This window comes from Scleropages formosus, chromosome 19 (assembly GCF_900964775.1).
Source record: "Scleropages formosus chromosome 19, fSclFor1.1, whole genome shotgun sequence".
Classification (NCBI taxonomy): domain Eukaryota; kingdom Metazoa; phylum Chordata; class Actinopteri; order Osteoglossiformes; family Osteoglossidae; genus Scleropages; species Scleropages formosus.
This window is the reverse complement of record NC_041824.1, coordinates 11,853,741-11,992,970: the sequence shown is the minus strand read 5'-3', so window position 1 is coordinate 11,992,970 and position 139,230 is coordinate 11,853,741. Positions and strand designations below refer to the sequence as shown.

Genomic DNA, 139,230 nt, shown 5'->3' with positions numbered 1-139,230 from the left:
TTGTCAAAGGAGACCGCTCAAGAGTCACTGATCCTTGGACCTGAGTAATGGTGAATAACTCCGCTACAGTGACATATCACTGAAGTCTGATCAGCATGTTAACCTGTTTGCTCAAAATGACAAATCAGTTGCAAATTCCCCCTCACACCATCAACTGTTGTGCACAAAATTACTGTTTATTCTGGAAATGTTTTAGTGTTTTCAGTAAATACTGACACCTTTTCAAATGTTCGCACTGTTATTTCCCACAGGCTAAAAGCAGCGATGATCAAAGTAGTTTGCACAGATGCCAGTCGCAGAAGCAACTTGAAGTATTCATGTATGTGAATCAGTATTTTGTGCATCTCAGCTACTTCAGTAGTTTGCCATGATTTGGTGAAAATCTCATTCCAGGCTTAATAGCTGTGAAATCCAGCATACCTTTCTGCCTCTGATCTATCACTGTACTACGTTAACAAGGTCTTTCTTGTAATTAGGAGCAATTACTTCTCCAGCAGTTACACACAAATGAAGTGTTAAGGACTTCAGAGATACTCAGGACAGTTTATAAACGCATGCCTTATGTATGTGCGTGTCTTTGCACACTCTGGCATTATTCATTTCTTGCACACACTCACTGCAAGAAGGGGCAGCCCGTAGTTGGTTATTGAGAACTTGTCAAGATTAAGGTGTGGTGCTGGGGCCCAACTGCCACAGCTCTCAGATGGTAGTTAAAGGAGCAGTTTGGGAAGGACTGTCAGACAGCAGTATGACTCGTGAAACTGGACGGTTTAACGTGTCGTTCAGGTGACGGGTGTGGCGTCCAGACGGGGTACGGACTCGCTGGATGTGTGGCTCCATAACATGTAGCTATCAAATCTGCGGTTGAGAGAGCAGTCGGGATTTCAGCCCACGGTGCCAGCATGTCTCACAAACGCTAAGCAAAACGGGTGAAAGTGCGAAACTTGAGATGATTTGACAGAACCAGGCAATTTATAAAACTCAATCACATTTTGTCATCTTGATGATTAATTCTGGAATGGCTGATGATTCATATTGCATCAAAGTAAAAAAGTAGTCACAGTGAGGATTTCAGCTAGAGTAACAACTTAGTTGTAATCATTTTTTGTCAGGTTTAATCAAAAAGATCTGTAACCTTAAAACGTACAAAACAAGATATGTTCAGTCTTATAGGCCAAAGTACAAAGAGCACATTTCTCTGGAAAACTGCTGGTAAAAAGAACACAAATACCATGTGGTATTTGCATGTAGCAAGTTTTGCCTGTAATTTTGCCTCCAGAATCCTTTATTTTATCATTTGAAAAATTATTATCGGTGTCAGGAGAGTACAGAGGTAAAAGTTATTTAAGATGTAAACTGGGTTGCCACTACGATGGATTCATTGCAAATGAAAGTCTCGTTTTTAAATGCTTCTAATCCCAGGGACCAAGTAAGTGCCTCTAGTGACCAAGAGTGAGGGTTTTCCTCTTCATTTTGGCAGTTTTTCTCTTCAGTGCAGTGGATTGTAAACATGTTATTAAGTGACTTAATACAGAACTGCTACTAATGGAGAAAATGTTTCCCGAATCTAGTTCAAAACAAAAGGAAACGATGCACTTGTTTTTCTCCTTCGTGAAAGGAGCAGTTTCATTCTAAAATTAGAAACAGAATCGCCCACGGATTTCATTCACAAAAGTAGGTTCAAAGGTGGCTTATTCTGTTCCCTAACAAAGAACACCACCCTTCAGACGATTACATTGACCCGTAATAAAGGGAATTTTTAAAGCATCTTTTTCCATTTCAAAGGTTCTCTTTAAGTGATTCATATGTTTTTGTTGTTACTGCTGTTGTCATTGTCTTTATATTAAAAAGCTCCAATACTATGATGAAAATTTTGAGATAGTTATATACTGGGCAAGCCATGGGAATTGATTGATTTGTTTAATTATTTAGCTGATCCTTTTGTCAGTGGTGACATACAAATTGTACAATACGTATTTGCTAACGGTTACGGAAGGTTAATCATATGACATCCTGAGAATTTTAAAAATGTGCTGCAGGAAATACAAGTTTTTCCTGGAACTATACAAAACTGCCACATGTAAACCTAACCAAACTATTACAAAGTGAGGCAACTTACCATGGTAAGGTGACATTTGATGAATAATATTGCTGTATTGCTCAGTGATAGAGCAGATTAAATAGTTCCAAGACCAAGTATTTAGAGATAAGTCTCCAAAAGACAGCAGAGGGTCAGCAGCAGACCTTATGTTGAGAGAAAGGTCATTCCACAGCTTGGGAACTGTGAGACAAGGAGCAAGAAGAATTACTGTGGGGTTTGGTCATTTAGCAATCTGCAAATTAGAGTGAGTGTCTGGATCTTAGCAGAGATGGTGTTTAACCAAATCTATGACCAAAGCCGAAGAGTTGAGTTGCAGACAAACAGCATCATTCTAAAAGAGATGGCACATGTAGCAAGACCTGCTAGTGGAAAGTTGCACTAGTCAAACCTGGAGAGGCCAAGAGTCTAGACGTGTTGAGTAACTTAGTGAGGAAGTTGATTTTGAGGATTTTGTACAAGCAGAATCAATAGGTCTGGGTTAGGGAAGAAATGTGATAATCGTATTTGAAAGCCTCATTCAGTCACACCATGGTTCTTTCCAGCAGAAGAGAATGGTATTAAATTATTTTTAATTTGTGGTCAGTTGAGGGAGTAGTCAGGGGAAAATGCATAACATTTTTCATTTTTAGCAAGCACAATTATAAGAAATAAAGCAAAACCTTTAGACTGTTTACATTTACATTTTGAAAATAGTCATAAACCTCCCACATCAGCAGAGTTCATTTTGATATTCAGCTACATTACTTCATTTAGCAGATTCTTTTCTCCAAAGCTTCCAATGAACTCTATGTAGTGTTATGAGCCCATACCTTATTCACCCAAGGCAAATTACACTGCTAGATACCCTACTTACAATGGATCACTCATCCATACATTAGTGAAACGCACTCTGTCACTCACACACTATGGGTGACTTATAGTCACCAGTCCACCTAAACAACATGTGTTTGGATTCCAAAAGGGGTCAGAGCACCCAGAGCAAACCCATGCAGACACGGGGAGAACATTTAAACTCCACCAGGTGCTGCGAGACAGCAGGGTTACTTGCTGTGCCACCCCCAGCTATAAGTACACTTACATTTATGCAGTAAGCAGATACTTTTCTCCAAAGCGAACTACACACAAGTGCATTACATCAGCAGAAGGAGGGATCTGGATGCACACACATGATTCTTGAGTAGAGCCAATTTGTCTCATGCTACTGTATGCATGGGTATACATTACACAAGTAGCTGCATGTAGGTAGCTAAACACATGATTTTGACAACATGCCTGAAGTGTTGAAATGAGTTCATCTTAAGAATGAATGAAAGGAACTTCATAAGGAGTTGTTCCAAAATCAGACTGCAATCCTGGATGAACCATCTTTAGAGGTGTATTGATTTAATCCATGCCATAGAGCTCTTAGTAGAGTAAAGATACATGGTAATCCTGTGCTCAGCATTCCAAGACTGCCCTTCAAAAGCCATGTGGCCCAATATTATTCAAATTTGAACTTCTAAAAAGTATACTTTATGAACTAATATGAGCAGTTTGTATGTTTTTGAAATGTTTAAGAATATTCTGTTAAATATATTTCTGATTAGTTTAACATCACCCGAAACTGATCCCTCTATGAGCTGGACTATAACTCAGTTTTAAATTATTGTAGACAGTTTTGAGCCATTGCCAATTTGGAAGAATCTGGACATTGCCAACAGCCCTGCCCTCACAATGGGCAGTTCAAGAAGGCATCATGCAAATAGCAGCAAATGCCTTGGTGATTAAGGACAGCAACTCAAAACTCAAAGATTCTGTCCTTCAGGGGATTCAAGAGGAGTCTTTCGAATATCAGTGGCCCAACATCGGAAAAATATCCACTTGTAGAATTCAGCAAAATTGTGAAAAGTACAAACACCACATCGTATTGTGATAAGTGGAAAGGCATGTTATTCTTTGTGCATCAGTTCATTAGTATCGTTATTTGATTCAGTTAATACCATGATTTTTTGCTAGCCGAAAGAAAATGTATGAGTCATTACTGTTTATGCAACGTACACTATATTATTGTCTGTACTTTTTTAGATTATGGGAACTTTGGAACACAAATGTTTTTCTTTTCAGAGGTTTTTTGTTTTTTTTTTTTTTTTTTTTTGATGGAAACGCACAATGGCAAAAGTAAAAACATTTGGGCCTCACTCTACTCAGCAGGTATTCAACATTGAAAACAAAACAGGTTCCATCTCCTAGTGGAAAGAACACGTGCTACCCCCCTTCCTTCACGGCAGCGAAACACAGCTCATAACGCTGTTCTTCGCTCTTTTGTCACGACGCAGTTGCTGCAGATCGACTCGGCCTCTTTTTTCCCCCCTTCTTACCGTCGTCATCCTGTCTTTGAACCCTGTTTCCTGTACTGACACATGAAGCGCTACCCCACAACAAGAGCTAGAGCTCCACACGAGAAACGTAGCGGAACCACCTTCCACTTTGAGCTCCAGCTTCTCCAGCCGTTGCACTCATAGCAGCACAACTCCACAGCTCCTAAGGTAGAACCACACGTACTGATATGCAGTAAATCTGGCACCGCGAGTCCGTGAGCTGCAGTCGTCCTTCAGCTGTCTGTGTTCAAGAAACACCCCTCCCACTGCGTTAGTTACTGCTGTGGAGAATGAAGTCATGGTTAACTGTGTACAAAAAACACAAAGGCTTTGACACCTCACAGTACTGTACTGTACTGTAAAACCTAAGTACTACATGAACACTACGTTGGATTTCATAGGGTCAGTGTAATCTTAGGGGGTTCGTAAAAAGGCTTCCAGTAGGCTTCAGGTCTGCACCCAGACTGGTACTTGCATTGCAGATGGGGTGATTTCTGTAATGCAGTGTACTGTCAAAAAGAGGTAAATCATGCCCTACACAGTATGTAGGCAGCATTTTCTTTTTCCTTTATTCTTTGTAACCTTTGTCATTCTTCATGTATGCCTTCCCAAGAGGTCTTCAGTTTGTAGTAAGAGGATACAGTGGTCATTCTTGCTCCCTTACTGAACATTTCCAAGGGAATGCAAGGTTATTATTACTTACACAGTTTTTTTTTCAGCTTGTGGGTAGTCTTCCTGTGCATCTGTGATACACTTCCTGTCTCATGTCTTCAGAAGTCATATTGTTCCCCCAAATTGCACTGTGTAGCAGTGTGCCGTAAGCAAGACACCCAGCCCTGTCTCCAAGTGATTGATCTGTGGGCCCCTCTTCCTGGTGTGGTGGGTTTGGAGGGCAGCCTTCATACGCTCCCCCTGCAGCGCTGAACATTTTTTGGCCGCAGCTCGTTTCGTTGCACGTCAAGTCAGCTTGAACTCTGGGACCCGGTACTTTTTTAAAGTTCTGTCAGTGCAAGAAATACGCAGAGCTGGCATGCAACTCTAAGTTCACTCTTGCACCAAACGGTGTTAAACTGGAATTAATCATCTTTACCATCAAAAGAGTCCAGTCATTAGGGTTAGCTTGATGACTTTTTTTTTTTTTTTTTTTTTTTAAATTCTCTTAGTAGAGATGTTTTCACATTATATGTTTTAAATGTGAGCTGTCCATGAGTGTTTTATTGTGAGGTAGCATAAACTGCTGAAGAGGCAAAAGTAACGAGATTCCCATAATACATTTCTACCCACAGCATTTTGGTTACTAGCAAAGCTCTTCGGCCACTACAACTGTAGCTGCTGCCTTGCCTGCTTTGTCCTCGGATGATGAAGTCCCTGCTGTTCCAGGCCTGTGTGAGTCCACACCAAACTCCTCAGCATCAGTGATGCACTCCTAGCCAAACCAAGGCATCCGTAAGCATCGGGGAGGCTGTCAGTTTCGAATAACAGCCGTGCTGTCTAACAGGCACGCACACAGCACACAGACCTTCCTGTACCCCCCCGAACAGTCGCAGGGGTTCTCCCCTCCCCCCTGCATATTCACACAGCATCGTGCCCCGAGAACATTACTCTTCTCCTGACACTTCTGTATCAGTCTCTCCACGGAGCAGTGGGCAGGATAGAAAGAGACCGCTCCCACACACACGACAGACTCCTTCCCTTCAACGCAACCCAGACCAGTTGTAGGGAGCCCTCGAATCCCACACCCACATGGGAAACCTGTTTGTGTTTTTGCTCACTTTTTTTCTCTCTCTCTCTCTCTCTCTCTCTCTCTCACACACACACACCAATACACATGCACAGATATTACACTGTAACCCCAAGTCTGACCTGACAGCAATGTATGTCTATGGCATTGCTGTAGGTTACCCGTAAGATTACTGGAGACCAAGAGCAAATATCCGAGTCAGAGAGAATAGAGCAGTACATTATGAATGTCCTTTAATATAAAAACTGGATAACCACCCTATGTACAACACATGATTGTCCTTTCGTGTTTTTCCAATTTCCTTTTTGTACAATGTCAGTCTTTTTTGGTTAAATCCAGTGAGAGGGAGTCTTTCTGGCATCAAATATTTACAAAATTAGCACAAGCTACATTCAGTACAAAAATATACACAGCTGCAAACACAATGCAAAACAGAAACATGTGATCTTGCGAATATATACAGTGCAGACGTCAGACATACAGCTTGAAGACTTCCTCCCCTATGTCACCAGGTCTCCATGATCCTGATAACCCCCAGAAAATGTTGCACACAGAGAGCGATCAAGCCTGCCCCCACTCAAATACATTCGACCCTAACAAGGGTGTGAGCCGGAGCCGGAGTCCACAGTCTGCTTTAGGCGGCTTCCATGCTGCAAGTGAACAGCGCATGAATCTCAGCTCTGAGAAATGGAGGGAACACGAGTCCTGAATAACTTCCGCTCTTTTTCAGTCCATTCTAGAATTAGCAGTTCCTCGACAGGGGTAGGTCACTCCTGCAGGCCGTTATGGTGGATAACCCTCTGGTAGTCCTCAGCAGGGGACAGTCCATGTTCCGGTAGCTCATATCCTCGAATGTAAGGTGTGCTGGTTTGCTGGGTGAAGTAGAAGAGATGCCTGGCAAACATGGGTTCCACCTGGAATAATGAAGGAACAAGAAGTTTTCAGCCTTTGGACACAAAGGGCTTGACCAGTCCTTACTGCTGTGGTTATCAAGGTCTCCCGGCAATCTGCATGTGCCCTTAAAATTCCACACCAAGAAGGTCATAATGAGAGTACTGCAGGCTGAAGTCCTACTCTACCATTTACCATGGAGTTGAAAATTACTACATTTGATCCTCTATGAAAACTAGAAACTCATAAGTAAATCCTATTACAGACTGTAAGAAGTGCATTTTGCACTGGTAGGACTAACAGAAAATCATTCACTTGGAATCACACTGTGCAAATTGTGAAAAAGTAAATGGTAGAATGACAGAACTCCACTGTTGAAGCTTTTCATTGAAAGTGGCTTACATATCTTTGAGGGTTTACCACCCATTAGCATTTATTTAGCTGCACCAAATCATAAGTAAGGAATAATATGATGGCTTCACCTAGGGCTTCAGCCTGCACCCTTTAAAGCAGAGGTTTTTAATATTGTCTAGGCTATGGATCCCATTAAGAATCTGATGAACGCCAAGGAGTACCGTACTAATAAAATGTGATATTTCTGATTTTATTCAATGACATTAGTAGTTACTAGTAGTTTATGTTGAGGATTAACATCAAATTCACTTATGTTATAGACAGTAATAGCCTACTAATATTTTCATTTTATTTTTAGATTTTAGTTTCTGTTGTTTTTAAAACAAAAAGGTGCATCACAGACCCCCCCCAAGGGGTGTGTGGACCACAGGATAATATCTGTTTTAAATGATGCCTACATTTTAGAAAGGGATCTGCTTTGCCGTTACGGCTAAAGTGCAAGTCGTGCTTCTACAACCTTCCAGAGAGCCGGCCAGCCCCTCAATTCAAACTGAAAGTCACATACTCAAAACGGTCTTCAGTTGCATCACAAGGGTTAAAATTTGTGTAGAGAAGTACTATTTGTGACAGCTTTCAGTTTTGATCGAAGTTGAGGCAAACTTCTAGAAAGGCAGCAACGACTTTGGTGCAGCGTGTTCTCCAGCTTTCCATGCTGTCATAATGGCAACAGGTGGCATGGTGGTTGTGGAATGAAACAGACAGACTGCAAGATCAACTCCCAGTAGGGACACTGCTTGGAAAATACGTTTTCAGAATTTTACCCTGAAGTTTCCCTGCGACACCATAAACTAAGTGTAATGTTTAGTTACACCCTCAATTTTTTTTTTTTAATGCCACTTTGATACTACTGCAGGGCCAGTTAATGTAATTAACCTTAACTCATTAAAAACTTTCCAGCACTACACAATTGTAAAGAACAGCGTAAGAAGCAGTAAGAGTAAAAATAGCACATTCTAGAAATGAGATTCATACTGAGAGAGTTGTTTTGAGATGACTGCAAACCAAATTCCGCATACTTCAGACTGTGTGTTAGATATTTAAAAGAAAACCGAAATACAAATATGGCGATGTAACATATATACTTCATACATGTGTCTCCTTGGAACGTGAGCACAAAAGTGACCTCACACTAAGCAGTCCCGCACATGCACGCACACACACTGTCTGAACCGCTTGTCTCATTCAGGGTCGCGGGGAGCCGGAGCCTAACCCGGCAACACAGGGCGTAAGGCAAATGTCTTTATAATACCTGAGTCAGTCATAACTTAGATTCAGCATGCAATAAAGACATTATATGTTAGATTTTTCTTTTCGATATGCATGTCGCCAGGTGGAAGTGCCATCAGGGTCCCCTTGAACGTGCACACGACGAGAGGGAAGTTAAGGCATAACTCACTGTGAGTCAGACAGACTAGGCCACATTCCCAGAACATCCCCGCACAAACAGCCCCGTACCCACCCACATTCACATCACCACAGCACAGCACAGCAGAGAGTCACGTTTGGTAGTTTTAGCATGGGACACGGCTTTTCCTTTCCATTGTTTACAAGAGAGACCTTTGTCCTCTACAACTGTATTTGTGAATGGCGTATGTAGACTATCATTAACACATATTCAATTAAATCAGCAACATTTATAAATAAAGTCTTCAGAAGTAACAGAGAACGTTTCTGTAAACTGATGATGTAAAGTGATGCTCCAAAAAAAAAAAAAAATAAAATAAATAAATAAATAAATAAAATGTACCTGAGCTGTGATCATCTTCCTCTGCCTCTGGGGGTCCGGATACTCGTCTCCGAAACAAAGCACAACTTGGAACCTGGGCATGGGGCGTCCATGATGAGCATAACCCTGGAGCTCTGGAGGCAGGAGAAACAGGGGCAGTCAGAGGAGGGTTGGGAAAAGACCTCTTTGATGAGACAACCACCAAGCACCAGCGGAAGGCCATTCAAATCAGGGCACTTCACTGGAGAGAGTGTCATAAGTCTGAAAAGCAGTGATCTGTAAATAACTCTTTCATTTCTAAAAGCCCGAAAAAAAGACAGGTGTCACACGAGGAAATTCTTTCAGACAGCAATTATGTAAGGCTAACTGGAAAGTCCTTGATGAATATGCAAATCAGACTAATTAGCTGTCACATGTTTGGTGGTAAGAAGAGTTGAGTAGGACCTGTGGGCGGGGGATGTCGATGGAGACACTGATAAGTGGTTGCCAAAGGTCATGTGACATGACTACCTTAATCACGCTGGCTCAACAACTTGGTGAGTCACTCAGGTTACTTGTCTCCATTTCTAGAGCAGTTTTTCTGATATCCAATCTAAATGCAGCAATGCCTATAGAGAATTGCAAACATCTGAATGAAATGCGTTCTTTGAATCATTTCCCCTCCTTCCTGGAGCTGTATCTTGCCAAAATCACCAGGAAGACTGATCCCCTGCAGAAGTGGTCCTGTTAAAGCTGGGGATGTCTAGGGAAGTGGGGGCTCACCTGCCAGGAACTCCTGGGTGTCAAAGAGCTTGCAAGGCTGCTCCTTCTCCAGTTTGTTGGGCCTGTCCGTGTAGGGGGCCAGCGGCCCCTCCCAATAGATGCGGCTCTGACAGAGACGTTTGGCATACAGGCCATCTGGTGCCAGCCACAGGAGCACGCCGCGATCCAGGGCATTGGGCAGCTTCTCCACACCCTTGCGTTGTGACTGAGGGTAGGGGAAGGGGAAGAGCACTTGCTCCACACCTCCATAAAGCTTGTCATCTGGGCAGGAGGAGATGCGGCAGCCCTCGGGACAAGTGGTGGTCACCTCCTTCACTAGGGACTCACGGTAGAACAGGGAGATATGCAGGCGGCAATCTGGAGAAGAAAAATAAGCGGGTGCGATTAGAGATGTTTTTCGGCTGAACGTCAGTCAATGTGGGAGTATCAACTGTTTTAGACAACATGTGATCAGACACAGCGATGGCATACTTTCAAGTATACGAGTTCAGGGATGTATGAAAACAAAGGAAGTGGCAGGAGCAATGAAATAATTACCAATGTCTACTTTTTAATTTCTTAAAACTCAGACATTGCGCACATGTAAGTGAAGGCATCCTTTATTCCAGCACCTGTCAGAGGAAACCACTTTTGTCTTTCTTCATAATAGTCCACGCCAAAAGGAAACATTGCTGGAATTCAGTGTACGGTAAATTTGTTTGCACTCCATCACAAATCGCAGATGCAGATGCAGATGACACATGCTATGCAGGAAAAGTCCCAAGATGCCTTAAACCTGTTCATCGGATTCATTTATAGCATAAGCTGGATGGAAAATTAAAAAGTACAGTGAAAATGGGGAAGTTGTACCACAAAGAAGCACTGTGCAGCTCAAAAACAATGGAGTGACAGTACATTTAGCTGGAGATAACAACATGCACCTTTGTGTCCTACCAGCGTGGCCTTTAGAGAATTAGCGATGTACTGATCTTTACTACAGTAAGGCGTTATTATACCCTACTGTGACATGCAAACAAGGAAAAATTATCCATATACTGTGTCCACAAAGCCACTTGCTTTTGATGGGTTTTATATTTTGTAATAGCATATAATATAAGGTTATATTATTGAAGTGTGTGTAGAGGTTTTGGTTTCGGTGTCTATACCCAATATGTAAGTCACTTGATAATGTACAGTAGTGCTACAGTTACGGCGTCTCTGTGTTACAGTCTGCATCTGTCCTCCAGTTATAGAAACAGCCATCATCCACACTCAGTCACAGTATCTGTTTAGGGTGGTGTGTGTTTGCATCACGTTGACCACATATAAGCTGTCCTCTGTATGTGTTTGCGTCCCTGCGTGCCTGGCCTTTGTTTTTTGAGGAAAACGACCCCTAGCATAACAAATCCAAAATACATTTCTTAAAAATTATACTTTACATAAGAAACAATTAGGAATCAGTTTTGACTTTTCAACTTTTGTACTGTTCTGTACTGCAATAAACCATCCACACATACAAGTTGGTCTGTCTTCTGCTCACCAGTAAGGGCCATGGCCTCTGCAGATCTCATTCCAGGGTCCAGGGAAAAGGCAGATGGAGGCTGGGCATCGGTGGGCGAGCAGGCGTAAAACGACCCCGTTATCTGGTATCCTGCAACGTGTGGAAAGAGGATAAACGTGTGAGACAAAGTGCAATGAAAAATCTCACTGCTATCCCAGTCAATCTCGATCAACAGCCTGTACCAGTCAGCCAGTAAGTGAGAGCGGGTTCGAGGTGACAATGCCTCCAAAAGTAGAAGAGGAAGTCATCAACCCTCTCTGTTTGCAAAATAATCAAATAAAGGTTTGTTAAAAATTCCAGCTCTAAGGCCCACAGAAGTTTTAACAGATTGCCGGAGATGTGTCTCTCCCGAGATCGCACCGGTTCTTGCAATCTTTCCCAGTTCCTTTACCATAGGGGATTTCTTTAACAGAACCCATTATGGACCAGGACCTTCCTGTTAATATCAATATGCTATTTACTCACTTTGTAAAATACATTCTTGCATATGTGATAATTTTTAAAACGGCATGTTTTTTGTTCAGGAGTTCCAGGACTAGGTTGTCAACAAGACAGCAGGATCTGATCCCACAACCTCATGGTCACAAGTCTAGCAGATGAGCAACAGCCCCGCGCTGCTGCCCAACAAACACCTCTGGTGCTTAGAAGAGGAAGTGCCATTTGAAGCCAGTGAACTGCCAACGATGAAGCTCTCATTGGCTGTGGGATACTCTCTCTTGTTTTTGGGTTCTTTCTACACAGCATTCAGAGGTGTGAAAGCCTGATGATACACTGGTCTCTCCCATGAGAGTGTAGAGGGATCAGAAGGCCTCGTACCATTCTCGACGGGCGGCCCCTGCCAGGACAGGCTGCGGGGTGGGTAGGGGCACTGGCCGTACTGGAGCTCCGGATGTGGCGGCTGCTCGGGGACATACTCCCTCCAGGGCCGTTCATGGGGCATCATGTAGTTGGGCACCTTCAGAGGGTGGGGACGGACAGAGTAGCAGCATGAGCGACGCACACATCATGGCACCGGGGGTCCAGCTTAGCGCACAAGTGAAACACAGGCTGAAATCACGGAACTTGCATCACAGAGAGTGAACACGACCAACCCCGTGATTTTCAAGACAAGAAGTGCACAAAAAAAGTCAAAAAGAAAGCCACTACAATAAATCCAGTTTCGAAGTCCAGTGACAGTGCTGCCGTCCCCACACAACATGTGCCGATCATAGTCTGTGCAGTCATACCGTGCAGGAGAACAGGCCGTATGAGCTCACCTGTGCCTGCAGCGAGGGGTACGATGGGTGCATGGAATAGGACAGGGAGCTCATGTGCGTTTTGGATTCTTCCAGAACAAAGTGCTTAGACCCTGGGGGAGTGGAGGAGATCACATTTTGATTTGGTTCTCATTTACATTCTCAGCACACATAATACACGGGCAAAATTTATCCAACCGCTCTGCACCAGCTGCGAGCATAAGGCACATCTTAGGCGAAACTTCAGCCTAATTAGCTGGTATAGTTCAGCTGTCCTCCGGCACAGAAAGTCCACTTTGTCACACTTTGCAGTCAGTGAAGTCACAGAAGCCCTCGTTTTAAAAAAAGCATTTGAGCATTTAGCACGTGCATCAGTTTCCTCTGCATTTCCTGCTTCACAGAACACGACAAACTGCCGGGGGTAACATATTTGCCCTTCAGGCTGCAGAGCACATGAGCTGGAGTTCACCGAACACCAGCGTGTGAGGAAAGGTGCTGGAACCTACTGCAATACGAAGGACCATAAAAAGGTGTTCCATATTTCAATTTTCAGTGCATTCCAGGAGACTTTGCAGGACTAGAACTGACAACGGGCACAGTAACAAAGACACTGTGGAGAAAAACACACACACACACACACACCCTCACCTTTCTTTGCACCTTCAGGTATAATTCTGTACACTTTGTATGGATCTGAAATGTCCAGTTGACTTCTCTCCACCAGCTCCTCAAAGTCATTGCTTTTGTTCAGGGCACATCGGAGCCTGGTTTTCCAAGTTGGGGGGTCTGGTTTATCAATGCCCTCTCTGAACTTCCCCTTGAAGAGCGCCCAGGCCTGCAAAGAGCCACCAAGTGAGTAATGAGCGTGCATCACCGAGCACAGCTCAGTCTCCTTTTCCAAATCAGATCAGTCCCTGGGACACGGATGACAACCTGCCCACTTCTGTCTTTAAAAAATTTTTTTTTAAAAAAACCCGACAGCACTTGGACAGTGGAACTTTTCTCCCTGTCAAGCGATAACAGCTGGCAGGTATTTGATCTGATAAAATCCCCCCCCGAGTGCTGTCATGCACTTCATGGTTTCAAGGCACTTAATGTGGGAGTTCCAAGAGACATGACAGAGAGCCTTCAAAACCCAGGTTACAAAAAATAGAAAATACTTCAGATTCATTGAGTTTAGAAATGTATCGCTTCGGTATGACAATTAAACCTCAGATTTAAACTCTATAATGAACATGTAGAAATAGGGAATGTTAACTGATCCATCATGCCTAAGTTTAGCAGCGTATCACAAATACACGTGCATGGAAAGAAATGACAAGCGGAGGGCGAAGGCAGCAGAAACGGAGACGGCGGGTACCTTGAAAAGCGCTGCATCCTCATCTCTGTTATAGTCCTGTTTGCCCGCGTGCTTCCAGGGGATCCTGAAAATTGTTTTCTCGTCATTCTCCCAAACCAATCCAGGGTACTTTCCGCTGTCAACCTGATCAATCAGCCATTGTCTAAGCTTCCCATTGCCACAACTGACTGACATGCTGCAGTCACTCTCTAAGTTCATCTCTGTCAAAACGCATGCAACAGAATGGGCACATTGTTGGTGATTGAAAGGCACAGAACAGGTGAGACGTGAGACAGGCAGTGCAGACACACACACAGGTCATCAGGTCATCGCAAGTCAGAACAAAGGATCAGTTAGACAGAATGCATTCAGGAGCTGGGCTCCGAATCCTCTCACATAACGGGACATAGTATCATGCAAAGTTTGGCAAAAGGTCCGCTACATGCAATGCAAAACATGCCTTTTTGTTGAGGACAACAAAAAACAAGTCATTTTGACATCGCTAAAACACATCACATGATCACCGTCTAAATCCAAAACACACAAAACACAAATGTTGAATCAGAAGCAGCAGTTACCATTTACATGATTTTCACGGTAATCATAGGGCAATGTTAAGTTAAATTTGTCACAAGGGTTTTCCCTCTTAAAAACACGTTTTAGCGGAGGAATCGTTAATAATGAAGGAAACTGTTAAAATGATATTAAGAACGACATGATCATGATGAGAATTCTGTCGCTCCGGTTATAATAATAACATCTTTATCATTTGCGCTCCATTTCTTCTGCTCTTTCCTCACCTCTGAGACTTGAAACCGCGCTCCGGGTTCCGAAATCACTCACACGTCGAGCGGATCCGCTCTAAAGCGAACGATCCTTTTCTTAAATAATCTCTCATCGCGGGAAGGGTGGGAGGGGAGGGGAGGGGAGGGAAGGAGGGGGGGGGGCGGTCTCGCGGTGGGCGGAGCTTCTGTCAAGTCTGACTTCTGGCCCTCCTTCCCCGCTCACCGCGCTCCAGTTCTGCGAACCTTATCGAGCCGAGACCTCCCGTAAGTGCGAAAAGTCCCGCGTCCTGTGTTGTTAACGGACATCAGAACGTTGGGCTCAGTTCACAAGAACAACCGGCGATCGAGGTGTTTACCCCAGCGCCATTATATTTATACTGCCTGTTTAGTCCGCTTTTCTTTCCTCAAATATCCTTATAACCTCCCTTAGGAGTGATGTTGTTGGACACGCCTTGTGTGAATGCCAAACCTATTCCTTGACACAGATATAACATTTATACATGTTGGAACTATTACGGTTTTTCTCGCAGTGTGTGAAGCAGGTGTGCGCCGGTACAAACTGATGAAGAAAATACAGCAAAACGTAGCGGTCACAGCCCACGGCTGCCCGGTCTGAGGAGGACGAAAGTACAGGGACGCGAGCACGAATGACAGCGACTCACAGTCACGCTGTACTCACTGAAAGAAATACTGACACCTGCCGTTCGCCGAGTGTAATTGCAGACGGTCAACCGCGAAACGACGAATTTTTTTTTTTTTTTTTTTTTTTTTTTTTTTTTTTCGGGGGGGAGGGGGGGAGCACAAAAGATTCAATAAAATACTGTAAAAACCTCTATTTGTGCAAGATGCATAAATACAAGCAGCACTTGAAAAAACTCAGAAAGTTAAGAATGCGAGCAGTTTAGTGCTTCTGTGAGTTTAATTAATGGGTGCTACATTATATAAATCAAATATAGATAAATTGGTGATAAAAATAAGCTGGGAATCCAAAAATGTTACCGTGTATCTATATCAAACATTGAATCACGATACGTTTAGATACCACATGATTGTAAAGTATCTCCAGCAAAATTTCCTTTGCTGGGGGGCGGATCCGGGATCGGCTATTTTGCCTACCGTCGTATTTAGTCGAATATTTTAAAAATATTTGTTGGAAGACACGTTACAAGTCCGACCGGTTACGCGCGCTGAAAAAGCGCATTTTCAAGAAAAGAAAAGATTCAAATCGGTAACCAGAAAGGAGAAAATGGCACCTCACCGATCACCAGACTCTATCTTCGCGCGATCGAACTCATTCAGTAATGATGCGACACTTTTCGGCAGAAGCTTTAAAGAAAATCGCGTGAAAATATGTGGTTGGACAAAAACCAACGGAGTTTCAAGTTAAATCGGAAGACCCTGTATAATTAAGATAATTACATTTTTATGGAACGGGATGAACAAATCGTCATACTGAAAACATACTTTAGACGCTACGGATACCATTAATAAACTTTATGAAATGAACTTCCCGTAACAGTCATTTTAAATGTAAAAGCTGAAACACCTGAGAGAGTTTAAAACAACAGGTGTCTCCTCTGTGTGTGTGTGTGTGTTCTGTACCCCACCATGTCTACAGTTTCACACAGGAACAAAACGTGAGCCCATCACACACAGTCACCAAAAGATGCAATACACACACAAAAACTGAACTGGATACTTACAGCTAACTTCTCTGAGCAGCTGTTAGGACTTAAGAGTACAAAGAGACAACGCAGGACGCTCTGAGATAAAGCTACTGAGCACAGTGTGTTAGCTTTCCGAGGTGCAAAACGCCTCAGTCAAGGCTCCAGACCTTTGTCTCCATGATAGGCCGAGCGTGCTGCGTTCGGGACTCTGGGCGCACGGCGCTCGTGTGTTTTTGCGCTTTTCTCAAGCATGGGCACCCTTCTATGTCACATTAACAGGAAAAGAACAGGAAAGCTGTTGTAAAAGAGCACAACAAGCTGCCCTCATTGCACTGTGATACAGAAGAGAGATCACAAAGATGGTTAAGAACGTCCCCCACTCGGCACATCAACAGTCGCTTCCCTACTCTGGCTGGACAAACACGTACAGCAGTCAGGATCCTCAGCCACTGACATATAAAAACCATGACTGCTGAATACTCTGTTTGCTTTGATTATGTGCTGGACATGCTTTGCGTACTTTTACAAAACAGCCAAAATGCCACCCCTCACTCGTCGGATATGAAAATATGTCATGTCTTCATCTGCACTAATTTGTGTTCTGGAATTTCCTAAAAAGCAGGTCACAATACTTTGACGTGGATCTCCTTGATGGCCCCTACGCTCAACAAATAGTGCAGTTTTCATTGAATTTACACATTTATTTGGCTCCAGTCTCCCAAGGCATCTAACTCAGAGGACAGCTGGTAGGACAATGGTTGAAGAAGCTGCCTTTCAATCCAAAGACCAAAGGTTCATATCTCACCTCCAGCTGTAGTACCCTTGAGCTGGGTACTTATCTTAAATTGCTCCAGTAAAAATTACCCAGCTGTATTAGTGGGTAAATAATTGTAGGTAGAGTAACACTGTAAGTCACTTTGGGGGGAAAAAGTGTCAGCTAAATGAATACATGTAATTCAGGTAGACTTTAAACACTATTTGTTACATTATGGAACAAACATTTCGGAAGACAAATTGACCAGTTTTCTGTGCCACAGTATCCCTCCCACTTTAGACTAAATATGTAACAGTATAGCTCCCAAATAGGTAATATTCATCAAACCCATTGCATGAAAAACTTCCAATAACTATTTTATATTTTTTTTCAGTGGAGTTTGAAGCTGCCGAACACAGTGCAAAACCTAAGAATACAATTGTACCAGTGATCTGTGATTTTCCAGTTCCCCTTCTACCGTAATTTAAAAAAAATATATATTTTGCCCTTTAACATACTCATGCAGTTTGTTCTTTGGCTTGACTGCTCATCGTTATGTTTATTGTCAGTACTGGTTTAAAGAATGAAAAGATACCATACTGCACAATTTTAGTTGCATTGCATAAGCAATTCAGTTAACATATTCAAATGTATGGCCACCTGGCAAAAAGTAGGGTACCACTTATGTCTTTTTTCCTCTCTCAAACATGGGCAACACTGAGGCAACTAATTTGCATAGCTGTCCATGCGTGACAGAGGTCTGACTGGACGATGTCACTGGTGCATAGATGGACCTGTTGTCCTTCTGTAGCATCTGTGATAAGGTTTATTTTATCCAAGTCAAAGTAATGTGATTTTTCACAAGAAAAACTGATAAACCTTAATATGAATTTTCACAAGAGGAAAAAGAAATAACATAGCAGACACTCATTCGTATCTTCCTTACAGATGGCTGATTTGTACAGTAGATAAATATACCAGGAGCAGCAGGTAGCCTATTGTTTGGAGCTGCCGCCTTTGGGTTCAAATCCCAGCTACTGGTGTAGTAGCCTTGAGCATGAATTACTTGCCCTAAATTGCTTCAGTACAAATTACCCAACTGTATAAACTGGTAAAGAACTACATGTGGTTTAACATTATAAGCTGCTTCAGATAGATGTCAGCTAAATGATAAAAATATAAATTGTCTTTGTAAGTTTTATATCATTATGTAAATGCATTACTCCTTCATGACCGTTCACTATCTGTTCTGCTTGGTAACTTTGACAGCTTTTTAAAAGTCCTGATCTGCCCGGTAACAACTGTTTCTGCATGCGAGATGGTGAAAATGAGTGTATATTTTTGTGTGATTAGTTTCACAGAGGATTACTGGTGCATGGACAGTTTCATCACAACACAAATTCTCTGAAAAAACCCCTTTTCTAGGTCCACAGTGTCCAAACAAGCTCATTAGCATGGAGTTCGGCATCGAAAGTCATGAACTTTCATGGGGGTGCCATGCAGCTATTGGGGGCCCTGCACTGGCCATGCCACACACTTCTCATGTTATGATTACACCCTACAGTGCAGTAATTGCTCTTGAGAGTTTAAGACATTGACTACTTTGGAATATGCTTGGTCTAAAACAAAACAGATTAAAATAATTTACAAAGACACTCATTATGTCAGTGCTATGATTTTCAGACGTAGCCATCAGACCAGGTCACAGTGATGACAGTCATGAAAAAGGTTGGACACCCTTGATAAGCGATTAACTCCAACAGTGCTAACAAAAAAAATTAACAATTCTCATGCTATCAGTTGAATCACATCCATTTTGATCAATTTACTTGTGTTTCTGTCAGTATTACAGAATATTCATATAAATTTTAGTATCTGTTGAAGATTCATTTTAAAAACATCACATCTGATTTACACTTTATGCATTTTTTCCTACAGTGAAGTCAAAGTTCAGGAAAACAAAAATCCATGGGAAAACATCACAACCATATACAGTATGCTCTAATACAATGACTAAATATTTATTTTATATACCAAACATTGCATATTTAGTGCAAATATTAAACAGGGTCTTTATGAAACTTCCTTGCTTTAAAAAACGCACGTGACTGGCTCCCAGCTCTGCTTCGCTCCAGTGGAACTGGTATCAGGAAGTAAGTGGGTCCTCAGGATAGTCCTACTCTCATCACCATGATAATAATATCAGCTGTTCCAGATAACAGGAGTGGTCTCCTCAGTGCTGATGGAGTTGGTGTCCTTGGAGAGCAGAAGGCAGATAGCCTCTTCATCATTGAATGGATTATGCTTGTAGCGTTCTTTGAGCCAGGCTCTATACTGGAAAAGCCAGAGAGGAATTTAAGCTCACAACATTCTGTAATGGTGTAACAGCAGCACATCAGTGGCCTCTTGGAGACCTGTCCTTGAATGTCACATTTCAGCAAAGCAATAAATACCACTGTCAGCTAATTTCGTTTAGTCCTTCGTTGACATTTCACTCAATGTACACCTTTGTATACCCTGAGGAGTGAATTTGAAAAATTTGATAATGCAAATTGAAATGACTCCTGCATTACAAATTCCACCAGTTCTTGGTTTCCCTACTACTTACCATATGTCTGATTTCACTTTGTGGTTTATGAAATTAATCAGTGTTTCATGGTGCAATCAAAATCAAATATTAGCCTTGTGCTTCTTTAGTAATAATGTCATTTATTAACCTGGCAGCATTAACCTTTTAAGTATTCTTCTGAATCATGTGAAAAATTAAATCCATTTATTTAAAATAGAGAAACTATGTGAAATCTGTCTATACATGTGAAACGATATAAAAAAAATAGCTTGAAAAAAGCGTCATCAGATTCAAAGTCAATATAATGACTTTCATTTCCCATTGGGAGGTTTTAATGGCTACGTTCATGCAAAAGACAAAACCGCAAAAAACAATGTGCTGATTTTCTTTCTTGTGGGTGCCCTTCTTATCCTTCTCCTTTCTGAAAAAAAATCAGAATAGAAACGCAGCAAGTGGTCTCTGGCTTAATCCAATAAATGCGCCGCAATTCATACGGTGCCTTAATACGTTTTTCCCCAGTCATGTACAAATGGATAAAAGTAAGGAGAACATATCTCAAGTGTGTCAACAAAGAGACTGAGAGGAAGTTCACAGTAAAGCCCCCCCGCAGCGATTCCTGTGTAACATGAAGCCTGCTTCGTCTCACACGTTGTAAATCTGCCAGGATGCGAAACAGCACACATGGCCTAGAGTGGCGTGTGTCTTACGCTGGTGGCCTGCGTGCGCTCAAAGTCTGCCAGCTGGCGCTGAAAGCCCAGGTTGGGGTTAGCCGAGGAGCGAGCAGCCCGCACTGCCGCCAAGGCATCCTGCCAGCCCAGTTCCGTCACGGTCATGATGTAGGCCACAACCAAGGTCACGCTACGGGATACGCCTGCTAAGCTGCAAGAGTAGGAGAGACCATTTATAACTGTAGCAGAAGACCCCAGTACAATGCAATCAGAGTATTACTCTCATAAAATTAAAGCCACATTTAAATTCTCTTTAAAACCGCAAAAACAAGGCTTCAGGAACAAAGATTAATTTTCTGGAATTCATTCAGTCTAAGCTACGTTTCATATTAATAAGTATAACATTTCATAGACAGTCTCCATGCTCTTTGAGCTGTCTAACTGTAATCCTGCAGAGAAACATGCATCACACATACTGGATTCATTTGCATGGCGGCAACATAATAGACTCACATCTCTGGAAGTGTAAGGTTATTAACTTCCCTTTTGAACTTTGGCTTCAAGTTCTGTGTTTTGCTACCCCACTGGAGATTAAAAAAAATCCTACCATACACTGACTTCAGTGTTTTTGCCTCTTTTCAGCACTTTGCAATGCATCCACTGTAGTGTCTGTACCCCTACCTTAAAAATATTATTCTTTTTAAGCTAATGATTTTGGCCAAGATGACTTACAATGTTAGCTAGACAGAATAAGCAACTTACAACTATTTACCCATTTATACAGCAGGTATTCGTACTGCATCAGAATTCCAACAGGGAACCGGCAGACTGACAGGCAACCGCCTTAACCATTTTGTTACTTTCTGCCCCAGCAAATCCCCAATATTACCCACTGCTTTAACATTTTACTGAGTCTCTTAAGCTTAAATCTTATTTGGCAATTCTTTGCCAATTTACATTTATTCATTTAGCAGATGCTTTTCTCCAAAGCAACTTCCAATGAACATGATGTAGTAATATCAGCCCACACACCTTGTTCACCAGGGTGACTTACACTGCTAGATACACTACTTACACTGGGTCACTCATCCATACATCAGTGGAACACACTCTCTCTGTCACTCACACACTGTGTGTCTTTGGACTGTAGGAGGAAACCCATGCAGACACAGGGAGAACATGTAAACTCCACACAGACCGAACAGGGATCAAACCCATGTCCTCTCACACCACCCAAGCGCTGTGAGACCGCAGTGCAACTCGCTGTGCCACACAGTTACATCAGTAAACATATTCTGATGTTTTACATTGTGGGGTATAATAAGAACTCCACACACTACAATCTGCAGTCTCGGGCCACCAGTCCCGTGTCATACCTGTAATGTACTTTCTGAACTCTAGAGGGTGTGTGTAGGTCAACTTCTAGGTTGCACAAATCCTGTTTTCCTGGATGGATTTTAGCGGATGAAAGTTTTCCAAGTACCACTCACAATGTAGGTACTGTGATGGAACACCACAGCAATCATAAAAAATATCTTCCTGAAAACGGGCCAGCGAGAAACTAACCACCCACAACGGTGCTCACCAGTGGACGAGACAGCCCTCTCCTTTCAGCCGGGACTCATGGATGAAAGCGATGCTGGCCTTAAAGTGCTGAGTCCTGCATGGAGGAAAGATGACAAAAATATTTGCTTTTATTCATGTTGCAGACTTTTCTCCAATGTGACACACATCTCAAAGAACAGTACAAAAAGTGCGAAACAACATTTTTTAGTCATCCAAAAGTCTCATATTTATCCATGTGAATGAGCACTATGTGGTTAAGTGGAAATAAAATTGTTGGAAGTAGATTTTCCTATGGCCCTTCATTTCTTAAGACCACCCTTTGTGGTACTTTTGCAACACCAATACCTTTTAGGATCCTCTCTAATTTAGCTTTTTGGTCGCTGCTCCACCCTTGCAGATGGAGGTAATGACGTTGGGAAGGGAAAGCCATTAGCTTGGTCATTCTGGTCAGAAATGTCTGGCTCAGGTGTCACATGCAAAGAAAGTCACAGGCCCAAGGTTATGCCATGTGTCGCAGTACCAGGCTCATAGGGGATTAAAAATAGCAAGCAGGGGCCAAAGAAGGGCAAAAAGGAGGGAAGAATGAGTTGAGGTGAACTTGCAGGCCAGGCTTCCTTCCTGAGCAAGGGGCCTTGCCTGTCAGTGTGGCCCTCTTTCATATATTTGACACGAGCAAAATGTCGAGCAGTAACCAAAGGAGCATCTTCAGAAAGGAAATAGGCCTGAGGCCTACAGGATGAAGGGAAAGCAGGCAGATGCAGATCGAATCTTCACTGCCTTTCGCCAGCCTCCTTTGAAACTTCACTTATATGTTTTTTGTCTGTTACTGGTGACCACTGTGGTAACAATTGAGAAGCGCTGGCTTTTCACAAGACCAATACACACAAATGGCTAACAGGAAAGAAGTCTCATAACTCATCTCATTTTCATTTCCAAAAGACTTGCTGAAAGAGTCTGTCGGCCACCACAACCTCTCTCAACATTTTCATTTCTCGGGCAGCAAATGAAATGTGCATCCAGTCACAAAACAGCAATATGGTAGACTTGTTTCAAACAAAGGTTTCAGCCCTTCATACTAAATACTGTCATTCCTGGCTGAGATTAGTCCCTACAGTTATCCACACCATTAATCAAAAAGGTAATAGTATGCGGAAAGTTTCAATGAATGAATGAATGAATATTAATCCCAGAGGAAAACTATACAGGACTACAGCACCATAGAAAATGCAACATACAACAATGTGACGCCAGGAAAAAAGAGAGTAGCAGCAAAGACAGAAACTGGAGAAAGAATGGAAAGACTGAAATGCCACATAAAGGAAATAAGTACGTAAGCATATTTGAAAAAGTAAAGAGAAAAGGAGGGTGCGGTGAAAAACACACACATTGTCTGAAACCGCTTGTCCCAAGCGGGGTCGCGGTGAACCGGAGCCTAACTCGGCAACATGGGGCGCAAGGCTGGAGGGGGAGGGGGGGCATCCAGGACAGGATGCCAGCCCGTCGCAACACACCCCAAGCGGGACTCGAACCCGAGACCCACTGGAGAGCAGGACCCATTCGAGCCCATTGCGCCACTGCGCCCCCCCACTTGTGCAAGGTACTTACCCTAAATTGCTCCAGTAAAAAAAATTGTCAAGCTAGGAAAACAGTTGTTAAAACAGGCGGCATGGTAGCACAGCGAGTAGTGCTGCTGTCTCACAACGCCTGGGTGGTGTGAGAGAACATGGGTTTGATCCCCACTCAGTCTGTGTGGAGTTTGCATGTTCTCCCTGTGCCTGTGTGGGTTTCCTCCCACAGTCCAAAGACATAAGACATGGTGTTCAGGTTCACCCATAGTGTATGAGTGACAGAGAGAATGTGTTCTGCTGATGTATGGATGAGTGACGTAGTGTACCTAGCAGTGTAAGTCACCTTGATGAATAAGGTGTGTGGGCTGATAACACTACATAGAGTTCATTGGAAGTTGCTTTGGAGAAAAGCAGCAGCTAAATGAATAAATGTAAATATGGTGTAAGCCAAGGGTAGACAATCCCACTTTTTCAGGGTTGTATTGCATGGAAGGTGCTGAGTCAGACCTGACCCATAGCAACCACTCGCGTGGTTCGCAAGGCAAGCCAAGGGAGGAAAAGAGGTGGGTTGCCAGGTCCTTCCTTTGCATGGTGGGGGAGGCAAACACAGGGAGAAAGAGAGATCCGCTGTACACCCCAAGCAGGACTCAAACCCCAGACCTGCAACACAGCAAGGCACCGGCCAAACCCGCTGCGCCGCTGCATGCCCCAGGGTTGTATTACCCCAAGATACGCTGCAGACATTAATATGATAAATCGACAGATTCATTCTGAAGTGCTCAAGAAGGCTCCTTACTGTTCAGGTAATGAAACAATTAAACCACTGACATTAAAACGAGAACCAGCAAACAAATACTACAACATTCACAAACTGCATTTGGCACCACATAAACCCTCTTCCATACCCACCATCTACTCGGCTCCACAAAATTGTGAGACTTACAAGTTCTGGGTGGGCAAGTCTGCAGCAGAAATACAGAGGTAAGTCATCTCCTGTTGAAAAAAAGGCAGAACACACGGTTACACAATCGGGGCAAGAAACATTGTCCTGCAGTGCAAACAAACATACATCTACCCTCACTTGCATACATATCTGTTCCCTCACAGACAGTTTGGACCGCCTCATCTTGTCAGAAAGCATTGCACATCCCAAATTCCCAAGAAGGAATACTCACTGCACTGTGTCATGAATCTCAGGCAGCAGGTGATGAAGCAGTTTAGGTTCTAGGTCTGTGTGCCTCAATAAACCAGTAGGTAGGAAGTTCACACAGACACAATTACCTTAGCTAATATACAGGATAAAACTGAATTTGCTAAGCAATATAAAACAACATCAGTGAGAAACTGTCCCCAGTTGTGCACCTGTGCTTTTATATTTGGGAAAGATTAGTTAATCATACAGGGCCATTATTTCCCTGAGTGTATGCGTACTGGATTTTACACATCAGATGTACTAATTGACACGTGCAAGTCATTTGCGCAGCATCCATACCTTGTAAGGCAGTGAGCTGTGAGTGACCCCTGGCAATTATTTATGCATGACTGAACTGCCCGAGAGGGGATTTCATGACTGATCAACCGAGAAGTCCCTCTTCCTTTGCCCGGGGTCCGCCATGCGTGACAGGGGCCCCACCACACCTCATCCAGCCCTCAACGAACGCATCGTGAACAAACGAACAGGGGAAAAAGTTTTTTTTTTTTTTTTAAAAAAAAAAAAAAGAACACTAAAAACCACCTATCGGAACATCAGGAGAGTCACAAGACGCTATCCACATATAGCATCTGGCCATGGGGACTTTTGATTCTTACAGATTCTGTCAACGTGGAGCCCTCTTGACATAGCAGAAACACACAAATTTGAAGAGTCATGAACATGTGAAGTTAACTGCTGGAAAAACCACTCTACCATAAAGCACAAAACTTCAGTATCAGTCCCCTAATGAAAAAACTATGCTTTAACAATTAACATGACTAATGATAATTAATTTTTGAAACTTAAATGCACTGTACAGTTGAGAAAAATGTTTCCATTTCAGTTTTTTCATTAGCCTATACAGTGGAATATAACTCAAATTTTTTGAAAGGTATGGACATAAACTATTTGTACAAGTATACACAACCTGACTCACATCAGCTATTTCAAACAAACTAAATACGAATACTGATCTGGTGTGCAAAACAGTGATTTCTAAATATAACACAATGCAGAAGTAGTTGATAACTGCAAGCCAGATTCCAGTTTTAAGAACTTGACAAGGTGAATGTTATTCCAGCCAAAATCCAAACTCAGCATCCCATTGTTCATGGCCAAGTGTGCAGGTGACTCAGCTGGTTGTTCTTGCTAACGGTATGGCTGGGGAAGGCTGTGGGCTGGGAGTCGCAACTCCCTTCCACTCCGACTCCTTTAATAGATTTAATGGAGTTTATAAGCAGAAAGTTGAAGCGCTGTTTAAAGATGTTCAGTCAAGGATGTAACTGAACAAAAAAGGTTCAGTAAGCATCAGTGCTTGCGGAATAATTAATTCAGTCAACAAACTGATTATAATCAGCTGTGGGAAAAAAAAAGTTAGAGATCCAACTTCTTCTGCAAGGTCTGTGCAGCCCTGAGATCTCTTCATGCCCTATTCATTGAGTTATAATATCCTTGGCAGGTGACAATAAACTGAAAGTTAATCATGTTACTTACAATTATACTGTATATGAGAGAGCTGCCAAAACTGTGACCTAAAAAACTGCTTTTTCACTGGTTAACTTGGTATGCAATTTACACACATTAACTTCTTTTGAAAAACAGATCAATAAATTTGCAGATGTAAATCCATTTATAAACTATATATAATCTTTTGGAAATCTAAGAACTGGTTTTTGACTAAACAAGGGTTTCAAAGTACACAGAACCTTACTGGGACTTCCAAGCAACACCACGTACATTTTGAAATATATTTTGAAAAACACGTCTGTAGTTAGTATTAGAAGATTGCAGTTCTTTAAAAGGGCCCCACTTTCAAATCTGTTCTTTTTGACAAACTAATGAAAAGGCTCGGAGAAAAGACATCCATTTTGTGTCAATCTACGGAAAAACTGCGTAGCTATGTGACTATATGCAGCGATAGAAGAACACAAATTCCCAGAGGGAGTATGTTTGAACCACGTAAAATGTGTCCCTGGGGACCAACGACATCCTCCTTCACAAAAGTATTTGTGGGCTGCAATCAGCAGTGCGAGGACTTATTACTTATCTTTCCAGTAACCAAATACTCTTCTGCTTTATAAACTGGTGAGAAAATTAGTTTTTTAAACAATATTTATTAATGGCACCAATACATATTAAAACAATGATGAAAACAGACTGCTTAAAGGGAACACAAATCAATATTTTTTTGGGGGAGAAAGAAAATTATATTTGTATGACATCTATCTTTATCAGCCTATCCCTAAATGTAGTAGTGTATTATCAAAACATAGATCAAGTCATTAGAAAGACCATACAAAACATGAAATGTATTACCACATGATTCATTTGTGGTTGTACAGCTATTGTTCATTCTATTAGTAAGAATAAAAGAACTAAAAAAGGCGAAATTAACAATAGTATTTTGGATTGCAGAAATGGAAAAATACTTCCATTACATTCAACGTCTAGCACCACATTATCTGAAAAAAAACTTTTTTTGTATTGCATATTATACTTTTATATATGATAAGAGCTCTTTTGAGTCACACAGAACACTCTGTTACAACAATGTACAGTACAACTTCCAAAATAGTAGCGGCACCTCTCAAAATTCTATTAAAAGTACAACTTTTTGTACCCTTCCTAAACAATATGAGAACATACTGACAAGATGGTCTGTTCCGTCTTTCTGAGAAGCAACTCTTCCACTATTCCAGTGACGCAGTTTCGAACACCAGACGCAGAGATGAGTGGGACATGGGAGCTTCACCCTCCAGCTGTGCATCTGGAAGATATTCGTGAACTCCAACGCACATTGAGGTGCACAGATATAACGTTTCGCTTTATGACTGACAGTACTGAAGTCCCTTCCCTTCCTCCATACAAATTATGTATGACAGAAGCAGTATGAAAGCAGCCACCAAAGATTTAAACTTGCACATTCTCATGTAATTAACCACGCTCCAAGTAAAAAAAAAAAAGTGCTGGAAATGTAGTCACTGGTTCACCTGAAACATGTCTTGCAGTGTAGGAGGAAACCAGAGCACACAGGGAAAATATGCAAACTCCATTCAGACTGAACCAGATCTGAACCCAGAGCCCAGGTGCTGTGAAGAAACAGTACTGTCCAGTGCGCCACCATACTGCACTCCATTAAAAAGCATTTAAATGAATTTACTGCCAATTGTTTATGAAGTAGGGAAAACGATCAAGTACTTCACCAAAACTTCTTACTAAAGTAAAATCAAAAATAAATTCTACTTTGTCTCTTTAAATATTGCTTCCTTAAGCTTTACCTTTTTTACTCAAATATTCCTGTTTTCTCTGAAACATACAAAACAGAATGTAAGTCTTGGAATAAGTATTACATTCAGTTTTCTGCTCCAGTCTAGTCACCCCTCCCTTTTAATGACAAACATAGATATGGTAGAGTACTACACTTCTAACTATTTAAACTACTCTCAAATTTCATTTCAAAACTTCTGCAGCTAATATTTATTTTGATGTGGCTTAGGAAATGAGATATCATCACATATCATCTGAAACCACTTGTCCCAAGCAGGGTGGCAGAGAGCTGGAGCCTAACCTGGCAACACACAGTGTAAGGCTGGAGGGGACACACCCAGGATGGGACACCAGTCTGCCATAAGGCACCCCAAGTGGGACTCGAACCCCAGACCCACCGGAGAGCAGGACGTGGTCAAACCCACTATGCCAGCGCACCCCCGGAAATGAAACATCTATAGTAGTATTCATTATAAACGATCACAGGCCAGATTTTGTTTTGCTAAATGATGTGACATATACTGTAAAACTTTAATAGTAGTCCATTAGAAGTTCTTGTAAGTGGTAGTACATAAGTCATTATGCCTATTATTGCATACTGATGCTTGCCTCCACAGAAAAGTTAAATAAACACACGACTCAGATTAATTCTGTATAGAGTTCTGGCTGTTGTTATAGCTCTACGAGGAGCCCTCTGTAGGAACATAAGCAAAATATATGACATACAAGTGAGTCTTAGCTTTTCTTATTTTATTACAAAGATCTATAATACATGTAGAAGTTTTCATTAATTAATCCATTTATTCATCCATTTATATAACAGCAATTGAAGCAACGGATTGCATAGTTGCAATGAAAGCAGCACTGACATAAACTATTAGTGCACTGCTGAGTTCTTAGCTAAACGGAGTACTGGACTGTTGCATTTGAACCAAAGAGTGATGTAAAACCAGTAAATAAGTAAATAAATAAATAATGAAGCTGCCAAATGCAGAGTGGTTAAGATCATCCTCAGGGCCTTTGGGGTATTGTAGCCGCTAGAACCGGCTCTGACTTCCAAGAAACTGGCCTTAAGGGAGGGGGCTGGGGGTTGTCAGGTATGCAAATAGCAAAACCCCAGACACCTGGCTGCATCTGTCATGCTTCCCATAAAAGAGCAGAGTCATAGCCACCGCCACCGGACAGTGAAAGCACCCCCCCTCCCCCCACTCCCCACCCTGCCACCAAGGCAGCAGTGCAAAAATGGTAAATGTGGGCGATCCGTTCTCAGTTCTCGGTTGGGCGATAGGACACTCCTTTACATGTCCCTGTCACGACAGAAGCTGAGTCATGCAACAAGGAGGGACTCTTTTGTAACTGCAGTGTCACATTGGAGCTGTGACTGACAGTGACTGACTGCTCAATACACTTCAGCGCTTGAACTACACAGAGAAGATAAGAGGTTTTTCATTTTAACACACACATACATAAATTTTTCTCTTGGACTGAAGGAGCCAAAAGCTTCACTGTAACAACAAGACATGTCTCTGCCAAAAAAATTCAGAAACTGCAGTAGAAATAAAAAATTGCCAAATTCAGAAAACATCTCTAAGAGACCACCAAAAACAGTTAAAATGCATTAATCCAGTTCTCACTTTAGCTAAAAATCGTACGGTTTACATCAGTAATGATTTCATCGCAGCTATTCAGTCATTTGCTTCATACCATTATATAAATCCATCTAGTTACAAGGAGAACATACTGGGTCTGATTAAAGACACTGGTCTAAAGAAACTAAAATGATCAGGCTTACATACAGGTATTATAGTTAGTTTATGAATGACAAATACAGTCAAGATCACTCATAGAACACTACTGAATTGATTCTGCATTAGTGTAACTAAATATACAAATGGTAATATTTCCTATACTCTAATGGTCATGACATCAAAATTATTTCAGCATGATGGGAGGTAAAAAGTAATTTAATGTGGCATAGAGTTATATGGAAAATGCTTTAACAGCAAACATTTTTCAATTTTTAATAGTAATGCTAATGAAAGTTAATATGTAATGTTACAATTTCTGAATGTATTACTTCAATATACACATTGACATCCTGTTTTAACTGGTACCTAACAATACAGCCAACCGGATTTAAAAATTTAAAAAAATTCAGTATAGCTGAATTTTAATGAATTTATGGTATCAAGCATGTAAAATGAACTGAATGAGTTGCCATGTTGAAATTTTGCAACAGCAATCAGCAAAGGTAACAGTACTGCAGTTTTAACACTCCTGTAATTTTAACAATAATTTAACCTGATATGTGTAAAGTGAAGTGTAGCACTGCCTTAAAATACTTATATTTTAAAGACAAGTATCTATGACTGGATTAAATTAAACCCACCAGGCAACAATGAGCAACACCACTTGAGGAAAAGAAAAAAAAAAAAACATATAAACAAAACTGTACCATCATCAGCAACAAACAGATAGTGAAAACATATACCAAAGACATAGATATTATGTGATGTTGTGTTTGAAATACCTTTTTGAAATAGGTCTTGGTTTTCAGAATGGTTTTCAGTTTTGCTCTTATGAAAAAGATGAAAGTCGTGAAAGGGTCTACTTTACTCTCATGCCACTTGAGTCACCTCTCCAAACAACAATAAGAGATCATGAACTTCTCGCACAAGCAACTGATAACAAGAGAGCTCCACCTGGCTCTTTCCTCAGATAGACCAGTTCAAACGGAGGTCGGCCTGGTTGGAAAGCGTCCAGAGATTAAAAGCGATTGATGGACATCAACATTTTACCCCTTGAGTTTTAAAACTGCGTCATCTGCAACCAATCTGCCAGCATTTCACACGGACAGATTAAAGTGATGGACTTGCTGACTTCTTTCCAACTGCTGTCCTTGTGCTCCTGCCTGGTTTGGGGCCCAGAGACATCTGCAGTGGGGTTAATCCCATGCAGAGTTGAAACACAAGGCTCCCATATGCTCAGCAGATTTTATTTAGCAGTTAAAGAACTGAATATGTGGATGGGACAGCTATTTTTCTTGTAATCTACAGTAATGTTCTTAAAAGGAAGAGAGTCAGTAAATGTCCAAATGTTTATTAAATGTCCAATGTTAGCAGTATCCATGTGTGCCTAAAAAAATGTCTGCACCATGTCAGGACCAATCTGACTGTCTCTCCTGGGAAAGAAGGAGCTTTAGGGTGTAGGTAACCGACAAACATAATCCACCGGGGAACTGAAATCCAGATTCAGGCTGCAGTGAAATTAAGCGGTGACATGCACAGGAATCCTGGACACCAAACACAGATGAACACATCTGTCTCAGTTCTTTGAGCATGGAAGACTCACAAAAGCCACAAGCTGTAATAACACCATCATTGGGCCCATCTGGAGATCAGCAGAAACACTGCAAATGCACACGCACATGCCTTTCAAGAAGGACATTTTGTTTATTTTACAAGTTCATGATAACAGCACCAAATCTGGATTGCTGGCTGAACTTTTCATTCTCAGGAACTTGAATTTCTATCAATTTGTCATGGCAGAAATGACACACCACTCATGAACACTTGTAGCGTGCAGGACTTCAAGGGGTGCAATTTTTATTATTTTTTTGTACATGTTTTTCAAATAGGTCCTGCAACTGAAACAACTGAAATCAGGTGCACTGAAATCGAAGCACTAACCACACTGTCTACTTTTGGCTCTCTCGATATGAGACCTCTCTCGCACATCTGAACTCTAAAACAAGCACAGTCTGAGAAATAAGGGAAACTTTTTTATACTCGCTTTCAGGACATAAAATATGAAGATACACATTAATTTCAAATAACACTTCCCACTCCCACCCACCAGAAATGTTGCCATGAAAATTCATAAAGCTGGCAAAAATTCATGCGCGCTGGTCAGTGAGGAAAATCAGCATAATCAGAACCCAGATATATCACAAATATCAATATCGTACAGTTGCTTTAACCTCTGTTGCATAACTCCAAATGGAAACCCAAGCCTTTACAGTCAAAGGTATGTTATATGGCAGTTTCAGGACCACTCTGAGAACATAAGTAAAAGTTACACTTTCAAAGGCATTTCAATTTACAGCCTTTCACCTTGTACAACAATTTCATGAAGACCCTTGCCCTCAAAGATGGACAAATCTAAAATTACATATACATATTTATCATTCCTTGCATCTTCATAGTTATTCTGCACTGTGAATACTATCACCTTTATTCAGTTACTGGACAGAAGTAGACATGAAAAAACCAAATGTATCATTTCATACTCTGCATCTATGGAGCTTCCATGAGGAAAGCAGGTAAAGATGTACCAATATGACTGCCAAGATTAGTAACATAAATAGCATGACCTAAACCCACCATTTTCAGGCACTGTGGCCATGTTATCCCTTTCTGAAGAAGTTCATGAAGAAAATCTGTTGGCTGCACAAACGTAAATGACAAATAAAAGCCTGACTGGCTACAGATTTGGAAGTTTTAAAAAATAAACAAGATGTGTTTAATTTCCAGCAACATCATACAGAAGTCATATATATTACAGCTTTGTATGCAGTAGCCATGCAGCAGCCATGCAGCATCCTTCTGGGCAGAGGCCTAATCTGGCTGTGGAGGGCCTTTATTATACAGAACCCAACCTGCATTTAGACAATTGCCTAGTATCACCATGTCAACTCATGGCTGCTGTGCAGGTGAATCTGTCATACCTGCAGAAAAGGTGCAGCATTGTCATGGATGGACAGGATATGGGTGATGTTGTGCCTTGCTAGCTGTTCTCGGTTCCTTGCATCTGAGAGAGGAAAAAACAAGGCATCTTTAGCACAAGACACCCATCATAATGCGGCCCTGCATCCGTGTGATAAACACCATTTTAACACAACACCAGGGCCACCCCACCAGCCCAGGAAAACATATGGCCAGAGAAAAACAGGTTTTCTCATTTTGAACTGAAAGAAAAACCGGAAAACCAGTGTTTCTAAAACAGGCCAACACCTTGGCTGAAAAGCATGAAACAGCAAATGTTCTAATCAAATTTGTTCTTTAAAAGGAAGCCAAATGTTCGGCACTTTGCGCAGATGTATTCCTGTAATTGCAACAACCTGCACTGCAACTGTCTGAGGTGGGAGTACACTTAAATGTGTAATTGTTAGGTTATTCACCACAGTTAAACTTTGTGAACATTTGGAATTGAATTTATGGATCTATACAGTTCTCCCCATGGAACGTGAAAAGCTGAAATTTTCACTCCTAAATTGTATGTTGAAGACTACAAAAATGTGGCAATCCATCTTCCTATTATAGTACAAAACAATTTATTCCATTAATTTTATAAATGATTGCCAGTTGTATATTGTGGAGCACTGGCATAAAAATAAATGGGTAAAAATTGTAAAAAAGTTCATCCAGCATGTTCTGATAGATGCTTTACAGTTTAAGACACACACATAACAAAACTTCATTTAAAATGGAATATATTTGAACATATTACTAAAAGCAATACACTTACAAGTATTTCATGTCTTCAGTAAAATTCCAAATTCTTTTAAGTAGGTGACTTAAAGTAGTACAATTTTTAAAGAATGCTGAGTGAACATGCTTTTTTGCTGAGAAAATTACATAACATTAATATATTTGGCTGATGCTTTTCTCCAGCTGAAAAGTAATGTAACAGTGAATGTAAAAAATGGGATGTTCAGCAGAAATCAGATGATAACTCAATATTACATTTCTTTCACATCTTAAATAGGGCTTTCTGCTGGACAAAGTGGAAAATAGGGGGATGTCGCCCACATCATTGTGACGAATCTAGGTGCACCGTGATGATGGGCCCCTTGTAGCTGAAGGAGGCTCCACTATTACACTGTGATCTCTAGTGTAGGTGACTAAAAAAAAATGAAGCCACTTTGCTTTATCATCATCGCACTATGGTTTGATGAGCAGCAACATGGTACTGCAAAATTCATACAATTAATAGTGTACACTTCATGTAGAGACAATCTTGTTCTCTGTACATGTTCATTAATTTCATTCTATTAAATCCTAAGTACTCAATGGTCTTTAACGTTAAAGGTGTAGGAATGAAAGAAAACAACAAAAAAAAAAAAATCACAATATTAACCATAATATCATTACAGTAGGTGTACTGCAGATGAAGGAAAACAAATTACAGATATACTTTACATTCAAAATTAATCATCACCAGAAATGCAAAAGGAAAAAAAAACACCTTTTACAGACTGGACATATATATTTTAATGACAATCTAACTGAATGGATGTACTTAACATTTCCTTGGATTTTGTGTTCTCACCAGTCTGAGAGGATGAAAATGATTTACCATGAGATATTTTACTCTGAAAAAACCCACCGTGACAAGATGCATGACCAAACTAGCATTGCTGTTTGAACTCAAAACCTATACCAGTTTCAGGTTACTTTTTTTCTGTTCCTCAAAACAATCAGTATTAGTATATGAAACAACACAGACCCTCTGAATCTATGAGACGGCAAATAAACATATGTTCATTTATTTAATTTGCTTTCTTAAAGTTACTAAAACAAAAACATATGATGGAACACCTAAACATAGATATATAGCTGAACATCTAGTAAAGAAGTATTTCCTTTCAACATACATGAGGGCCTTTCCTGTGTTGGAACTTTTATGACTGAATTCACCACAGACAACTGATGACAAAGTATCTAGTCTTTCATTTATATAACCCTAAGTGGGGCAACATTGGAGGGTGGGCTAAAGCTGAGAAAGTTCTGCAGATCTATAGAAAAAATATGATAATGGGTGCATGTTTGACAAAGAGCAATGTTTTCTTGTCAAGCTTATAAGGATTTAAAATTAGAGCGAACAGAGATCTACTGACAGACATGGCAACTACAGTGAATATTCTTGGTTGACACAAGTGTGAATACTTCTGAAAAGGCTGATGCAACCTACATTGGTTGTTAAATAACCCAGCTAGAGCAGAAGCTGTTTGAAAACTTAACTGAAAGACTCTCCTTTGTCTTTGCTCCACCCCCCAACCACCTCATCCCCATGGGCCCATGGGAGCCTGAGGGCACTTCTGTTAGGGACCAACCTCTACTCTTGCACACGCGTAGAGAGTGCCCCTCAGTGGTTTCAAGCCCAGTTCCACAAGCCCATCAAAGCAGGGGCAGTACTGTTCTTCTGCCCCACCCCCTTAGCAGAATATCACCCTTAGGGAGGAATTAAACAGTCCTGCTCAGGCTGAACCTGTCAACCAATCAAAAGATTATTTGAGAGCATTTCCTGGCTCTTGATGAACACTGGCAATTGACTGGCAGATGCAATCACATCTTCAGGAGTTAATAATGCTAATACAGACCCTGGGTGTTGCCTGGGTCTGTTTCCTGTTCTGCTGAGGATAGCAATGTCACATTCACCCTGATCGTACAATTTCTGAAAAGAGACTGACACGGCATTAAGAACTTCAAGAAGGTTTTGCAGCTGAACTTGAAACACTAAGTAAACGTCATAGCTTTTATTTTAATAGTGCGGGTGTTAAACCGATAAATCAATTATGGTGTTCATGTTACACTGACAGAGTGATTTTTATTTATTTTTTGCCAATATCTCTACCAATAATTTACATTTACATTTATTCACTTAGCAGACACTTCTCTCCAAAGTGACTTGCAATGGATACTATGTAGTGTTACTAGCCCTCACACCTTATTCACCAAGGTGACTTACACTGCTAGATACACTACTTACACTGGGTCACTCATTCATACATCAGAATAGTTTCAGTGAAGTGGCTTTCCCAGACCATGAAGGTGTTGACGTTGAAGGAGGGGGTTACTGATCTAATGCCTGTGTTTTTCTCTCTTCAGGCTTGGGGGTCCTGGGACTGTCCCCTCATGAGATCCACATCAGCTGGCAGCCCTATTGAAACTGGGGATAGCCCTGCATTTCCCGTTTGAAGCAGTATGTCATAGGGGAACTGAAACAAGCACATTAATTCTTATCATCCTTCATTAAACATTAACAATAACCTAGTCCTAGCGGTGGGTGGAAATGAAGACAGGAGGAAGCACACCTACCTCTAAAATTCCCAAGGTAAAGATCTGGAAGAACCTAAGAACAAGCAGAATAAAAGGGTTTTTTAAAATATCTGTACACTGCATATCATGCCACAGGATTTCCATTCCAAAGAAAAAGCCCGCAATGAAATTGTAACACGGATTAATACCATCCAATTCAATGCCATTTTGTAGGCTTTGTTGTCAGTGAATGCTATGCACGCTATAATAATTTGTATATTACATTGGAATTAAAAGTTTGTGTATGAAATTGATTTAAAAAAAAATGCATAACTGATAGCATAACATTTCCTGAAAACATAAAAGCACTACATCCAGAAAATACATTAGGTTTCACTGGACTTAACAGATTTGGCAGCAGTAGTGACAGCAACAATGAACCATGTGGGAAAGAGCTATTTTTAAACACTGTGGACAGATACCACTGAAGTCCTTGTGCTAAATGTGCACAATGACAACTTGGATGGTGACACTGTGATTCGAGGAAGCATCGGTCTCACTATTTCCAATATAATAAACAGACGTGGGGATGCCGATCAACTACCCGGTGTGTCATTTTCTAATGTGGACGTCTATTGTTCTAAGGTGGCCAGGATGCTCCGTTGTGTCCCTTGAAGACCTTTGTGTTAAAGAGGAGCCTTAGACACCACTTCCTGACCACCGCTGCATTGTTTGGCATCACTCTCTGTGAACTATACAGCAGGACTGGACACAACGAAACCCAGTGTGTGTAAGCCAACAGTCTTGATCACCACCATTCTGTGGCTCAGAACAACCGAAAGTAGCCTCATCTGAGGTATTCATTTCCTGATCTGTAGTATTTAACAGAACTTAGCCTGGAAGTTTTCCACTGTCATATACAGTGCGGTGGTGCAGTGGGGTTGAACGGGTCCTGCTCTCCGGTGGGTCTGGGGTTCGAGTCCCGCTTGGGGTGCCTTGCGATGGACTGGCGTCCCGTCCTGGGTGTGTCCCCTCCAGCCTTGTGCCCAGTGTTGCTGGGTTAGACTCCGGCTCGCCGCGACCCCATGGGACAAGTGGTTCAGACAGTGTGTGTGTGTGTGTGTACAGTATCTGTCATGAATTAAAGGCCCAAAAGCAGTCTGTTAGGAAGGTCAATATACAAAAATAAAGTGAACTTGATTTCAAGGGCAAAGAGTGTTTTTAACCTGTAAAACTAGTCTTGACACTCTTTGCACCTAAGTGTTCAGTTTTGTCGATCTTGTTTACATACATAAGTGAAACGCTAATCCAGAATACGTTGATGAGCAGTTTACCAACAGAAGACAGACAGAACAGAAAAGACACTTCTTTAATATATTGTATTAAATGAATCATGCAGGTGTTCAGGTTTGACATTATGAATAATAACTGACTCGGTGGTTTTGTGTGTGTTATTTTCGTAGACTACGTTTGGGTGTTGCATGAAACTATGTATGTAGCACAAGTCGCCTCAACGCCAAAAACATCCTGTCTAAGCAGAAAAACTGGTCTGGGCAGAACCACACATGCCATGTAATCCTCCTTGCCGCGAATCAAATTTTGTCACACCGCTGGGAATCGTTTACATTGTTAATCATGTACTCAGTTTTTACACATTAAAACGATTCCACATCAGTCAGTGTACTTCAGTCCGACTCGAGGGAGGCGCTGAAGCGATGCACTCGCTAACTTCGCCAGCTCGCGCACCACCCGCGACCGCCAATTACACTCGTGGGCGTGCCAACAAAAACACATCTAACGCTTTGATTATACAGTAACTGTCATAATAACTGTAGCGCAATCATCCAATGCCATGATTATCACAGAGTAGTCTGCGACACACACGGGCAACAAACACGATAATAATTCAAATTATTATATACTTGATTAAGTTGTTAACACAGGTTGTTCCCCCAAATTTACTCTCATTCATATTCTTGAATAATTTCCAGTTCAACATGACTCTTCTTAACTCCATCTAACTTCGATATTCATAATCTTAGCACGATCCGCCAGCGATCCACAACTCGCATACACATACATACTAAACAGATCAGATCTCTCAAATCAAGCAAGCCTAAGTAAGTTAGTGCTTATCATTTATGACAAGCAAGAAGTACCTTATTTATTCCGTTACCCATTTTCTCCAAACGACGTTCGCGGAAACCGCGCACACCTTCGCAAAGCTGAGGTTCACCCTTCTTGTGGTTCTAAAATTCGTTAAAAGTTATTATATAAGATATAATTAAGTTCCCTGGTGGCGTTTGTCAGCACAACCCTGACCGGCTGGAAAGGCGGCGGCGTGTAATGCATCTTGGGACATGTAGTTTCAACGGTGTGTTTACTTCACGATGCCATGTGCTCTGTGCTTAACAAAAACCTGACACTACATGCAAATACTTCACCAGATGGTGTAACGTGGGCGATATTTTATGACTACCAACTAACTAAATAAATATATATTTACTTTGCTGGAAAGTATAAATGTGTCAGAAAATATACAAATGTTCCTGTTGTGTGAGCAAAGATTACAAGTTATACTCTATACATACTACAGTATAATAACTTTTTTTTAGCTGATAAGCATACATGGGTCCCAAGTGATCAGGAACAAATAACAATAACACTTTTTTAAAATGAGAAATAATGTTCATGCTTTATTTCCAGTAAATGTTAACACCTTTCTCAAAGATTAAAATGTGTCTCAATTGTAATAGCCATTTGCAACACTAGTAATGAGGTCTTTGCTATATTTTAAAATCAATTTAATGGTATCTTGATAAGAAAAGTATCAATTTTAAGAAACATGAAAATTTCTGGGCAATTATAAACTTTTGAAAGCTAGTGTCTGTTGTTCAGCTTAGTCAGCATCAGCTTACTTGCTGCTGATTCATCTCTGGTAACTTACATTTATCTTTGTGACTTAAGTTGAGCTTTTAGTCATGCTTCAATGAAGTGACCTTCACACACTTTAGGTTCTATATGTTCTCTGCCTGGCATCAAAAGATATTTCTCTGACACCCTTTTCTATTGAAAGAGCCGTACGAGAGCCCACTTGCAAAGAAACAGACATTCCAAAACCAAGCGCTGATTAAGTTTTACCAGTAAAAGCTTCTCTGGGTGCTTTTCTGCACCTGCTGTGCTTAAATGCATATCCTGTTTTCAGATTTATCTGTCTTATGCCATTTAATGAAAAAAACTGAAAACTCTAAATTGCAGAGGATGTTATCTAGACTTTTATGGTTCAAACCAAGGGTGTATTGATAACACAGGCAGTTAAAAGTTCAGTGTAAATGCATATTCTAACATGCAGCCTCTTTTTCATGTGCCCTTTTTCTAGGTCTGAATGTAGTAAGTTCCTCAAGGGTAACTTTTGTGTTGGAATATCATCACTGTGAGTACTCCACAACTGGGTACATGTCAGCGTCCGGAGTGCAGACTCAAATGCTTCCGCTGAAACAATGACTGGATAATCCCTCCTTTTTCATCTCCTCCATCCTGCTTTTCTTTCTTAATGGGGCTTGGGAACTGACAGTCTGCTGCAAAGAAGGCTGACTTCATCCTGGCCTAGGCCTCCTAGCTCTCCCTTGACTTCCTGGCCCTCACCATAACATGTGCCATTGTTCCTTTTCCCACAGCCCTTGGCTGTCTAGAAGTACATTTACATTATATCATTTAGCAGATGTTTTCCTCCAAAGCAACTTCCAATGAACTCTATGCAGTGTTATCAGCCCACACACCTTATTCACCAAGATGACTTACACTGCTAGATACACTACTTACACTGGGTCACTCATCCATACATCAGTGGAACACACTCCCTCTGTCACTAACACACTATGGGGAACCTGAACAGCATGTCTTTTGACTGTGGGAGGAAACCAGAGAAAAAGAAAAAATACAACAGACGAGTGCAGAAACAAGACAAGACAGTGCAGTACACAGGACAGAATCTGGGAACAACACACACAATATATAATACACACAGACAATGTACACAATGCCATAAAAAGATTTATGTAAAAATATAAGTATAATATAAATACCAAAAAGGCTGTACAGAACATGTAATTTAACTGTAAACTGGAACAATTAAATAGACACTGGACACTACAGACACTAGACAGCTAGCTAGTTACAGGAGCAGTAATAAGTTAACTGTTTTATGTGTTTTATTTGCTTAAAGTGACATATGCCTTGTACAAAGTGACGTGTGCTTTGTTCCGGGCTAGCGCAGGCTTCTTTTATATGTGCTGGGAACAAAAACTGTCAGGAGATGGGTGTGCGGATTGTCTGGGGGTCCATTTTTCCTCCCAGTGGACTGGATAACTTTCAGTTACAGCTTCTGGACATTCAAACAACAAACCTTTTGTCACTTTTCAAGTCCCTTGACTTCGCTGTGTCCTCGACACCTCACAATGCTGGCAACCTCAACGTTGTCTCTTCCTCGACTTGTTGCATTCCAGACCCCTCCGTCACTCCACTTCTGATCATTTATTAATCTCCCCCTGCTGTTTCACCACCATTCCTTCCCCATCTCCCTCTTCGGCACCTTCTGTCTCATTCCACCATAACTTAAAATCCTTTCCACACTTGTCCCTTTAATCTGCGATTGTATCTTCTCTCCCATTTACTGCAGCTTTCTGAGATTTGTGCACAGATGATGCCACCAATATTCTCCTTTCAGCCCTTCTCTCTGAACTGTCTTTGTCCTCTAACTCGTCCAGACCAGCATGTCCCTCCTCCAGCTCACGGTTATCATATTTCACACTTTATGCTAAAAGAAGCAAACTCTGCTGCAGGACAGATATGGCAAGAAGTCAAAGTCTTGCAGTTGTCAAAACGTAAAAGGAAATCCTTCTGTCTTTCATTCTGTTGTTTGTTCACCAAGCAATGGGTGGCACTGGTGGCACAGCAAGTAGAGGTGCTGTCTAACAGCATCTTGGTGGTGCGAAAGGATGTGGGTTTGATCCCTGCTCAGTCTGTGTGGAGTTTGTATCTTATCCCTATGTGTGAGTGTGCTGGTTTTATCCCACACTCCAAAGACATGCTATTCATGTTCACCCCTAGTGTGTGAGTGACAGAGAAAATGTGTTCCAATGATGTATGGATGAGTGACCCATTGTAAGTAATGTATCTAGCAGTGTAAATCACCTTGGTGAATAAGGTGTGTGAGCTGGTAGCACTCCACAGTATCCATTGGAAGTTGCTTTGGAGAAAAACATCTGCTAAATAAATAAATGTAAGTAATGCCTTTTTCAATACACTACAGTCTTCAGCCAACAATCCCTACAAAATTTTTACCTTTCTTCTTCTCTTACAGAGAACTGTGGTACAAAATGTTCCTGCATACCTTCCTCTTCTCTCTAGATTATCTTCTTGTGGCTTGCCTATACCACGGTAAAACTCTGAACATGGTCTACAAGACAAAGGATCTGCACTTTGAAACCTACAAGACTTGACCAGTCCCTAAACCCATTCAAAGCACTATGTTTCTTTTCCTCTACCCAGTTGGTGGTCCACTCAAAAGATTAAGAAAAAATCCAAAATCAAATTCTGTAAATCCTTAGTGTTTGTTCTGTTATGGCATAATGACCTCCCCTCCTCCCTCAGGACTGTTGAATCTCTTTCATGAAGGGTCTCAGATTACATCTCTTTTGGAGCCTCTGTTCTCCTTATCTCCTTACAGCTCCATAAATTTACATCTCATCTTCTGTGAAGATTGTCTTTGCTGTCTCTTATCAGACTCAACTCTGTAGGAGGCAACTTGTGTAATGTGTCCGCAAAAACAGTGGTATCACACTAAGCGTGCTTTGACAGTTGTGTGTCTGTATTTACGACTCATCTGTTGCGAAACGTATTTTTGTTTACCCTGAAGTGTACATTACTTTGGAGAAAAGTATCTGTGTTAAGAATAAATGTATGCATTACCGTAACAAAGTAATTACTAAAGCCTTTTTTGCTGATGTGTATTATCATGATACCCCAACTGAATCAGATTCATGTTGACCTAGAGGCCTTGACATAGATTAAGTAAGTGAGCCTAAAAAGCCTAGTTTTTTAGTAATACTGTTATCAAGGTGATTTGACACAAAAGGACAACATGAGCTGAAACCATGAGCTGACAGGTGGCAGGATCAGAATCAATGTCATGGTGTCACTCTGGAATGAAGCCGTCAGACCCAACCGCGGAGCATCGGGGTTCAAAGGGGAATCCAAAAACCGTGGTCACAAGACAAAACAAGGGTCGTCAATGCACAAACGTTATCAAAGGGACGAACCGAAATCCGTAAACCGTGAGTCAAGCAGAAGATTGTGAAAACCGTAGGATCTTAACAAGAGAAGGGAAAGGAGACGGGAGAACAGGGCTAAGGACGGGTGGAACGGGAAAGGTAAGAACTTGGGAAGCACACTTGCTATGATAAAGGCTGAACAAAGTTCCGTATTCGAGTATGCTCCGGACCGCCTTTTTATGCGGTCATTCCCTGATCCACCGCCGGTGATCCTCGTTGCGCTGAGGGGGGCGTGACAATCAACATCACAAATTGCCATTAGGAAGACAATTTTTAGGGCCTACAGAGGAAGGGAAAAATTTTAAAGCCAAAGAACAAGGAAAAATAAGGAAAAAATAAAGGGATTGAAAGAAAAGATTGTAAGACAGAAATTTAATGCACGTAATACTTCACAATTACATTTCAAAATTGTGAAGTATTGGTATTTCTAGGTATTTCATGCAAGAGTTTCTTTTGTTGAATGGGCACTCAGCCACACCGATCGCATGGTTTCGCATTACAATAATTTAAAGTACATCATGTCAGTCAACATTCAACTCGCATTTGCCTCGTTTTGCATATTTTGTGGTGAAATCGCCCAGGGTCAACAAACACCAAAATCTGGCCCCGGCATCACCAAAACACAATAGAAAACATTCTGAGCTGTCTTAATGAAATATTTTGAGTGCTTACATACAACATCATACAAACAAGTGGAAAGGGAGTTTTGAGAAATATTTCTACAAACAAACAAAGCAACAAATTACCAACAGGTTAGTAATAATTCTACATATGCAATAAGCATTGGAACTTTTTTGAGAATATGGAAATGGTGAATTCCTTATTGCATGTACGTCAAGACATTGCTTGGCTTGTTTGAAAAGCCATACAGGAATGTTTTAGTTTACCCTGTTTACGGAGTGATATCACATTTCCAGTTGCTTTTTGTTTTCTATGCTTCCATTTTGTGGCGTTCTATTTATAGCATCACTTTGAGTTTGGTTTTGTAGTTTCAGTTTGCGGTTTTGTGTTTAGTGACACGGAAGAAAAAAACAGTGGAGGTGTTTACAGAAACCAGACAGCTATTGTGCTGTGTTTTGAAAGTGGTTAAAGTTGACTGACTACCGCATGTTGCTGAATGTTTGAAGAATGTTCCAGTATGGTGGTTTCCAAGTGTTGTCACAGAGAAAGTGAAATTTGTTATTTTTACATTTTTTATACTAATGTCATCTGGCTTGCATTGGCTGAGTCATACTGCCTGGAAATGAAAGTGTTTTTTTTTTTTCTTTTGTCTTTTGCTGTCCTTAAACCAGGTGAACCTCATGGATGAAATCTGAGTCTGTCCACTGCCCCACAAGTGACTGGTAGTGGAAACAGGCGTCATTCCATGATTTGCAATGTGATCCAAGAAAACGTATAAATACTTTGGTAATATTTAACAGTGTTGACTGTGCACATCATTATCACACCATATATAAAAGTGTTATCGTTATGAGGTTCTAGTGTCGCACTGTATTTTCATAAGCTTGCCACCCTAATGAGCTGGCGCAGAGTTATAAGAAGGCCACATTTCTCTCTGGTGTGTCACTATTCTGCGGTAAACTATGGGCAGCAGGGTAAAAAGCAGGGGAATTTGAACGTGTCTCTTTCAGAGGACGTCTGGAAGGAAGCCGTGGGGGTGAAAGACAGGAAGTGGGTGGAGCAAGGTGGGGACGGCTGTGTGTCCATACTGCATGTGCTCTTGGAGGAAATGATCGTTGTATGTAAAGAAACGGGACTTAAAGCACTTGTGGTGACGGAAATGGAAGAATGGAGGAAATTCAGGTCTGCGAAAAGCGCGTGGGTGTGCACCTTTGCAACAGGTGGGGATGCCCCATGAGCTGTTGAAGAACACCAAGAAATACTTACAGAAAAATATGTGTTTTGTGTCACAGGCTGTTGTTGTGGAATCAAAGACCTGTCAAGAACTGACATCATAAAATTAACATTAAATTACCAAGCAATGACAACAAATGCTTGTCCTGAGCAGGATTTTAATGAGCTAGAACCTATCCAGCAGCATAGGGCGCAAGGATGAGGGGACACACCCCGGACGGGATGCCACTCCATCGCAAGTCACCCCAAGCAGGGTTCGAACCCCAGACCCGCTCCATAACAGGCACTGGCCAAACCCACCACACCACCGCATCCCCTGATATCAAATCAATGTAATTCAATTTCAGTCACTGACTTTTAATCTGAACCGGTAGTTCTCCTGCTTTTGCGAAGGAGCAGATGATGCCTTTGTAGGAATTCCTGGGTAAAACTTTTCATAAACATTGTTCATATTAGGCAAATATGAGCATATTTTTCAGACACTCTACTGTACCGTACGGATCATTTCCAGACTATTTCCTGTCTGGCCAATAGGTGGCAGTCTTTCTTCTAACAACATTCAAATAGACACTGAGCGCTGCTGCTGCTACTCCAAGTGTTTTAAATAGGATATTCGCACGCAGTGCTTTATGCAAAATTCTATTAATCATTTTCACCAGTATCTGTTACATTCAGCGAAGTCTGAATAAGAACAAGAAGACCTAAACACTCCAGCTTCCCCTGGCCAAAAAAGTCCATGTAATGAAAGTCAATGAATGTCAAAATATTTAATAAGAATTTTTTTAGTACTTTCTCTGTTGTTCTATCGTGCGATGAGCTGACGTCCTGTCCAGGGTGTCCCTGTTTAGCCTTTCGCCCTGTGCTCCCCGGATAGGCTCCGGACCACCGCCACCCTGACTTGTACAAGCGGATCATTTGAGTGATTATGTTGTTTTTTTAATCCAGGGAAAAAACAAACATTACTAAGGAACAACGGTGTCTGAATGATGTAACACCATGGGCAGGAAAGGAGTAAAAATGTGCAAATTCTTTTCAGTTTTCATCTAAAGAAGACTTATTACAACCAGATTTTATTCACCATTTTCACAGTGCTGCTAGTTTTTTTTTCCACATAGGACAGCCAGTTCACACATCTGTGAGCGCCTCTTCTGAAAGTTGCGCTCCAGCCATTTTTGTGTTTAGTGCTTTCACCGGAGACCCACAGTCAGATATGATGTTTCATTCATAATCTTGAAATGAAAATGATAACAATGAATGAAATTCTAACTGAGATCAACGAAAGCGTATCGAAACGCATCTATTAATAAAACATAGGAATTAAGTTTTTCTTCATTTAAACATTTATTTGAACATTTAAAGCTGTTCGAATGCTTTTAAAATTTAAGTTCATTTTACATTTACTTTCAAAGCGACTTACAATGAATACTATATGTTTCTAGGCCACACACTTTATATTCACAAGTTGACTTACACTGCTAGATACACTACTTACAATGGGTCACTCACATTTTCAAGGCGCCAGGCAGCAAAATTTTCAAAACTGGGCAAAAACAAATTCGTATTAATAAAACTCATTTAGGAAAAAACATACTTATTTTTCTTTTTTGGTTTTGGAGGAAAAAAAAAATCCAACAAAAATACCGAGGCTAAATAAATCTTCCCTTTAAAACGCAAAAAAGCCATACGTACAAAAATATATGTTCAGTATGTTACGTTCGGCAAGCGCTGCGACATAATAACGTTTAGAAATACCACGTGAGTCGACACAGTGTAGAAAAACAGCCTTATAATTTTGGCACAGTTTTGCGAAGTACGCTGGGAGCATTTGAGAACCATGACATGTCATTTTTGTGTCTACACTGCCACCTACAGGTGTAGCGAAGGTACTCCAATTAAATAAATTCACTCAATAACTTATCCTTCTGCTCTATCACTGCAGAAATACTCACCAAGGAACAGTAATGAAGCAGATGTTGATAATTTATTAAAAATCATATAAACAATTAATCTATGTGATACTTTACGGCAAAACGCCCGAAACATTGTTCAATGACATTGCTCAATTTATTTACGTTAGCCATTCCTATTTGACTGTATGCAATTTTGTTGGGTAATGCCCGTGCAATATTTTCCCAATGCAAAAAATACATCACGATACGTCTGTTTGAGAAATGCAAAATTTCCAGAAAAAAATCAATATGGCTGAATTGTCGTTTTCTGCTCACCATAAAGTGCCACTCATACACCACTTGGTGACTTGTGCATTGTTTATGCATTGCTGTGCATGCATCTTTGCAGAATAAAAATGCAGTTAACTCACTAGAATGACTTATGATGCAAATACATACATAACTGATAAATTTGAATGTGTTGCTTTTTTGCACAAACCATTTACTTGTCAAAGGATGTGGTTTAGATGTGGTGTCTGGTTTTCAATCTATTTTTAGCAGTACTGTCATTAGTATATCTGGACCATCCACTTGAAGATAGCAGTTTGTGACAGAGTGATATTATGTATGTGATTTTAGTTCAATGTTTCTGTCATTGTTATTAATACTAATATTTACATTGCTAATAAAAAGATAACTAACATTATTACATAACCCAGGAAAACCCCTTAGGAGTATGACCGAACAAAAACAACATATGTTATAAACATGTTTTATATTATCATCATTATCATCATAATAGTGTAATTTCTCTTAAATCCACTTTATTAATAGCAGCCTGAAATATAATGGAATCAGATTATCCAACGATACAATGTGAAACTGTACCCTACATTCAGTAGGCCGACATTCGGTCAGTTTCCTAGTTGCTAAAGGATATAGGCTTGGTTGTAAAATCATTACAAAAGATGAATCATTGAAACACTTAAACAAATATTGTACAGTAGGCCAACACTCTGTCTACTGGTTTCTTGTGCTTTTGCTGTATCTAACCTCATATCAATGACATAACCGGTGTTAAATTATCAAATTCAAGAAAATATATATATATGTATATATATAAGGGGGTGCGGTGGCGCAGTGGGTTGGACCACAGTCCTGCTCTCCGGTGGGTCTGGGGTTCGAGTCCCGCTTGGGGTGCCTTACGACGGACTGGCGTCCCGTCCTGGGTGTGTCCCCTCCCCCTCCAGCCTTACGCCCTGAGTTGCCGGGTTAGGCTCCGGTTCCCCGTGACCCCGTATGGGACAAGCGGTTCTGAAAGTGTGTGTATATATATATATTTATTTTTTGCAAGATGAAGTTGCAAGAACAGTTGCCCCAATATTTGTGTATAAATCCACTGAGTTCTACTGATTACATTTTTGCCCCCCAAAAAAATGCTTTACACGTTGTTTTTGCCTCCATTCAAAGGTATCTGTGTTCTCAGCCAAATAGGATCCTGCTACAGTTTCAGATGAACAATTCACTTATAAGCTGATGTGAAATGTGTCCTGGATGGGGACATAACATAAATGGCAAAGTAACACAGCAGGTCACAGTGCCTGGGTAGTGCAAGAGGATGTGGGTTTGATCCCCACTCAGTCTGTGTTGAATTTGCATGTTCTCCCTGTGTCTGCGTGGCTTTCCTCTGGGTACTCTGGTTTCCTCCCACACTCAAAAGACATGCTGTTCAGGTTCCCCCATAGTGTGTGAGTGACAGAGAGAGAGAGAGTGTGTTCCACTGATGTATGGATGAGTGATCCAGTGTAAGTAGTGTATCTAGCAGTGTAAGTCACTGCGGTGAATAAGGTGTGTGGGCTGATAACACTACATAGATAGAATTCATTGGAAGTCGCTTTGGAGAAAAGTGTCTGCGAAATAAATACATGTATTTGAGCTGTACTAGAGATAGTAGGCTGGGTAAATGTAAATAAACGGTGATACACAGGCTGTAAAAAACGGAAGTAGCAGTAACTCATTTCGAGAAGGGTGGGTGCTCCACTTTGTCACTCCACCTCTCCTAAGATCGCTTTTTCTTGGGTCGCGACTGAATGAATTTCGCCGTTACGGTTACTGACTTCACAGAGCGACAAAAGCACAGATTCAAACTTCAAGGTTTGTCATAGGTACAAGTACCACGAAATTCTTCCAGTTTTTATAAGAATAAAGATTTCCAGCGCACGTCTAGCATGATCTACTGGTATGAATTGTAATCGCGATTTCTCCTCGGTTTGGTTTATTTATTGACTTCACCGGTTTTATTCAAGATCTGAAGATCTTTCGGTTTCATTCTGCACTTCCTGGATTTTTTATTTTTTTTCTCCTTCTCCGGCTGGAGAGGCACGTGCGCGTTGGTGTTGTTCTACGGGGGCTTCCTGTAGCAGCGACTTGGGGTCGCAATTACTCACTGAACATCTCTCTGGGAGCGTAGCAAAAAAAAAAAAAAAAAAAAAAGACATCTCGGGGGACATGCGAAGATCTAGCTGGAGGAACATCAGAGAGAACGTCTCGGGGGATAAAACATATCAGGATACATAGCTGGAGAAACATCATCGCTCGCAGGGCCAGAGGGGAGCAGCTGGAGGAACATCTGGAAACACCTGGAGAAACATATTTCTCAGGAAGACCCGAGGGAGCGTCTGTCTCCACGCTTCGCGTTTCCCTTTGCGAGAAGACGCAGGCAAGACCCGGGTGGGTCCGGACCAGCGCACATGGCCGCTCCTGGATCGCCGTCGGTCCACATGCGCTCCGAGGAGCTCATCCGTAGGGCGGAACTGGAGCACGGCAGCTTCGGCCGAGTCCACTTGTGTTACCACAAGACCCTGGGACAGGTGGTGCTGAAAACGATGTACACCGGTCCCCAGCGCAACGGGTGAAGCCCTCTGTCCGTCCGCATGTCCCGTGTCCCTTTCGGAGCTGCAGCGCTAGTGCGGAGTTACCGTACGGCGCGGACTGAGCCCTGCGGTTGGGCCCGTCCTCCGATCATTTATATAGATCTATCGTGTGATCATTAAATATTAGTTAGAACAACAAGAAGTCAGTGAACACGAAACGCAGATACACACAAACAGAATAAACACTAAAAATAGTCCTTGGTTAAGCCCTAAAATTCCAGTTATTTCGTGTCGATTCAATAAATTACAAATTATCTTTTGAAATATTACTCTTCCTTCATAGACTTGAATGGAGGTATTTTTTTCTGACATACTATTATAGTCCTCTTACTTCTGAGCATTTTAAAAAGTCTTGTTTCAAAGTTCTTCATGTCTATGATATTTAATAAGAGAAGGAAACGCTTCTTAATGCTTCCTCTTTTCATTTCAACAAAAAGACAAAGAATATTGTATAATGATGGAGAAGAGACCTCATGCAGTTTTTGTTCTGCTGTAACTGATTTGTCACATTCGTTTTAAAAAAAAAATTTGAGGTGACAAAACCAAATGCTGCATTGTGAGTTAAAGTAGTTTTTCAAACTCTTTTTACACATCTACCCAATAATCCATCAGTGTGCAGTGGCGACGCTTGTTTAATTTGAAACGGCGTGAACATTTTTAAGAAATTCTTTCAGTTAGGGAATTGGTGTTGGAATTAATGAAGTTTTAATGAGAATGATTGGTTTGGCAGAGAGAACAAGAGATTGCTCCTGGAAGAGGGAACCATGATGCATAACCTGAATCATGAGCGCATCGTGAAACTTCACGGAGTAATTTTAGAAAGCGGGGCCTACTCTCTGGTGATAGAAGTAATCCCTAAGGACAACCTGTTAACAGTGCGGGAAAGAGTGAGTGTCACTAAGCTTTACTGGACAGATGTAATAGACTGAATGATACAAAAGCAGCAAAATTTTATTTATTTATTTTTTTATTTATTTATTTTTTTATTTATGGTATTCAGAAATTTGAGTGCACCTGAGTGCTTTAACTGAAATGGGTGAAAATTGAACAAATGACTCTTTTAAAATAAAAAAAAAAAAACATCCTCCCTTTTGAGTAATTTTTGCACAACCCTGTCAATCATGCTGTGTCACTTTTCTTAAAGTCAGCTCCATGGATGTTTTTTTTATTCATTTGGACTGGACTATTGTCAGTTGTAAAATCTAATGGAATTTCAGTTCAGTTCAATTCGTTTCAGTTCAATTCAATTCAATTCGATTTATTTTTACAGTACTCTTCTCATGCGGTGACAGAGAGCAGACTTCACTGATGTCCTCTTCCTGTTCTTCCAGACATTGCCTATTTCAATTAAAGGGAGAATAATTTTAGAGATCCTCGAAGGAATGTTCTATTTAACCAAGAACAACGTTATACACAGGGACTTAAAACCAGAAAACATACTGGTAGACAAGGATTTTCACATCAAGGTATTGCTCTTCTCTGGCTGCAGCTCTTGAATGCTCTTGAAACAGTTTGTGTTGACCTTAGATGGAATATAACCTATGTGTGTCTATATGTATGTCATCTGGGGCAGATTGCAGACCTGGGCCTAGCCTCCTGTCAGACATGGAGTAGGCTAACCATGGAAGAATCACGGAAGCAAAGCCGGCGTGGGGGTGTGGTCCCAATAGTGGGGAGCTCTCTGTGCTACTTGGCCCCTGAACATTTGGAGAACATCCATGCCCACTCTACAGAGAAGTCCGATGTCTACAGCTTTGCCATTATTGTCTGGGTGATCCTCACTGGCAAGGAACCGTATGAGAGTAGGCCCTGCCCTATTGTTTATTTTCAGGCACTATGTCTTTCTCAGTTTGCTGATATGGGAGATAAATGGAAAACTGCATTCTAGAAGGTATGGAATATTTATCTATAATACATATTTTGCAGATGCTCGGAATCAGGATCACATATGCCAGTGTGTCTGCAAAGGTAACCGTCCAGATGAGCAACTCATTCTGCCTGATACACCCAGTGACATTGTAAGGCTGATGAGGAAGTGCTGGCATCCCCAGCCTGAAATGCGCCCTACATTTGCTGGTGGGTACCCCTTGATCACATCTGGAGAAAACTGAATCAGCAACTGGAAGCCAACTAAATGTATGGGTAGATGTTGTCACATGCAACACGCAGTAACACCTGCGACAACAGGAGGTGTAACCCTCTCATCAGCCCAAACCCACACACCTGTTCATAATCTGATACTCAACAATCGAAAACTATAAAAGGAACAAAGAGCATATCCAAGGTTGTCGATTCTTGATCACTGCTCTACTGCGTTCCTTGTGGTAGCCTAGCGATCCTTGTTTACTCACTGGTTTCCCCAGTCCTGTCTCGTTTGTGTTCTGTCGTGTCTGAGCCATTCTGTACGCCTGTATTTCGTGACGCCTCTACGTTCTAATAACATATTCCTGTTTCATTTAGTAACTTGCACAAACATCACATCCATGTCTTTGTTATATGTTTATTATATCACATCTGCACTGTATTTCCCAGTTTGCACTGTGCACTTATAAATACGCTCTGCGCGTGGGATCATTATACTTTACGTCCGTGTCCAGTAGTTACAGCAATAGGCGTCTTGTGTCGGACTCATGTCCAGACGAGACAGATGTGTCTGTATGGTGTTCTGGAGACAACATGAAACTACAAGTTATAATATACAAGTATATTATTATACTGCATCATACCTGACAGTATAATAACTGAAGCTGAAATATTTTTTCTACTATTTTCAAACCAACCCAAGAAATTGTGTAAAAAGCTTGAAGTGGTAACAGGACTAGAAATGTTATATAGTAGTTATCACTAAAAATCTTAATTTGCATTGGACAAACTGACACTGAACACTGACAATGTATGTACATGTACAAAAACTTTGTGTTGGGTATTAACACTGAACCTAAACTGATTTCCGAATTCTGTCTTGTGCAGAAAGCTATAAGTTATTTCAAGAATTCTACAGTATGGAGTTAGAACAATATGTGGAAAAGGATTTATTTAAACTCATGGTGAGTATTATAAATTGAATTATGACATAGAACCTATTCATATTTCTTTGCAGTGAATAGAAAAACATGTTTTTGAACACACGACTTACATTCCCCAATCCAGAGCGTAGCAAGTCTTTTCTCTGTATGTTTCCTCTTTATTTTAATGAGAGCAGTAGAAGTTTTCTGCCTCTCACACCCCTCATAAACACTTTTAATTTACAAATAGGCAGATGGTACAGAGGAAATGGTGAGAAAGATGAAATCAGTATCCCTGGAAAAGCCAAGCTCACAGACAGGTATGTACAGTGCAGTGATGCTTTTCTTTGACATGCTTGTTCTATGCTGTCTATAGCCTTTCCTCAACATGATTTTGTATAGTGTTCAGATGTGTCTGGTTGTTAACAGACTGTTCTGCTCCTTTGTGGAGAAACATTGGACTGCCGGTCGAGGCCAGCACAGAAGACATGACTTTCTACCTGGCTGGTGAAACAGAAGGCTCTATTGAAGCCGACGCAAATGTCATCAACTTTAAGCCGGGCTTGAAGCCACAGCCAGGGCAAGCATGCCACAACCCCATTAATTCAATTAGCCCACCTCTCTGGAACCCTGGACGCAATTCTGCTGGGGATGACAGGAACATTGTCCAAAGAGTAGGCAGTGCACAAGCAATGTCTCCCCTGCACTCTCGGTTAAGTAAGAGCCCTACGTCTGTTAGCATGGCCCCCTCACCACGGTGTGTCTGTGCTGAGAAGCCAACCAGAATGCAACCGGGAGCTCCCCAAGGCCATCAGCCTCTTCAACGCATTCGGTCCTTCCCAGGGTTTCCCCTCCCACAGTACGAGTGCCCTGTCCTTGCACCCACAAGCCAGAGCAACTGTGCAAGTATGATGTGCTGTCAAGACTCAGGTAACCCATTTTCCTTATGTGTAACAAAAGGAAATTCACTGGGGCTAAATGTTTCTGCTGGAATGTAAGGAGAATCATTGTTTAAGCTGATGGAAAGAATGAGACTAGAAATGAGTGCTTGCTTTTGGTTATCCTTAAACACAGTTATAAAAAATTACCTTGGATAGCAAGCTAGCCATTAAAGAGCTTGAAAAAATCTATTGCTTTGAGATGTAATGCTAAAAAGACATACTATACAGAACCTATAGTATACAGTACCTGGTAGGGGAAGAAGTAATATGTATATCTTCTAATGAGCTTATACTATGATTATTGTTATAGATTTATTTAGGTAAAGAACTTATTACAGGTTTAAAAAATTCAGAAAAAAAATTCCCCAGGCAACATGCAGCCTGTTGATTCAACAAGATTTGACAAAGGGGATGGGTCTGAACAGATCTCTGAAAGAAGCCTGGACAAACTGATTATAACTAAAGCATGCATAAGACCAAAAATATTTTAAGTAGGTTAACTTCTCTGAAGTATTTCGTTACAGATTAGATCATAATTTTTTTTTTTTGAACAGGTGTGTTTATACAGAATGCTAAGTGGATACAGATTGGAGATAACAACCAGTTAAATCTTGGAAGTCAAGACTTAGGCCCGAGTAGTTTTCAGCCAAGTGTTGCGAGCAGTTCCATTTTCCAGGAATTACTATGTACTTATGGTAAGAAAGTTATAAGAATTTGTAAGAAGTTCTTGAATTTGTAAGAATTGTTGAAGCTGTAAGAACTATAAATATCTTTTTTGGCTAAAGTACGAGTTTGTAGTCTGCCCTATATAAATATAACATATAAAAACTCTGTAACACTTATTCTCATAAAATATAATGACAGGAAAGGAATTTATCATTTATCATCAAGTGATCACATTAGTTAATATATTTTTTGCAAAATGTGACTTAACAGTGTGAGTTAGGAACCCAGGAGCATTTTGAAATAATGCTGTAGAATCAGCTCAGCTGTTTCAGGACCTTGTGTTCTTACCCTGGGTATTCCTCTTTCTCACAGGCAATCACGTGGTTCGGGAGGAGCACCTACATGTGCTGCGGAACAACATTGGTGGGAAGTGGAAGCAATGTGCTCGCCGGCTGGGGCTGAGCGAAAACGATGTGGAGACTATTGCCCATGACTTTGCACGAGACGGCCTGCAGGAGATGGTGCATCAGATGCTGGAGCGCTGGAGGATGAAGGAAGGACTGGCAGGCACTACAATGGCCAGCCTTTGCAGGGCTCTCCGGGATCTCATCAAGGAAGATGTTCTTCTTCAGCTACTGCAAATCTGCGGAAACCTCTCTTCCCTCTAGGGCAGGGGAGGCCCTCATCTGTTGCACAGCACCCTAATCTGAGCTTTAAATGTTGTTTAGTCCAAGATGGAAAAAATTGACAAAGTATGCTTTGCCAGAAGGTCCTGTTCTGTTTTTACCTCAGAGCAAAGCTGTTCCACAGCATGTTGATGTGGTTCTTGTACTGCTACAAATCCTGTTAAGAAAACAATAAGGAAACACAATCTTAGGGAAGTATGAAGTTGAAGATATATACCTGCTTATAGAACCCGAAGGGTCCTGATGGGTTGACGTTGGGGTCGGGTCATATCTTGCTCTTATCATCCAGACTTGGGTCAGCTTTCAGATGATGAACCACAGAGCACATGCTTTGCAGCTATAATTTAAACATGTAACATGACGTTTTGGCACTATAGGTTACTGAGAAATCAAATGGTTTCTGCTTATATGAGGCTTTTTGAATCAATATATGATTTAAACCTTCACATGTTCTGGGTCAGAGCAGAACTGTATCATGCTCACATGAAAGCTTATTTCCTAAACTGCACTTTAATGTGAACAAGCTGCATATGACTGAAAAAACTAACAAAATCTCTTAGATTATTTTCAGGAACAAAAGCAGAATATTTGGAATTTCTTTTAAAATGTCTGTATAAAAGGCCTGAAGGCAACATGGTCAGAGAGTACTCCAGGAAAGATTAATCTGCTTCCTTTTCATTAGTGTCATACAAGCAGAGCAGGGGTGCATTTGATAAACCTTTATTTCTTCATCCCTTGCAACAAAGCATTTTTGCTTTGCATTTGAACCATTTCGGGGTTTTTTTCTGTTTATTTTTCTTAATGGTGAATGAAAACTATTTGTTTAAGAGAAAAATTAAATATATTTGTTATTGTCCTTTGTGAAAATGCTGAGATGATGAATTGAGCAAGTGCTTCCTTTTTGTGGAACAACCTGGTGCCTGAACTGGCATCTGCTCAGATTCTGTTCCTCTGTGACAACAATATTGAGCAATATTGTTCCTCATTACACACAAAACTTGGTTAATGTGAATTTACTGCCCAGCATTTTATTGTAGCTGTAGTGTCTTTTTTCCACTTTGTTTTTTCCCTTATTTTACATCAATAATTATCTTAATACTATTAATTTGGATCTAAGGAAATGCTGTCCATATTATATATACCCTCCCCATCTTTTTAAGAATTCAATGCTCCATGTAAAAAAAAATCTATAACTCATTGCGTCACTGAACAAAACACATTTTTGCTGTCCTGTTATCTAGACATCCCACACCTTGTGAAATCTGTGTCTATTAAGCGAATTTTTACATAAAGAAATTTAAATTTTAATACAATTAAATTCTTTTCTGCTGGTAAAACAGACTGCATCATGGAATTATTAAACGTATTTTGTACGGTCATTTTTCTATTTGTGTTTATTTGTTGTATTTTAAAAACGAAATGCGTATACTTCATGAGGAAAACTAACATTCATGATTGTGTTATTAGGGTATAAAAATTAGCCTTTTATAAATGTTGCCCGCTTCAGGTTATTTCATGTTCACAACTACGCAGCTACTCTGCCTGTTCATCCAAACTGAGAAACTTGGCGATTCCATGTCTTAGGTTATCTTTCCCCTTAAATATGCTGCAAGATTGTTCACTAAAATGGTCAAATTCCTCTAACGTTTTCACTTCTAGGTTCGAACATTACTCATAAACTCGCTTGTTTTATCTTCTGTTTCGTGCGAAGCACTTTCGAAGAAATCATTTGCTCGGTGTGCGTGGGATTTCGGTAAATAATTTAGTTCATAATATAGGTAGCTTTACTTGGCACAGAGAAAATCTTCAGTCAGTCTTTAAAAGTCTTTTAATACCTTCTGGAGATTGAGAGGTTTGGGATTAAAGTCGCAAGAGAGGCAAAGCAGGCGACACGTAAAATGGCGGCTGTACCTGTACTCGGAGTGAGCTGGAGAAGGAGTGCGTGTTCAGCTTTTACAAAGCAAATCATGGCTTCAAAAGCTGCAAAGAGTGGAGTGAAATTGTACTGGTAAAAAAAAAGACCTACTGCACTAAATTTTTTGTGTTAACTATTGTCAGATGGAGGGCGTCATTTATGCATGATTTGGTGCTAAAACTGTAATAAAAATACAATGTCTTAAAAACGTAGCTTTCCTCATTTTTTTCATGGCATCCAAGAAATGCATAGAGAAGAGAAGAAATCAAAGTTATTAATAATCTTAATTCATACTGCTTGAGTGGACCCAAAGGTCGCAGGTTCGATCCCCACCTTTTGCTGTAGTATCTTGAGCAAGGTACTTACTAAAATTGCTCCAGTAAAATTACCCAGCTGTATAAATGGGTAAATGATTGTAAACATGTAATAATTGTGACCTTAACATTGTTAGTTGCGTTGGAGAAAAGCGTCAGCTAAATGAATAAATGTAAATGTGATATCAAACTTTGCTACCTTAATAAAATGCAAACCCCCTGCATGTGGATGCAGTTGATAACAGAAAGTTATAACTCGAGACAAAAATAACAACCTTAAATAAAGTAATTCAACCCTCTAAACCTCTTTACAGCAGCACAACAAAGACAGGAAAACAGAAGGTGAATGGAGTTGAACTCTATTACCAGCAAACTGGGAGGGGAGATCAAGTGGTTTTGTTACTCCCTGGGGCATTAGGTAACATATTTATTATTTCAAATTTGATTCTTGTCAGTTTATTAACATGTCCTCCAAAAAAAAGATATTCTTTGATTTTGGACAGGTAGCGGGCACACCGACTTTGGGCCACAGATACAGGGTTTGGATAAAGAACGTTTCACCGTGGTGAGCTGGGATCCCAGAGGGTACGGACACTCCAGGCCTCCATCAAGAGATTTCCCTTTGGATTTTTTTGACAGAGATGCAAAGGATGCTGTGGACCTCATGCAGGTGAGACCTTGTATGTAGACATCTTTTGTTCATCCCTTCAGGAGAGTAGCATAGTGGTTAGAGTTATTGCCTTTGGAGGGGAAAATCTCAGCTTTGATTCTCACCTCCGGCTGTAGTACCACTGAGCAAGGTACTTATCCTCAGTTGCTCCAGTAAAATTACCCGGTTATATAAGTGTAAGTAACACTAGATGTCATGTGGGGAAAAAGCTGAATGAATAAATATAGTATCATATTTAGTAGCCTGTCATTCCAGATGTTTTACCTTTCCTTTATGAAACTGTAGACTCTGTCTTGAACTTAAGTCACAGAAATGTATTGTTAATGATCATAAATATTTTAAAACCACTAAATAAATAGTTTTGCACTGTCTTGCTAAAGTGGTGTGAAATGCTGTTTGTTTTTTTTTTTTCCCCAGGCCTTAAAGTTTAATAAGTTCTCTCTGCTGGGGTGGAGCGATGGGGGGATAACTGCTATGATTGCTGCAGCACGGAGTCCCTCTTTTGTAAACAAGCTGGTAGTCTGGGGATCCAATGCTTATGTGTCAGAGAAAGACGTGGCAATATATAATGGCAAGTAGAGCCCCTGTTACAGTCCATCTGGGTTCAACTAATATTTATTAACATGTTTGCTGCTAAAGTAGAAAATTATAGTATTCCTAGAATAAACCCAATTTAAAACAAATAGGAAAGATTCATCAAAAATATTTGACCAAATTTTTAAAAAAGCCAAAAAAGTAGTCCAGTTCAAACACGTCCTATTAAACCAGTAATAGCTCACCTTCAGGACTGGCTAATTTCATACAACCCATTAGAAAAGTTCTGGGTGCGTTGAGCAGATACCCTCTTAATTGTTTTTTCAGGTATCAGGGATGTATCAAGGTGGAGCGAGAGGATGAAGAAGCCCATGGAGGACATGTATGGGCCAGAATACTTCACTCAGACATGGAAGGCTTGGGTGGATGGCATTAGCCAGTTTGCTCAAAGACCTGACGGTGAGCAGCTGTTCAGATAGCATCTCGCAAGGTGAAAAAGCTATGGTCAAACTCAAGGGTTTTCAATCCTGCTGTAGATGAGGTTTACCTCTCAATTTTTTTTAACATTTTGAATAGTTTTCACTTCACTATGTTCCAACTAAGTGTATATCTAAAATGTACACATGATTTCCACCCTTTCGTGTGTAGGGTGGCACTGAACCTGGGCAAAGCTATACCAGTGCCTTTTATAGCATATTGATGTATGATGACCCTGATAATGGTTTAATTTTGTACCCTCTCTAGAAAAGGGTAAATAATTCTTTGTTTTACATCAGGAAACATCTGTCGGGACCTGCTGCCCTTAATCAGCTGTCCCACCTTGATCATCCATGGGGAGAAGGATCCTGTGGTGCCTGACTTCCACCCTCGGTACCTTCTCCAGCACATCCGTGGATCGCGGTGAGCAGTGCTATCCCCTCAGTGAAAGTATTACTTACTGTACCCTAAAATGTAAGATATCCAAAATACCAAAGCCACTGTATAACAGGAGTTCACTGGAAGGAAAATTTATGATCTCTGCAATCCTTGGCCATACTTATACTGGTGCTACAATTATTGGCACAGGTTCCAATAGAGTTATAAAGATTTTTAGTGTGCATGTTTTTTTAATTGATAAAGTATTGATACACTGCATTACATCATTACTAGTAATTTAGGTTAGGTTTGTGGTCATTAATTACATTACATAATACTTTTTTTTGTGCAGCTTGCATCTCATACCAGAGGGAAAACACAATCTGCACTTAAGATTTGCTACTGAGTTCAACAAACTTGTGGAAGATTTTCTCTGTGAATGAAGACCATGGGATATTCTTACTTGGATCTTTAGTCTTAAATAAATTTTCCTGGGAGCAGAGGAGTCCTCCTCACTTGTATATAATCATTCTATTGATTGGGATCACATATACATATCATATATACATGCAATTGTATATATTCTCATGAAAGAAAAGAAACGCTGCAGACTTTGTCTAAAGCAAAACTTACAACTGTATAGAAAATGATTCAATAAAAAGTTGCAAAAACATCATGTCATTTTCACCCCCATGACATGTCTTTAGTAGAGTCTGTTAAAGGAATATGTGTTTGGAAACAGTAACTGATGCTGACAGCTGATGAGGTTGAATTTGGTTATGAAGTTGTGTTTTTGAGAACTTCAAGTACCTTTGAAACAATTTCGTCTTCTATCATCTTCAGTCGTCCAATATTTGGACTTACAGGATGAAATTTTAAACCTAGCTGTCTCCAATTATCACTCCAGTTACTGGGAAATGTTCCTGAGATGCCTTGTTTTTGCTTTGTGAAGGTAAAATGATACATTTGTTTTAATGCTAGTATTTATTTTGTTATCGCAACATACACATAGCATGATATGAATGCGCGCAAAGGTTACTGACAATCAAATGTCCTCAGCCTCTGGTACCACATCACAGCACTTCTTGCCATCCTTCTTGAGCTGATTGAAGCACAGCAGGTGATTTTTTTTTTTTTTTTCCCCAGAAAATGTAAGGACCATAACTGAGCCAGACAGCAACTTATGACTCAAATCACTTCTGTATAGAAGCAGTCTGTTAACATTTCTTAAAATGTTGAGGTGAACGTTGTTAAAATGGTACATGCTGGCCATCTAAGCTTCAGCTGGGACTTACAAATTATCATTTCTATAAACAGGCTACAAAATACATGTACATTCACAGCAGCATTTCAAGAATAAAGTTCAGGATGTCAGCATGTTTTTAAAGGCAGAGGTTCTTACATGTGTACTGTAAATTAGCCTTGCTAACTATGGTATCATGCCTCATCCAGCTCATCCTCCTCAAACTCGCCCAATTCATCTGCAGTGGCGTCCTGGTACTGCTGATACTCAGACACCAAATCATTCATGTTGCTCTCCGCCTCAGTGAACTCCATCTCGTCCATCCCTTCTCCTGTGTACCAGTGCAAGAAGGCCTTGCGACGGAACATGGCAGTGAACTGTTCTGAGATTCTCCGGAATAACTCCTGAATCGCAGTGCTGTTTCCAATGAAGGTAGCAGACATTTTGAGCCCCCGGGGTGGGATGTCGCATACAGCAGTCTTGACATTGTTGGGGATCCACTCTACAAAGTAGATGCTGTTCTTGTTCTGAACGTTCAGCATCTGCTCGTCTACCTCCTTCATGGACATCCTGCCGCGAAATATAGCTGCCACTGTGAGATACCGGCCGTGACGTGGATCACATGCTGCCATCATGTTCTTGGCGTCAAACATCTGCTGCGTGAGCTCAGGTACAGTGAGTGCTCGGTATTGCTGGCTCCCCCTACTTGTCAGAGGAGAGAAGCCAGGCATGAAGAAGTGAAGGCGAGGGAATGGCACCATGTTGACGGCCAGCTTGCGAAGGTCGGCGTTCAGCTGGCCTGGGAACCGCAGACACGTGGTTACCCCACTCATGGTGGCTGACACCAGGTGGTTCAGGTCCCCATAGGTGGGCGTAGTGAGCTTGAGTGTGCGGAAGCAAATATCATAGAGTGCTTCATTGTCGATGCTATAGGTCTCGTCCGTGTTCTCCACCAGCTGGTGCACGGAAAGAGTCGCATTGTACGGCTCCACCACTGTGTCAGACACCTTGGGGGAGGGCATGACGCTAAAGGTGTTCATGATGCGGTCAGGGTACTCCTCCCGAATCTTGCTGATGAGCAAGGTGCCCATTCCGGAACCTGTGCCACCACCCAGCGAGTGGGTAAGCTGGAATCCCTGCAGACAGTCGCAGTTCTCAGATTCCTTCCTCACCACATCCAACACTGAGTCCACAAGCTCTGCCCCCTCAGTGTAATGACCTTTTGCCCAGTTATTGCCTGCTCCACTCTGACCTGCACATTAAAAACAAATACCTATAAATACATTACACCGTTTTATAAGCATTCCTGGATACAGTAAGCCAAAACCTCAAGTAAACGACTTTGGAATAAAAGGTTGCAGGTTTAAATCCCACCTCCAGCTGTAGTACCCTTGAGCAAGGTACTTATCCTAAATCGCTCGAGGAAAATTACCCAGCTGTATAAATGGGTAAATAATTGTAAGTTGCTTTGGAGAAAAGTGTCAGCTACATGTGACATGAGTGGAATGTCACTGTCATCCTTTAGCCTGCATACCTCTGTGTGCTGCTGCTGGAGAGAAGTTCATGGAGAACCTGGCTGTCTATTGCCCTCACTCACCCTCCCTCATCTCCAGTGAAGGTATCTGCCTCAACCCTGCTGAAAACAGCCTCACCTTCAAACTCATGAGCTTGAACTCATATTTCTTATTCAGTTTTTTCCACATGAATCTGGACAGGTCGTTGGTGCAAGGGCTGCTCACCAAACACAAAGTTGTCGGGTCGGAATATTTGCCCAAAAGGGCCAGACCTGACCGAGTCCATGGTGCCAGGTTCCAGGTCCACAAGGATGGCTCGTGGGACAAATTTGTTACCTGTGGGAGGAACAGAGGGCCCCCTGTGAGCACAAATGCAGGTGGCCAACCTATGATGCGCCCTCTCCTGTTTCCCCTGAAGGATGGCGACTGCTGTCTGACGCAGCATGGGATCACCAAACTGCATCCAAGAGGGAAAAAAGTGCTTATTTCACTGGGAAATCTGCTGAGTCAGTCTAGCTGAAGGCACGGTTCCTACCTGACAGGATGCTCTTGGACATCATGGCTATTCCTAGCCATGTGCCTAGTTCAGATGATATGGCACAAACACAAAGAACCTCTTTGCATTACCACAAAAAACCATTAGGGAATATTTTTTATTTCAGATCATTTTGGATCAATATAAATAAATATGCTGCATGAATCCAAAGTTCATAGACAAATGATAATAGAGCTTTTGTTTTGTAAGAAGAGGACATAAAGCAGTTTAAAACATATTTATTCACAGATGTGACCTGCGTAAGGTTAGCACTGATGTGTGTCACATCCCAGAACTCTCATGACTCATTCAAGCTTGTCACACAGCTCTGTTCTTATTCAAGGAGGAATGCAGTCACTTATGATGAGGGGAGTAATAGCTACAAAAATGTGAAATCTCCGTCTTTGAACTGACGGATGGTTCACTGTGCCACATGTTAGCGAGTCTAAAGTGTCTCACCGGTGGCTTCATTGTAGTACACGTTAATCCTCTCCAGCTGAAGGTCACTGTCCCCATAGTAGGTGCCGGTAGGGTCGATACCGTGTTCATCACTGATCACTTCCCAGAACTGGAAAACACACACACACACACACAACAAGGGCCACTTGGATTAATGGCAACACTGCAAATACTTTTATAGATAAGGCTTTTAAGTTGAAGACTATTAAATCTGATTTTTTTTTTTTTTTTATTTATTTTTTATTTGTTTTTAAATTTTCATTTCTTTTTGTTTTTAGTGCTGTCAGTCACAATCCGGGATCATTTATGTAAGGAAGAAATCCCTGATGTCTGCCGCAAGGACTCTCTTAAAAAGACCGCACCCATGACGCGAGCACAAATGTCACCTCAGACATCTTTAAATATACTTTGGACCTTTATTAAAATGAGAAAACAGCTAGAAAGTAAACCAGAAGGCACCATTCATTGGGTAAAGGTACACCGAGATTACCATATCTTAAACATACACAAAAAAAAAAAATTATTCCGAAACACAACGTAAGTATTCAAATATAGTTATTAAAAATATTTATAAACTATAACATTAAAAATGATTCGGTCTTTACCGATCAGGGTAATTTAATTATAGTTTGATGCAAAACTTTTTTTTTTTTTCCCCCATTACTTACTTTTGCACCTATCTGGTTCCCACATTGTCCAGCTTGAATGTGTACAATTTCCCTCATGGTTAAACCTTCTTACTGATATGTTTGTCCCCTTGTCACACAGGGATCCGCTTCGTCTACTTGTCGGGTGTCCTGACGTCCAGCTGGGATGCAGCGGAGCCCTGAAGCGGGTATTTATGGGTGTCAGTGCGCAGCTGGACCGCACGCGCCTTCGCCTGCTGACCGTGTGACGTCACCGCGCAGCGCTGCTCTCATCCTGCGGCCAACGCTGAAGTGCAGGTGTTATGCAGTGTGCGTCCAGTGCGTTCCAGGACGTTGGAGCCCACGTGGCTGTATAAGGGCTCTATTCACTAATGTGTACCTCAAGTTATGGGGTCATTATTATACCGGTTGATAATAAAAACATTGACAACTTCGATTTTGTATAAAAGAGAAAATTGCATACGACACTGAAACACTGGTCAATAATGCATGTAAAAAGTATATATTTTAAACATTTTTATTTTGCAGTGGTCATTTTCTTCACTTAGAAATTGTCATTTTTTCACTTTTTCTCTTGGAAGAATCCTCTGACCGAGCTGATGTAGTCCTCCAACCACAAGAGGTCAGGGTTGAGTTATTGTCAAATTTGACTATGACATTCAAATTTATACGCCGGCGTCATAAAGCGTGAAATGTTTCTCATTATAAAAATCACACACTTAATATATACAATCTTTTTAACCGTTTCAGACACTATAGTAGAAACAGGTGCAAACAGTAATATACTCTGTACAGATACTGGTGACACATAAGGCGCAGTTATCGATTGCTTTGGTCTGACTAGGCTTGTGAACACAGGAAGTTACAGGAAGTTACTCGCAAGTGTTCGGTGCCGTAGGCCAGACATGGTTCGAAGTGAAGGGTGAGCTGCAGACTGGCGGTGGAGCCCTGTCGCGTTGTTTCACGTCACATACTCGTTTTTAAAATGAGTGCAGCAGAAGGCGCGTGTTTTAACGGCGAGACCGCGGAAGAGGCCATTTCAATACACAACTTCTCGGAGAAGATCCTGGAACAGGCCGTTCACTTCCATGTGATGAAGATGAGAGGGGGGTTCTTCCTGTGGGTCGGATCCGCTCCCCTGCTCGCCAACCTGGCCGTGTCGATGAGCAGCAGATACGTGAGTGGGCGCCTAATTCACACCAGCATTGACCTCGGAAGACACCAGTGCTACTCGCTGTGCCGCCTTGCTGCCCTTATTCATACATTAGTCTGTCACGGTCATGTATCAATATTGTATGGGCAATTTAGAGTCACCAATTCACCCGAAACACACGGGCTGTGGGAGGAAACCATAGCACGCAGAGGCAACACATTTAAATATGGGGAGAACATGATGCAAACTCTGGATTTGAACACACATCCATGATCCAAACACACAGCCCAGGAGCTGCGAGGCAGAAGTGCCACACGCTACCCTTTTATTTACATATATATCTATCGATCCCTCTGTCAAACACCAGTATTAATTACTGCGCTAATGCTTGTTTTCACAAGTAGTTTTTACAAGCAGCTTGTTACACAGAAGTTTTGTGTAACGGCAAGCTACTTTAAATTATGTACCTACTCAGTCATAGAGCTGATTGTTTTTGACTCAAGTAACTCATACCCCTTTCTGTCACGTTCCAGGATTCAATGCCTCTGTCCACATTGCTGTTGGGAGACCCCTCGGACACCACCTCCAGCTCGCTGGCACAGAGACTGGGTGAGTATTTAGTGTTCCCATGTATGATAACAGGACTAAAGTAAAACAGCATCCAACCACTTCTTATGGAAAACACTCTAGGAGAACGTAATGTTAATTTAATAAGCTTGGTATTCTTAGTAGCTAGTTTTTTAAATCACTGGGGACAGTTAATTAGCTGTTTTATTATTTTAAATGCTGTCCTATTGTTCCGCTGTTGAAACGGTAGTCTTTGAACGAGTGATTTGAAACGCACAGTGATAAATTCGTCGGCACATTTGTACTGTTTTCATTTAGCCTTTATTTCTTGTGTTTCAGCCAAGAAAACAAAAAAGCAGGTGTTTGTCAGCTACAGTCTTCCAAGCACAGACTCTAATCTCATTTTACTAGTGGAAAAGAGAATAAAGAAAGAAATGGAACTTTTTCCGGAGAAATTTTAGCTTTTTTGCATTTTTTGTATAAAAAATAAATTTAAAATGACAGAGTGTGACTAAGCTTATGCATTTTTTTTTTTGCCATGCTCACTGTCCTTTACATTGCTTCTTTGTTATGAGAAAATGCTAATAAAACATTTATGTAGCAAGAAAACCCCCAGGCCTGGGGTGTTCTGCAAACCCCATGTACCACAGTGGCGTATTTTTATACACCTCCAATAAGGGAAGAGACCTATAAAACTGTCATGTCAATAACTGATAAATGCTATTTTTATTTCTTTGCTGATGCATTTATGTAAAATAACTATATCACCAAAGCAATGTATTTTACCCATTTTTACTGCGGAGACTCAAGTTAAATACCTTTTAAGGGGACAATAGCAGGGACTTGACCCAGCACCCTTCATGTTGCATTGACTGTGGTACCCGGTGGCCTACAAGTAATGCAACAGTTAAACTTTATTCTGGGTGTGGAAATCTCTTGACATGAATTTTGTCTTTGTACCATTGTGATATTTTAACATTTGTACACGGTGTAGTGTGACAACCATTCATCTCCTCTGGACCAGGAAGTGTACTGCCACTGGTCTCAGCTGCGCTCTTACTCTTGACATTTCATCATTCAACTGCCATAAGAAACAAACGGTGCTTAGTGCCACCCGTGATTTACTGCATGCCCATCTTACTCTCCCAAAGCCTCACAAAACAATGACCCATAAGCTGTGAATCTGCATGAATGTGGGAATTGTTCTGAAGGAAAGGATTATGGTCCAATGGAGGAGCTGTATCTAAAAATTTACAAAACACAATTTTAACTTGAAATCAATTTTTTTTTTTTTAAAACCATAATGTGTGTATTGTTCTATAAACCCATTTTAATAGTAGGACTAGGAACACTGGGAACTATGGATGAGGGACTTTTTGTCATCGATAACATTCTATCCCCATTTTCCACCAACTGTGTGTTCAGAGTAGGGTTTTAGTGGGCCACAGCCTGTCCTCCAACAACAGCGTGAGGAATATACACCCTGGACATCTGTCCATAACAGGGTCACATCTTTGAGAACATTTTCTCATTTCTGATGCTGTTGAATACAGTATATAATAGATATGAACTTCAGATAGCATTAAATCTAAATACAGATAAAAATAGCACAAATATGTCTTGGTGCAAAAATGAGCATCTAAAACCATCGCAGAAGTTTGGTGATTTGGCCGAGATCAAACAGAATAAATAGTCCCAGACGGTCCCAGCTGGTAGCACGGAGGTTAGAGTTTATACCTTTGGACCCAAAGGTTGCAGATTTGAATCTCACCTCCCACTGTAGTACTCTTGAGCAGGTTACTTTGGTTACCTAAAAATGCTTTTCTCCAAAGTGGCTTACAGTTAAATGTACATAGAAGTAAAAATATACAGCCACAAGGAATATTAAATCAACTGATACGCCGGCAAATAGAGGTGCCAAAAACTACATTTTGTGGTTCAGGATAGTGACTTGCGTTGACCCACAAGGAACAAGTCAAAAAGTTCAACCAGTTTGATCAATAAATAAAGAAGTTTATTATTACAACATTTATGGCTTATGTACAGGTGTTTCATTCGTATTTAAAAAAAAAACAATTAGTGGTTTTACATTCGCTGATTCTTGGTAATCCCTCACCACATTTCACTTACAAAAAAGTTCACATATATAAATATATATGTCATTAAAAAAATAAGGAATATATTCTTAACATATGCCATAATATGCATCATATATTATAAATACACACATTATTGCCATCTTGTGTGATTATATTCATGTATATACTATAGTAACAGTTACTGCACCCCTAGCAATATATACACAATGGCAAATAATGGCAATACCTTCTGTAATATATGACTCATATTGCAACATACATCAAAAATATGCATCTTACATTAATATTCAAATGTGTACGAGTGTGTTTGCATTCACTGGGGCACCAGTGGATTGCTCTTTACGTAGCTTAAAGTTGAACATTTCGCTTCAAGTTTCAGGACTAATGTCACATTGTGCTGTTACAGCAGTAGGAGTTCAGAGTTTCCACTGGTCCTCCCATCTCTATTGCAAAAAGATGAGGGGCTTATTCATTAAAAGGGAAAAAAAAAGATGCAGGAAAAACTTTAGTGGTGTTTAAAAGCTAGTAGTCCTCATCTATTCTAACTTAAGAACATTCCGGAACCACACAAAATACTGTGCTTTACATTGTCCGTCCTTTGGCGTTCACACTCAGGACAGGTGTGTGAAAGTACTTTGTCTTGAGGTGCTCTACACACACAAGCGTTAGGGAGGATGAGCGGTGAAATCAGCCTAAACTACACGGGTACGAGAACCAGCTGTTCTGGCCACAGTCACATATCCACATGGCAAAATATGATTGGGACTTACCAAGTCAGAAGAATATAAAATACAATTTAAAAAGTCTGTACAGTACATGGTTTTTTTTTTTTTTTTTTTTTTTTTTAACAGTTCTGTAAACAATAACTTCAAACAACTGACCCATACTGATGCAATAGTGTTATATTAAAACAGCGAAATGCTCTTTGCTTCACCACGATATCTCCTCATGACCAGAGAGGCTGGTACATACTCAAGAGCACGCTGCTTTCCACGTCTCCACATAAGGGATGCACACATGCTTCCGCATTTCTATTGCAGTTCAATGAAAAGAAGTGGTTTTCTTTTCTGTCTACATCATTTTTTCCACTTTTTTTTATTTAAAAAAAAAAAAAAAAAAACCTTCAGTAAAGTGAGGTAAGATTCGCATCCTTCAACTGGTCTTGTGGGCTCGGCCCTCAGACGCAGCATAAAAGTGCCACTTCAGTTTCATACAAGGTGACACGATCCCTCACGATGATACACCGGGGTCTAATTCGAAATGCTAGTTGTCTTTTTCAAGCTAAGTTAGTAACACGGCACGAACACATTTATCCACAACAGCACGTTTGCACTAAAATGACCTGGGAGATGTCTGATTGTGTCTAAGCTGAGCGGAAGAACCCGGGGAATGTTGAAAGGCCACAGGGCACCGTCCCACAGTACACACAGTAAAAGAGCATGACACCGCCTGATCCGCATGGCGGCCCGCGCTTGGACACGCTCGCGGGCCGCCTGCCTCATTCAAGCCAAAAGAAACCTGGTTTCTATTCTTTTGGTACAACTTTTTTCGAGATTGGCACAATAAGAATGCTTCAAGCCAAAGTCATACCTTCCGAGAAAAAACAACCCACTTCATGGAAAAGTATTGCATTTCAGGATTTAAGTTTTACTTCAGTTATTTCTGCATCTGAAGGCAGTGAAATGAATTGATTCACTATATTAATTGATTCACTGTTTGATACTGTTTGCCCCCCAGTCCCTTCATGTGACAACTGTCAGCATCAGGAACAGCTTTGCGAAGGCTGCGAATTACGAGACGTGAAATGGATTGGGAAGGGGGGGTAGTTCCCCTTCGTCGGCTGGATGAGAGCAATATCTGCTGTACTACGTCCCACTTTCGTATTACTGAACAGCTGAATTTAGTGCAATCTCAAAAGCCCACACACCTACAGGCAGACTTCAGTTACCCTGTTTTTTTTTTTTTGTTTTTTTTTTCAAGCATTGCACATTTACCACAGTCCATTACCAGAAGTCTTCTTTCTTCATTTTCCACACCTTTTGTTACACATAATGAAGAACTGAAATACTAACAGAGGTCAATAGTCACACGTTGAAATTCGCTGGCATTTAAAAAACGAGTCATAAAACTATGCAGAAGGTGAATTGTGAATTATAACCACCCTCTGGAGCGTATAAAAACTCAGCTGGATTCTGAAGGTCATATTGTTCTTTGTGCAATTTATATTTGATCAAAACGTGTGAGACAGTCATTATTCCTTCAGTGAAGCTTCTATACAAAGCAATGTGTGCTGGAATCCAATCCGACAGCTTTTGGGGAACATTCGGTATTAAGCACATGTATGACAATACATGGGGCGGGGGGGCAGAAGGTGCTTCACATTACAGGAGTGAGGAGAGGGGAGGAAAAAAAAAAAAAAAAAACAAACCATTGCTTATTTTCCTTCAGTATGTATTTGTGCTTGCCATGTCCGTAGTCGCCTCGAGTCGGGACACAATCTCCCCCGTCAGTCAACAGCCACTGGGAGCTATTAAATCCAGGCCATGCACAAAAGCTCACCCTCGGGATATGGGGGGCTGCAGGCCACTGAGCTCCCGTGGGAGGCCAGAGCAAGTGTGCGCTCATGATGATTTCACCCCGTTGGCGGCGACGCTGCTGCCGTCCGAGATGCCCACCTCCGAGTTGGAGACTGGGACGGAGGCGGCGATGGCAGCTGCAGCCACCTGGTGCACGGGCGTGTCGTGGACGCGCGAGTAGTCCCTGGTCTCAGACCGGGTCAGCAGCAGGTGCTGCTCTCCGGGCCGCTTGGGTGGCAGCAGGGGCTGGCGGGTGTAGCTCTCGCCGTCGGCCAGCGACTCGGGCAGCGGCTGCCCGCGGGCCTCTGGCAGCAGCAGGATGCAGATGATGCATATGAGGGTGCAGCAGGCGAAGATGACGTGGTGCAGGAAGTAGCCCTTCTGGTTGTGCAGTTCCATGATGGGGGCAGTCAGCATCCCAAAGCCTGCGCTAGCCAGCACCAGGCCGAGCCCACCGCCCCTGCGGACAGCCAGGCAGAAGCAGTCAAATTGGGCCGTGTGTGGTATCTCCTCGACTATCTGGATACACGTCTGATATTCATATGACATGCTGATATGCATCCCATAAACATCTGGCATAGTGATATCCAACTGATATTTGATATCAATATGCCTTGCTTATATCTATCTGCTTTAAAAACCCTTCTAATATTAATTCAACCTATCCTTTAACTGTATTAGAAACACCCAACAGACAGGAGCACCCAACTGTATATTAGGGTGTGTATTACAGATATCTGACACTCTAATATCCATACAGTCATAAAATCTGGATGAGAGCATTTATTGCATAAGAATGGGGTAAAATCTCTTTTACAGGGCACAGATATTATCCTATGAAGAGCAATTTTCGGAGCGTGGAATTTGCCACAAGGGAGAGCTGTTGACCCAGCATTCACTTACAGCTTTTAACAACATTCAGGCCATACACCAGTGACAATGCGCTACTGCAATCTGCTCACGAGTCACAACTCATTTTTTCCATTAAATTAATGATAAAAAAAGTGAGTGTTTTTGATCGCCTGTTGCCCTTATTGTTAACCGTTGATCACACTGCCTCATCTGCACATCGGCACAGAGCAGATACACCATCACCCATCTGTGAATGGCAACCCGGTGGAAATAGAAGCATATTATAGGTCACAGACAAACACATATGCATGCATGTATTGATTTTTACTGCCTGCTAACAGCTTATATGGACCTTGTCTCTGTAGGCAAGTATATTATCTACTGAGACAATATTTACCGCAGCAATAGCAACACATGCTATATATGGGAACAAACAAACGATTATATTATGCAGTGAAGTTAAAACATGACACACTTCTACCGCACTGTTTAAGCATAGGTCACATACAGGTCACAGGTCAAGTCTTTTTCTTTCAAATTCATTGTTGAGCGTTGCCCATTTTGTTGCTAGGTTGAAAGGTCTTGGCTGGAAGACAAGGTCGATAATTACCCATACAAACTGGCTCTTCTGCACTTGCTTTGGTCACGAGCTGTGGGACCAGACCCTTGTCGCACAGCTTCCCCATAGTGCCTCTGGTCAGTATGCCCATGGAGCGACTCACCTGATAACGGTGGGGGTGATTTCTGCGCAGAAGAAGATGCTCAAGCTGCTTACGGCATGAGAGGAGAACATGCCTATGACGGAAAAGGCCACGGAGAACTTCTTGTTCAGTGTGTCCCTCAGAACTGGAGGAGAGAGAAAGCACCACAGTGGATCAGAGAGTACCGAGGTATCTGTGCATTCTGCGTTCACCGACTCATCCTGGGTTCAGAGAGGGGGTGATCAGTGTATGGTTTCTGACACCCCCCCCGACCCACCACCCCGTGCACCAACTCTGAAAAGAAGTATCTGCTGCATCAGATTTGCCCTTTACTTTCCACCATGCAGGCCAGTAGAAAGGCTCCATGCAGACAGCGGGGCCTCAATCTCCAACTGAAAGAGTTTATAAGGTTCTGAGCATATAGCACAGATGTGTCGGTCTCAAAGACTGCAGAGGGTCCAGGGATTACTCCATTTAGGTACACAAAAGCAAAAGCTGCTTTGCAACCATAATTGGCCACAAACAGAAACCAGAAGTCTAAAACGTCCCTGACCACATCTGGCATTAAGCCAGGAGTTTCCATAGAGGTGTCATGGATCTAAAATATAATTTTAGATCAGGCATTTACATGTTATCATTGGAAAGAAATAAAAAATATAAGCAATAATTGTCAGAAGTTTAGTAGGTGAAATTTTTTTTGTAAACTTATCAAAAATTATATTGTGAGCTTTCAATTCTGATTTTCCATAATGGTCACATGATCACACGTTTCGGTCTTTGTATTTACAGCATATTGTCCACATCAATTAAGTTATATATAATGTAATTACATCTACTATTCCAGAAAATGAAGAAAGTGCCTTGCAGCTGCAAATCGCACAACTCTGGACACTAAAAAACACAAGTCATACTTTACCTATATCATGGCGAAGACTGTACTTGCCAATTACTGCATCCATTGGAAAGGTGAGGAGAGAGGGGGGAAAAAAAAAAAAAAAAAAAAAACACATTTATTTTATATAATATAAAAGCAGAACAGAACATCAAACTGCGCATTGAGAGGTGAGATGTATAGCATGTTGGCATCTTTGGAGGCAACACTCGATGATAACGTTGCCTATTCTCTTGCTCTGTGGCCAAAGATGTCACTATATGAGTGAAGATGACCTGTTTGAACGATCAATTCATTATGCAAATCATCATTTTTACAAACAGCCTGGTTTTGTCACGTCACAAGATTAAATAATTCAAATTACTCTATTAAAAATTACTCAGAGAAGTTCCTCTCTACAGAGCATGGCAGCAGCAATCATAAATAATCCCTCGAGATGCAGGCACCAGAAATTGGTAATAAGTTATTGTTCATGATTTCACAACGCTTTCATTCTGTCAGAGGCAAGCTAATGCCTGAATGCACACACACAGAACTTTTTCCACTGGACTTGTTTTATGCAATGAGGTCAATGCAGGCCATAAAAACAGTGTTGACAGTGAACTGTTGTGGGCTGAGAAGAATGAACCGGCTTAACGGGATTTGTGTGGGAACAGAGCCGAGTTGTGTGCCTCTCCGTTCGTTTGCGATGGATATACATTTGTATATATGTCAGGGTTTGTTCAGACGTGTAATATATGTATGTTTTTTGGAAATGTTCATGAAGAGATATACAGTATATGCAAACCGTATGTATTTGCATGCGCGTGAACACGAGTGTGTGAGGAGGCAAGGAAAAGACCATGCAGAACTCACAGTTGAGCAGGCCCAGCTGCAGTAGTGATGCCAGGGCAGTGATAATCATGAACATCAGCAGCCCGCCCCTGCGGCCCATGATGCCCACGGCCGGGCATAGCGCCACGCAGGATGCCACAGCGATGCCAGCCATGGTATAATAGTCCGCGTAGAAGTTGTGGAACATGGTGGTCTCATTGCCCTCGGGGTCCATCATGCTGCGAGCAAAGCAGTGGTGGATGCCGTATCCTGTCAGTCTGGGCAGGAATTGAGGAACGTTACAAGATATGAGCCTTGCCCAGCATAGCTACAGTGCATGAACAATCAACAGCAGTGACACCTTGCACTTGACTGGTTATGATAACCGTAGAAGTTCTTAAGACTAGCTGCCAGTTCTTCTCACACACACACACACACACACACACACACACACACACACACACACACACACACACACACACACACACATCTACAACCGTTTGTCCCGAGTGGGGTCGTGGCAAACCGGAGCCTAAGCTGGCAACACAGGGCGCAAGGCTGGAGGGAGAGGAGACACACCCAGGACGGGATGCCAGTCCGTCACATCCATCCCAAGCAGGACTCAAACCCCAGACCTGCCACACAGCAGGCCCCGGCCAAACCTACAGCACCACTGCACCCCCTTTTTTTGCTGCCAATTGTTTAAATCAAAATTTACTCCAGGTCTGCCCCTTTTTCCACAGTTGCTGAGCATAGCTAGAGACAGAAATGATTAAACAGGCCTTACTGGAACATGAATAAGTTCTTTGTCTTCACACATACACATATATGCATCCTTGCCCAGATACCCCATGCAAAGAGAGACAACAATATGCCCCCCCAACTACCTAAACTCCAAAACCCCCATAAACACTGATTATCCTCATGAGGACTCAATAAGGGTTTCCTCCTCATTTAGCACTTTGTCTCACAGCTTCCTTCCGCACGATGAAGGCCGGCATAGCAATGTGTGCGAGACAGCCGAACGCAGGTCGATCTTTTGAGTTCCCGTGAAATCCCTTCCCAGCGGATGGTTTGTCATACTTACGAGTTCACACACAGCACCACCATGTTCTTCCACATATTCCTGGTCCCAACCATCTTGATGATGCATGTCCTTTTGGGTGTCTTCTGAAGTTCCCGTTCTAACTCTATAAAAAAAAATTTAACAAGAAAATATGCAAAATTGTGAACCTCAACAATCCTTGTAAATGAGAAAAGGAAAAAGTATTTAAAAAAAACATTACCTTTTTTGTGTACTAAAGACACACTCATATAAATTGAGTATTATACACAATATGAATCATATAGTGCACAACCATCAATAAAATGAGTCTGCTGTGTACTAAAAGTTCTTGGCTAGTTTCAGAGTACTAGCTGAGATATGAAAATATGTAGGTTTTCCCTTTCTAGCTGTGTGACTAGATGAGTTTTGACCTGGTTCAGACACAAGCTTGGTCTATACCTATATTTTTGCTGCTACTCAGATCCACCAAAAGTGTTCTCATTGTCTCTGTATAGTACCTGTATGTCAAATTTTATAGGTAACGAGATACACCAGTCCATGACAGCAGCAGGTCACTCAATAAAACGGATGCATTTGGCAATGCATTGTCATTAATGTATCTTTTTAGATGACAATGCATGTATACATGGTCATTAAGCTTATGTTAGAAAGCTGATTTCTCTCCAATTATCCGCTAACAGCAAGGAAACTGTATGTGAGCAGAATGGGAACAGCTGTTCTAGGAGTCAGTCTGTCACCATGGTCCAAGCCAAGGTGAAACTTTGGTGTTGGAGGGGTTTCCATGGAAACCCAGCCTGGGTGACAAATCAGAATCCACACCGGGGGGGGGGTTACAAAAACAGCAGAGGATAAAACACCTCCTGATATACAATGCATAGAAGAAATGCACACAGATCTCCACATAATATGTGAAGTATATATAGTACCAACATATGTAGACATTATCAACCAGAAATGGCATATACAAAAAACTTCAGAATACATTATCATTCTAGCAGTTTACTAGTCAAAGGAAAGCATGGCGTAATGGCTAGAGCTTTTTCCTTGAAATCGAAGGACCCAGGATCCAAACCAATCTCGTACTGCTGTACTTAACTGCTTCTGTAAAAACTACCCATTGGCATAAATGGATAAATCATTGTGAGTAATTTAGTATACAAACCTTACCTTAAAAAAATCTTCGGAAAAATGTCAGCTGAAGGAATTTAAAAAAAATAAACAAAATGGTCTGAAAGATAGAGTGCTGCTTGAAACTATGTAAACCCTTTGTGTTCCTTAGTTTTACCACAAAATTGTCATCCAATTGGAAGCAGTCCTTATCAACTCACATACCAGGTGTGTAAGGACAAATTCTATATGTTGGTTTAGAGTAAATCATGTGTGTAGTAGAAAAATGCAAGTACTGCAGGTGCAAAAGTAAATGAACCCCACATTACATTGGTTAAACCAAAAAGGTAACTTGATTTACGTATCCTATTCATTTTCTAATTTAAAATTTCATACGAGAATAATGATCATTCCTAAAGGTTTCACATACTTTCGAGTAGTGCTATCTAGCCTTGTGCCTAGGATCACAGCTCAGCTGCTGCTTTCTGCATCAACAAAACCAACAAGCCTTTACCATCACACACACAAACACACACAATCTGTAACCACTTGTCCCATACGGGGTCGCGGGGAGCCGGACCCTAACCAAGCAACACAGGGCGAAAGGCTGGAGGGGGAGGGGACACACCCAGGATGGGATGCCAGTTCGTCGCAAGGCACCCCAAGCAGGACTCAAACCCCAGACCCACCGGAGAGCAGGACCCGGTCCAACCCACTGTGCCACTGCACCCCCCTCTTCCATCATATAGCAGCAGCAATATCCATCACAGTTCTTACAATTATTGAAAATGCTACTGTATATTTAAATATGTGTTTAAAAAAAGTGAAAAAATTAAAACACACTACCCCTCTTCCATCAAACTCAGAGGCACAGTGGATCTCTCCCTGGGTATTTAAAGAGTCTATATATCTTGTCTCTGCTGAGACTAGAGGCTCTAAGGCTCCAGATTCATCTTTTCCTCTCTCCCAACATCCTAATTCTAGTCATTTCCCTAAATTTTCTCTCCTCCGCCCCTTCCCCCATATCTTCCCCACCAAAGAATACCCGTGGGAGACACGTTGTCTGACAGCTCTCTGCATCCTTCCCCACTACACCACCACTTGAGGGGGTGGGCCAACCGTACCTGTTCTACCGTGTTTCATCCCTAAGCAACAGAGTCCTCCCAGGCCCCACCGCTTTCTGTCTCAAAGCATCAAAATCAAAAATCAGGCAGAGAATGGCAGAAAAAGAATGAGAGCACTTGGGAGAGCATCAACAAAGAAAAGCCAAAACAAAAAACTTGCAGAGTCCCTCTGTCTAAACATGGAGGTGGATTCTTTTTTAAAAAAAAAAAAAAAAAAAAAAAAAAAAGGGGGTTGGGGAAGGGAACTGACTCTGCAGTGACTCGGACAGAATGATTTTTATGAAAGTGAAATCTCACACCTGCTTTCTTGAGAGCCTAACAGTCAGTTTAAGTAAACTTTATAAGGAGTGTTGCTAATTTTAAACTATCCCAAAGCACATAACACGGCAACGCTGCAGCGGTGATTGCAGGAGTGGTGAGTCGGGGGTCTTGCCGTTCACCTGCACAGTTAGCTTTAACACCTGAAGCTTTCATGCAAGTCGCTAAAAATAGAAGTGTTCTGTCGGTAAGCACACAACATACAACACGTCACACCACGTGGGCGGCATAGCAAGTAGTGCTGCTGTCTCACAGCGCCTGGGTGGTGCGAGTGGATGCGGGTTCGATCCTTGCTCAGTCTGTGTGGAGTTTGCATGTTCTCCCCGTGTCTATGTGGGTTTCCTCTGGGTGCTCTGGTTTCCTCCCACAGTCCAAAGACATGCTGTTCAGGTTCCCCCATAGTGTGTGAGTGACAGAGAGAGTGTGTTCCACTGATGTATGGATGAGTGACCCAGTGTAAGTAGTGTATCTAGCAGTGTAAGTCACCATGGTGAATAAGGTGCGTGGGCTGGTAACACTACATAGAGTTCATTGGAAGTTGCTTGGAGAAAAGTGTCCGCTAAATTAATAAATGTAAATGTACGGTCTCAGGAACAACACTCTGGTGGTGGTCATAGTGGGCCACTGAGCCCCAGCCCTGTCAAAGTCCTGAATTTATTGTTCTCTAGAATGAATGAGCAAACAAATATTCAGGCATCTGCGAGGCCACCTATTCACCTCTGGTGACCTTTCTCAATTTCTCAACCTAACCAACATGACTGTAAATGCCATTTGACTTTAACCCTGCTGCTAACTGCGGATGCCTAAAAAGTACAGATTCAGCTAGTTGTAATACCGTCACAGACTATTTTCCACAAAGCCACGGATAAACTTGTGGAATGGGACGGTCGCTCGGAATAAGACCTTGGCTCACAGACGACCAAGTACAGTTCTGCGGAACTAGACACGGGTTCACAATGGGACAGTCGAGAAGACCTCGGTGTGATAGCGCTGAAGTTCGACTACAGCAGTGGACATCCTGAATAGAACGTGTGCCATAAAGGAAAAGTGTTCATCTGTAACCTGCATTTCTTACCATGTTTGTGAAGGCTGCCTGAACCCTCACAGACTTATCCCCTGGGACAGTGAGTGAGGACATGTTACCAACAGTATTTCTGTCTCTAGTTATGGATAATTTCACGGGAAGATTAATAGCCTTGTCACTTTCCAGACAAAAACCCACATAAGAGCCTCCGTCCAATCCTGCAGCGAGTGCAACCTAATTATGCAGTATGGTGATAACACAATATTCCATGTTATTACACAAAATCAATAAAGCAATGAAATATGAGCATTTGTTTTACCTGAAAGGATGCCATTGGAGTCCAGAGCTGTGTCCACCTTGTTTTTCTCTGCAATGTGGTAAATCTGGACTTTGGATCTGTGGTACTGTTGCGTGGACAGGAGCCACCGCAGGGACTCTGGGAAGACCCTGTGCACACAGGTAGGATGGTCAGAAGGAGTGGACACGGTCTCACGTCACCATTTTCTTTTAACCAGGATTCCAGCTTAAGTTCTGCACAGTGACCCTTGTATACAAGATTACACTGTATATACACATCTTACATGAGTGGTGTGCACACTATCTAAATATACTGTACCTATGCATCAATCTAACTAGCACCAACCAACCAACATCAACAACGGCTTGTCCCGTCGCAGCAAGCCGGAGCCTATCCCAAAGACACAGGACACAAGGCTGAAGGGGGAGGGGATACACACAAGACGGGATGCCAGTCCATCACAAGGCACCCCAAGCAGGACTTGAGCCCCAGACCCGCCACACAGCAGGCACTGGCCAAATGTGCTGTGCCACCACACCCCTCTCAGTCTACCTACTCTAATTTAGTATACATTAGCAATAGGTATATGCACACAGCCAAAATGTGCATGTGTTAGTGCCATGTTTGACCTTCAGTATATCAGAATGGTTAGGGCGCAGTGGCACAGTGGGTTTGACTGGGTCCTGCTCTCTGGTGGGTCTGGGGTTCAAGTCCTGCTTGGGGTGCCTTGTGATGGACTGGCGTCCCGTCCTGGGTGTGTCCCCTCCCCCTCCAGCCTTACGCCCTGTGTTGCCGGGCTAGGCTCTGGCTCCCCGCGACCCTGTATGAGACAAGCGGTTTTAGATGATGTGTGTGTGCGTGTATATTAGAATGTGAGTGATACAGAGGATATTGGAACTCGTACCAGATGTAGGACAGCATGAGGACAAAGGGGCAAATGATGACGACCTGTAGGACCTGCCAATCACGACACAGTGTGGCAAGGCCCGGCATGAGCAGCTGCCCACCCAGGGCAACAAAGCTGGCCACCATGGTCATTGAGAAGCGCCGGTCTGGCAGACACAGCTCAATCCCTGCAGAGAAAGACCACAGACAGACTGGTTAGTTACCCTTTGACCTTTTATGTAGTGATCAGTGGCAACATTAAACTCCAGAACGGGCCCTCACATTCCACACTGTTCCAGTTAGTGACAGAAACATCATCAGTGCCCCTAGAGGTGATTTAATCACTGATATTTGATTGACCTTCCTATCCATCACCACCAGTCCCCACCCTCAACCACCCACAGTGTCATCTACCAGCCAGATGGACTGTTTCAAGGTGGCAAGGTCTGGATAATACACAGCCTGGCAGAGGCTCAATTCCGCCCTACAGAAGAGTCCGGAATTTCAATTAGGCCTCCCCAAGGACGGGAATAATTCCCTCCATTCATTAGCAGTGTGAATGGGTGGAATTGCAAAGCAGACCAGCCCGGGCCTGGCATACTGAGGAGAGCCGCCTTCACAAACCGGGTCCTCCCAGCCTCACTCGGCCTGCTGAATCTCAACGGTTGAGACACGTAACCCGAGTTTAGCTGCGATAGCTAAAAACCAAAGCGCTGGGGTTAGACAAAAGGACTGCATGGGTGACAATAGCTTCCCTTGAGCACAATTCGATGCAGGATGCAGAGGCTACATTTGTTACGCTGTGTTTTAGCTTCAGAAAAGCTCACCCCAAAGGCATTCGCATTCCCCCTCCCTTGGCCATACTGGCTATTAATACACAAAAACCACAAGCTGTATGGAGACTACATTTACAATGGGGATACAACAGTTATCTATTGTAGGCCATTAGGAACAGTCAGTTTGCAGATGCGCGCACACACACACACACACAATACAGGGCTAAGAATAGAAGAAAGCAGTAAAAGAAAGCCCCCTTCACTATGTAAATTTCTCCCTCTGATGGCAGCCATCACTGTCAGCTACAACTCGGTGTCACTCTGGTAGTTAACATGCCTTGTGCTGTATATGTATTGTTTTTGCCAGTTCAATACATTACTCAGCAGGTGGGCACCAGATTATATAGTGGTTAGAGCTGCTGCTTTACAGTCATGGGACACAGGTCCAACCCCCCCCCCGCTGCTGTAGTTCCCTAGATCAAATGTATAAACCATTGTTCAAACCCAATCACTTTGGGGAGGAAAAAAAATGACAGCTAAATAAACAAAAGAAAATTGCTTGCTCTATGGTGGGGTACACACACATGTTGTCTGAACTGCTTGTCTCATACAGGGTCGTGGGGATCTGGAGCCTAACCCGGCAACACAGGGCATAAGGCTGGAGGGGGGAGGGGGACACACCCAAGATAGGACACCAGTCCATCACACGGCACCCTAAGCAGGACTCGAACCCCAGACTCACCAGAGAGCAGGACCGGCCAACCCTGCTGCACCAACGCATCATGGTGGGGTAATTCATGGTTTAAAAAAAAAAAAAAAAAAGGGGGGGGAATTTCTACATGAAACCACCAGGGGGAGCCTCTCCAGCTCTTTGTTCAGGGAGAAGATTCAGCCCTTTATTCTCCTGTACCACATGAAAATCAAAAATCCATGAATTTCTGTCTGATGTCAGTGAACAAATTCTTTTGGCTAGTGTCTCACACTTCATGTGCTGCTGAAGAAGGTACAGCTACCTGCTCTTTACAAAATTGTTAACAGCTCATTTTGAGCTAAACTACGGCTTCAAAATCTAAATATGACCTTTGCTTTTGTTCACCAGGGAAACAGCTAAAAGATGGAGATGTAGACCTTTTAACATGAGAGCTTGGTCCGTATGGATGTCTAGGAAGGGTGTCATCTTAGTAGACAATCTGCGCCACTAATCGTTGGCTCAAGAAGCCATGCTTCAGCTCCTTCTCGACTTCTGAGAAGATTAAAAGATAAAGGTGGCCAATGAGTTATGACATATACGAATTATGACCACACAGACTTCTGTTGGCCGTCCCATAAGTTCTTTACTTCAAGTCCCGATGGTTTTTTGTAACATCTAAATGCTGACCACTCCATCCACTGCATAATGATATCGGCTGGCTGAGCCGCCACAAGGCACCATATTTTATTATTTGGGTCTCAGTCAGTGTTTGGGGCGATTGCTTTTGTTTACGCTACCCTTCAAGTTTCTTTTTGGAACAACAAATGGGAAAAAAAGAGTGAATACTGTACGGTATGAACTACAGTATTTATAAATTACCTGTACTGTGTAATTTTACAATTACTGTCATGCATATACTGTACACATACAAGTAATTTCATTATTCCATATCGGTATTATTTTAATTTGAATAATGCTGGATATTAGTGGAAACATATTTTAAAAGCCCTATTACGCAACGTAGCATGATATATGTTGAGGACAACCTGTAGCTCGGAAAGTGGAAACCCCATCATCTACTGGAGAAGGGAATCACAGGGAAACCCAGCAAAGTCCTTAACATTCATTTCTACCCGAAACCCCCAATCTGCTCATTTCCCACACTGCCTTTCAGTCCTGTCCTTTTCACAGATGAGTTGAACCCTTTCCAAACAACGCTGGAGGACAATATGCCGTCAGCTGACAGGAGTTCTCCACAACTGTCCATGAGGACTCCAGCTGGGAAGGAAAGGAGGTGGGAGTGGGGAATGTGTAGGCGAAGGAAGCAGCCCAGGAGGCCCGGGGAACACGTTCGGCACAAACAGTTCCACCCGCTGAGGGGGAAAGCGCTGACTCAGAGCCATGTCTCATTCTCGGGCGGGCTTCACCGGAGGGAGCCAACCGAGACAGGCGCTCACCTCAGTTGACCCCAGCAGTCACCTGCCCTACCACCCCCATTCTCCCATAGCTCTGTATGTTCGGTCACCCTTATTTTAGGACCTTCAAAGCCTCTGGCCCAAAAACACTTCCCAAACCTCCCCCTCATGTTGCCTTCACCACCTCCTTCGCATTCCCTGGGAGTGGTGGCCCCATCTGCGGACTGGGGTGTCTGGTCTGAATCACATTTCCACTGAGGACCACTTCTGGGTAAAAGGTTGCTGCTGAAAGGAAAACTAAAGAAGAAACTCCAAACATTTGCTTACAAAACATTAGATGTGGCCTCTGCATGTATGTGTGTGTGTGTGTGTGTGTGTGTGTGTGTGTGTGTGTGTGTGTGTGTGTGTGTGTGTGTGTGTGTGTGTGTGCGCGCGCTTATCCACTGGCTCACCCCTCATACCAAAGACACAGGTACCTCATCTGCCACCATTTCCAGCCCTCACTGTCCCAACTATGGATGCCAGGTCTGCTCTCTTTTCAGGAAGAAAACCACTTGACCTTCATGCCAATTACACTGATCCTCAGATTACGGCAACCACATCATGCTATGAAATGTCGTATGAAAATATAACTGCTTTCTTTTCTGTTTGCTTCAGGTATGCGTTTAATTTTCAAATGTGTGAGACAGAAGGAACTCTTTAAGGAACTTTGACTTTATATCTATCCCCCATCAAAAAAAAAAAAAAGAACAGTCATGGGAGTCTTCTGATGCCCAGGATTCTTTTAAGAAATAAAAGCTGCAAGGAAATTAAAAACGCCCTAGGTGACAGTATGATTCACTTAGCATTATCCACCTTGTTCAAGACTAGTGCTTAGCCCTTTGGGGAGAGAGGCACTGAAAGTCATGGCAGTCCTTTTAATAAAGCAGTGAAGGCTCATGCCTCTTGTACTGCCACCTTAAGGAAGACCTTGCTGACCAGCAAAACTCCCCACAGCACAGGACACTGAAGTCCAGAAACCTTCCGCATCATCATAAATGAAAGACTTCCGTTTGGCCAGACCTCTTCCTGCACCCTGGTCTCTATTGGGCATAAGGGTTGTTTGGCTCAGGAGAGCGTCAACCACAGGAAACAAACCTGCCGTAACTGTGGATAATGTCACGTGACAAGCACAACATGACATGGGCAACTGTCTGAAAATGAGAGGCATCAGTATGACACTACAGAGGGAAGACAAAAGGGGGACTTCCTGACTCGCCCGCTTCCTGGCCGATATTCCTCTTCCCCCACCCACTCTTTTCCAGCCTTGCCGTATCGGAGTTGCCCTGATCCCCTGGTCAGCAGAAACAAATGTCTAAAAGAGGGGAGCTCTAACTTACTAGCTATGTGGTACTAAATAGGTAAGGAAAAAATTACACATCTGCACAAATGGCTTTTCTTCACAGTGGTATATTTATGGAATTTAAGAAATGTGTCAGAATCAATGCCTTGACCACATTTGCTATTCATCTGAATCCAGCTCTTTTGGCTTTTTAATTATCACCGCAGGGCTTCAAACTCGATGTAGCCATCAGCAGGGATATGCAAGAGCCTCCTCAGTTTTAGTGTCAGCACTCCAGCGCTTGTCTGTGGGTGTATTGAGAGCTAAGGCACAAGACAAATAACAGCTTTGGAAAACCTTAGACGACTCTGTGCATTTATGCATTCTAGGTCAATATTTTCTGGCCAGATTATGCACAAAAAAGCCTAGTTACAAAATGTCTATAAAAACAAATGAGTTTTCAAAAAGAATAATTTTCATTTTACATCTTATGCCCTATCCTCACTATATCATACACACTTTGATAACTGGAGTTGGCCTGCATGATCACATAGTAGGTAGCGCTTGTGCATCAATGCTATTGAGCTGTGAGGTTAGACATGGGTTCAAATATGGCTCAGTATGTATGTCCACGTGGGTTTCCTCCCACAATCCAAAGATGCGTTTCAGGTGAACTGGTGTGGCTGAATTACTGACAGTGCGTTACATTGTTTAGCTGTATAACTGAGTGAAAGATTGCAGGCAGTCTACTATATTTAGCACATTAAGCAGTCTTAAACACAGGCTTTAGCTAAATACTAAGTATGTTACTTTGGATTAATGTCTGCTAAATAAATAAATGTAAATGCAGTTATGAGATTATTTTCCAAAGATGACCATTCTTTGGTCCTGCTCTTCCCCCTCACATAAACTAACAGGCTTCTTCTTACACTAAGCCACTGGACCAATCCCACACTAAATTTCACAAGCTGTAAATAGAATATCTGGGGTAAAAATGCCTCCATTGTCAAGAGCAGCAGCACATTGACGGGTTGTGGCCACTGCTCTTACGTCTTAAAGAAGCAATGTGGACGATCTGCCGATTAAGGTACTTCTGGGGCAGACACAGACTGTACATCATGAGCCGTTCAGCAACTTCACGCGATGATCCCTGTACTGGTACAGGATGTAGAGCTCTAGGGTTCTATCCTGAGGGTATCACAAGCATGGAAGATGGACATTTTTAGGGGCTTTGGAGTCCCTGCAGGTTGGGTTCTGACACTCAGTGTCTCACCTCATAAGCAGTAAGCCCTACTGGTCTTCTTGAATAGTGTGTGGGTGGAGTCTGTGTTCTATCAGGCCACACCAGCCTACTCTCCAAAGCTAACAAAATTTTTTCTCGATTTTGTTTAACAAATTGTGGGTCACAAGTTCCCACTATACCAGTAACGGTAAAGCAAAATCTTGAGCATTTTATCATCTTAGCCAAAAAAAAAAAGTTATATCAAGACATCCTTAATTGCACCAAGACCAGCAAAAGAACCTTTTCACCACTGCATTGCCCAGCGCTGGAATCAGGTGGCTCCAACCAAAAGCAGTACATCCTATACGGAGGCTCAAAGGTCACGTCTCGTAATCTTTTTCAGCTCATATTAAAGAGCCAATATCTGCACTCAGCATAGTGTTTCAGCCCATCAGCTGGTCCTTCTTTGGAGAGTGCTCAAGGATATTTAAGAGCAATTTTTAAATAAAAACACCAATGTGCTTTGAAGGATTGCAAAAATGTGCAAATCATGTTCAAACCTGCAACTCTTTATCAACTCTAGAATTAGTCAATGATTAAATAAAAAGAATTTGGTCAATTTAAGGCATATTAGCATCCATTACATTAGGTCAGTTAGGGTGTTTATTCTACTGGGAAGGAGCATCACCACATGTGGCCACAGACGAGAGAACCTACATGTCTGGTGGTCTTTCAGCTGAAAGATATCAAACATCACCCATTCTCACGTTATGTCGTAGAATATGCAGAGAGCTTTGGCTGAGTTCGCCGCACTAGTCTGCAATGGCGCCAGGTGTCCGCAGATCCAAATGATGGGGTCAAACATGCAGTGATCTGTATCTCACAGACTGTGGTTACTCGCACGTGTCTGTGTGTTTGGGGGACTTCCATCTGCACAGCACACAGACGGATCCATCTGTTACGGCAGTTGCGGAGGAAAAGAGGGAGGGGGAGAAACACAAAGTGGTGACATATTCACTTGAGGAACCCTGGCTGAACAGACACTTGGAGTGAGTAGCCACTCCCTAACATCCCATCATAACCAGTTCCTTACTGGAGCCACCAACCTCACACATGCTTTGGCTGTGCCACGCTGAAGTACAACAGCTGCAAATTGTGGGGGTGAAGGGCAAAGATGGGCTAACAAACTCACAGTGCTCTTTGGACCCATCTCCTATGCTGAAAATAGTAACATACTAAGAAAAAGATAACACCATCATTTAACATTACATTTTCATTAGGAATTTAAAACATGCATCACTTTCTCTGTAACTTGCATCTGAGAGTAGAAATTGACATTGGGGGGTGGCACTATTGTTAGTCTTTTTTGTTTGTGGTGGGAAGATGGGGTGGCTCTGAATTGCTTAAGATGGTTGACACTTATACTTGTCTATTCAAGGCTTGGAATCCATATAAATATGCAATGGTAGGAGTTATCAAAAAAGCGCCCCAGTAGTACGTCACAGTGCCAGCGTAGAACAAAAAGGCACCTTGTGAAATATTAATGAAAACCCTGTACAATATGTGACACATGGGTGCGAATGACTGCATAGAATGCCATTTTATAGAGATGCAATGCATTTCATTATTTTCTACCAGCACATTTACCATGGCAACATGAATCTCCCTGCTTGCGGTGCTTTGCCGCTCCTCTAAATTTTCATCAAGTCAAGGCATTAACACAGCTTTCCACCTGTTCGTCGTGTATACAATAGGCTGGAAAGCCGAGGCAAAAATAATGTACGTTCAACAGGATCCTCTGCTTTTGCATATCTTTCAAGATTTTGCCTTAAATAGAAAAATTATAAGGTTTCCAAACGAAAAAAGCAAAATCATTTGAACGCACGTTAAAATGAAGTGACTGCATGCCACATGACCTTGAGATCATTGCGAAAGCTAAAGAGAAATAAAATCTATAAAACCCTTGAGCAGGATGAGACCAGTGCCAAGGAGTAACAATATCTCATAGAGACTGCGCCTGGGAGAGCATGACTCAGAGCGCAGTCGAAAGGGGAAAACAATACGAACAAACTCAATACTAGTCAAGCAACCACAGGACTAGTCGCACCTCGGCCTCCCTTCTCCCGTTCCAGGTCCACAGTACTGGAATATCAGCACTCAGCTGGTTTGCATGGAATAAAAAGCACAAAAGACTTCATTCATTAGCTGCAGGTCTTACACTCTTAACTGATGTCTGTGTGTCACAGCCACATAAGTGAACACATACAAGCAGTTATTTCATTGTTTATTCCTATTCAGAGGAAGGGACAACATTTAAGGTCTTCCACTGTTCACAGACCCATATAGTCCCACTTTTGCCCCCTCTGCCATCTAGACCAACACCCACCTGCATAACCTCACTCTTTCTGCTTACAGTTAATACTCTGGTTGCTACTTCGAAATCAGTACTTGATCTTCAGCTCTTAGGGGTTTTTTGAATAAATTTTTGTAGCACTGATTTAACAAAGCTTTCATAAAGATGTGCCAGTCCTGGCCCTTTCCTGGCACCTCATTCTCACAATACCAAGGTCTCAAAACCAGAGGCAAGTATGCAATCGCTTCTATTCATGGTCAAAAATCCATGACTGAGCACGGACGACAGAAGGCACTTGGTCACTTCCCTGAATGCACAGGTAAAATGCACAAACAAGACACTCAAAATCCGAAAAAGGTGCTCCGACAGCCCATCAACAGCAGCTCAGACAGGGAGATGATTAGCAGCAGCACAGCAGCCAGGAGTACCGCACTGAAAAGACATGTCCTTTCATCAGAGACACAAGGCACAAGCTGAGGCAAGAAGAGGAGTGTGGGATCTAGGCCAGCAGGTAGGACAGTGGAAAGCAAGGCAGACTTATAATCAGAAGGTTGCCGGTTAAGTAATGCCGCAAGTCCTGCTGTGCAGTTTACACTGTACACTGAAGGCCTGTTGTCCAACAGTCACATGTCAGCCCTGCCAACTTGGGCTGCAAGGAAAAATTTGATGGGAACATGTAAGGGCATCACAATTTGAACAATTCAGCCAGGCACTTAACCTGAACGGCTATAGTAAAATAATCAGCTGTATAAGTTGGTGAAATTGTAAGATGCTTTGCATGTAGATCTACAGCGAGTTGCAAGACAATAATGGTAATGATCTGCCCGCTCTCCACCTGACGGTGTGTCTGAACCTTGTCACCACTCCGTGAAAGGCAAAAAGAATTGATATCACTTAGCCAAACACTAAAGAACAGGCGGGGAGAGAGGTGGATTGTGAGGTACAGTAGGGACATGCTGCTTGAGGGGTCCACAAGTCCAACAATTCAGGAAGCGCATTCTGTTGAGAACCATGTCGGTGCTTGGGATTACCAGCTGCTCCAGCTGAGATTGCATTTATTGTAATTTGATAGTGATGAGTGAGTGATGAAGAGCACAATAGTGTGAGACTCATGTGAACATCACGTTATTGTTATGCTGGTGCGGCGTCACTTGAAGAACAGACTGCCATGGGGTTGGATCCCAACACAAGCGTCACACTGGAATAACGCCGACAGTGCGACTACGGAGGTGCAAAAGATACTCAGACTGTCAGAATAAACACTGCAATGTGTGAAAGCAACCATCTCTCCATGTGCCACCAGAGTACTTTCCAGAGAGTCTCACATGGAGGAATATTGCCTCTTTTCTTCATATTGTGTTAAATTTATTGGACATGATGGCTTCAAAAAGCCAACCCAAGCCCCTGCCAAGTCCTTTCTGCTCTTCAGATCATGACATTTATTATAAACCACGAGCTTTCTTAAATTTCAGGACTGTTTTAAACACACATATAGACTCCATCATAAGCGTAACATTCTTGCGAAGCACATTTCAACAAAGTTTGAAAAAACTCTCAAAATGAAACATTGCACTGCGGGTGATTTAGCATGGATTACACGCAAAGACCTGAAAACTGTACTGAGAAATAAATATTTCAAGTCTGTGCTTTTTATAAGACTTAAAGACTCAAGAGATGTCGTCAGTGAAGACCGTCAACACAGGGACAAAGGAGGGAACATGTCACAGTATCACCGCTGCCAAGCACAACTGGCTTTCTGGGGCCAAGGCCATCTTTGTGCATCACAGAGGCCCTCAAGTAGTTCTCAAACGGAGGCCTTTCTTTCAATTTTTAAGTCTCAGACTAGAATCAACAGTCTTAGCAGAGTGCAGAATCTTACATAACAGTTTACATGTCAATGTGGTACATTGTAAATAAATAAAATTTTGTTGGGCAACTAAGTGAGCCTGGGAACAAACCTACACACATTAAAAATCAAAAGCATGGCGTGACTGTGCGGACCTCAGAATATTTAGAAACATCTATGGACATCAAGTGGCCCACTGCCCTGTAGGAATCCTGATTCACAATCAAGTGAACAGTCCGCTTCATCTCAGTGTAAAAGGAGGCTCGCTTAGGGCACAGGGATTCGGTGACACTTGCAGGAATGTCACGGAGACAGCAAATGGAAAAATACTGAGTGATGTGCAGGAGTGGGGAAGTTATCTCCGTGACACCAGCCCTGCCCAGGTGGGACAGTAGTCCATCCGGAGGACGATCAACCACTGGGGCACATACCAATATAGCAAGTTTCTACTGCAGTCATTAACCTGCCTTAAGTACTTTTAATCTCTACAAACAGCTCCAGTAATTATCCTGGGCAGAACATATCTGAGCATATTTCTGAGAAAAAGCATAAACACTTCTTACTGAGTCTAGAAAATACAGCTTTTGACATTTAGAAATCATTTAAGATTTTGGAGACTTTTTTCCAGAAATCCTACACAATGTGCTGTATATTAAGAGAATGAGACAATGTGAGTTTCCTGTTACCTACAAAATGTCCAAGGGCCATGCCCAACATCTTTTGCTTAACAGCTCATCTGAGAGATCTGAAAACATGGAGATTATGATTCCTACACAGAAGCGACTGTTGAAGTTGCAGTCCCATGATTTTCCTGTGCTACTATCTATATTTTCAAAATCATCTCTAAAATGGTGTGACTGATTCCTTGGTGTGTCCTGTCAGGGGTCAGCTGTGAATAAGTCACTAGCAGCGCTGCACAAGCGCTGACTAACCTCCATGGTAAGAATTTGCACAACCAAGTGATAAATCATTAGCGTTTAAATGCCGTTTCATTATGATTTAACTGCTGTAGTCCCCAGATTAGTTTCTATGAAAATCAGTGGTAAGACCCTCGGTTGGCAGGGAACAGAAAAACGAAGCCTTTCTCCAGAAAGGCTCACAAAGGTGTGGAGAAGCTGCATACTAGAGAGGGAGGTAATGTGCAGTCACCAACACAGTGCAGGTCTCAGTTATGTAACTTGACACAAAACATCATCCTTCAGCCAAAACTGAAGACTGGACCCCTACGGAAGCCACCTGCACATCTTAGGAATTAACAAAATGCTAACATAACACACACACACGTTCTGCTAGATGAGGGACAACAGCTACTCTTTCAGGACCTCCAAAGTGCATGAAGACTCCAGGTGAAAAAGTGATCCGTAATATAGGGTACGTTAAAAATGACAAGGACACCATAAGCCCATCATCTGAATGCCTTGAATGTGAGCCAAATGCTACATATTGATGGCAACCTGAGAGGTTTAAACAGGATATCATAAGCTAGTTGTCAACTTTTGAAACATCACCTCCAAGGAGATGGGCTTTTAGGCATGTGCTGTCGTAACAGTTAAGATCATTGTAATTTCAGGAAATCAGTCCCACGGGCAAAATGTGCACACTCATTAGGGAAAAGGTATTTGGCACACGGCAGATGGTGAGATTTCCTGACTCAGCATGAAAATGATTTATGCCAAAATGCAACATTACAGGGCAGGAAGACATGTCAACTAACCACCACAACATAGGACCTCCAGAGAGTCTTCTGAGCTGCTCCACTGAAATCTTCTCACAAAGCTTTCACGGAATGGAAAAACCAAAGAGAAGAGACCAAAAAGCAAGTGAAACTTTACCTTTGCTTATACCAGTATTCTTATGCCTACAGTCTTCTATGGTACATTGTGCAAAAAAAAAAATAAAAAAATCCAGTGTGAAAACACCATAGTCAAAAGATTTTCCTAGCTTTGTGAACATGTCATTGTTGTAAAAGCCATCATGCTTGGCGGCAGCTTGCTGTTTGTTTTGCACACATTTCAGCAACAAGCTCTCCTTCCCTGAGGTGAGAAGAATGAGATATCCACAGAGGAGCTGTTCCACACATCTGAGTATCACAGCGCAACACCCCCCACGAGGAGAACGCAGCGCAATGGCCAAGTGGCCACTGCGATGAGAACTACGCAGACAGCAGTGAGCATATGCTGTTCATCCGTAGGCTTCCAGCTCCAACCTGGGTAGTGAGTCATTGCAAAGAGGAGTTGTCCCGTACGAAATATAAGCAAAATTTTCCATGTTGACCACATTTGTTCTTCAGACAGATCAGATAGGCCAGTCTAAATATTTGAAGAGCTAATGAAAACCCAGCATAAATAAACCTCTTACTGATCTGCTAATTTTCCTTACTTTACACAATGATAAATCCAAGAGCCAGTAACAAAATTAAACAATGTAACATTAGAAACACTAAATATGCTTCTCACATCCATCACCCCTCATTTTCTAGTTGTCAAACTCATGCGACAGGCCTATAATTGGTATACACTCCGTGATAAAGCTTCTTATATTCAGCTTTTGTACTGCTCTAAGCTTTAAATAAATAAAAAAAAAAAAAAAACCATGTACAAAGTGATTGCTGAATACCACCAGGAATACAGTGGAAGGTTAAAGGTTAAAACAATACACAAAACTGCTTTCAAATGGAAAAAGCTTCAAGTGGATGCTCTTTGACCTTATTTTGTGTATATTCTGTACACAGAGTCAATTGGAAGCTGGAGGTTACTTACTCATTACATACAAGGAAAGTGTGATTCCAGCCATGCAGAAGCCCTCAAAAAAGCGGAGAGTGCTGAACATGGTCACATTGATGGAGAAGGCCACTGTCAACCCGAAGACCAGCATGAACAGGAGGGAGATGATGAGGACGGGGTGACGTCCAAGCCTGTGACATGGAGAACATGCGGAGAATAAATGTTAAAATCCATTGGTTCATCATGTAAATGTCAACATCCCATATGGACTATGAGGAAACATTCTAATTTAACCAATGGTTTGACTATTCTGGTGGTAACTTGGATTTAACAAAGTTAATACTGCCGTGGAAGTATAGAGTACAACATTTCTAGTCAAATGTTTGAGTACACCTGGACAACACTTGTAGGGGATGAACTGGAAAGAAGAGTGAAAGTAAAGCAACCCACAAGGAAGTACAACAAAAGTAAACATCTGGAAAAATCATGTCAGATGACTTCGTAGTGAGAATTGTGAAGTGAATGCTTTGTGAAAAAACTACATGTGCACTTAAACAGTTGACTGGTATTATATACACAACATAATGGGGAGCAATAGGTTCAGATATTAAATACCACAACGAATGAATAAAGAACACTGATGAAAGTGGTGCAATCACTTCAGAACTACCATGTCCTGGTATGGGACCAGAAATCAGGAGATGCTTACCAGTCAGCAAGGATGCCCATCACCAAGTATCCAAAAATGGAACCGACCAATAGAGAAAACTTTGCAATGTGGACTTTCCATGCAGAATCGCATACCAGTTTCCACTGCAGGGAAAAAAGAGAAGGTTTGCTTTTTTCAGAGGTCAAACCAATACAAAATATGACCCTTCGCATGTTTTGACAAACTGGGTTATTTTAAATAACCTTGAGTAAACACTTCAGTGCTTATGATGTGACAGCAAGACTGAGAAACTCTTACATGCCTACTGAAAAGTACATTCCTAAATTTGAAAAAACAAGCTTTAGTGTAATCCCAATACCACATCATTGGGCAATGGCCAACTCAAAATTTCCAGTATAATAATTAGGGAACTTCAGTTACGTATCATTACATCCAGGCCAAAAAAAAAAAAAAAAAAAAAAACTATTAAAATTCATAAGACACAGAACAAACAAGAAACTAGACTTAATCTGAGATCTGGACCCCCTCTCCCTTTATCTTCAAGGAGTTCCCACAAGTTGAACATAATCGAGTTAAAACTTTTCCGCACTCATATAGATTTTTCGGAATTCTGGCAAATATCCGAAAATGTAATTGATTAACTTTTTTTAAAGATTACTTCAGTCCACAAAACTATAACACGTTTCCACATAGATATACACCTTACACAGATGGCAAAATTACGTTGCACTTATGAAGCCACCATCCATGTGGACAAAGGTCAGAGGGTCTGGTGTAACCAGCACTACTTGGCAGCTGACTGCACTCTACCACCACTTTACAACCGCGAAAGCTAGTATCACACCAGTCACTTTTCCTTAAATCTAATTATGTATGATTTCATAAAAAGCAAGAGGCCCATGGGTATTTGTGACTGGAATCACTGTATAGATCTCTGAACAATGAAATGTCTTCTCCATCTGTTGTGTCATTAACAGTCATCTGTTACTGGGCTTTTCATCCCCATGGACAGGAACACAACTTGCATACAAGGCAGGCAAACAAATTCACACAGTCAATTACACAAAATAACAGGATATATATTGAGCAAACATTTCCTGTGCTTGCAAACAATTTATGTGACTACCTAGTCCGAAACTTTACCCTCAGCCATTAACAAAACGGACACTTTAATCGCAGAGCAAAATAAGCCCAATGTCCCAGTGGTGATGATGACAATCTCCCTGGCAGCTTTGCTCTTGGGCTCCTGCTGTGACCCCAGCTGTCTGGGGTGAGTGGCGGTTGAGTGGACAGGCCTAATCACGGATCTGGGAGCGGTAACAGGCTGGGGCCAACTCTGGGGGTGAGGGCTGCTTTTGAAGTTTGATCGTTGTCATGGAAATGGGACATCTGGACTGGACTCTGTTATACTGAACTCCCCAAGATGGCATCATTTGAAGAAAGAAAGGGGGAGGAGGAGGAAAATAAAAATAAAAATAAAAATAAAAAACTGTCACTGGTTGATGATGAGAAGGGCAAGTTTAAGCTTACGTGAATTATACCCTTTGTAGATAGAATTTGAGGAAGAACTAGGAAAAGCAACATTTAGTCCGTCCATCTTTTCTGCGATTTCTGGAATCAAACCCCGTGTCAGCGATCACAATGAACAGTGGCTGTGCATTACGTCACCCGGAAAAGATTGCAGAGGTTAACAGCGGAGCCCCCTCAACACTGTTCTATTCCAGGGTGACAGCTTTACATCACCACTGTTGATGGGGGGCTCAGATCAAGCAGAACAGGCAGTGAAACCTGCGAATCCTATGTGGCAGCAAGAGAGAGGAAGAGAGATATATATACATGCATGCCAGCAAAGCAACTGCCAAGCCACCCTCACCGGACTGTATCAGTACCTTACTTTAAATGGCACTTTAAATGGAAATTCTGTGAACTTTATCGCTGTGTTCAGCAGTGATGCATGCAGCCTGAATTCCACTGTGGTGGCTGACTGGTACTCGGTACACTGAGCAGTCACCATGATGGGCAGCATCTTGTGGACTGGGGACCCTTGAACCGGCTTAATGCCTTACCCTCTGCAGTCAGCATTACAAACATATCCTAGAGGCATCCTGAAGGCTGGGCTCTATGAGATTAAAGGAACTCCAGATACTGTACTGAATTCCGTAACAAAGTCATCAGCTGAGCTTTTCCACTGGTACAGCTATGTTCTCGTATTACTGAAGCAATGTATTAAACACTCTGGGTACAAAAAAGCAAGTATGGTTAATAACAAAGGATACATAAAGTTTATTTCCAAATGTGCAACTGCAAGATTACATATCTTCTCTCTACGTATCAAGATTGAAGGACCTTGGAAAGTTTTTTCTGTCCCAAAAATCCAGCGAGACATTTTCCCCGAACCTTTTTCTGTACATGGACGACAGGACAGGCAGCTTTAGAACAAAAAAAAAAATAAATAAAAAAAGAGAAATTGCTTAGCTCCAGTGACTCTGGATTGGAGATGATCTCCTTTCCCTGGTAATGACAGTGGGAGAACTATCCCTCAGGGTTCCAGCAGGAAAATTTCTAATGTGATGTATAAAGATTTACTCAAGACATGTGTCTCCAGACACAGAGAGAGGAGAGTAACCTCTGGCAATCACAGGTCCATTTCAGTCCAGTCAGACAAATCAAAAATGTCACATTTTCAAGGACACACACAGCATTCAAATTGGCATTAAATTGAATGTACAAACTGCATACTTTGCCATCATAGTTTAATAATTCGGTGCTGAAAATGTCAGGACTACCATAGATATTACTGTCTGTAAGCTATTACGATATTTAGACCATTTATCTTATAACTATTTCAAACTGTTTGGTATTCGCCAAGGAGCTTGTTTCCTTCATGTTTATAAAGGTCCATATCTCCTTCATAGCTTTTAGAAGCACTTCTGACAACAGCAAGCAGTAAATGACCGCATTATGCTAGCCCATGTTACTGTGCTCGTTTGATGAGGCCATTATTGAAATGAACCATCATGGAAACTGGACATAAGCAGTGGAACAGCTACTATGGTACTTCCATAAGAAGTGCGGGCAGCTCTTGAAGACCGGTTGAAGTGGTGCACTCTAGACGGCCTCACATCCATCAGCCTGAACATGTCTCGGGTAACTTTTGGTATCCTCAGAGGACAAAAGGGTCTGGAGATAGTCCACACTGCCATCCAAACTCATCAAACATTCTCCTGTGCAAGGGTGTGTTTCTGTGTGAAGTCAGCCACTTGTGACTCTACCAAACTATTTCTTTGCTGTAAGAAGACAGAATGAGTTGGGTAAACTTTGAATAATATTTGCAGGATCGACGTTTTCTGTGGGGAATATGGTGACTCGGCAGGTTTGTCCGGTACCTCGCTGTTTAAAAATCACACGCCTGCGGTTGTGTCTCCCTTTCTCCTAATGCAATGCACAAATTGTACTTTCTATGAGATGCACATCACTCTGGAGAAAAAAAACTGCTAAATAAATACATGTAATGTAACTGTAATGTTTGGCAGGTATGGGGTTCGAGTGTGCCTCCCCTAACATACAGAAGACGGCACTGGCAACCCTCTTCTGTTCCTTCCTTGCCACGAAAACCACACAGTGGTCGCTATGGGTCAGGTTTGACTCAATGGCAACAACGACGATGCCTTCTGTATCGGGAGTTTCTAATTTTAAAGCTGCCACTGTGATATATATATATAGGATATACTGTATATAGAATTACCTTGCAATATACTTTAGGTCTTACTTATGGACCCTTTAAATCCACTTAAAGAATAATGTTAAGATTACATTTATATCCACACACAAAACTATATTGCTTAACGAGAAGCTTGCGGTAGATGTCCATCAACCAAAATAATTTTCAATTATGGAATGGTTTTCACATGAGTAGATATACTCTGTTTTATACCACATCACCAGAAACCCGCAGATATTATAACTAAAAATACTCTAAAAATTTTTTTAAATCCATGACAATTCCTCCACTGGCTCCAAGGGCAGGTTTTGAATAAGTGAGGGTCATCATTGCTGAAATGTTGGACCTCGTTCCTCTTCATTAGGCCTGTTCCTTTTAACTCGGCTCTCCAAAAGTCAACAGGAAGCTTGAAACGTATCAGAGCAGCCCTTAGCACCACGCACCTCTTCCAAGAGGGCCAGCAAACTGCACACCCTGACTTCACCAAATATACAGGGCACATAAAAGGAGGCCATATGACTTCTGGAGCTTTTCATGCAGTTACAAAGCTAATTATTACCAAGCACTTTCTGCAAGAACTCCTGAAGGAATTTCAACCTCAGTATTTTTAGGAAACGATGACACCAGAGTACCCAGAGGAAGCCCAAGCGAACACAGGGAATATGTGTGAATCCTGCTCAGAAAGCTGGGATAGAGCCCACATTCCTCAACCTGTGGGGCCACGATGCTACCTGCTGAACTTCTTTGTAAGTAAGCTGAAATGAAAGAGTTAATGCGTTAACAAAAATGACTGTAATCAGAAGTCAGACACCAATTTAAAAAAAAAAAAAAAAAAAGTCCTTATATTTGAAAAGCATGTATCTGCTTGGATGTGTGCGTTATGCGTAAAGTAAGTTTTCCTTACCGTAGCACCATATAACACCCAGAAAACAAAGACGCAAGTATGACACAACTAGTCGCACCCTAACTACAATCCACTTTAGCCGTGAGTTTATGCAAACAGTGAGTGACTTGGACCTATCCATTACAAAAGCTGCCTCCCCAATAGGTAACAAAGGAGGCAGCGCGGTTCAGGGATTAGTTTATCTATGAAGGCAGTAAAGAGAAGCACGGGCTGCATGAGCAGCTGTTAAGAAGGTACACAGTGCTTTATCCAGCACTGTAGATATGAAATATGGCTTTGGACTGGCAGAAAGCACTGGCACGTACACATCAAGAACAGGTTCCTACCTAAACTGCCCTCACATGCATATTCATAAAACATTTTTCTAGAGTGCAAAGCAACCCACGGAGCAGTGCTACTTTTGGTGTGCCGAATGTTTACATGGCATATTCACGTTTCAAAGAGCATGCATGTTTTTAATGAGCACACAGCATCTTCTCAAGCACATAACAAGAGGGAAGAAAAAAAAAAAATCTGAGAGAGGAATTCTACTCTGATAAGCAATCCACTCTACTCTGGTTGGAACAGAACAGTAATAAATAATGTAACTGTATTTATTGTGGGCAGTAGAGAAAACACCAGCTCAGCTACACTGGTAGAGTTAAATCGGTGATGCCTTCCTAGGAAGGTCAGGGCCGTGTTATTAACAGCTAAGCTTGCAAAAGTTTTGCTCAAACAGGTCAAGGAAAGTATGCCATCAGAAGAGAAACGTTTTAAAAATGAATAAGTAAATGTGTGAACATGAGGCTAGTCTATAGTGTTCTTCAAGCTCTCATGCATCACACAATAAGAAGGAAAATTACAGGGCAAAGTTAGGTTACATGGCATTCTTCCACCTTTGTCCTGACATCAGCATTGACATAGCACTTCCAGATGTCTCCAATTGGTCACAAATATCAATAATAATAAAGAGGGCTACATTTCTAAATTATGCTCTAGGGTAATATAAAAGACAAACCCATGCATGAACAGCAGCCTGGCAGGCTGAGGATTTGAAACTGCAGAGTGAAGGCAGCATGACGGGCGAGCTGCGAACAGGGCGCATTATCCGTGTTTGACAAGGGCTTGGGCAAACATGCTCACGGTCAAAACAGGACCGCTTTTTTGGAGTCAGTAACACACCTTTTGCTCTTAGGCCCCAGCCCTGTTTTTACACGAAATTCACAGGACAATTCTGCTTATTCCATGTATATTTTACATATCTAGTTATTAAATGAACTTTCTACACGTTCTGATCTAGTTCATCTACAAGTATTTTGAAATTCATTATCAACTTTGAGCTTTGAGCTGCGGGGACCGAAACGGTAAACCTATTTTGAGAAGTGTGTGTCAGTTGGGGTCTTTCCCAACAGACTTTTTGAAGAAATTAATACACTGCAGGGAAAATGACAGGAGTTTTGTGTCATTCAGAATAAGAAGTTTGATGTGTGTGTGTGTGTGTATATATTATATATAAATATATATTCGCTGTTAGCAACTTATCTTCAAGAGACCCTTATAACTGACTCGTTCAAGATTTGCCTCACACACTTCAGTGCAGCTCAGTCCTGCGTTTTCCAAGGTGTGCAGGAAATTTTCTTAGAAAGGAAGTTTGTTTAAAGATCCTGTTCCGAAGACCAACAGGAGTGCCTCGGTAAACAGTTGCTGCAGTTCCACTAGGAGTCCAAGCTTTTGGACTCCATTCCCATGGGACTAGTGGGACAGCTGGTAGTACAGGAGTCAGAGCTGCTGCCTTTAGACCCAAAGGTCACAGGTTTGAATCTCAGCTATAGCGCCCTTGAGCAAGGTACTTACACTAAATTGCTCAAGTCAAATTACCCAGCTGTCTAAATGGGTAAATAATTGTAAGTCGCTTTGGAGAAAAGTGTCAGAAAAGTGGAAATGGAATAGAGGATTCAGGCCTCCTGCTCATCAGTCAACCAGTGGAATGTTTTCAATGCTCTATGAGAGTGACAGAATCAACAAAAAACACTTAGCAAGCTTCCATCATTTACATTTATTTAGCAGATGCTTTTCTCCAAAGGGACTTCCAATGAACTCTATGTAGTGTTTTCAGCCCACACACCTTATTTGCCAAGGTGACTTACACTGCTAGATACACCACTTACACTGGGTCACTCATCCATACATCAGTAGAATACATTCTCCGTCACTCACACACTATGGGGGAACCTGAACAGCATGTCTTTTGGCTGTGGGAGGAAACCAGAGCACCCAGAGGAAACCCATGCAGACATGGGGAGAACATGGAAACTCCACGGAGACTCACTGAGCAGGATCCACAGCAGCGCTACTCTCTGTGCCACCGTGCTTCCCCATCACTTTTCCACATCGGGCTTCTTCACTGTGACATTGTGTAACTACCTTCATTTTATTTTCCAAGAGATTAACACAGTGGAGCCGACAACATTGCTATGACAAGTCAAGTGGAGACAGTGATAACAGTTTGGCATTCTAATTGGCTCAAATTAGTCAAATTATGCAAAACTGAGTGGTAACCAGAAGGCTGCGTGTTCGAGCCCCACTCCCGTTACTGCAGTAGCGTCCGTGACCGAAGCACTTACAGTGAATCGATAAGTAAATGCAGTCAGATGCAACAAAATAGATCAAGCAGCACAGCAGGCTGATTTGACAATTAGTAAATAATACACAGCAGTGTCGGAAATGTACGACGATGTCGGATGTGTCAGCTTACGGTGCCGCGAGATTCCGGCGTCTGTGTCGTAACCCCCCCAGGTGTGACAGTGCAGCAGCAGAACGCGGACCTGATGGTGCCGTTCCGATAACGAACGTTACATAAACTGGTCTTACCTTGGTGACCACGTTTTCAGAGAGACCCGAGTGCAGCTCCAGAGGGCCGCGCGTACAGGGACACTGTGACTGTCCGCTACCGGTGCCGTTCAGGGCGCCCGGCGGCTCGCTGTGTCCGATCGGAACCGGCGTGCTGCTGGTGTTGGTCACATTAAGGGAGAAAGAGCTGGTCCAGTTGGAGCTGCTCGCAGCCGTGTGCAGACAGGCGTTCCCGGGCTGAGCCAGGAGGAAATAATCGGAGAACTGGCTGAAGCCGATGAAGAGAGCCGGGACCCATGTGAGCGCGATGAGCTGCTTCTGGTACCTGCCGAACCCGCCGAGGAAGGGCAGCACAGAGCCGTCGACGAGGGGCAGCAGCCTCGGTAGCGCCGTCGCTTCGGACGACACGAAGCCGTTCTCGGGCCGGTGGGGCTCCTCGGCGTCCCGTCCGACCACAGCCATCGTGTTGAGACTGAGTGAGTGGTGGCGAAGAGGGCGCGATCTGGAGCTTCGAGACGCTCTTTTGTTGTCTCCGCTACAAAGGAACCCCGTTCGCAGAGCGGCGACACGCAACGAAACAAACGCGCATCGGGAGCGGCGCTCAATGTCAGGTTCCCCTTGGCGGTCAGAAACTCGCGTTGATCGCTAAAGACCCGGTTCCGATGACAGATCGGCTCTGGATTGCGGCACTAAACCGAGGTGGTCGCGCGGCTCCCATGAGGCGCGTGCACGGAGCAGGGGAGGGGGGTGTCCGTGTCCGTCTCCTCTTCTCCTTCTCTTTCTCCTTCCCTGGCCTTTCGGAGGCTTTCCCCCCACTCCATCCAAGTCGAACTTCGTCCCGCAGCCGAACGCCTCGAAAGGCGCTTTAAACCACCCCGGCGTGGGGTCCGAGAGCGCCCCCCCACCCCGTGCGCGCGACCTACAGGTAACGCACCTGTGCAAAGGGAAAGCCACCGCGGGTGCGGTGCTCATAGCTCAACATGGAACATCCAGCTAGCATCTCGGTGCGTGATCGACGGGTAACGAGTGCGCCGTTGGCGGTGATTGAAAACGCACCACCGGGGGCACGGCTGCTTAAAATGCGATCGACCTTCTCAGAAGCTGATCCGTCTCACCCCCCACCCCACCCAGTAGATGTGGAGCATCCCGAGAGGTGTAGATCATCCTCCCCTCAGATCCAACGGCGCGTCATAGCTTGAGATGCAAATGACACGACGCACACAGTGAATGCGCGAACAAAAGGCGGCTTTGTGTCTTTTCCTCATCCCAGCGCCCTAGGGGGCACCACGGCGAAGATGGATTGCTTGCATCGGTTCTCTTCATCTCATCTCTGAGTATGTTGATTCACAGAGTAACAAGGGGAAAAAATGCGGTTTTCTTACGGATTTGAATGCATTTTCACTTAACGGGAATATCCATGGGACGTGTTCTCTTGACACGCGCCTGTTCCTGCAAAAAAAATTAGTACAACAACGTCGTGTTTGTTTGTGTTTTATACGACGTGTGCAATTGTTGCTTTTCTGGGTGATGATGGTTTGAATATGCTCACAAATTTAATTTTACCACAGTTTTTCGCAAGATATTTAAGAAAATACAAGAAGTAGGATTAAAGACTGGACGTTATATTATAATGGTTTTTCGAGTGCAACTAAAATGGGAAAGTGTTTATAACAGGCTGAAATCCAATTTCAAATAAATATGATACAAATCGGTCGTTTATAATTTTATCGCGGTGCCATTGACTATTAGACTTCCTCTTCGTTTTCACTCCATTCCAAGAAAAATTCCCGGTTCAGTTATAAGAATTTTTCACAAGCCATTTGCAGAACATCTATATTGTCTTCTGGCGCTCCCTGCTGGATTTTATTGTAGTTACACCGTTGCGATTGGTAATTTGGTATCATTAAATTTACTCATTTAGCAGACGCTTTTTTTCCAAAGCGACTTCTAATGAACTTTGTGTAGTGTTATCAGCCCACACAGCTTATTCACCAAGGTGACTTACACTACTTACAATGGGTCACTCATCCATACATTAGTGAAGCACGCACACTCACTCTGTCACTCACACACGGAGGGAACCTGAACATCACGTCTTCGGACTGTGAGAGGAAACCGGAGCAGCCGGAGGAAACCCACACAGCCAAGACAAGAACATGTAAACTCCACACAGACTGAGCATGGATCGAACCCACGTCGTCTCGCACCACCCAAGCGCTGAGACAGCAGCACTACTCGCTGCGCCACTTGCATACTTTGCAACGATTTATACAGCAGAATTTTTTACTGTATGAATTCGATGTATGAACCTTTACAACAGCGAGATGAATTATCTTGATGAAAATTTTCTAAATTTTAATACTGCAACTTGCAGTCTCAAAATTTAGAAAATTTTAAGGAGTGTGAGCTGCAGTAAGTAAGACAACCGCACGAAACACCCCTATTTAGCTATTAGTATCTATTCTTCACAAATTCATCTAAATTAAGTGTTTTTCAAATACACTTATTTGCATGCCTTTAGTGTTTTTCTACAGCAATCCGGGTTCTGCTTAATTTTTCCTTTTTTTTTTTTAGAAGGTGAAAAGGGTATGTCAAAGGTCAAAGTTAAAACGACGTTACTGGTTTTAAAAGTGCGACTCGTTGTTATGTCAGTAGGTACAGTACCGGTGACGACAGACAGGTATTTGGTTCAGCAGGATTATAGGAGCCTTACGATAATACTGGAACTAAGAATAATAGTGTCTTTAACAGTATGAATTTCTCTTATACAGACTACTTCTTCGGGGTTTTAAACTTCAAAGACGAATAAAAGAATGTATTTCACACGTGAAGAAACCCTAGTTTTTCAACATTACCGTTTTTACGTGACGTTATGTAAATCATTTTCACCAATTTATTTCAGGCTCCCAGCGTCTGTCGACAGGTGGCGACAAACCGCACCTAATGTCCCCTCTTTGCAATCACATGAGCTACATGTTCAATGAACCTCCATGCAGTTAAACATGTAGAGAAATGCTCTTCGTGTTCAGCTCTCTGTAGTCTTTCTTTATTATTTCGGTTGCAGATCTTGTTCTGAATATATATTTTAAGAGATGGAAAATAAAATGGTTGGTATTTTGGAGATTCTGATCTTACTGCTCAAAATAAATACATGATTAATGTGTAACCCGAGCCTTTCACTTTTCACTCCTGTCTCACTGGCAGTTCTTATTATTATGGCGCTTTACTGTTCTTTAACAATAGAGACTAGTACATACATGCGTTTCATTCACTGTTGAGTAAATCTGAGTTGCAGGCCTACTCAGGAAATATTTCTATGTTTATACATACAGATTGATTTACCACTTCATAACAACCTCTTGCAGTCAGGTCCTATCATTTGGTGTATTTGTGTCAGCGCTAAATTCCTGCAGCGTTCAGAGAAGGGCGTCACATTTTTGTGTGACTGCTTCACGCCTAGCTTAAAGGGGAAATCAGGTATTTCCTCGAAGCTTTCCGTGCTTATGTGTAATACACATGTAACATTATTGCGTTCATTTGTTCGCTGTAATTACGTTTTTCCACTTGTACAATGCATATACTTAAATCTAAGACTACTTGTAAGACTATCAGTCATCAGTAACTGTGTCTATCTAACCACTGTTGTGGGATGAACTTTTCTTCACTCTGACACACAAATTATTTAGAAGGAAAGTGTTGGCGAAATTAATAAATGCAAATTTATCTACTTATTTCTTTTGAAGTATGGCACTGAGGCAGTGTTTATGAGGGTTACCTCGGGGTTTTCAGATTTCCTCCCGCATCCAAAAGCATTGTGAATTGGTCACTATAAATTACCCTTAGTGTGTGTGAAAGATCTTTCTCTTAAGAAATTTTATTCTACAGGTTGATGCTTTACACTAAAGGAAAGGCCTTTTCCATTGCCTCTATAAGCAATATAAACATACATTTTCACAGCTTCCTGTATCAATCACAGGATTTACTCTCATACTTGTTTGCACCATTATGTTTTTTTCGATTGACTGATTGGTTCTCTCAAAGTTTAGGATTGGTATTGTTACAAAATATGAAGGGCAATTAAAATAAGCATTTGATTTTTGCATTTTTGTTTTTTTTAAGCACTGTTCATACTTCTCAAAGAGTATTCTCAGAGATTACTGTAAAAAAACTAATTTCATTGGCTCAGAATATCCTGTATGACATGTTTTTGGTCATTTCTGTGTACACTAAGAGTAAAGACAGCTGTTCAGCTAAGTTTTTAAATACGAATTTTCAGTCATGAACGTCTCTTGCCTAGAATCTTATTTTGGTTTCGTCTGGGAGATAGGTGGATTCGGGTGGGGCTGGTGAGATAGAGGTTATGATTAAATGCATTCATACGTTCTGTCTGCAACAGAAGTTGAGTCACCATTATGCTATAAAACAGTCCCTGAGAAACACCTGTGTCGGGTTACGTAGTGCTATGAACTAATGGAAATCATCTCAATGCACACAACACCTGGTAATTAACAAACATATCCCAAATGTGTTCCTAGGCCCTGACAGCGAGGACACCTGCTGTGTGTGTTGTTTTTCATCCAGCCATTATTTTATTTACGCGATTGGGAATTTTGGATTTCACTAAACAGATTAGAGCTCTGACATGCAAATGCTCCATGCTCAGTTGTCAAACAGAGCGACAACAAGGTACCAGGTCTGTACACGCCAGACTCTCCTGCAGTCCTGCAGGTGGAGAACCCCTCCTCCTGAGCATGTTGCAGCAAGAGCTGGTGGAGCTGGGAGGGGGTGTATGCAGAAAAGGACTCGCACCACAGCAAAATGATTTATGGGAAACTGGCAGACATCTGACTCTCTTCAAAACTGGAGAAACAGCCAGTAAGGAGGAGTTGGCTCCTTCTGAAGGAAAAAGCTTCTATTTTTTTTCCCCTTTTTAATTTTTGCATGGCCACACCCAGCACCTTGTTGCCGAGAGACATAGGGGTGGGTGTGTCCCCACCTAGGTGGCACTGAATTGGCTTTAGTCAGTGGTGAGACACAGGGGAGTTATTCAGAGCAGTTTCACCTGGAGCCTGGGAGCGAATGAAGTTTGCAGAAGGAAAATCATGCAGACTGATGCCAGAGGGAGAATCACTGCTCCCTTACCGGCCAAGTCTTCCTCTGGTTCCATGAAAAGTCATCTCAACATGTGTGCCTACTTGTCCTGGAAAACAGGTCTTGGGGATGCGTTAATTCCAAAGTTCAGGGTGTTGCTAAATGTCATTAAAAATGACAATAGAGGAGTACACCTACATGACAGCCTATTTCTTTTGCAGACATACATAAACTTCTTCTAGACACTTTTAACTAACAAACACCAAGCATCTTTGATTGACAGCAAGGCCTCATGGGTGTGGCAGAGACAAGGAGAACATAATTGTCCAAAGGTCCAGTAACACTGTAATTTATTTCAGTTGTTCAAAGCATAAGGGTAAAATGTGGAAACACTGAATAATTTCAATGAGATAGTTATGATAGGACCAGGGGGGCGTGGTGGCGCAGTGGGTTTGGTATTGTGCATGTTGTGTAGCGGGTCTGGGGTGCGAGTCCTGCTTGGGGTGCTTTGCGGGGGACTGTCATCCCATCCGGGGTGTGTCCCCTCCTCCTCCGGCCTTGCACCCTGTGTTGCCGGGTTAGCCTCCGGTTTGCAGCGACCCTGCTCGAGCAAGCGGTTGTAGACATTGTGTGTGTGAAGCTGTGATAGTGATGTAAGCCAAAAAGAAGGACATGCCTATAAAGTATAATTATTCTGAAGCATCAATACTCATCTACTACCAGTTTAATAGCATAGATCTTAGATCATCATTCACCCAGCATGTTTGTTATACCATGCAGAGTGTAAAAGGATGTGCATATATGTTGCATAACACAGTTCTTCAGAAAAACATCCAACAGTTTCTTAAACAGATGTTTCATAGATTTACCATTCCTGTACTATGTGCATGTGGAACATTCATGTCCTGTCATGTTCTTTGTTACTGAAACAGGAAACGATCAGCATGTTTAAGCACAGGGTGTAGAGAAAATAATAATATTCCTTAGTAGCACGGGCCTGGCTTATAAGCTGTGGGGGATGTGTCTGGTATTTCAAATAAAGAACAAGATATGGTGTTTTATCTTCCTGAAACAGAATTGTATATTGGGATGCACTGCATAAGTGTAAATGCCAGATTATAATCACTCAGTACCACTCCTAATTCCTTAGCAGCCTTTAGCCATGTGTAAAATTACACAGCATATGTTACAAAAAAAAAATCATTTACCATGTACTCCAGAAATTGCTTTATATTATTCAATTCAATTCTTTAATAGAGCACTCTTCTCACAAAGTGACAGCACTGAACAAAAGATTAGAGGCATAATACAATAAAACGGTTTATTCTGTATACATCAAATTATTAGAATAACTATGTAATTATTAAAGCTGTAAGTAAGCTTACTGACCAGGGAGGAAAGGAACAAAAAACTCCCAAACGAAAGGCAACTTTAAGGTAACCCGCATCCAATAAATGAAGACAAGGTTCTGGAACATGTGGGGCGTGGCGGTGCAGCGGCATCGCGGTCTTGGCAAGGTCCCGCTCTCTGGTGGGTCTGGGTTTCGAGCCCTGCTTGGGGTGCCTTGCGACAGTCTGGCGTCCCGCCCTGGGTGTGTCCCCTCCCCCTCCAGTCTTGTGCCCTGTGTTGCTGGGTTAGGCTCTGGCTTGCCACGACTCCGCTCTGGAACATAAGAATTAATAATCTCACTAAAGTAATCTGGAACAATACTGTGTACTGCCTTAAAGATCAAAAGTAAGACTTTATAATCAACTCTAAACTTAACTAGAAGCCAATGCAGGGATTTAAATACCGGTGTTATATGCTCATACTTCCTCGTTCTTGTAGCAATTCTGTTAGCAGCATTCTCTAGTTACTGTAGTCTGTCTGAAGTCTGGTACGGATAGTCCGATAACAGAGCATTATAATAATCCAGCCTACCTGGAATGAAAGCATGAACCAATTTGTCTGCATCTTGCCTACAAAAAAAGCTCCTTAATTTCGCTATGTTTCTCAGCTGAAGAAAGCACAACCTATTCAATGGAGCAAGATAAGATGCAAATGAGAGGTTTTCATCCAACAAAACAACCAGATCTTTAACACACTCTGCCTGTCATGTTAGGGTCCAAAGGCATAGGGTGTAGATGAAATTATGTCTTTAAATTGCCTTTGGCATGTGTGTGCATGCCCTGTAATAGATTGGTGCCCTGTCCAGTGCCTAATCTGCCTTATACCCTGTGCTTTGCAGAATTTGGTGCGGATATCTGTGAACATGTTCAGACGAGCAGTTAGTGAAAATAAGTGAATGCACACTGTTTTCCACTTGTTTATGAGAAGTTAAGGGAACTGATAGGCAGACATGTACATGCACTAAGTTGCCATACTTAATAGTATGCTTGCCAAGATAACAAGGTGAAAGGCTGCTTTGTTAAAACCACGCCCATTCTGTTTGTTTGACTTCGGAATGTCTCAGTTTCCACTGAGGACATGGGAAGTGTTGCTTGCCCTTCTCTCAGAGGAAAGGCTGGCTGGGGGTTAGTGGGGGGAGGTGGCTCAAGCCACAAGTCATGAAGAAAAATGAAGAGGTCGTGGCTCCCAAGGCAGCAGCTGGGCCAGTTCAGGAGCGAAATTCTGCAGGAGGGTGTTGGCTGACAGGGCAGGCACACCCAGTGTGAAGACAGTCCTTGTCTGATCATCCCACACACCTACCCACTCCCTCCTCCCCAGGGCACTTACAGGCTCATGCAGAGGGATTATTACTGTAAATAGGATAAGGACTTTTAATGCTTTCACGAAACGGAGCAAAAGAGACATGAATTCCACCCTTTTTTCTGCCAAATTTTCACCCAAGCAAGAGTTCCACATTTGGTCCTTTTTGATACAAGTTTAACTCTGACACCTGTACTATTAATGTGATAATGTTGTTAAAGTGAGGTTAAGTGCTGTTGAGTTGAATTCGACTCACAGAGGCCACTCGCGTGGTGTTCCTGGAAAGAGAGGGCACGGAAGTTGTTTTGCACTGCCTTTTACTGTGCCTGTCTTTAGGTTGCAAACACTGGGGAAAAATGCAAACTCCACACACCCCGAACTAAACTCGAACCTATGCCGGAACGAGCAGATCGAGAGCTGTGAAGCACCAGCACTATCGCTTCACCGTAATGTTGTTATGACACTATAAATACTATCCAAAAATGGACAGAGGAGCACACACAGAGAAAATGCAGAACTAAACAATAACAAGAAGAGTAACTTCCTTGCAAAATGCCTTCAAACATTGATAAAGCGTGACTGTAGAAATCCAGAATCATACACATCATCTGAAACCATTTGTCCCATATGGGGTCACAGGGAGCCAGAGTCTAACCCAGCAGTACAGGGCAAAAGGCTAGAGGGTGAGGGGGCACACCCAGGACAGGATGCCAGTCCATCACATGGCACCTTAAGCAGGACTCAAACCCCAGACCCCCCGGAGAGGAGGACCTGGTCCAACCCACTGTGCCACTGCATCCCCAACTTCCAAAACCACCTTTTTAAAAAATTAATAGACACCGCAGAAGATTATTAGTAATATTAAATGCGTGCTAAATTCCTGGTGAGAAGTGAAGTCATATTTTTTCGATGCAGTCATCTTTAGCTTGAGAGTGTTACATGATACAGAGCCTAAAATGGATGACCAGAATGATTATGCATGACCTCATACTGCGGTATTCAACCTTTTATTTTCAAAACTCATTTACAACTCATATGCAAGTATCAAAGCCATTAAACTAGGCTGAGTAAAACATTTACTATCATCTGATGAGACAAGTGAGAACAACAGCTGTCCCATTTGATTCTACACATTATTTTACCTGCTGTGTTCTCATACCTATTTTTATATTTACATTTATTCATTTAGCTGATGCTTTTCTCCAAAGCGACTTACACTGTTAAGGTTAAATTATTTACCCATTTATACAGCTGGGTAATTTTTTTACTGGAGCAATTCAGGGTAAGTACCTTGTTCAAGGGTACTACAGCCAGAGGTGAGGCTCGAACCTGTCCAATGGCAGTTGTTCAAACTACTACGCTACCAGCTGTCCATGTTTTTCAAGTCTTTAAGCATCTACTGTCAATGAGTAACATTTGGTCCATATTATTCACAAGATCTTTAAGCATGTTAGGCACATGTATTACACGTGGAAATCTTTAGCCTTTTCAGGCAAAGTCTGGATGAGCCAAACATGACACTTGTGGATCTGTCACACGGACAGCGTGAAAAAGTATTATACAAGAAATGTATTTACTGTAATTTATATTTCTGACAGGTCCAGACAAGAATTGCCTAGATGAATAGCTTGTGTTGGCTGACAACCAAAGTAAAAATCAACCTGGCCAGGAGTTTGTAGGGTAACAAAGAACACAGACTTGTGTTGAGAACTATCTAGCTGTATAATGGTTGTAAGAAGGTTTGAAATAAACATAAGAAGCATTTACTTTTAGCTGATGCATTTCTCCAAAGCAACTTAGAATGTTAAGGTCACCATTATTACATGCTTACAATCATTTACTCATTTTTTACAGCAGGGTAATTTTACTGGTACAATTGAGGGTAAGTACCTTGCTTACGGGTGGGGATTGAACCTGCAGCCTTGGGGTCCAAAGGCAGTAGCACTAACTACTACACTACCAGCTATGCCAAAAAAATTGGCAATAGATTAGTTAATATATTAATAATATAAAATGAATATATATATATATATATATATATTTTTTTTTTTTTTTTTTAAGTTACCGTTCTGTAATAGTTTGTGATCTGGAAAATGTTCAAGTATTAAAAAAAGAAATTTCATGAGGAAAATAAAGCTGACTTTGAGACTTCCTCAATGTATCCACATGGAAAGCTTGTTGTGCAGTAAGTTGGCATGTCCGACCCAGCTCCTGCGCTCCACTAATGGTCTTTTCTGCCCAAGGGTGGAATATGGAAACCGTCCCTTTTTATGTACTTTACTCCAGACACACCCTCACCTATGCTCGGCAAAAAGTGATCACTTTTTGGGGCAACAAGCAATGAGTTAGGGTTACAGCTGCTATCTACTTCCAGTTCAAATCCCACTCCTGCTAGATACTCACCCTGAATAGGAACAATTAAAATAGGTATGTCATTGTTGCTTAACTAATATTGTGTGTTGCCTTGGACAAAGGCCCAAACTTAGTGTAATAATAATTAATTCAGAACGGCTGGCCCCAGCCTTGGATCACACAAGGTAAAAAAGTATGGCCCCTTATTAAAAGAAAATGCTGGAACACTTCTGCCACAGTTCACCAGCACTGTTACCGTCACTACAGCTCAGTGAAGGACTTTGAGCTGAGCGTGAGTTGTGCAGCACAGGCTCCTCCCAACAGGTGCACGTTGAGAAGAAAGAAATATTTGAAAACAAAACAGTGGTAAAGGGAGGGGCACCTGACTGTGAGGAAGCTCAACAGTCTGCTACCACATGGTGCTGCAGGCCCTCCGAGAGCTCAGATGAGGCCTGTGCCATTATAAAAATATTTATAGGAGAGTGGCATGTATTTTTTTTTCATATAGAATGCAGACAGTATAATTTTATTTAGCTTTATCTTAAGGGGCTCTGGCTCAGCTAATTTGCATAGTATAGTTATAACACAACTGTGTCAGAGAGGCCCTGTTTGAGGTGAGGCTTTGGCCAAATTGTCCTGCTGGACCTCCACCTCATAGGGCCTGATTTTCACACACACACACACACACACACACACACACACACACACACACACACACACACACTCTGTCTGAACCGCTTGTCCCAGACGGGGTCGCAGGGAACCGGAGCCGAACCCGGCAACTCAGGGCGCAAGGCTGGAGGGGGAGGGGACACACCCAGGACAGGACGCCAGTCTGTCACAAGGCACCCCAAGTGGGACTCGAAACCCAGACCCACCGGAGAGCAGGACCCGGTCCAATCCACTGCGCCCCTCTGATTTTAAGCAGTAAGTCATTTATAAGTACTAATGTATTATTAACTTTTATTCAGAATATTCTGTAACTCCCCTCCAGCCTTGTGTTGCCGGGTTAGGCTCCGGCTGGCCATGACCCGCTTGGGACAAGCAGCTTCAGCCAGTGAGAGAGAGAGATTGTGTGTGTGTGTGTGTGTGGATAATAGGACAGCACCACCAACAGCCTGAACTACTTCAGTCAACATCAAACTGTAAAACTGATTAAACACACACACACACACACACACACACACACACACACACACACACACACACACACATTTTCAGAACCGCTTGTCCCTTATGGGGTCACGGGGAACCGGAGCCTACCCGGCAACACAGGGCGTAAGGCCAGAGGGGGAAGGGGACACACCCAGGACGGGACGCCAGTCCGCCGCAAGGTACCCCAAGCGGGACTCGAACCCCAGACCCACCGGACAGCAGGACTGCGGTCCAACCCACTGCGCCACCGCACCCCCTATACTGATTAAACAATTAATTGAATATAATTATTGGTATTTATTAAGAACGTCGGGAAAATAAAAAGGATAATGTAACAAATTAAGAAATTCTGCTTATTAGCAGGTGTATGCTTGGATTAAATTGACTAAAGAAGGAGAACAGCGTAATATCGAAATGAGGAGTATTTTTGGCGGGCTCGTCTCTGCACGAGGGTGTGCCGCGTGCGCTTACGGCCAAGTACCCGACATGCATATTTCATGCAGCAGCGAGCAACTGAAGCTTTTGTCTCATATGCCTCAGTCAGTTTTAAATATTTTAAACTATTTAAAAATGATAATTTTTAAATCTTATTATTTATTTTCTCACTATTTCAAATAAAATATAATTGTCCTGAACACGTGAGAACAGTTGAAAAGAAGAAAAGTGCCATTTAAATTTACAGCTATACATCTTTTCGATAACATATGACATATATGTATTCATAATAAGTATTCATTGTGAATACTACTAAAAACGTATATTATTAAACAGGTAATATTTCAGTGTAATACATCGTTTGCATTCAGCACTGCAATTCAGAAGATGAGAAAATTGAGAAGACTGCAGGAATCAGCATTTTTTTAGTCTGTTTAAAATCCTGACCTTGCTACTAACACGTGTTTTGACGTCAACATTCAATGTTAAATCCCTGAGATACATTTTGAAAGGTGTTCCCAAGATTTTATAAACTAGAGAAGCAGAAAATAAGCCTTGGCAAAATTCTAAGTGCAATAATTGCATAATTATTATCAGTACCAGTATTTTTTTAAAAACAAGCATTCTGCATTACAACACAATTTGCAACAGAACTGCGACTTTTTTTTAACAACTGGCGAGGTTTATATTTATAACAAAAGGTTTATACTTTAAGTAAGTTTAGTACATTTTCCCTTCATACTTCCACCTCAGGCAGATTTAGAAAAATACATCCACTGTTTCTAGATGTAATTTCCGAATGATCCGTCACCTTCTAGAGTATTCTTTGCACAATGAATGTATATAGTTTTCATTTACATTTATTCATTCAGCAGATGCTTTTCTCCAACGCGACGTACATCTTATTATAGGAAATACAAGAAAAAGAAAGAGAGACTTAGAATGAAGATGGCGCGTGATTCTAAACGTAGTTTCTCTGTTGCTTTCCACCATGAACCAATGTTCATCACACGAGTAGCTCCAAAACTTCATCCGAACATCGACGATTCCTAATAACCTTCCTAATAATATATATATATATATATGTAAAAGCATTTACGTTACATGACATGTCATACAGCAGTCGTTCCATCATGTATGACTTAAAACTGCTGCACAATAAGTTGTGTCAAGTCTTCGTGTAACAGATGTATTATAATATGACATATATGCACAAGTTCGGGGGACCCTGGTTCAAACAGCACATTTCACAAAGTCTCCGAAGTGAAAAGACGTTTACACACCTAAACATGACACAACTGTGCACATTTGAAGCACAACCACAATTTATTTGCTGAAGTAACACGAAGACACCTGCGGTTAAAAACCAACCCCTCCCTCCTTCCCTCCATTCATGCGAACATTAAAATGTCCGCTTCCACTTCGCTCGGTGTGTTCGAGCCGTGAGAAAGGAGTCGCCGCGCTACTGAGGAGCGGCTCCCTCCCCCCACCCGTGTCACACCCCCCGGGGCTGTTTAAGGTGTGGACGTGGAGTGAGGAGGGAAAAAAAAAAGAAAAAACACGAACAAGTTAATGGTTTGCGAGGCCTCCATAGGTGTGGTTTCGAGTTTCCAAAAAGGCTCGTCCCCTCCGGGCTGTCGAGGCAGTTCCCGGAGCGCCAGGGGACGGAGAAGGTGTCCAGGTCGCCCGATCGCCCTCGCAACACTTGCACTGACTCGCACTCGCACTCGCACCCCACACCCGCTGCCTCGATGAGCTCGTACGGCTCCCAGAACCGACTGCACACCATCGGCAGGAAGACCACCACCTCTCGGGGGGAAATGAACAGGGGCAGCTACACGTTCAGCCGGGCAGAGTACAGTCACAGCGGCAATGGATACCCCGGTGGCCCCGGCGAGTTCGCCACCTTCAACCCGCAGTACAGCAGGATGTCCGTGACAGGAGTACAAAGCGGGTACGTGTGATTATTGCTCTGAGTTCCAACAAAGTCTCCTTTATTTTATGGCTGCTTGTCTTTTTCTAACGTAACATTAACCGCGTCAAAAGTGTTGGCGGTCCGTGAAGAGTTTCACCTGTGGACGTTTGTCGTGTGCAGAGCAGCACCTCGCCCGCCAGGCGCGCGTGTGTCTCCTCCCCTCGAATATGGACGCTTGTTGTCCTCAGGTTGCGCTCGTTTGTTCGTCTTTTTCGTTTTACCGACTGTGTACTTTCGTCTACGTTCTGGTTTAGCAGACGCCGTAGACATGGAAACGTAAACTTTCAGCAAGCAGATCATTCGTCGACATCGTGTCTTCTTCTGAACCCTTGAGTCAAGCCGCGACTCAGTCTATTTTTTATTTGTGGTGATACCAGTTACAAATGTAACGATGATATTTCCGTGAAGACTAGCGCGTATGGTATGGATCCAAAACAAATTGCCAGTGCAAAAATTTAACGCCACTGTAGTTTCACTTTTCCTTACATTTACATTCTATTTACATTATTCATTTACCCGCCAAGTTCTCAGCAATTAATTTATTGTAGCCACCATATTCTTTAAGTGTAATCAGATTTTTTTTTTTTTTTCGGAAAACGTTTAACCATTATAGATTCTAGATTTAAAATTGTATCTAGTCATGATACTATTAAATCATCATGTTTCTGGCATAATAAATATTCCTCCGCAGCTTGTCACAGAATTTCACGTTTCAGCTTTTATTGTTAACGTGACTGTGTTTTTTTTTTTTTTTTTTTTTTTCTTGTGTGCAAATATATTAGATTTAAAATACATGTTTTATACACATATATAACGAATGCTACCAAGCTGTTTCAAATTAGTTTGTCCAGTCAGCCCCAGTAACGCCTCTACAGCCACTGATGTCATATTTACACTCTTCCTATATCAGTTCATTGTGTAGTGTGGTGTTTTTAATTTTAAAAATATTTCATAATAAAAAAAAAAATCAACGTAAGTTAGACACCTTTTCTGCTATTTAAAATAAATACTATTTATAAATTAATAAAGGGGTGCAGTGGCGCAATGGGAATGGCGCAGTGGGTTGGACCACAGTCCTGCTCTCCAGTGGGTCTGGGGTTCGAATCCTTCTTGGGGTGCCTTGCGGCGGACTGGGATCCCGTCCTGGGTGTGTCCTCTCCTCCTCCGGCCTTATGCCCTGTGTTGCCGGGTAGGCTCCGGTTCCCCGTGACCCCGTATGGGACAAGCGGTTCTGAAAATGTGTGTGTGTGTGTATAAATTAATAATGTGTGTAAATGAATAGCAATAACAGAAACGTGAGAAAATGTTGTTTCTCAGTGATTCAGTATAATAAAGGATTAAATATATTTTATTTGTAATGTCCATCTGGACGGATGGATGGATGATATTTGTAATGTCAATTTAAAATGCAAATAAATTTTACAATATTTTGTGTGTCAGTTTAAAAATGTATAACCAAGAACATCAGGTGGTAAATCATCTGAAAGAACATGTAAATCAGAAGTTTTATTTAAAGAGCTGCATTTAATTATGGCATGCATTAATATGTTTTAAAATATAACTAATGGAGCTTTGAAAGACAGCATATGGGAAGTCACTGTAAATTCAGGTTCTGCACATGCACAATGAAACGGGATTTTGTATGAATATTAAACTTTTTACACCTACAGCCCACCTCAGTTTGCCATTATTCAACAGAAGGCAATATTGCTGCAAGAACAGGTCCAAGACTGCATGCAGAAAGCTGAGATGATTCAGAATGTAAGTGTTTGTCGTACTTGATCATACTTGCTCTTGTGTAGTGCAATGCCTTGAGTATTTCATTACAAATTTTGACCTCTCCCTAACAGCTAATATTCCCACAATGTCATTGCAGTTTTTGTGAATTCTGCAGATTACATTTATTAATTTAGCAGACGTTTTTCTCCAATTAAACACACATTATAGATTATGGGAGGACCTCATAACTCATTGTTGGGCTACAAAGTGTGTTAGATCTGTCTGCTTCTGTGTTAAACCCCTGCCCTTCCCGCATGTGCGCTGCACATTCCTGTAGACTGGCATCACATCTCGAAACAAGAGGGAGGCGGAGAACTTGATGAACATGCTCAGTGATTGCATTCTCCAGCTAAAGGGATATGCTGTTGAACTGCAGCAGATAGGCCAGTCTAATGAGAACATTCTGAGAAGGTGAGAGAATGAAGCTCTTGCTCTGGCCAGTATCTTTATGCAGCGGGGGGCTGATATAAAATATGCATTTTTAATATCATATTTATACATGTCATACATGTCATGCAAAAAGAAAGAGCTCCAGTTATTTGTCCTGTATTAAAAGATATGTTTTCATGCACACTTGAGCTGAACCTGTGCAAATTCACCAAGAAATGAGAGTTCTGCTCAGAATTGTCTTGTTGACTTAGCTGTTGCGTAATGATGCCATAGTAATATAGTAATTTCAGTAACGTGAAGCAGGTTGGTGACCATTATCCTATTAATGTACTTTCCATTCTGGCTCTCCACACCCCAGCATCGATGTCTGCCAGGAGCAATTGCAGGTGCTTAATTTTGCCATGGGAGGAACAGTTCAGCGTAAAAAGAGCATTGTGGTCTATGATGACCCTGGACGAAACTTCCAGGAGGCAATGGCTTGGATGGGTCAGCAAAAGGTGCCAGCAAACTGTCCTTTGTTTAAAAAAATACTCCAAAAAGTAATGCCGCAATCTGTAATATAAATTATTTATTGATATTTTATGTGTTTGTGTATATACACATGAATAGGCACAAGCTCCTGTATTTATTATTATTTGCATATTTAACTGACGTGTTTCTGCAAATTGACTTAAAATGTCCGATTTGTACACCAAGTTGCTTTTACTGATTTACCCATTTGTACAACTGAGTAATTTTAGTGGAACAACACAGAGTAATGCTCCAGGGTACTCAGCAGCAGCATAAATTTGAGCTCAGGCCCTTAGTAAGATGATTGCTCAACCTTCTACATGTTGCCCCCTACATCAGTAAACATAGCACATATATTAAAAATCCATTCAAAATTTGGCAAGGATGCTTTAAAAATCTGCTTCAGCAATTGTACGCAGGTTTAATCAGGTACAAAAAATCCAGTTATTATTTTGGAATGCATGTCTTACAAGGGTACAGATAAGCTGCTGGAGACAGTGACCCCAAACTCAAGGAGTCATCTTTATGTTCCTTGTCACAATGATTTAAATGCTCCTTGTTGAAATCTGTGCTTCTCCAGAACCCACTAGTTGTTCCACTCCCATATTAACTAGTGGTTGCAGCTGCTTGACCCCTCTAAACAGCTCATTTTCCAACTGGAGAAACGTGTTTTGCAATGGGAACACTTATGGTTTTCAGAGAAGCAAAGGGTGTGGAACTTAAATACTTTATTCATGCGACACTGAGCCTCCCCAGGTCTCTCCTCGGTGTGATTCATAACGTCATGGACTGGAAGGAAAAGTAAAACTCAGAGAAATGCAGTTTGTATAGTATATGTTGGGGTGATGCCACATTTCAAGAAATCTGCTGTCAGTGTTATTACAAGAGTGATCCTACAAGCTATTTAACTGGGGCTGTGTGTAACTTAGTGGTTAGAGCAACCTCAAAACTCTTGGATCGGAATCCCAAGTACTACTAAAGTACCTTTGAGGAACGTACTTGCCTTAATTTGTTGCAGTAAATATGACTCAGTTGTACAAATGTGTAAGTTGCTTAGGCAAAAGAGTAAAGTGAACTGCTGGGCAGAGGTGAAAGGGAAAAGACTGAATGCTTATCTGAGAGCCTCTGAAAGTTGTTCTTTAGATTCCTGGCATAGTTTGCTGCTGATAAGGCTCTCTATGTCCTTGAGTGAATTTCTGTAGTTCTGGCGCTCTCTGGAGGACAGTGCCAGAATGAGGTTGACGCGTGAGCTGTCAAGGTCACCATGGATAATAATAGTATGTGCAGTCCAAAGGCCTTGTCTGAGAAGCTGAGCTGTTTACAGGGTTTATGAAGTCAGTTGTGTTTTTGATATATCATCTGAGATAATGACCTAACTAAATTCATATTTCCCAAGTTCATGCAGATTTGCCTAGTACCTAGTGTAAGTGGAGTGAAATATGCATTAAGCTGTATTATCTTTTGGAGGACTGTCTCCAAGTTTTTCTTGCTCCCACTATTATAAATACACACAAAACATAACATTTATGGTCATCTGTCATTAAAAAAAATTAGTGGCATTAAGTCCATTACATGAGATGTAGAGAGAAGTTGTATTCCTCGGTCTTAGAATAACCCCTCCCCCAATGCTCTACTCCCACAGCGCTTGATAGAGACCTCGCCCTGGGGGGATGACTCTGCAGCCATTGAGCAGCAAATCTTCAACCAGAACAAGTTCCACAGCTCCATCCAGAGGAGCACTGAAGTAGAACGTGCCAGAGATGAACTGGTAGACACCATGACTGACACTTGTTTGCCATAAGTGTCTTTAACTGCTCAGAACTTTCTAAGTGTCACTAAATCCCACTTATAAATGGTTCTTGTAGATGTAATTACACGGAACACTTCGTTTTAGAGCTTAGTTTAAAATTTCATAGCCTTTTGGTTGACTAAGGAGAAAAGTTTAGTTAAAATTATACTACATATACTTATTCATCATGAAGAAGAACCAAAACATCTCATTCATTTCAGCAACAGAAAGGGGACAAAGTCAGCCTGCACATGCTGGAACAAGAATGGGAGAACTTGCAGGTACATTCCATGGAAGCACAGATCAAAAACAGGAAGACTGGTACCAGCAGCTTGCTGGTAATAAATGACACACCTGTTTGTGTAACTGGCCTTTCTGTCACACACACCATCCTATTTCAGAGGATGTCCATCACTCGCACGAAGCAGCTTCAAGACCTGCAGAGGATCATCGAGGAGATCTCTCGGGAGATCATGTGGGTGAACGAGCGTGAAGAAGAGGAGCTGGTGTTTGACTGGGGTGACAAGAACATTGATGCCTACATCCCCAAGAAACAGGAGAGCTACTCTGTAAGGATTTGGGTGTGGGGGTTAGGAGGAAAGACTGTGACTGACTAATCTCTGGCAGGCCAGTTTCAATGAATGCATCTCTTCTGGACTTTGGTAGCAATTTGAGAGACACTCCCTTCACTGAAGGAGTCCTTTTGTTGTTCAATGAAAAAGTTCTTTTTTCTTTCAATATACTGGGCGCAGAGTAAATATATCAGATTACAATGCTATAATTTCACAGTCCAGCAGGGCTTTGTTATTCTGAGTCTGTGAATGGGCCAGTTGACCAAAACTGACTTAACCTATCCAACTAACGATGCAATGAAAGCTTGAAGACCTTTTATACTACTGGTCTCCAGCATCAAAAATAAAAAGCTCTGTGATAAAGTATAATCACCTGAATAATTTCTGAAAATTACATTTACCTTTATTCATTTAACAGATACTTTTCTTCAAAAATGATGTACATCTCATAGATAATATAGTTTGTGCATTACCTTAGGAGAAAGAGACATGGCTGTAAATGTGTGATTAAGTACAGTTAGTTTGTTTCCTTCACCATATGCACTGATGTTCATCACACAAGTATCTGCATACAACTTTACTAGAATATCAACGATTCCTAATTACCTTTCTAGTAGTTTTTTTTTTTTTTTTTTTTTGAGATACATATAAACATTTGATAAACATTTCCGATACATTGCAGGAGTGGCTGTGTAAAGGATTGATCCGAGCATGATCACATTTATACCTTACGGGCATGAACATTTATACGTTACATGAACTTAATAGATCATGGGCGAACTGAGTCTGGAAGAGATGTGTTTTAAGACTGTTTTTAAATGTGGACAGAGATTCAGCAGTTCTGAGTGAGAGAGGGAGATCGTTCCACCACAACGGAGCCAGAACTGAGAATTTCCGTGCTTTACCTTTCGTGCGTGGGACCACCAAGCAGGCAGATGTGGATAACAGTCTGGTTGGAGTGTAGTGAATGATCAAGTTTTGTAAATAGCTGGGAACAGCTATACTGATGCATTTGTAGGCTATAACCAGGGTCTTAAATTTGGTCCGGGCAGCTACAGGAAGCCAGTGGAGAAAAATGAGTAGAGGAGATACATGGGAACGCTTTAGCAAGACAAACACAACTCGGGCAGCAGCGTTCTTTATCAGCTGTAGAGGTTTGATGGCAATAGCGGGAAGGCCATGCAGGAGAGAGTTGCAGTAGTCCAGACAGGATGTCAGCATGGCCAGGACAAGTAGTTCGGCAGAGTCAGTAGTGAGGTAAGGACGGATCCTGCGGATGTCATGCAGGATGAATCTTCAGGTCTGGGTTATGGCTTCAATGTGCTGAGAAAGATATAGACTTGAGTTAGTCATCACTCCCAGACTCTAAGACGAGGAGGTAGGCAAAATGAGTGAGTTGCCCAGTTTGATCGAGAGATCGTGACAGGAAGACTGGCCAGCTGGGAGGTGTAGGATCTCTGTTTTGGAGAAGTTGAGTTGGAGGTGGTGATCAGACATCCATGCAGAGATGTCAGACAAGTAGGCAGTAATGTGCGTGGAAATGTCTGATGCTTCAGATGGAAAGGAAAGGAAGAGCCAGGTATCATCTGCGTAGCAGTGGTATTTGGGCCGAGAAAATTAGAGAAAATAGAGTACAACTATTTAGTGCCCATCAACATTTAAAAACCTTTTAACATTAAATAACTATTATTTATATTTGTCTGATGTTTTTCTCCAAAGTTGCTTACAACTATTTACCCTAAATACAGCTAGCCAATTTTACTGCAGCCTTTAGGGTAAGTACCTTGCTCAAGGGTACCACAGGTAGAGGTGGGAATCAAACCTGCAAATCCTTGGGCCCAGAGGCAGCAGTAGCTTTATCCACTATGCTCCCAGCTGCCTCTGGCTGGATTATAATTGATGTAACTCCTCTGAAAAGTTTTCAAGTAAAGGATAATTTAAACTGTCTCCTCACATTAGCATTTGAAAATCAAATTCTTAAAATTTCAAAGATTTTAAATAAAGTATTGCTTGTTTCGATAAAGCATACTTTGGCTAACTATAAAATCGCAGTTTGAGGTATAATGGTAGCTTCTGTTCTTTCCTCCAGAAACTTATGCGTGACCTGGAGGAAAAGGAGAAGGAACTGAACAAAGTGAAGCTGAAGGCTGAAGGTCTTCTGAAAAGTAACCATCCTGCATCTGACAAGATTGAGGTCAGTGTGAAAGTTTTCCCCAATCCATTCTTCAGGTGCATTTAGTTTCCCTGAGATACATGGTTTATAGTGGTGACTAATGTGCTTTGATTAACAAACAAATGTTCTGAATACATTGGAGACCAATGTTGTTTTTTTCTCTTAGGCTTACATGGACACACTGCAGACTCAGTGGAGCTGGCTTCTTCAGATCACCAAGTGCATTGATGTACATCTTAAAGAGAATGCTGCCTATAGCCAGGTAAATGCTCTTTAGAGTGTTTTCAACTGACATTCAAAGAAATAAACCCTACGGTGTACTAGAATTATATATTTTGTATCTCTAAAAGTTCTTCAAGGAGGCCAATGAGACCAACCTCAAATTGCAAAAGCAGCATGAGGCCATTCGCCAGAAGTTCAGCTGTGACAGGAGCACACCTTTGGACAATCTTCTGGAAATGCTTAAGAATCTGGAGGTATAGCACTGTTCCCCTTTTCAGACAGAAACAAGTCTCTGTATGATGAGAATTTTCTTTTGCTTAAGACTCAGGATGAAAACTAAAAACATGTAAGGCATAGTAAGTGAATTTGAGGAGCTTGTATCTGGTCTTGTTGGTGATACTGAGCTCTTATGTCCTTAGAGGGAAAAGGAGAGGATCATGGAGAACAAAAGGCAGGTCCAGCTTCTGGTGAACAAGTCCAAGAGTATTGTGAGGCTGAAACCACGCAATCCAGAAGACAAAAGCAGCAGCCAAGTGATGGTGCAGGCTTTGTGTGACTTCAAACAGGATCAGGTCAGAGAAACACACACGTACAAATACACACAGACACAAATGGACACTAAATACCTCATTTCAGTCACTTAGCGGATTTTTCCTGTATCTCCTACACAGAAAGTAATCCTTAAGGGCAATGAGGGCATTCTGAAGGACAATTCACAGCGCAGCAAGTGGCTTGTGACGGGACCAGGTGGCCTGGATATGCTCATCCCCTCTGTGTGCCTCCTTGTTCCCCCTCCCAATCCGCTCAGCATCACCCTGGCTAACAAGTAAGATCTTCAGCTCAGTTCTTCCCCAAAGTTATTCTGCTCATCACACATGTAATTTATTCTTAATAAAATGGAGTCAAAGTCGTTTTATGCCATTTTAGGAATGAGCAGTACTATGAGGCAATCCTTGGAATTTGGAACCAGCTGTTCATCAACATCAAGAGCTTGATCTCTTGGCAGTACTGTGTGAGAGACATCACCCGCATCAACTCCCTGACCATCTCCATGGTAGGTGTTCCTTGATACACTCATGAGGAAGTTGGGACTCACCTGTGGAAGGTGGTTTTTCCTGCTAATATATTCCTTTCTGAGGAAGCAGAAGTTGTACACGAGCCTCTTTTTTAGACACTTTGAGCAAACAATTACAGAGCATTACACTGATATTGTAGGTATACATTTGTGCAGACCAAGTTTTATTTTTTGACCACTAATGGTGTTTTGTTCTGTAACCCATGCAGCTTGCTAAAATGCGTCCAGAGGAATATCGGAACATCATCAGAAGCCTGGAGACTCACTACCAGGAATTCCAGCGCAACTGCCTTGGCTCAGAGATGTTCGGTGATGAGGATAAGAAGAACATTGAGACAGGGTACACTAGTGCTCAAGCCCATTACGACAAACTGGTTATTCAGCTGCCTGCATACAGTGAGTATCTGTCTACTTGTTTCTATTATTCTCTCTGGGTTCCATTATTAAACACTTCACTGACTTTAAATTGTAGTAAATCTGGAATCTTTATTATATTTCATGGCAAATCCATGCAGAATGGTCTATGAAAAGTCAGGCTTTCTATAAATACACTGTGAACTGGGTAGGGACAGCTGGCAGTGTAGTGGTTAGAGATGTTGCCTTTTGATCCAAAGGTGGCATATTTGAATCCCATCACCAGCTGTAGTACCCTTGAGCAAGGTAATTACCCCACTGTATAAATGGGTAAATAATTATAGGTAGCTTAATGTTGTAACTTACTTTGGAGAAAAGCGTCAAATAGATGTATTTGTTTTGCAGGACATAATGAGAGCATTCATAAGTGTTTAAGATTTTTTTAGGACACCAGGTTTTACTGGTTGGGAATAAATGAACAACAGAATACCACCAACCAAGTGAAATATCCTTCAACCTTTCACAAATGTCTCAGTCGACCAGGAACCTCCCAAAGTGATCGTGGCAAGTAAAGAAAACCAACTCAAGGTAGAGCCGGCTCAAACCTCGAAGGGGCCTGTTGATGTACAAAGCCAGATGGTACTGACAGACCTGCAAAGCTTGAGGCGTAGGCTGGAGACAGCCGAGTTAGGCCTCACTCAACACCTCCACCTGCCCCTGCATGATGACAGCCTGCAAGAGTGCTCCCAGCGTATCAGCCAGCTGGAGGTAGGTAGCAGGAAATTTGGTCCAGGCAAATTATTTTCCTATATAGGTGGTCCTTGGTTTAGAACAGGATTCTGTTCCCTGTTGTTAGTCGACTTTGTTTTAAGTTGGTGTATGTTTATATTGTTTCATTATTTTCAGACACTATTCATGTTAAAATAATATTTATAAGAATAATAATATAAATACACTACAGTGTTATAATTATATTTTCATGTTGAACTATTATTTTCACTTTCATTTGTAAATATTTGTCCTTTGCGTTTTCTTTTCTGGGCTACAAGAACACTCACTTTTTTGCTTGCTAGCCATTTTAAATAAAAATGAACTTGAAGGGAATCTCAAACAAAACGTTTTGTAACAAAATGCAATCACTGCTAGGCACACAAACACTGAGGCAAAAACAGTAACAAATATGAAGTTAGCTATTATATGATGATAACAACTGATTTTTATTGTATGGCAGATGCCTAGGTCATTGTAAGACATCGCAAACAAATGCCTGAAATTGGAAATAGTATAAGACTAACAGGTTGGCTGTAGGTCAAGATAGATGTGACTTGCACATGTCATAACTCAAGGACTAGCTGTAATTCTTCTAGTTCACTCTACATGTAAAAAAAAAAAAAAAATAAACCACTGATTTTGTCAGAATTGTCTGACCATAGGAGACCATTCCTAATTGAGATGAGAACCGTATCTCTGAAAGTAACCTTGGTGTGCTCGGATATTCCAGATTGTACACCGTGATATCAGTGGAATCGGAGATGCTTACATCAAGTTGAAGGCAAAGATCCAGAGTCAGCTTCAAAATATGACAGATGCGGACAAGGCCAAGTTCCTTCAGGCAGAACTGGACTTCATCAACCAGAAATTAAGGACCCTGGAAGGCTTCTCCTCATCTTATTTAGAAAGGCAAGACAAGATTTTTAAAAATTAATCCGTTTAGAGTTATGCTGCAAGTGATTTTATCAAAAGCAACTGTTTCCTGGGCATAATTGCAGAGTCTTACCTGTAACCTTGAGGAAACAGGAGCTTAGGAGTTTAAGGTTAGGGCTATCCCTAAATCTCCCCAAGTAGATATTATACTGAGAGAACAAATTTATGGCTTCAGCTTCCACTCGTCAGGCTTGTAACTGCATCTGACATTGCTTACACTTACCCTTTGTGACCTACATGTTTCTTGCTCTTGTTGAACCCTAGACTCAAGGCACTCCGAGCTCTGTTCCAGTGCATGATACAGGCAGAGGATACCATAAAGGTACATGAAGCCCGGCTGACTGAGAAGGAAACTACCTCCCTGGATCCCAACCAAGTGGAGGAGTACAAGGCTACCCTCAAGGTATGAAAAAATTTCCCTTTAGAGTCCTGTTGAAGGCTTACATGAATTCTATGTAAACTCACAACTACCTGGATGCACCCTGTCTTGCAGGAGATTTGACATACATTTCACAATTTCGTGTCTTAACAAGAGTGCAAGCCTAATCATGCGTTTTAGGTCATAATTTGATTCTGTGTGATCCACTAACTGGGACCAAAAGTTAGACAACAATTAAATAAGCTTGCATTGTACTGCCATTGAACAGATCTAATCAGCCAAGGTATCCTGGTTGGTCAGTGCACAATGTAATGTGTTGTAAAGCTGTAATATATGTGTAATTTTAGTGATGCTATGGTGTTGCATCTCTTGCAGCAAATGAAAGCAGACCTTGAACAAAAGAGGGACCTTTTCAATGCGATGGAGTCGCAACTGAGCAATACAGTGCACTGGAATGAGCAAATCAGTCAGTCATTCCACAAGTGTGATGTGGACCTGTCCAAATACTCTGAGCTGGTTGGCCAGATGTCAGACCGCTGGCATCGAATCCTGGCCCAGATCAACACCAGGCAAGTTGCACCCCTTTTTCTCTATCAAATATGTCACATTCAGTCAACATCATGTGTTTGGCAGCAAATATATGTAGATTTATGGAAAGCAAAGTTGTATGACAGTGATTGGCATGTCCCAGGAATTTTTGTCCATTTCAAAATCTTCCTGACTAAATACATATGGTACCTTTGCAAGATCCTTGACTAATTCTTTAATATTACTACATCACAGATGGTACATTGAAATTTTGTTTTCCGTGATTTTATTTCAAAACATTACAACTAAAAATTGTTTTATGTTTGAAAATTTCTTAAAAATAAAAAACTGAAATATGCTGTTTGCATAAGCTTTTATAAGATATTGTAGATGGGAACTTAATAGCTGGTAATTCAGATCATGCGCAAGTTACACTGACAGGCATTTCACCAGGTGAGCAATGACCTCCCCTGTAACTGAGCTGTGCTACTGGCTTCTTCAGGACCCAGGACATGGAGAAGTACCTACCAATACTCCGGCGCTATCTGCAGACCAGCTCTACCCTGAGTACGTGGATCGATGACACACGTCAACGTCAGGACAATCTGCAGGTGGCAAAATTCGATGATGTCAAGATCGTAATGGAGCAGCTGAATCAGCAGAAGGTACCTGTGTACCTTAGTCAAATCAGATGAACATGTCAAATCTGCAGAATCCTGTTCAACAAGAGATTGTAATAAAATTAAGGGACACTATTGTTAACCTGTCTTTATGTGCGGGTGTTTACAGATGCTGAACTCAGAAATAAAAGCGAAGAGAGAAGATGTTGAAGATGTTCAGAGAGATGCTGATACTTGCGCAGGCTCCATCAAGGTAGCATCCCCATTATTGGAAGACGTTGTTTATTTTAGTCACATTAAACATCTCCTAAGTTTTCAACAGCAACAGCTCAGTCATTTTGGTTTGACCCTTATATTTTACTTGAAGATGATTTGAAAGACTATTTCAGTAGAGTTAATTTAACAGCTAACTGAAGTGGTTGGATTTTTTTTGAAGGATTATGAGCTGCAGCTGGCCTCCTATGGTGCAGGTCTGGAAACTCTGTTAAACATCCCAGTTCGGAAGACTCTCCTCCAGTCCCCCTCAACAATTGTTTCTCAAGAGGTAGAGTGCTAAATGCTCAACACTTTGAAACTCAACACCACACCTACTCCTTTTATTAAGATCGGAAATTTGCTCCATTTCCCCCAGGCTGCTAACCTCCAAACCCGCTATATTGAACTACTCACTCGATCTGGAGATTACCACAAGTTCCTGGGGGAGATGCTGAAGAACTCGGAAGAATTAAAGGTAAGTGTGGGGAAAAAAAAAATTGCTCATCTCAGTTCAGGACCTTCTAGCAGAATTGTTGTGTTTGGAATGAACTATTTAACAATTAATGTAAAAGTTGGGCAGTAGTCTCAGTTGTACATCCTTTTTTGCTTAATTGTAGTATGAAATTTTAAAAGTCCAACGCACTGACATGCTGAAGAAGGCTGAACAGTTCCTGTAAAATTCTCATACTGCAGTAAAAAAAAACTGATTCTGGGTTCTGTCCAACATCTATTTTATTATACTCATTCTGAGATTACCTAACACCTGTTGTAACACTTTTTCAACAAACAATACAATGTTTTTAATGTATGATAACACTAATTTATATATTGCAGACTTATACTACACTGTTGCTAATGTTTTACTCAACTAATTGTTTCAAGGCTAACTTATGGAAACATATCTTACAGAAAGTGTTTTTTTTTTTCTTAAAAACAGATGAGAAACACCAGAATTGACCTTTTGGAAGAAGAGTTGAGAATCCTTAGAGGGGAAATCCAGGACAGAAGTGTGAAGAACAAGTCTCTTGAAGATGCTATTGGTAGATACCAGTTGGAGCTCTCCCAGTCCAAGGATCAGCTGCTGACCATGGAAGAGGTGAAAAGAACCCAGGCTATGCAGTGTAATGCCACAAAGGAGGACCTCAACAGCACTTTCAACCAGGTGAAAGATCTGAATGAACAGGTTGCCCGACTCACCTACCAGATTGATGAGGAGAAGCGAATGAGAAGGCTAGCAGAGGAGCGGTACACCAATCAGCAAGCAGAGTATGAGCTTGTTATCCGCAAGAGGCAGAAGGAACTTGAGGAAATAAACTGGGCAAAGATTGACATTGAGAAGACCATCAAAGACAAAGAACGGGAAATTGAGAGACTGAGAAGACAGCTGGAGGATGAGATGGCCAGGCAGCGCGAGATTGAGTCTGAGCTGTCAAAGGTAAGAACTCAGCATAAACAAGAAATAAATAACTTAAAGACAACATATGAGTCCGAAATTCATGTCACTAAAATTAACGTCCAAAAGCTTGCAAAACAAAAGGAAGAAGATTCATCAGGTCTAAAGTACCAGTGTGACAGATTAGAAAGTGAGAAAAATAGCCTAGAGGAAGAGCTTAGGAGGCTAAGACTATCAATGAGCCAGGCTGAAGAGTTAAGAAAGAGGGCAGAGCATGACGTCTTTCAGCTGAAGTCTACTGGAACAGAGGAGTCCAGAAGAAGATTGGAGCTAGAGATCCAGGTTCAGACCATGACGGAACAAATAAATGAGAATGATTTGAGGTACAAAGAATCTCTGGCAGATGCAACTAAAGCAATACAGGAGAAGAACAGGCAGATAACTTTGTTAACACAGAACCTCGAAGAGGAATCAAGAAAGAGGAAGGCACTTGAAATTGAAAATTTCAGTTTGAAACAAACCCAAACTGATCTTAAGGCAAAACATGCCTCTTCTCTTGAAGCCATCAACACGCTGAAAGTGTCAGAGCAGGAGAAAAATCAAATTAAAACTGAACTTGAAAAGCTGACCAGTGAGAAGACCAAATCAGAGCAACATGTAGTCCGACTTCAGAGCAGAATTAAAGACCTTCAGCAGATGGTAGAGGACCTGGAGGCTGATGTTGAGAAGCATAAGAAGGAAGTACAGGATGAAACCACTAGGAAGAAGAGGCTGGAGGCAGAGTTAGACAGAATGACTCAGTCATGTAGAGAGTACACCAACACCATTAATGTTATGAAGAGGCAGCAGGAGGAAGTGTCTATTACAGACAGAAGAAATGAGCAAGAACTACGAAGGCTCCAGGATGCTCTAGACAAGAGCCTGAGGGACCACAAAGCTACCACAGAGAAGCTTGACCAGCTCACTGCTGAGCTGAAGGCTCTCCAGCAACAACTCCAGCAAGAACAGGCAAGAGTCAAAGAAGCAAATCTCAGAAATGAGACATTGTACAAGACCATTGAGGAGAAGAGTCGGGTGCTGAATGATAATACCACCGAAATTAATAAACTGCAGAGTATGATTCAGAATCTGACAAAAGAGCATCTGAAGTTGGAAGAAGAGCTCAGAGCTCTGAAACTTGAGAGGGATGAGCTGCAGAAAGAAAAGGATAGCAGCAACAGTGAGACCACAACTCAGATTTCTTCCCTCCACCTGCAGCTCCAAACCAGCAGCAAAAACACCTTGGAGCTTCAGAGACTTATTGATGAGTTAACTAAAGAGAAGGCAAAGTTGAAAATGGAAATGGAAACAATCCAAAGGCAAGCCATTGAGGTACTTCATCCCTTGCCAAGTCTTTGGATAACTTCAAATTAGATTTTTTGTCATTTCAAATCAACATCTCACTAGCAAATCCAAAAAATTCTCAGTTTTTAGCTTATTATGAGGGCTGACATCTACACTACTTAAATTCTTAAGTCTGTTTGCCATGTTTCAGTGATATATGTTGTGGATTTTTTCTTTGTGAATATTACATAATAATAGAGAATTACGACATACAGGTGGTCCCTGGTTTATGATGGGTTACGTTCCGCGAAACCCATCAGAAGTTGAAAATACTGAAAGTCGAGAATGCATTTAATACAGCTAATACACAGCTCTGCACAACAGACTGGGAGCTGTGGATCGCTGCCACTGCCCAGCATTGCGACAGAGTATCGCACCGCATATCACTTGCCTGGGAAAAATCAAAATTCAAAATTCGAAGTACGGTTTCTACTGAATGTCTATTGCCAGCTCACCATGGTAAAGTCGAAAAAAATTGTAAGTCGAACCATTGTAAATTGGGGACCACCTGTATTCATAGGAGTTCATATTCCACTAATGTGTTAAGTAGATGATCTTTGAATTTTTTGTAGCAATTCCTGGAATCTTGGTAGAATGCTTAGTTAAGAATGTATCTCGCACTCACAATAATTTCCGATTTTTTTTTTTTCAGACTTCCAACATGATCCATAATTCTCAAACTCATTATAATGAGTTGTTGCAAGAGAAAGAAGGTCTGCTGCTGAAAATAAAGATGTTGGAACAGGATAAGAGCAAACTGCAGCGATATGAAGATGAACTGAATCGTATCAAAGTCACGCTAGAGTCTGAACAACGGCAAAAGCAACGTCTTCAAGATGAGAATATGCAAATTAGCAGAGATTTCAGTTATTGGAAAAGTCAGTATGAACTGAAGGAGGAGCAAGTGAGAAAGTGTACCTCCGATAAAGATGCAACTGAGAGAGAGAGGAACTCCTTGAAAAATGAGATTGCACGGCTTATGTCTGAGCTAAGGATGGTGGATGATAGATATAAACTTAGACTGAATTCCACAGAGAAGGAAATAGCAGACCTAAAATTAACTAAAGACAGTTTGGAGAGAGAGCTAAGGAAGCTAAACCAGCATCCAGATGTCTCCAGTAAGCAAACACAAACTAGTGATAATGAGATTATGGTGGACTCCTCGAAGCTACTCTTTGACGGCATTCGCAAAAAAGTCTCAGCCAATCAGTTGTTTGACTGTGGAGTCATTGACAAAAGCACACTTAATCAACTTCTCAAAGGACAGAAGACTGTACAAGATGTGGCTGTTGACATCCAGCTCAATCTGAAAGGCACTAGTGTCATTGCAGGCATTACTGGAAGGCCACAGGAAAAAATGCCAATCACAGAGGCCAAGAAGAAAAATGTGATCACACCAGAAGGTGCCACCATGCTCCTTGAAGCTCAAGCTGCAACAGGCCACATTATCGATCCCAGAGTAAATGAAAAGATGGCTGTTGATGTAGCCTATTCCAAGGGACTTGTAGATGCTGAAGACAGAGATACCCTTATTAGAGCAGAATGTGCAAGCACTGGTTTTATTGACCCTCACACTGGCAAGCTGCTGTCTGTCGGACAAGCAATGAAAAAGGGGCAAATCAACAAGGAGACTGCACTCCGTCTATTACAAGCACAAGAAGCTGCTGGAGGCATAGTTGACCCAGTTCTAAGTGTGTTTTTACCTAAAGATGTTGCTCTTGACCGCAGTTTAATTGATGAAGATCTCTATAGGGCCTTGAACAAGAAACCAACATGCTATATTGATCCAGTTACGCAAGAGAAACAAACTTATATTGACCTGAAATTGAAATCCAGACCTGATCCCAGTACTGGCTTGCTCCTCTTTCCTGCTTTAGAAAAACCCTTAACAGTACAGGGTCTCAGGGGAGAGGTCTCTATCTCAGAGCTTGTTGATGCCAACCTTCTGGGGAGTGTTGATGTAGATGGCTTGAGAGAAGGCAGAATAACCAGCACAGACATTGAAAACAGACTCAGGTCATATTTACGAGGCTCTACCTGCATTGCAGGGATTTATGATGAAGCTAAAAACAGAACAGTATCCTTCTACAAGGCCATGAAGGAAGGCCTCCTTAGACCTGGCACAACACTGGAGCTCCTGGAAGCCCAGGCTGCCTCTGGGTTCATAATTGATCCTGTCAATAATCAGTATTTGACAGTGGAGGAAGCAACACAGAAAGATCTTGTGGGCAGAGAATTCAAGGACAAACTTCTGTCAGCTGAGAGAGCAGTCACTGGATACAAAGATCCCCTCACTGGAACAATCATCTCCTTGTTCCAGGCTATGGAAAAGGGCTTGATAGAGAAGGGTCATGGCATCAGACTGCTGGAAGCTCAAATCGCAAGTGGTGGAATAATAGATCCCAAACACAGCCATCGCATTGATGTAGATGTTGCATACAAGAGAAAGTATTTTGACAAAGAGATGAATGACATCCTGTCGTATGAAGGTGACGACACTAAGGGCTTCTTTGATCCAAACACTGAAGAAAATTTGACCTATCTGCAGCTTAAAAAGAGGTGTATCACTGATGAGAGCACTGGCCTTGTCCTGCTCCCACTGCGGGATAAGACAAAGCAGTATAAGACGACTCAGAAGAAAACCCTTCGCAAGCGTCGGGTGGTGATTGTAGACCCTGACACTAAGAAAGAAATGACGGTACAGGAAGCATATGAAAAACAACTCATCGACTATGAAACCTATGTGGAGCTCTCAGGGCAAGAGTCTGAGTGGGAGGAAATCACAATTACAGGGTCTGATGGCTCTACCCGATTTGTGATCATTGACAGAAAAACAGGAATACAGCATGACATCCAAGATTCCCTTAATAGGGGAATCATTGACCAAGCCACATTTGATAAGTATCGTTCAGGATCCCTCACTCTCACGCAATTTGCAGACACCATCACCAGAAAGACAAGTTCTAGTCAGTGTGTAAGTCCCAGTACTGTCCAAAGTGTGGCTGCATACAGTAGTCCACCACAACAAACAACCGACTCAACAGCATCATCTAAGCATATTGCTAGTGTCTCTATAATGGTCTCTAAATCATCTGAAAAGCTAAATGAGCAAGGTCCTATAGGAGCCATATTTGATACAGAAACGCTTGAGAAGATAACCATCACTGAAGCACTGAGACGTGGAATAGTGGACTCCATCACTGCCCAGCGTCTGTTAGAAGCTCAGGCATGCACTGGGGGCATCATCAACCCAGCCACAAATAAAAAGCTGTCACTGCAAGATGCTGCACGCCAAGGCATTATTGATGATGACATGGCTACTAGGTTGAAGCCAGCTCAAAAGGCATACCTTGGTTTTGAGGATGTGAAGACCAAGAGGAAGATGTCAGCTGCGGAGGCAATGAAGGAGAAGTGGCTCCCATATGAAGCTGGACAGAGGTTCCTTGAGTTTCAATATCTCACGGGTGGCCTGGTTGACCCTGAGTTTGGGCAGAGAAGTCGTCTTGAAGATGTTGTCCGGAAAGGATGGCTGGATGAAAGGACAGCACAAAAGCTTCGAGACACCTTCAATCATCCCAAGAACCTGACCTGCCCAAAGACCAAGTTGAAGATCTCATACAAGGAGGCTATGGACAACTGCATGGTGGAGGAAAGAAGTGGGCTGATGATGCTCCAGGCTTCCTCCATTTCCTCCAAGGGGATAAGCAGCCCTTACAATGTGTCTTCAGCCCCTGGGTCCCAGGGCGGCTCCCGGTCTGGGTCCCGGTCTGGGTCTCGTAGAGGCAGTGTAGACCTCACCTCCAAGTTCAGTTACAGCTTCACATCCTTTAGCTCCAGCGCTCTCTCTTAATACTATATAGCGTATCCATTATATGACAGCGCATTAATACAAATAACATCACTTCTAGTTTGTTCATGAGGATATTAAAGAAATTGTCAAACTTGAATTGTCAGTGGGAGATACCTTGTGGAAATAAGAGTTTCAGGTTTGAAAAGGAAATATTTAGCATTTTTGAGAAAGACATATACTTTGTTCATGTTTTAAGTACTACATGTTCTGATGTTTGGAATACCGAATTGCTTCATATCACTTTTATCTTGGTTTAACTGTTCTATTTGTGAGGCAGGATGGAGGATGATAAAATAAAATGAAAAATACTTTTCTGTATACTGGTCACAAAAGGTAAAATGTATCTTAATTTTTTTATATCAAATATAATGTTTCTTTTTTCCTTACTCTTGAACTGCATTAAAATTTTCTTCCATATTTGAAGTTTATAGTCTTTTTTTTTTTTTTTTTTTTAATATCTTCAACAACAAGCAGCAGTACCGACCATTATGTTACCAGCTGCCCTATAAAGTGATAGATACCCAAGACAATCCCATTTAGCTGATAGTTTACACCAAAGCAACTTACAGTGTTAAGAGACCTACAATTATTTAACTTTTCAGCTTGGCAACTTTCAAAGGTACAACAGCAGTAGAGGTGAGATTCAAACTTGCAACCTTTTAGATCCAAAGGCAAGAGCTCAAAGTATTGCTATCAGCAGCTTTCAACTGAAGCAGCATTAGACTTGATTGGACATTGGGGGTCCTCACCATCACCCCCAAAAATTATTTTTAAAATATGGCTATCATGTTTACTGACTAACATTCCTTCACTTAGTTAGTTTTGCAGAGCCTTACTATTTGGGGAAAAAAAAAAAAAATCATCGCTTATTTACATTTACATTTATTCATTTAGCAGAGGCTTTTCCCAAAGCGACGTACATCTGAGAAATACAATTTGTGCATTAGGAGAAGGAGTAACATAATTGCAGACGTGTGACTTTTAAGTAAAGTTAGTTTCTTTGCACTATGCTGTCATGCTCATCACACTAGCAGCTGCGTAAAACTCAGAATAACCGAATTATCCGACGAATCCTTATCAACAAATCCATATGACATCTGCCCAAAAGTCTTCGCTGCACCAAATTAAAGAAGCGTGTTTGCTCGTACTGTTTTAAATCTATATTTACAGTGCCGTAAAGACAAAATGGCTGTAGGTAATGCTAACACTCTGACTGTGCCAGTGGGACCAGGCAGGTACCAAGAGGTAAAGCAATAAATCAAACTGTAAAAACCTCCCAGCAGTGTGCATTTTTATATTGATTTATTCATTTAGCGGATGCTTTTCTCCAAAGCGACATATGATACATGATCTCATAGAAAATACACTGTGTGTGAATGACTTGCATAGCAGAAAGAGAGCTACTAGACGCAGGCAATGATGTCTGTGATTAAGTACAGTTACTTTCCACCATATGAACCCATGTTCATCACACGAGTAGCTGCCTAAAATTTTATCCGCATATCCACAGTTCTTAATCACATTCCTAATTAATTATTTTTAATATTTACACAGGAGTAGCTGCGTGATTATCGTTGTTAAACCGGCGTATGAGCACGAACATTTACACACATACATGAACTTAAGAGACCATTGGAGAGGTGAGTCCTGACAAGCTGTTTTAAAACCTTTTTTACACGTTATAACACCTGGCGGTATTATTTGATATTTAATTGTAAAGAAGTTGTCACGTTTGTGTTTTACGCTGTGTTATTTATCTTACGGTGTGGTTGAGAGCATGCGTGTGACGTGAGAGGTGTAGGAGTGCGCATGCGTGAGAGCGAGTGAGGAGACTGCGAGAGGAGCTGTGTGAGCTGGAGGTGTGCGGGTGGTGTGTTAGAGTTGTTCTTAAAAGTGTTCACGTCGTTGGTTGCAGACGAAATAGCAGCCCATCTTATTAATTAGCACCTTAATAAACCCTAGACATTTTGGAATCAGCCATAGTGCGCGGTGCTGTGCTCATTCGGGTCATTACAATATACATAAACCATAATAATCAATTTGTCTGTATTACAAGTGCCAGCTTGCCAGACGCCTTCGTTTTCGGCTTTGGTGAAGAAACCTACTGAATTCCCATAAAGTTACGCACAAATAAGACTACGGACTGCGCTGCGCTCTCACGTGCATTTCCACGCCGCGCGTATGGAGACTACGGAAGAAGAGCGGATCAAATACCATTCGCCGCCAGGGGGCACTAATGACGTCATTCGAGGAGCTTTACGAGTCAGCGGGGAGCAGCGTCTCACTGCAGCTCCTCCACACACCGCGGCTTTACCGGGCAGGATGCTGTGCGCACAATATGTTGACGAGACGTAAAATGATACTAAATTATTATATTCATTTTCATTTATTCATTTGGGAGATGCTTCTTTCCAAAGCGAATCACACTGAGCACTACGTAATATTTAGCTGACACCTTTACCGGCCGGAGTAGAGGAAACCTGAAACCTCAGAAATTAATTCTCAACAGATTTTTTGCACTTCGCACAAGTTAGAAAAATGTATACGAGGGCTAGGGTTTATGCATTTAAAACATTTGTTCGTTTCACAACATTATTAGCATTCTCCAATAGCATTTATTGAAAGTTTTATCATGAATACATCCATAAATGTATGCACACTGATTCAAAACCAACCATGAAAAATCACACTTTCCCGTAGTGTTAGAAAGAAAACAGTGAACAGCCAAAAAACGAAGACATAGGCGATGCAATTTTCACAGAAATGCCCTTCCTATGGAAATATTTTGTACCAAAACTTTTGTTTTCACAGATTGAAAAGATAATCAAATTGTATTGGTAAGAATTAATAGAATTTGGTATACCACACATTTAACATTGTGGTACAATATTGTGCATCTCAAAATAAAGTGCCAGAATTTCTGGTTGTTCAAAAACATAGTTGGAAGAATCCAGGAGCTGTGATAAATGGATTTAAATGTTAAAATGCATTTTCAAACAGAAAAACTGATCACTGCAAAATGTGACTCCCTGCCACATTCACGCCCATTTGCACTTGAAAAGACTGGTCATGTGCCTTTTAATTACTATTGGACTATTAGGAAAAGTATAACTGTAAAATTAGAAACATCAGTCCACAATATTGAAAAGTTACATTTTGCTTTAAATTACCATAAAGGGCATATAAAATGACTAAATTAGGACCTTAATGTTTGTTTTAACACTTTTGTAAGAGAACATTTGTCTTAATACTGTCCTGGGTGAAACCTTTTCCAGGTAAGGAACAAATAACCAAAATTAAGTAAAATTTACCTTTATTTAAAACAATATCTGTCAACTGCTGATCATTACTCTCTTGTAAGCAAAGAATTGCAAATAATATATTGATACTGAGATAAATAATATTAACATCCTTTTGGAAGCAAAGCAGTTCAAAATTAGATATTTAATTGCAATTCTCCAGTAGCAGTTAAAAGCAAATTTGAAGTACTGCTCAGAGTAATACCTTGTGCATATTTAAAGAGTTCCAGTGTCTAACCTGCATAACTTCATTGCTCTTTCCAAACATTTAATTTACTATTAACGTTACTCACACTCAGAAGGCTATTTCTGTTTGCATCGTTCAAATTCTTTAATAGATAAAATTAGTGATTCCCTGAGTTACTGTTCAACAAGTAAACAGTACAACTTTACTTACCCTTGTTTTTACTAAAATAAAACTTAAATTCTAAGCAAAGTACTTACCCTGAATTGGTCTAGGATACATACCAGACTATATACTGTAAATGGGTAGACAAGTGTGAATTGCTTTGGAATTATTCAAATGCGAAATGAATGATAGACGGGGGTGCGGTGGTGCAGTGGGTTGGCCCTCGTCCTGCTCTGCGGTGGGTCTGGGGTTCGAGTCCTGCTTGGGGTGCCTTGCGACGGGCTGGCATCCTGTCCTGGGTGTATCCCCTCCCCCTCCGGCCTTATACCCTGTGTTGCCGGGTAGGCTCCGGTTCCCCACAACCCTGTATGGGACAAGCGGTTCTGAAAATGTGTGTGTGAATGATACACAGGTTCTTTTATTAAATATAGACTGAATTTAAGGCCACACATTTTCCCCCTAAACTGAACTGCTCAGCAACTCTTCCATGGCTCTCACTGAATGACAGCTGAAAATGGCTAATGACATACACAGGAGTCTTCTGTTGACAGTAAGGAGGTGTTGATGTTAGTTTGCAGTAAGAATAACCTAATTAATTCTGAGGAGACAAAATTAAAACATTAAATGCAAAAAATTCAAAAGTAAGAATTACACAAATGTAACAGTAAAAGAACATCTAATTCTTTACAAATGCGCATTTCAGTAAAAATACACTGTAAGCCACTGTTCCCAACAAGTACTCTGAAAAGAGCTCCCAGGTTTTGCTTAAGTGCAAGTAATGAAGTGTAAATATAATGTAATGACCCATGTTACTGAGGAGCATTTCGTTCGAGCAGGAGCAGGTGTTTATTTAAAAAAGTTGTGAATAGTGGGAATTGTCGGAAATGTAAAATAGTTGTTCGGTCACAATGGGGGCTGTAAAGGATTGTAAGTATCTGTTAGGGATTGTGTAACACTAGCCTGAAGTACAGGCCCTTGAGGAAAAAGGGGTCCTTGGACCAAGAGCATCATTCTACTTCTCTGCCTATTAAGGAAATTAGCCTTATTTCCTTAGTATATTTCCTTGGTATATACACCAGTACCTCTAGCTGTGTTTTAATAAATGTTCATCATGAATGGTTTCTGTGCATCCTTTTTTGCCCCATCTGAACCCAAAGCGGCGCATGCGACAGTAACTTAGTATTTCCCACTGCCGCCAGCACTCACAAACAGCAGACAAGACCTGTAAACACTGTGGAAGCAAGATGAATTAAAGTGGTCTGACTTTATTTAGTTCTCTTTGCATGTGTTTTACCACCATCTATTGGCTGGATGGGTAAACACAGGTTGCTTTCACTTGACAAGAGGCAGAAATTTTAGTGTGTTACAGTGAGTGAGTCAGATAAGTCAAGAAATTAGGAAATTCTTTATAGTGAATAACTGAATGAACAAACACAAAAAATGGGCAAAAAACAAATAAATAGTGTTTGAAAACTCATGTTAACAGTGCACATACAGTGTGTACCTGCACTGCCCTGACTGGAGCTGCTCCAGCTGGAGATACCACTGTGGCTGAAAGTAGACGTTCCCTTCTCCCAGTAAGAGAGGCAGTCTAAGGTATGAGATGCTGCTTAAGGGATTTACTACACAGCATTTTATGGGACAGATTTCATTTCAACCAGAACACCAAGAACAATGACTAATATTGCCTGTTAGAAAAGCCAGTAGACCATTACACTGTATGTAGGTTTCCAGTACTTGGTGGAAATTGGCACTTAGAATTAGAATTTATTAATTTGCAGAGCAATGGCTACCAATAAATAAATCTGCTGTGGGGAAAATCTGCAACCTTTTAGTTCCTCATTTAAATCCACACAAGCTAGAGATGAGTAAAACAGGAGTCATTATAATATCTGAAACCATCAAATTACCAGCAGTGTTTAAAACACCTAGGAAAAATGCTAAGGCAAATTTTCATCAGACATCAAGAACCTGCTGCCTTATGTTGCTTGGAAATTTGTACTTAATTGTACCTATCAAGTGCACGGTTATTGCAAAAATAGCACACATAGACCCATGAAAGAACTTTTAATGGTATAAAACCCTGATGCTATGGGTCAAAATGTTGCAGTTTGATTGCTAAATCAGATCAAAACAGTATTAATATTTAATGTAGTTAAGATATTACTTTTGTTGTCTTACACGGTGGTTTTTGATGTAGAACTGTCAAAAACAATGGTTGTCAGCTGAAAGCATTCTGTTTGAAATCTGCATGCTAAACATTTAACTCCAGAGTGGTTAAAGTTTGCAGTCTGAAGTTCCCTAGTTCACACTCTGCTCCTGCTTCAGGAACAATGAACCAGGAACTCACTATGAATTTCCTGAGTAAAGATACTCAGCTGTATAAATGAGCACATAATTGCAAGTTGCTTTCAATAAAGGTATCAGCTAAATAACTAATAAAGTTGTCGATTTTTACCATACAGTGACATAAAATAGTAATTACGAAACTAATCCACTAATTTACACCCAAACATAATTTTTTAGCTTTCGCCCTGTGTGGCATCCTGAAAAAACAAGACTGCTGCATCCTGCCAAAAACGAAGAGTTTAAACCCAGGCCTTTCTTCTTGCTTTGATTTTGTTTGTTTTTTGCCGGATTTGTGGTTGGAAAGTAATTATTACCCAGTAAACCATAATTGCTTCCTTGCTTCACCATCAAGCAATTTTAATTTTTAAATTAAGATTTCAAAACAAGGACAGTTGGTAGCGTAGTGGTTAGGGCTGCTGCTTTTGGACTCAAAGGTTGCAGGTTTGAGTCTAATCTTCACATGTAGTTGCTCTGAGCAAGATGCTTACCCTGAAATTGCTCCAGTAAAGTTACCCTACTGTACAAACAGGTAAATAGTTATAGGTAGATTAACATTGTAAATTGCTTTGGAGAAAAGCATCAGTTAAATGAATAAATGTAGTGTTAAGTAAAAAATGTAGTTGTTTTGATTTGGTCATTGTACACATTTCCCACTTTTATGCTTTATAAAGACACGTATACATTGCTTCAGCAACTGCTAAGCACAATTATAACCTAGCATAATTATTTCATGTACAGTTATGACCTAGCAATAGACTACATTATAATCTCAATAATTTATTTGCAACAGTGTTGTTTTTTGGAAATGCAGTGCAGGGGTGTGGTTGTGGCTGACCATACCACAAATGACATTTTTCACAACTGTGGGCAAAATAACTTCAGCCTTATGGTCTAGTGACCTGTCCTGTGATGAATGAGGGTATCTCATATTTAAATGCAAATAAACACAAGGTTTTAGACTAAGAGCTGTGTGAAATACAGTATATATGAATGAAGAATGAAGCATGTGGGGCTGGGGGTGGATCACTTTTACAGACCAGAGATTATTTCCTACAGGCATGACCAAGATCTTCCAAAAAGTTTAATTTGCACCCAGCTCACTTCTGACTTTTTGTGTCCAGCATGAAACTTTTAAAATGGCAAATGTCTGCTATCATCTCTAAAGAGCCCAATTTACTCTGTGTACATAAGATATGAAATCGGTTTTAGTATTAATTCTCAGCAACTGCTGCTAATGTACTTTAGTTCATATTATTTTTGATCATTTTCCTCCGGAGTGACATGGATCATGAAAAAGTATATTGTGGAAGAGTGAGGAATGTGCTCTATCCACAATAGCAGGTTTTATAGGGGGAAAAACAAAGCAAAAGAGTGACTACGCTCCTGCCCTCTCTCTCTAACCGCAGGCCACGACAGGGTATGGGATGCTGGGTAATGGCCCA

The 139,230-nt window shown here is 41.7% G+C and overlaps 8 protein-coding genes across 11 annotated transcripts; 4 read left to right on the top strand and 4 right to left on the bottom strand.

The window, feature by feature from the left end:
• Positions 1-6,415: 6,415 nt before the first annotated feature.
• LOC108939054 (interferon regulatory factor 4-like) lies at positions 6,416-16,200 on the bottom strand. Of its 2 annotated transcripts, none has more exons than XM_018760163.2 (9): positions 16,150-16,200; positions 14,128-14,327; positions 13,416-13,602; positions 12,789-12,880; positions 12,349-12,487; positions 11,512-11,622; positions 9,993-10,349; positions 9,252-9,364; positions 6,416-7,113 (listed from the first exon to the last, which is right to left on the bottom strand). In XM_018760163.2, the coding sequence occupies exons 2-9, from the start codon at positions 14,323-14,325 to the stop codon at positions 6,967-6,969; spliced, it is 1,344 nt and encodes a 447-aa protein (XP_018615679.1). In that variant the 5' UTR covers positions 14,326-14,327; positions 16,150-16,200; the 3' UTR covers positions 6,416-6,966. The 2 variants fall into 2 exon arrangements, with proteins under 2 accessions (XP_018615679.1, XP_018615678.1); XM_018760162.2 differs by lacking the exon at positions 16,150-16,200 and adding an exon at positions 14,907-14,982.
• Positions 16,201-19,383: 3,183 nt separating this feature from the next.
• LOC108939055 (dual specificity protein phosphatase 22-B-like) lies at positions 19,384-38,511 on the bottom strand. Its single transcript, XM_018760164.1, has 7 exons — positions 38,341-38,511; positions 36,242-36,275; positions 32,869-32,951; positions 24,627-24,676; positions 22,135-22,209; positions 20,589-20,760; positions 19,384-19,646 (listed from the first exon to the last, which is right to left on the bottom strand). Exons 1-7 carry the CDS (start codon positions 38,359-38,361, stop codon positions 19,515-19,517), a joined length of 567 nt encoding a protein of 188 aa, XP_018615680.1. The 5' UTR covers positions 38,362-38,511; the 3' UTR covers positions 19,384-19,514.
• A 9,999-nt stretch (positions 38,512-48,510) lies between these two features.
• Positions 48,511-55,844, top strand: LOC108939327 (receptor-interacting serine/threonine-protein kinase 1-like). The gene is made up of 10 exons (XM_018760578.2): positions 48,511-49,167; positions 49,920-50,076; positions 50,521-50,655; positions 50,763-50,991; positions 51,116-51,265; positions 52,160-52,236; positions 52,445-52,514; positions 52,624-53,124; positions 53,690-53,830; positions 54,174-55,844. The coding sequence occupies exons 1-10, from the start codon at positions 49,007-49,009 to the stop codon at positions 54,467-54,469; spliced, it is 1,917 nt and encodes a 638-aa protein (XP_018616094.1). The 5' UTR covers positions 48,511-49,006; the 3' UTR covers positions 54,470-55,844.
• A 534-nt stretch (positions 55,845-56,378) lies between these two features.
• On the top strand, positions 56,379-59,461 carry bphl (biphenyl hydrolase like). Its single transcript, XM_018760581.1, has 7 exons — positions 56,379-56,495; positions 57,031-57,134; positions 57,220-57,386; positions 57,804-57,957; positions 58,248-58,379; positions 58,697-58,820; positions 59,128-59,461. The coding sequence occupies exons 1-7, from the start codon at positions 56,386-56,388 to the stop codon at positions 59,216-59,218; spliced, it is 882 nt and encodes a 293-aa protein (XP_018616097.1). The 5' UTR covers positions 56,379-56,385; the 3' UTR covers positions 59,219-59,461.
• A 459-nt stretch (positions 59,462-59,920) lies between these two features.
• LOC108939328 (tubulin beta-2 chain-like) lies at positions 59,921-63,414 on the bottom strand. 2 transcript variants are annotated; one of them, XM_018760579.1, is made up of 4 exons: positions 63,195-63,414; positions 62,527-62,635; positions 61,758-61,868; positions 59,921-61,270 (listed from the first exon to the last, which is right to left on the bottom strand). In XM_018760579.1, the coding sequence occupies exons 1-4, from the start codon at positions 63,249-63,251 to the stop codon at positions 60,213-60,215; spliced, it is 1,335 nt and encodes a 444-aa protein (XP_018616095.1). In that variant the 5' UTR covers positions 63,252-63,414; the 3' UTR covers positions 59,921-60,212. The 2 variants fall into 2 exon arrangements, with proteins under 2 accessions (XP_018616095.1, XP_018616096.1); XM_018760580.1 differs by lacking the exons at positions 61,758-61,868; positions 62,527-62,635; positions 63,195-63,414 and adding an exon at positions 61,553-61,645.
• Positions 63,415-64,028: 614 nt separating this feature from the next.
• On the top strand, positions 64,029-65,378 carry psmg4 (proteasome (prosome, macropain) assembly chaperone 4). Its single transcript, XM_018760363.2, has 3 exons — positions 64,029-64,350; positions 64,860-64,935; positions 65,233-65,378. The coding sequence occupies exons 1-3, from the start codon at positions 64,159-64,161 to the stop codon at positions 65,352-65,354; spliced, it is 390 nt and encodes a 129-aa protein (XP_018615879.1). The 5' UTR covers positions 64,029-64,158; the 3' UTR covers positions 65,355-65,378.
• A 3,580-nt stretch (positions 65,379-68,958) lies between these two features.
• slc22a23 (solute carrier family 22 member 23) lies at positions 68,959-100,687 on the bottom strand. The gene is made up of 10 exons (XM_029246450.1): positions 99,141-100,687; positions 91,705-91,808; positions 91,032-91,186; positions 78,668-78,836; positions 77,785-77,912; positions 73,914-74,016; positions 72,869-73,104; positions 72,038-72,070; positions 71,143-71,266; positions 68,959-70,028 (listed from the first exon to the last, which is right to left on the bottom strand). Exons 1-10 carry the CDS (start codon positions 99,579-99,581, stop codon positions 69,614-69,616), a joined length of 1,908 nt encoding a protein of 635 aa, XP_029102283.1. The 5' UTR covers positions 99,582-100,687; the 3' UTR covers positions 68,959-69,613.
• An 11,720-nt stretch (positions 100,688-112,407) lies between these two features.
• Positions 112,408-132,183, top strand: dspb (desmoplakin b). 2 transcript variants are annotated; one of them, XM_018760605.1, is made up of 24 exons: positions 112,408-112,794; positions 114,486-114,576; positions 114,872-115,005; positions 115,343-115,481; positions 117,137-117,262; positions 117,505-117,564; positions 117,685-117,852; positions 119,945-120,049; positions 120,195-120,290; positions 120,379-120,504; positions 120,670-120,822; positions 120,922-121,076; positions 121,178-121,304; positions 121,535-121,721; positions 122,215-122,447; positions 123,181-123,359; positions 123,648-123,786; positions 124,138-124,331; positions 124,793-124,955; positions 125,080-125,163; positions 125,347-125,454; positions 125,542-125,640; positions 126,103-127,929; positions 128,594-132,183. In XM_018760605.1, the coding sequence occupies exons 1-24, from the start codon at positions 112,592-112,594 to the stop codon at positions 131,789-131,791; spliced, it is 8,094 nt and encodes a 2,697-aa protein (XP_018616121.1). In that variant the 5' UTR covers positions 112,408-112,591; the 3' UTR covers positions 131,792-132,183. The 2 variants fall into 2 exon arrangements, with proteins under 2 accessions (XP_018616121.1, XP_018616123.1); XM_018760607.1 differs by having other exon boundaries at positions 112,410-112,794; positions 126,103-126,600; positions 128,594-132,182.
• The last annotated feature ends 7,047 nt before the right edge of the window (positions 132,184-139,230 follow it).

Excerpts from the sequence above, each read along its gene's own strand:
- psmg4 (XM_018760363.2), top strand. The coding sequence starts at position 64,159 with ATGAGTGCAGCAGAAGGCGCGTGTTTTAACGGCGAGACCGCGGAAGAG. Across the intron at positions 64,351-64,859 it reads TGTCGATGAGCAGCAGATAC|GATTCAATGCCTCTGTCCAC; the intron begins GTGAGTGGGCGC and ends GTCACGTTCCAG. Across the intron at positions 64,936-65,232 it reads CTCGCTGGCACAGAGACTGG|CCAAGAAAACAAAAAAGCAG; the intron begins GTGAGTATTTAG and ends CTTGTGTTTCAG.
- LOC108939055 (XM_018760164.1), bottom strand. The coding sequence starts at position 38,361 with ATGGGTAACGGAATAAATAAG. Across the intron at positions 32,952-36,241 it reads TTACCTTGGGAATTTTAGAG|ATGCAAGGAACCGAGAACAG; the intron begins GTAGGTGTGCTT and ends TTCCTCTCTCAG. Across the intron at positions 20,761-22,134 it reads GAGGGCTGTCTCGTCCACTG|CTTAGCAGGCGTATCCCGTA; the intron begins GTGAGCACCGTT and ends CTACTCTTGCAG.
- LOC108939054 (XM_018760163.2), bottom strand. The coding sequence starts at position 14,325 with ATGAACTTAGAGAGTGACTGCAGCATGTCAGTCAGTTGTGGCAATGGG. Across the intron at positions 12,488-12,788 it reads ACCCCTCGCTGCAGGCACAG|GTGCCCAACTACATGATGCC; the intron begins GTGAGCTCATAC and ends CACCCTCTGAAG. Across the intron at positions 9,365-9,992 it reads CACCCAGGAGTTCCTGGCAG|AGCTCCAGGGTTATGCTCAT; the intron begins GTGAGCCCCCAC and ends TCCTGCCTCCAG.
- LOC108939328 (XM_018760579.1), bottom strand. The coding sequence starts at position 63,251 with ATGAGGGAAATTGTACACATTCAAGCTGGACAATGTGGGAACCAGATA. Across the intron at positions 62,636-63,194 it reads GGAACCAGATAGGTGCAAAA|TTCTGGGAAGTGATCAGTGA; the intron begins GTAAGTAATGGG and ends TGTGTTTTCCAG. Across the intron at positions 61,869-62,526 it reads GTACTACAATGAAGCCACCG|GTAACAAATTTGTCCCACGA; the intron begins GTGAGACACTTT and ends TTCCTCCCACAG.
- bphl (XM_018760581.1), top strand. The coding sequence starts at position 56,386 with ATGGCGGCTGTACCTGTACTCGGAGTGAGCTGGAGAAGGAGTGCGTGT. Across the intron at positions 57,135-57,219 it reads GTTACTCCCTGGGGCATTAG|GTAGCGGGCACACCGACTTT; the intron begins GTAACATATTTA and ends GATTTTGGACAG. Across the intron at positions 58,821-59,127 it reads CAGCACATCCGTGGATCGCG|CTTGCATCTCATACCAGAGG; the intron begins GTGAGCAGTGCT and ends TTTTTTGTGCAG.
- slc22a23 (XM_029246450.1), bottom strand. The coding sequence starts at position 99,581 with ATGGCTGTGGTCGGACGGGACGCCGAGGAGCCCCACCGGCCCGAGAAC. Across the intron at positions 91,809-99,140 it reads CTGAAAACGTGGTCACCAAG|TGGAAACTGGTATGCGATTC; the intron begins GTAAGACCAGTT and ends TTTTCCCTGCAG. Across the intron at positions 70,029-71,142 it reads ATCACCCCCACCGTTATCAG|GGGCGGTGGGCTCGGCCTGG; the intron begins GTGAGTCGCTCC and ends GGCTGTCCGCAG.
- LOC108939327 (XM_018760578.2), top strand. The coding sequence starts at position 49,007 with ATGGCCGCTCCTGGATCGCCGTCGGTCCACATGCGCTCCGAGGAGCTC. Across the intron at positions 52,515-52,623 it reads AAAGCCAAGCTCACAGACAG|ACTGTTCTGCTCCTTTGTGG; the intron begins GTATGTACAGTG and ends GGTTGTTAACAG. Across the intron at positions 53,831-54,173 it reads GGAATTACTATGTACTTATG|GCAATCACGTGGTTCGGGAG; the intron begins GTAAGAAAGTTA and ends TCTTTCTCACAG.
- dspb (XM_018760605.1), top strand. The coding sequence starts at position 112,592 with ATGAGCTCGTACGGCTCCCAGAACCGACTGCACACCATCGGCAGGAAG. Across the intron at positions 115,006-115,342 it reads AATGAGAACATTCTGAGAAG|CATCGATGTCTGCCAGGAGC; the intron begins GTGAGAGAATGA and ends TCCACACCCCAG. Across the intron at positions 125,164-125,346 it reads CTTGCGCAGGCTCCATCAAG|GATTATGAGCTGCAGCTGGC; the intron begins GTAGCATCCCCA and ends TTTTTTTTGAAG.